The sequence below is a fragment of the Mustela nigripes genome, chromosome 1 (genome assembly GCF_022355385.1).
Source record: "Mustela nigripes isolate SB6536 chromosome 1, MUSNIG.SB6536, whole genome shotgun sequence".
NCBI classification, from domain to species: Eukaryota; Metazoa; Chordata; class Mammalia; order Carnivora; family Mustelidae; genus Mustela; species Mustela nigripes.
In genome coordinates this window covers 221,153,095-221,297,273 of record NC_081557.1, presented here as the reverse complement: position 1 = coordinate 221,297,273, position 144,179 = coordinate 221,153,095, and positions in this window count along the sequence as shown.

Here is a 144,179-nt window from a genome sequence, read left to right as displayed (position 1 = left end):
GGAGAGAGAAAAGGACATTCAAAGGAGTGTTCATGGAAGCAGGCTGCTCAGGGTTTTCAGGGAATTGGGAGGGCAGATGCTACAAGGTTATCGGAGTCAGTGTCAAATGCGAGAACAAAGTGGCAGTGACATGAGCTAAGAAATGACTAAGCACTTGCAGCCCGGAGTGGCTAATAGATGGATCCAAATGCCAAGTGAAGCAGTTGTCTCAACTCATTTGAATACTTGTGAAGAGGTGATGAACAAAAAGCAGGAGGGATGCAACCTCTTCTCTTCGGGAACATCCCGAGATTGGAAGCTGATGCTGCCTTACTCTCAGTATTAGCTGATTAGTTGTGCTGGCCCACCATCCTTGTTAGTCACTTTCTCTGGAGTCTTAGAACCAGTGCACACCAGGTTTCCATTTGCTAAGGGGCCTGCGTTCTTAAGGGATTGCTTCTTATTCGCAGTGGGGCACCCTCCCTCTCCCCCAGGACACTGCTCAGAGTTTGGAGACAAAGGGCGTGGTTTGACACTCAAGCAATTAGGCTTCCTGTTTACACAGAATTTCCTTCTTCTTCTTCTTTTTCTTCCTGCTTATGCTTCTCTTTTTCCATCTGTGTTTCCTTATTTTGGGGCACCTGAACAACTGGAGTCTGAGGGATATGGTTAGTAAAGGGTGAGAGAGAGAAGGCAAATTTCATAGTACACGTTTTGTTTGTTTGTTTGTTTGTTTTGGGGACTGTTCTAATGTGAAGGCACATTGTAGATGCCTGATAAATATTCCTGTCCTCCGGCGCCTGGGTGGCTCAGTGGGTTAAGCTGCTGCCTTCGGCTCTGGTCAAGATCTCAGGGTCCTGGGATCGAGTCCCACATCGGGCTCTCTGCTCAGCAGGGAGCCTGCTTCCCTTCCTCTCTCTCTGCCTGCCTCTCTGTCTACTTGTGATTTCTCTCTGTCAAATAAATAAATAAAATCTTAAAAAAAAAAATATTCCTGTCCTCGCATTTTTCTCTCCCTTTTCAGTTACCTCTCTCCCTTGCCCCTCTTCCCTTCTGCTCTAGTAAGTAGGATAAAAACTGCTTTGGAAAGAATTACTGATAGTGACTGAGAGTGATAAAACTACCACTTACTGCATGCCTCTTCTATATTAGGCTTGATATTTTAGCATTTTTCTGATCTCAATTATGCCTCATTGCCCCTACCGAATAGGAGGGCCCACTATACCCACTTTACAGATAAGGAAACTGAGCAAACACAAAGTCAGTCACAGGCCCAATAGCTAAAAAGGGATGATGCTAGAACTCTAATTCAGGTTTTCCAGATCCCAAACCCATGTTTTGTTGTTGCTGTTGTTGTTGTTGTTGTTTATGATGCTGCATTTCTGCATTTCTCTCGTGGACCATGCAAACATGGCTTTCTTAGAGCAAACCCATGTCACTCATTTGGCACCTGGGCCAGACTGGTTATGTTGGTGGATTAGTGTGCATGGCCCTCTGGTTAGCGTCTCCTTTCAGCTCTCTGTGCTCAAACTGCAACCAGTCATGCCACACTTTTGCTTGAGTAGTTTTGATTATTTCCTGTAACTGGGACTCACCCAGCCCATATCTTTGTCCTTCAAGGGCCCAAGTCTCTATTAGCTAGTTGAATAAACTTATCTGGGCTAATAGCTCTGAATTCCAAAGTCAGTGCCCTTCCTTAGGTACTCAATGTATTATCAAAGACGGGAATTTCAGTTGGTAAAAGATTGCTGAGAGAGAGAAATTTTTGAAAGAGGGAACACTTCTCCACTTCTGGGATCTCACTGAGTCACAATCACTCATTCTACCTACATATAGGCAGTTTCTGATTCACAAGAGCTCCACTGAAAAACAACTGAGTACAGAGATTCTAGTCTCCAATTTTCTGAATAAGCAGCTCTGGTTAGGAATGACTTTTCCTGATTTGTTGCATACTTCTTGAGCACCTGCTATGCACTAAACTCTGTGGTAGGTGGGAGATTCAATGGGGAAATAAGTGATGCCCCACACAAGGTCCCATCCACTGGACATTTCTGGTTGTCTTTGTCTCTCATGGACATTTTTAAAGCCTGTTGAACGCTCAGGAAGACACCCTTGAAAAGATCAAGAATCAAGTAGCTAGGGAGGAAAAAAAGATTAAGAAAAAAAAAAGAGGGATATTAGTTTTAAACTGCTCATTTAGAATTACTAGTTTCAATCAATGACAATTTTAAGATATTAAATCCATTCTGGAGTAACTTGTCAAAAAAAAGAAAAGGTGCCATTACTGATATTCTCCAAGGTTTTTCTAATAAGATCAGGGTCAGTGATGGGAAATAAGCTGGAAGATGAATAAGATGTCAGGATGCAATTGAGTTCCAAGGAGTTACGGCACTTCCCAGTAAATGCAGCTGGAGCAACTTTGTTCTGATCTGAGACAAAGGGAGGCCTTTGGTGAAACTGTCCCAGGGAATAGCTGCTGATTTCTTATCACATAAACACTGTTGGACCCTCCTTGTCTTTAACCCACAGAGGGGCATTTTTTGGCCTTCTCCCGGGAGAAGGGAGAGACAGTGGCAACAACCCGAGCCTGTCTGCTCCTCTGACTCTGCTTCTGTTTAGTCCAGAAGCCTTGACAGATTCTTCACGTGTCCCAATAGAACAAAATTGTGATTCCCATCAATGACTAGCTGTGTGACTTTGGGCAAGCATATAACTCTTCTAAGCCTCAGTTTCTTTATCTATAAAATGGGGCTACTATTAGGACTGCCTAATAATGACAGCAAACATTGATTATTTTTCTGTTCAAACAGGCCCGGAGATTCATCTCCTCCCTGGTGGCTCACAGTCCCCAGGAGTTAAGTGTGATTACATCAATCAATAGTTATTATGATCAAAAAGTGTGGTCAGTTCATAAATCCTTAGAAATGAGATTTAAAAAAATATATATTCATGGTTATCTTTTTTAAAATTGCAAATGACTGTGCAACTTTAGTGATAACCATGTCTGCCAGAGAAGAGTTTTCATTATTTAATAAATGGTATACTTGGAAGAGCTTCTGAGACTCAGGTACTTAGTGCTTCCTGAAACACTCACTCAATCATCTTAATTCAGTAGTATGGTAAGACATCTGAGTGACTGAAAATATTTACTCGCTAGTAAACAAGTGTGGGAAGGGCTATGTGCAATAGAGATTGCTTGTCGATGCAGATAGAGACTGAGACAGCAGGAGAGAGAAAGAGTGTATGGGTGTGAATGTATGGGTGTGTGTGGGAGTGCGAGTGTGAATGTGTGTGTTCACATATTCAACAATCAGAGCCCTTGACAGTGAAGCAGGAAATCAGGGTCCTTCCCTGTGACCCTGATTCCATAATCTGCTCTATGATTTGGTCTGGAAATTCCCAGTCTTGAAGAACACAAGGGATGCAAGGGTTTCATCTTCAGCAGGGTCCTGGTGTGGTCTCCCCGGCCCAGGGGTAAGTCCAGCAGAGAACACATTCTTCTTCTTAAAGAAGGAAGGGGAGACTCCCTTCACATCTGTAATCTCTTCTCTCTATCCCTCTGGCTTCTGGTCTTTTCTCTGTTCTACTCTTGTTATGGGATCTGTGAGGAAAGAAAAATCAATTCTTTAGTTAAGGTCAGCCAGTAAAATTTTCTCATAGGTCCCCTAATCACAGCCTGATGAATCCAGCCATATTTCTCCCAGGTTATAATTCAGTAAAGCCTCCAAACCACCTTTATCATGACTTTCCTTCACACAGGTCCCTTAGCAGCTACCTTGCATGATCACTTTTAAACCTCCTTATAGAGTGATAATTTTGTCTTTTAGTTTTTCTGGATCATTTGGGGAGATGAACTGGGCTGAGGGGAGGTTTTGGTGAGGGTAAAGGTGAGGACTCAGAAAACAAAGTCCCAGGTTTTTAGCTACATCTATTTATTCTAGTTAGTGTTTGCAGTAGACTATTAAAGTAAAAAAGGGGACCTTCAGAAAATGCTGACTGGCAAAGGCTTAAGATAGCTCCTTCCCGGCTTCGCCTAGTTCCTGAATCATCATCTGACACCTCTTCAATGATTCACTCATTTATGATTGGTCATGGGTGGGAAACATCTTACGAACAACCCTTACCATATCCAAGGTAAAGACACTACTGAGAAGCAAAGGTGCTGGCTATTGTTCATACTCTGAGAGGAGGAGACAGATAAGCAAACCAGTGACTATAATTGCTTTCAGATGTCAAGAGAAACACCTGTTTGACTGACAGGGGCAGAGGGCATTAGAGAAAACCTTTCTAAGACAAGGTTGCAATGTATTAAGTCTTGAGAGCCAAAGATGAGTTAATTAGGGGAAGAAGCATGGGAAGATAGTGTGCTTGGACAACAAACAGACCTATACTAAACCTGTGTATCTCCCACATATTATCAGTGTGACTTAGACCAATGATCTAGCCTCTCAAAATGCAGGTTCCTGAACTCTAAATAAAAAGATAGATAGCGTGCTTTGCAGAATTTTGGTGAAAACTAGCAAAAGATAAGCATAAGATTCATGTCTGATACTGAATAAATATTCAATACGTGGAGAATCTATTTTTGTTATTATGATGTATAATGGTTGTTTGTTTTATATAATGAATCTATCAAAGATCAACCCAATAACAATTAGAACTAGAGCATGACCATTGAGGAAATGAGAGAACGTCAGTTTGGCAATAGTTATGGAGGAGAGTAGAAATCCTGAACAGGTGACATGTGTGTCTAGTCAGGAAGGAGCCAATTTATTAAGGGCCTATAGCCTGTATTAAGGATTAGAGATTGTTTTCTTGAAGGGGATGGTAGTCATTGAAAGTTAACTACTTTTTAGGAAAGGTTACGCAGAAGCAACCAGACATCCCGCTGATGTGGCCCTTCTTGTAGTCAGCTGTGTGATACCAGGTCCTGAAGCCTCGGTTCATTTACCACCTAGCCACGGAAAATAAAAACACAGGCACCACTTTGCCTCTATAGAATTCTCAGCAATTTTTCAGAGTAAAACATTCTCTGTGGAATTCTTAAAGATTTCTCCCCCTCACTCTGAAATGCCCTGAATTTCAAGCAGCTATAATGTTGCTGACTCACTTCTAGTTTCATAAGGATCTGGGTTGAGTTGTCATATGTTATAAATCTCTAGTTTAGGGAATCTCTCCTACTGCTCTTGGGTGGACCTGGAAATGTGTCAAAGGAATTAAAGGTGGGCTAAACATAAGTTAAGCTTAAAAAGTATCCTTTAATTTTCCTCATTTTTTCCCCCTAGTAAATGAAGACCTTTAATATTTTTACAAAGAGCCATTATTTAATTTTTGTCTTAAGGAGGAAATGTCAAGGAGTGGACTTCCAAGATACATGTCTATGTAAGACTGTATTCAACATAAATCTCTTAGGGATTGCTTTAATGCTTTATGGAATCCTTTCTACATCATTCATGCAAAAGTATGTCAGATCTCTGACAGCAGGCAAATTTCTTTTTGTAGGATTTTGGCTTGACTTTGTCTATCACGGACAGGGATATCTAGCAACTATGGGAAATTGGACACCTAAGCCTATGTGTTACATGGGAATGTAACAATGTGGCAATGCACAGGAGAAGTAAAAAAGGCTGGGCTGAAGACAAATATGGCTGGTATCACAGTTCCACCCCCTCCCCCAAGAATCACTCTATTGACAAAGTCTACAGAATAAACTCTATGAGATTTGAATATATTTTGCAAGCCAACCTACGTTGAGGCACCTCTTTCCTAGTGAGAATAAACTTGCCGGTGCCTCTCCATAGCTCCTCACTCTTCCTGCAACACATGAATGGATTAGTGGATGAGTGGATGGATGGATAGATGGACAGATGGCTTGAAACAGAAGGCCCTGCCTGAAAATTTGACTTCTTAACCCATCATTATACTAGTTCTTTTTACCTCTAAAGAAGATGTTATCTCTGAATGCTTTGGCCTTGAATATTTTTACTAATTTCTTTGAGATTTTTTTTCTAGTGCCATGCCTTCCTTTATTACTCCCTTCTTTTAAAGGTACAACTCTCTTTGACCTAAAGACCAAGTCAGGGAGAAATGAAAGACTGATTAGTCCAATTTACATTTCCCTACTGAGAAATTGAGCTTCCATAAAGCCATCGTTTCTTAGAGGAAGGGAAGCTGACTCACAAAATAGGTAAGGCAATATGTATATGCAAATATATAACTTATCTCATACTGATTTCATTAGACTGTAGGTCCTTGGGAACTGAACAGTTGCTGATACTTAGGCTTAATTTTACACAATTATACAATATAGAAGGATATCATCTCTACATTTCCTTACTATATATCACTGCTATCCCACATTAGAAATGGAAGCTTCATGAGGGCTGCGGTTTTGAGGCTTTTGTTAACTGATGTACACTCATCACCCAGAACAGTGTGTAGCATTAGTAGAAACTCATTAAATACATGAAAAATGGAATGACTGAATACAAAGTCAAAATGCCCTCCTTTATTTGTTTACTGTCTTTGCTTCACACGATTTTCCTTCTCTCCTTTGGGGGAGGGCTCACAGCATCACCTACAGTGAAGGAAATTACAGTTATTTTTGAAAATCATGCCATTTTGTCATGAGGAGCTGGAATTTCCATGCCCATTCTTTCTCACTGACATCAGCTGATTTTATAGCAACGTTTCTTTATGTTTCACATTTCTTAAATTTCTTGCACTTCCCGGCTTGCTTTTAACAGAAGCCCATTTTTCTTAAATTTTATATATATATATGCTTATTTCTAAAATGTTATATGTTCTTATATGCTTATTTCTAAAATGTTAAATGTTATTCAACTTAATTTTATATTTTACTTTATTCCCCATGACCTGTATTTTCTTTTCTTTGTACTTTCTCATTTGCTCTTCTTATATGTAATTCTTTCCTTTCAGGTCACCAAACAGCAATTGTCTGAGTTTCCAGATAGCATCTCTCTCTATTTTGGTATCTTCTGTAGTATCCTTTTAGCACCCTTTCAATACAGCCCAGATCAATGAAGGACATTCCATGTACCTGGCAAGAAAGTGTTAAGCATTAACTCCTAATATCCCTACTCCTTTGTATCTATCCTTTAAGTTGCTAGATAGATTTGAAGTACAAAATGGAAAGTCACTCAAGCCAGGATCTCTTTTTCTGCATAGCGGAGAGGTTGTCTTTCAAAAGTTCTATCTAGGGGTGCTTGGGTGGCTCAGTGGGTTAAAGCCACTGCCTTTGGCTCAGGTCATGATCTCAGGGTCCTGAGATCAAGCCCTGCATCAGGCTTTCTACTCAGCAGGGAGCCTGCCTGCCTCTCTGCCTACTTGTAATCTCTCACTCTCTGTCAAATAAATAAACAAAATCTTAAAAAAAAAAGTTATATCTAGAAACAAATTCCTTTCATTGACAGCTTTTATTTGTCCAAAAAGGCAGAAAAATAATCTTTTGTAAAGAGGTAGTACAGGCATGTTTTGGTAGTAAGACTATTTTGACCAAGTTGCAAATGTTCAGATTCAACAATAAAGGACAGGGATCAAAGCAATTGATGATCAATACATAAAGTATAGATTGTTTACTAGTTATAGTAATGGGTACAAGATCATAATAATGGAGCTTTTAATAATTCATTGAGATTCTATGTGTCTTCTTGACTAGGTACTCAATTAGGACTTAAGGGAAATAAGAGGGAGTACAAAACAAAATCAAAACACTCAGTTGGTACCCTCCAATCTCCCTTCCCCAAAGATATTATCAATTTCTGATAATCATGGATTTGTGGTTGGATTATGAACCATACTATATAATGTGACTATGCAGTTGTTTGGAGATACAAATAAGTTTCACATTCTGTGCCAGCTCTAATAACTTGGTAATGGTTGCCTAGAACTTACCATTATGAAGGATGCTCAGGTATTAGGTGGTATCTGTAAGAAAATATTCTACATCTATCATGGGCATAGTGCTTGGAAGTGCTAGATTGAATTCTATGAATTTTGGGGGCGCCTGGTTAGCTCAGTGGGTTAAGCCGCTGCCTTTGGCTCAGGTCATGATCTCAGGGTCCTGGGATCGAGTCCTGCATCGGGCTCTCTGCTCAGCAGGGAGCCTGCTTCCCTTCCTCTCTCTCTGCCTGTCTCTCTGCCTACTTGTGATCTCTCTCTGTCAAATAAATAAATAAAATCTTTAAAAAATTTTTGAATTTTATGAATTTTTTATTGTTAAATAAATTTAACAATAACATTGTTAAATAAATTTAACAATAACATTGTTAAATAAAAAAATTTATTGTTAAAGTTTTATTCTTGACTCATGTCTAGTTACTACTTCCATTAAGTTTAGTTTTCTTCTGATAATTTTTTGGGGGTTCTAAATTTGTTATTATAAGATTTGCTTCTGGAAAGTTTGATGTATCATAATAGCCATCTGGCCCTTGTACTGTTTACGCAGTTGGGGTTGTTACAAAATTGTACCCTGACAGATTTCATAGTAGAGAAATGGTATCCCACATAGACATGAAGAAACAGAGATGTTGACCTAAGAAAAGATAAAAATGTGCAGTGCAAAATTCACCATTGTTTTCACTTGGGTAATGATGTTAGAGACTTTAATTGCATTACAAAGGACTCTATTAGTAAGGATGTTTTCAGCGGCAAACACTGGCAAACTCAATCAACAGTGGTATAAACTAATACGGTACTATTTTTCACTCAAGAATCAGGAGGTTGATTATTGCCGACATGTGCTCAACAGCATAACAGTGTCAGGGCTTATACCTCTTTACTTCTCTCAGGGTTTTTTGTCTGTTTTTCACAGTTATCAGATGGATACCACATCACCAAATCTCATGTCTACCTTAAAGTTAGGAAAAATGGGGTCATGTAAATTATCAGTGATAACTGCTCATTTCATCAGTAAAGTAAAAACTTATACACATTGCCTCTGACTTTCACATTTTTTTTTGTTCAGGAGTTTGTCCTATGGCCCACTCTGGTTGCAAGGAAAGCTGGAAAAGCACATATGTAGCTTCTCTGGCCTCCGCAGTGGATGGGACATAGGAGAAGGAGGTTAGAGGTCAGTACGGAATTTCCCAACCAACAATTTCCGATACTGCTTAGACTGGTGAGCACCATGCATATCACTCTTCTTATACACATTTTAACAGAGTCTACTCATTCTTCTTCTATAGGCAGTAACCCCAAATGCCATTTATTTTAGAATCCAGATTAAAGTATACCATCTCTTAGTAATGTCCACTCCTCACTATCAGATCCAGATGTTAACTTTCTAGTCTAGGGAATATTAGATGAAAGATAAGTTATTTATTCCCTTCATCCAGTATACAGTAATGGCAAAGGAACAGGGTGACTACAAAAAAATCTTTATCTTAGAAAAAGGAAGAATGAGAATTATATACAAATTATTGGCCTATACCATATGTTAAATAGCAAGGACTTTGTCCTGCCAGTGGAATCTACTTTTTTAGTAGACAATCTCCCTATCTTTTCATAAGAGGATCCCTAGTATTCATCATGACTGTATTTGAAGTTGACTTTGGAAAAGATACTTTTCCTGAGGAATGTACAAGTCTCCTAGTTTATTTCTTATTCATGAAGTTTCAAAGGCTTATAGGGTTAAGAAGTCACAAATCTGAGGTTTCTTGAGTAATGCCATCCCCCCCAAAACATAGTAACTTGGGGATGATTTTGCTTCTAGCAATTTTCATGTTTGATAACTAAAGCCAATATATCTGTATATGTAGTCTTCGTGAGAAATTCTGTCCCCCAGTGCCTAAGTTTAGGGATGAGTCTAATGGTCAATGCCTTATGGAGCATGGAAAAAAAAAAAAAAAAAGGCTTGAATTAGAAAACACAATCCTAGGGGCACCTGGGTGGCTCAGTTGGTTAAGCAACTGCCTTCGGCTCATGATCCCAGGATTTCGGATCAAATCCCGCTTCAGGCTCCCAGCTCCACAGGGAGTCTGCTTCTCCCTCTGACCTTGCCCCCTCTCATGCTCTCTGTTACTGTCCCTCTCTCAAATAAATAAATAAAAATCTTAAGAAAAAAAAAAAACACAATCCTAGATAAAATCTTGAGGTATACTCTAGTGGCTGCTGAATTTTGGAATGATTTCATAGTGCTTGGTAACTTAGCTGCTTCTCTACTTCCTCAGTCTGTACCCTTAGACACAACTATTGAAGAATTAATGCTTGACATAGTATGGAGACCTTCCAGGATCTTCCTCCAGTCCTCTTGCCAACATTCATTTTGAATCCTCATTGCCTCTGTTTTACCAGGTATTAAATATTCTGTATATCACCTCTGGCTTATACCCAGTTAGGGCAGTGCAGAAGTATGTTCATTGGTAAGGGGGCATCTGGGACCAAGCCAAACATTTTCCAAGGAAATGTCACATTAGAAGAATGCTAATCAAAGCCTTAAAAAGGAACAACATCAGGTTGAAAGGGCAACTTGTAAAGAAGTAATAAAAATAAAAATAAAGAGAAGGTCAAAAATAGGTTGGTTTGAGACAAAGTATGAATTGGTTGAAAGTAGATTCAGGAGATAATTATGCTAATGCAGACCAACCACTGCAGCATTCCTCTCTTGTATGTCTTGGCTCAGTGCATTCCCCAGGGGCATGTCCTTAAAGCCATTGACCCACCCTGGATATAAGCCGAACAAGGAAGGGTCAGGAGCAGAGCTCAATTAATCAGGTACCACCACTATGGGAAGGTAAGGGACCAAAGACCAGAAGATCAGGTAAGAGAGCAGGGAGCAAGAAGATGTCATAGATCTCAGAACACAGGCAGGATCCAGAGTCCAAGAGGTTGGGAATTTGACAAAAACAACTCTTGTAATAAGGGTTGAACTTGGATGCTAGGGCAGAAAGTGCTTCATTGTACTCTATTACTGCCTGCTGAATGTGGGTGATTTGGGACCACAGATGCTGGGCATTGTCAAGAAGCCTCAAATGCTTTTTGTAATTAAGGAATAGACAGAGATATCAGAGAGAACTTACCTAGATTTTACTACTGAGTAATCTTTGTTAATCCATTCCTTTATTTGTCATGCTTCTTGAGAACATAGTATTATTATTAAAAACAGCTGACCTTTTTTTGGAACAGTGCTTAAATATGCCAGGCAGAGTTCTAAATGCTTTACATATTTTTTTAAAGATTTTATTTATTTATTTGACAGAGAGAGTGAGAGAGAGAGAGAGAGAGAACACAAGCAGGGGGAGTGGGAGAGGAAGAGGCAGGCTTCCCCCTAAACAGAGAGCCTGATGTGGGGCTCGATCCCAAGACCCTGGAATCACAACCTGAGCTGAAGGCAGGTGCTTAATCACTGAACCACCCAGGCACCCCTAAATGCTTTACATATTATAAATATCTCATTTAATTTTTACAGCAATGATATGAGTTTTTTTTTTTTTTAATCATCACCTATTTATAGAGGAAATATAAGCCTACATCCACTTGCTTTATCATGCTCTCTACAGGCTCATCCTCACCCATCCATCCATCCATTCAACAAATTGATATGTAAGTTGCACCAGGCTTTGGGAATACAATGGTGAACAAGATCAGAAAGATCACTTCTCTGACAGTTTATAGTGTGGTGGGAGAATAGGCAGTTAAGTCATTAAGTGTGAGAAAATGTGATGCCAGATTCAATATGAACTCAAAGACGGGACACTTGGTGTTGTTTATCTAAAGATAAAAAAGCTTTGGTGAATGATCTTTAAAATGAAAAACAAATGACCACAGAGCATTCAGTAAGTAGGAGTAAAATTATGTTCAAGAACTGGAAATGTACACATTTCTTAATTTGAACATAAAGTGGGAAGGAAAAGAAGGTGAGCTTAGGCAAGAAAGAAAGGCAAGATGCCAGGCCACAAAGGGCATTCTGAAGGGCTTGGACTTTATCTTAATGGCACTGGGAAACATTTGATGAGTGTTAAATAGGGGAATGACATGATTCATTCATTTTGCATTCTCAAAGTATCACTCCAGCTACAGTGTGAAGGATGGATTGGATGGGGCAAGACTGCAGGCAGAGTCATTTGGGATGGATTCAATTACAGCCTCTGAATGAGAGACTATGGCTGTGACCATTGGGATGGATGCAGGTGAATGAGATGGAGAGATCTCTGAATAGGTGAGCAGGGCACAACTTGCCATAGGCCCTCCACATAGAATATACAATATGATAGATATTTTGCTATTCATTTGGAGTAAATATGACTTAAGATTTCATGCTAATGCCCAGCAAAATGTATTTTTACAGTTGGTAACACAGGAGAGAAGAACCTCTCATTTTCATGATACAGACCCAATATTTATGGTGAAGGATGGGTTGCATTAGAGTACTAAAGTGCTTAGTGTACCCCAAATTTTTTCCTGCAGTTATGAAGCCCTCCACTATGAGGGGTGAAAATACGGGGCTCTCTAGGGTAATCTAGGGGAGTTCCTCCAGACAGTAGCTGTTTATTTTGAAAGAAGAATATGGTAGAAAACATCCAGTCTCACACGCCAAGATTCTACTCCCCCCTTTCAAGGTGCTTTTTACTTAAATGAAGAAGGACTTGAAGCCAGATTCTAAGAAAATGAAAAGACCATAGCAACTTAAAAGATTCTGAACCCCGCCCAAATGCCCATATGAGGCTGTGACGTAAAGCCAGAGAAGCCTCATTTTTCATCCATTTCCTAACCAAGAAGTATGTGACCAGAAGCCCCTTTTTGATTTTATATTGCCTACTGAATATAACTTTTGTCCAATTGAAAAGACTCATATTTTATTGCCAGTCATCTCAATAGTTATTCAGCTGCCTGTCGAAAGCTATTTTCTCTCGCCTGTGGAACATACTCTCATGGTTGCTGTTTCATGCAGTATTCTGTGACCTACTCTTATTTCCGTGGTGTGGCTTGGCCATGCCTAATCACCAATCTGTCACCATATTTGAGCTTCAGCCCTTCACACCTTGTCTTGTCCAGGTTTGTGTCACACATTTAAATTGGCAGCATTATCAACAATAGCCACATTATGGAAACAGCCCAAGTGTCCATTGACTGACAAAGGGATAAAGAAGAGTGAGTGTTGTGTGTGTGTGTGTGTGTGATATAGTGGTATATATATTACTATATTCTTATATATATTCCTATATTCCATATGTGTATATTCCTATATATATAGGAATGTATATGTATACATTCCTATATATATTTTATATATATATATATATCAGCCATAAAAAAGAAGGAAATTTTGCCATTTGCAATGATGTCGACAGAGCTAGAATTGTGTTAAGTATAAGTAAGTCAGAGAAAGACAAATACCAAATGATTTCACTCATATATGGAACTTAAGAAACAAAAGAAACAAGCGAAGTGGGGACAAAAGATAGAAAGACAAACCAAGAAACAGATTCTTAAATACAAAGAACAAACTGCTTATTACCAGAGGGGAGGTGGATAGGGGATGGATGAAATAGGGGTTAATGAGGGTACTTGCTGTGATGAGCCCTGGGTATTCTATGGAAATGTTGAATCACTATATCGTGTACCTGAAACCAATAATGCACTGTATGTTAACTAACTGGGATTCAAATAAAAACTAAAAATAAATAAATAAATAATAAATAAGCATCCAGATGAAGTCAGATATGGGAGTCCCCTTGCCTTTGATCCATAACTTTCTTCTCATTTCTCAGTGAGGGAGACAGGATGTTAGAGACCCTTCAGTGCACAGCAGCTTTCTCAATCCATGATCATAGGGCACAGCCGTAAAAAACAGCGGAGGTGACAGAATCCCCACAATGGCACCACCGTCTCCGGCCCACATGATTGAAGCAGCCTCTCCTCTGATCTCTCTGCCTTCATTCCTGCCTCCCTCCAAGTCAGCCTCCATTTGGCAGCCAGTGTGATCTTCCTAACATACCCTGAGCTTTCCTGTTCCTTTCTTTAAATCCTGGGGATATTAGAACCCTTCATGATCTTACCTCCCAACCAACTCTCCCTGAATTACTATGGTTCACCCAGACAGATCTTTAAATTCTGTGGCTTGGCTCTACTTTTCCTTCCACCCAGAACATTCATATGAAATTCCCACTGACTGGAATAGCTGTCATGTCTTCCTACCTGTTCTCCAGGTCCTGCCTTAACTGCCATTTGCTCTAGAAATTTACTCTAATGATCCAGAAGTAGGTTTGATGTCCTCTGATCTCCATTTCTCATAGTTTTCTTTATTTTCCCTTATCAGATTGCTTAATAATTCTCTTTTGTAGCAGTCTGTTTTCATGTCTGTCTTCCCTCATAGACTATAAGCCCCACTGAAAATAGGGACTGTATTTTTTACCTTTAAACTACCAGTGCCTGGCACAGTGGCTACCATAGAGCCAGAGCTTGGTAAGTATTTGTTGATTCTTTAGGGTTGTAGAAGAGAAATATCCTCCATTTCACAAAAAAAAAAAAAAAAAAAAAAAATCTCCCTCATTAATCAATGGAAGTGACTACTACTAATAATTAATTAATTAATGCTCACACAATAAATATTTTCAGCACCTATGAATATGCCAAGGACTATGTTGAGCACTGAGGATATGGAGATGAATAATACATTTTTGTTTCCCTCAAGACATTCCAAGTCTGATTGGGGAAATAGAAAAGTAAACAGGTATAATGTATCGTGACATATGCTATAATGAATATATGCATATGTTGCTGTGGACCATAGAAAAACTGGCGCTTAAGTCTACCTGAGCATCTGAAGATGTGCCACTTAAATGAGACTTGGTGAAGTACACTTGCTTATAAGTGAGTATCTGTCACCCAAGAAGAAAGAAGCAAATCTTAGGAGGAGGAACTAACGTATGCATATACAAGGATTAAAAGTTAGCAAGAACATTGACATAGTCAGTAAACTGGCTAGTGGAGTGTCCAATGAGAGTAACTCATTAAACCTGTAGGGTAGTGAGAAGCTAAATCATATGTCTTTGTATGCAATTTGAAAATTGAGGTTATTGATTGATTTTAAGTACAAGAGAAATATACTCAGAGTGGCACTTTAGAAAGATCCCTCCAGCAGCCATGTGGAACATGGACTGAATGAAGGTAATACTAGAGGCCAAAGAGAGCTTTTTAATTTAATTGGTGAAAAATAAGATGGCTGGCTGTATTTAAGTTTCTATGAGTGTAGCTGGGGAGGAAGTAAAAGGGTTATGAATGACTTAGGAAGCAAGAACCATATTATCAAGCCTTGCATTAGGCTATTTCTTCTTGGATAGTTGTTCTCTTCTTTCTTTAGCTAATTACCATTGATTCTTTATCATTCAATGCAAGGGTTGCCTCTGGCAAGTTCTCTTGATGTTCCCACCTAGTCTGATTAGAGAACCATTCCTTTAAGCTCTCATTGAATACAGCTTTAACCTCTGTAACATTAAAGTGTAACCAGTTTGAGAACAAAGATAATATCTAATTCCACCTGGCAAAGGGCTAGTAGAGTGTCTGGCACGTGGTATACACTTCATAAGTATTTATTGCATAGATAAACTATGATTGACTCATCACTACTCAGAAATGGAAAGAGTAATTCAGTGGGACTCTCAGGTTTCTGCTTGGGAAACAATTGGAATGGTAGGGATAATCACTGAGATAGAAATAAGAGGGAGGGAGTAAATCTCAGAATAGTTTGGGGAGGGTAACAATGGTGACATTCACTTGGGACTGGTTGGGTTCAAGCAGCATATGAAAAGATATGTATATATATTTTTTATTTTTATTTATTTATTTATTTATTTTTTAGGAGAATTCCTAAAAGTGATCTGGAATGAGTCAAGAGTTGTGGTTCATGGATTTATGGGTCAGTAGGTAGTAGTTGAAAATATCATGCCGTTTGGTCATTCAGGAACTGTGTAAAGTAATAATAATAATAATAATAATAATGATAATAATAATAATAAAGACTTAACAGAGAGACCTGAGGATCACTATCACATTGTTACTTGTTAGGACAAGAGGTCTGAGACCCTCAGAAAATAGACACTAACAGAGAAGTTTGGAGAGAGTATTGCTACAGAAGATAAGAGAGAAATGACTATTTCAGGAAATAGTCAACAATAGCAAATATATCCCAGAGGACAGGTATAATAATTGAAAATATCCAATTCATTTTTTTTTTGTAATTAGACCAAGTGTAAAGTTATTTATTATTTGTAACAAGCAATTTCAATGGAGTGTTGGGGATGCTATAGAGTTTGTAGTGATGTGAGAAATGGAACCATTGAAGATGCTGAATGTAACATTTTTTTCAGTTTGGCTGTAAACCTAGGGAAATGAATAGGTAGAGAATGGGGAGGGGTGAGAAGTAAGGGACTTTTTTTCTTCTTTTAAAATGGAAAAAACAAAACATGATGATCTTGAGAATAAACAGCAATTTAAGAAGGAGACATGAGGGGCGCCTGGGTGACTCAGTGGGTTGAGGCCTCTGCCTTCATCTCGGGTTCTGATCTCAGGGTCCTGGGGTTGAGCCCCATGTCAGGCTCTCTGCTCGGCAGGGAGCCTGCTTCCCTCCTCTCTGCCTGCCTCTCTGCCTACCTGTGATTTCTGTCTGTTAAAAAAAAATATATATATATCTTTAAGAGGGAGACATGAATAATGTAGGTGGGGGGGCTGTTTGCAAAAATGGAGTCTAGGATAGAGAAGGATCAAGAGCACAGAAGGAAGGATTAACATTGGCTGGAAGAAAGTCACATCTCTTTCTGAGATTCAAGGGAAGAAAGGATGTGCACATGTTTATGTTTAAATTGAGTGGAGGAACTTATTTACACCTGATTTGTTCTATTTTTCTGGAGAGTAGGTAGCAGGATGCTCTTCACAGAGTGAAGGGGATATAGGTGATAAAGAATATTTGTCAACTGGCTTCTGTGGGAATTAAACATAGAACAAAAGAAATTAATGAAAAAAAAAAAAATTGTATAGCTGTGCAGACCCTGTAGAAACAGTTGGAAGTATATCTTTAGTGCATTAATCTGCACAGTTGTAGTATTTATCCAGAATCATTCAATGGCTTATGCTCACCTAAGATAAAGAAGGAAGGTAATTATAGTGATCCAAGTTGACATTAACAGAGTGCACACATGAGTTTCTAACCTGGGGTCCATGATTCGTGGTCCATGTGCAACTTAATGAGTAAGTGTCTTGTGGAATCTGAAAGAATACACAAATATTTGTATATATACAGGTTTTTATGGGGGAGAGAGTGAGTAATTAGTTTTCATACAACTTTTTAAACAAATCAAAATTTTAGATCAAAATTTTAAGATTGTAAGATTGAGGGAGAAGTGTAATTGTAGGGAATGAATGATCATCAAAAGGTGATAAAAGAATTAGGAGGTGATTCTTTCTTTAGGGTTACAATGTTATGTAAGCTGATTGGTTACATATGTATTTTTTAAAGGCAATAATTGAAAAGAGAGTAATAACCAGAGTATATGAAGAACTCTCAAAACTCAATAATAAGGAAATAACCTAATAAAAAGTAGTCAAAATAGTTGAAACCACAGCTCACTTGAGAAGATATATAAATGAGAAACACATGAAAAGATGTTTAACAGCATTAACTATTAGAGTAATGTAGATTAGAACCCAAACACAATTGTTTAAATTTTAAAATGGCAATTAAAAACATTAGTAATGATATGGAGAAACTGGAACGCTAGTATATTGATGGTGCAGCTTCAAAATGGCATAGCTTCTTATAACACAGTCTGGTAGTTTCTTATGAATTTCAACATGTACTTAATTATACAACCCATTAATACATTCTCTGGTATTCACCATAAAGAAATGAAGATGCATGTCTATATGAAACCTATATGTAAATGTATACAGTAGCTTTATTCACATTTGTCCACCACTTGAAATAGTGGACGTAATTTGGATATAAATTGTAGTGTACGATACAATAACGTACTACAATAAGTGTTTTGTTGGTGATAAAAAGGAATGAAGTACAAAGACTTGAAACAATGGATAATTTGCAAAAACATTATGCTAAGTGAAAGAAGCCAGACTCAAATGGCTACAATTATGTATGACCTCACTTACATAACATTCTGAAAAAAGCAAAGCTAGAAGGACATACATTAAATCAGAGGCCATCAAGAGCTAAGAGTGACAAAAGGGATATTCTACAAAGGGACATAAAGGAATGTTTTGGGATGACAGAGATATTCTATAATTTGATTTCTGTGTAGTAACAAGACTATATAAATTTGTCAAAATATGTACAGCTGTGCAGCCAAAAATAATAAATTTATTATTGTAAATTATACCTAAATACACGTAGGAAAAAACAGAGCACAAAACTCTACCAAAAAAAGTGTTTTTTAGAAGTGTGATGGCACAGTTGTGTAAATGGATTTGGACCATTTTCTCCTCAATATCACCTTCCACATAGGGTTTATTGCCTGCTTCAGCTATTTTCTCAGCTACAGATATAAAGAACAGAATTCTCCAACATTTTTATTAAGAAGAGCTCTGGCAGGCAAATCTGAATGTGGTAACACTGGAGAAAGGATCCTACTGGAAAAACGGAAATCAGTGGAAAACACCTGGGCTATTCCCTACTCAGAGTCTTTTCACCAGCTTATATTCTACTAAAACTTTGAGTTGAATTAATAATGGACTTCATTGTCTTATAGCATTACACTCAAAAGCAAATTTTTGTCCCAGGGAGAGGTAATCAAGTTAGTTCTTACTATTTCTATTTCATCTTAGAGAACCGTAGATGACCCCAACGAGAACCTGGAGATGAGAATCCATTGATTCAGTGTTTATAAGTGAGCATCCTGAAGCAAAGAGTAGGGTCGGAAAGAGTAGCGAGCGGATCTAAAGACATTAAGAGGATTAGAATTAGCACAGTCAATCCCTTTGGTGTCTTGAAAACCAGTATTGTCTTCCCCCCATTATAAAACTTAAACAGCCCAAACACAGGACACAAAGTCACTACTGTATTATTGTGGGAAGTGATGTGGATTCTTTCATTCTTCTGCCTGAAACTTAAAACATTAGCTACTGGTCGTCATATAAAATATGTAGTAGAAGAAGAGAAAAAGTGAAAAAAAATCATACCATCAAGTCATGCTTTAGCTGCTGGTCATGAGGCCTAATTGGGCAATCATCACTATCATTTCCTACTATACACTTCTCATTCCTCATAGCCTGTGGAAGCACCTTGGCTGTAGAAGTGGTGACCTGAGCCTTCATTCCCATAATTTTTCTTTCCTAGGGGTCTTTTAGGGAGAGAGAGAGAGAGAAGGAGAGAGAGAGAGAGTGTGTGTGTGTGTGGGAGGGTGTGTGCACATGTTTGGGCACAGGGTTGATTTAGTTTTCTATTTGTTAGTATTTTGGGAAAAGGGGGTATTAGAAGTCTCTAGGAGACTGCCTATGTTCCATATATGGTGCTCCTTGCACTCTTTGATAGCAACTGTCTGATGACCCTGATTCAATCGTGCCTGCAGATACAGTGACTTTTCTCTGCCTGTTGGTGCGGCTGCATAAGGAACATGAAATGGCTGAGGGGAAGAATCAGCCTCTAAACCAAGAGAATTACTTTGTAAGGTGTTCCTCTTTCAGCCTTAAAATCTCCAAATCCATCAAGCTTTTGTATAGCCAAACCAATGAATATTATAAGAATTAGCCTGTTGCTGAATTGCTCTTGTCATAAAATTATCATCTGGTGAAGGTTGTGTTCAGAAGGGTACTATCCTAGTTTCCTAGGACTATTGTAACAAACCTCCACAAAAAGAGGAGTTTAAACAACAGAAGTTTATTGTTTTACACTTCTGGAAGGCAAAAGTTCAAGAGTAAGGTGGCAAAAAGGCCATATTCCTTCTGAAGATGCTATGATAAGATCAGTTCTAGGCCTCTTTTAACATCTGGTAGCTCATTGGCTTATGACAGTATAGCTCCAATTGTCATATGACATTCTTGCTGTGTTTGTATATCTATCTCTATCCAAATTTTCCTTTTTTATAAAGACACCAGTCATATTGCATTAAAGGCCCACCTTACTTCACTGTGACCTCATTTAACTGAACTAGTTAGATATGCAATGACCCTATTTCCAAGTAAGGTCACATTTTAGGTAGCAGGAGGGTTTGGACTTCAACATGTAAATTTTGAGGGGACACAATGCAACCCGTAAAGGAACCATAAAGGAATGGAAATTGGTATGGTTATTGCTTCTTCCAAATAGAGCAGACAGCTGAGTGTACCACCTGAAGTTGTGCCTATTGGAAGAACTATTGTTTTTCAGGAAAATGGAAGGTATCCATCACAATTCTCACTCCATGAAGTTAGGATGCTTTAAATGATCATCTTCATTATCTTTATTAGGTCTTGAATTAAAAAGCCCTGATAGATACTCATACATGAACACCATGACTGAGTTGGCCACCAGAGCACGTACGTAGCTCCCTATTGAGTATTGCCTTGAGAAGTCTTCTTTCTATGTCTGTGGGTTCTGTGCTACACATGTTTCCAAAGAAAGTTGAAATTCTTGCTGAAACAGGTCTTCATTTATGAAGATAGACTCAAATAAAGGGAAAATTTTGCTATTGATTGAATCCAGTCTTTATGCATTAGTCCCGGCATTCTTTTTCTCACTGAAGATACTTCTAGAAATAGGTCTTTAAAAACTTTTTTCTTATACTATGGGTTCTATAATCATGTTTGACTTTCAATATTTTTTCTAAGACCAATATATAGCCATATGCACACACATGCAAATACATGTGCGTGTATGCACACACACACACACACACACACACACACACAGATGTAAATAATCATTTGCATGATACATATTTGAGTGGAAATAAAAGACCCCCTTCTTGCCTCCAAATCAATCTCCCCTTAGCCCACTTTGAGTTCCAGAACTGTCACTAAGAGTCACAAATCCTTCTTGTTACTGAATTTTGTTTAGCAGACATTTGTTCTGATAAAATTTTTCTTTGGAAATTAAAAAAAAATTTTTTTATTTTTTTTTAATTTTCTTTGTGCAGCAAAAAGATGACAATCTCAGGGATAGGAAAATATAAACAACACTTCTAGCCCTATTCTTTTTTTTTTTTAGATTTTATTTATTTATTTGACAGAGAGAGATCACAAGTAGGCAGAGAGGCAGGCAGAGAGAGAGAGAGAGGAGGAAGCAGGCTCCCTGATGAGCAGAGAGCCCGATGCGGGACTCGATCCCAAGACCCCGAGATCATGACCTGAGCCGAAGGCAGCGGCTTAACCCACTGAGCCACCCAGGTGCCCCACTTCTAGCCCTTTTCTTAATTGTCCATGTAGATGTGACAAACTATATCTATTTGGTCCTCTCTGATCTCATGTGAATGATAAAGATATTGGACAAATCAGTTTCTGAAATTAGGCTGATCAAAATAATTCCATGAAGATCTTCTTAAATGACAGTTTTCCGGACCTCACTCCAGACTAATCACATTGAACTCTCTGGAGGAGGGACCAGTGAATTTTTTATAATATTCTCATACCTGCACTCCACTTACAAGTTGGGGAAACACCAAACCAGGTTATCTCTAAAGCCCATTTCTGCCTCAATTATCTGTTGACCCCAAATAAAAACAGCTGTACCAATTAACGTATTAGCTCACTTTATTCCTCATATTTGCCAGTTATCATCAAGTGGCATAGGATAAGGATAAGGCTAGGATGGGGAACTTCTGATGAGCAGACAGTTTGGGGCAGCAGAAGGCCCAGATGTCAGGTGTGCTGAGGCAACTTGGATGGCTTGAGGGTAGAAGGAGGGCCTCATGGATAAATTTGGGAATAAGAAAAAAAAACTGTGAATGTGTATATTATCTATGAATATATATATGTATTCATATATATGAATCAAGAAGAAACAGACTAAGTGTGCAAATTATGGATTCATTTATAGAGACTGCTAAAAATGGTAGTGTAGATCTATATTTATTGAAATGAAAAATGCACAAGATGGATTTCTAAGTGAAAAATAGATATGTCTCATAGGTTTCATTTAAAAAAAATTCTTTGAATTTGAAGACTACACACTTGAGGTATGGGTGAATTTCTCTGAGTGGCCAGAGTACAGCTAATTTTTATGCCTTATTCCCTTTTTATATTAGCTGATTTTTTTTTTTACAAAGAATTTGGTATTTTACATCATAAACAGCAATGAAGCGATTTCCATTCTGACAGTAAAAGATAGCACAGGTTGCTTAGGGGTGGTGAGGATGACGGTTGTGTTGGACACATGTGAGGAGCACACAGAGCAGGTGAGAGGAGGAGTAGGATAGAAAGCAAGGAACCAGCCCAGGGCTGTAGGGGGAAAGGGCAACCAAAAAGAAGAGGCCAGAATGGCTGAGCCAGTTGAATTTTGCCTTCTCCTAGGTTCTTATCACTCCCCTTGGCACCTTGGCCAGGGTTGCAGTGCTGCACTTTGTTCCTTCCTGGGGCTAGTGAGGAACCCGTGGGTTGTTGCAGCAGGGATAATTGCCATGTTGGATTGTTTAAGATTTAACTCCTCTGCTGCCAGTTGCCAGCCTGCAAGCTTGCCTGGGGCCTCTTGCTCACTCCACAGAGCAATGTATTTATTTCTGATACGCAACCCAGGATTGCAAGGTTGACTAGCAGCATGGAGGGAAGGCAAGGGAATGAAGGCTATTTATAGCAGAAGGCAACAAAGGTTTCCTTTCTTTCTTTTACCAAGAGTTGTATTTCTCTGAAACTCTGCCCATGTTGTGCAGAAATCAAAAGGGCAAGAGAACAAGTTCTTCGGAGCTGGTTGGAAAGTTCCAGGGTTCTGTTTTTAGAGCAAATCTGCCAGCTTCGGAGGAGGTTGCAACCACCCTCAGATTCTAAATCAGCTTGATGGCAGTGCAAATAGATGCAAATGAGGGTCAAATCAATTTCCATAATGAACAGCACAAGCAGAGCGGACTCCTCTCCACCTGACTCAAAATTACTAGAAAATCCAATGAGGAGGTGAAAAGAAACAAAAAAAGAAAGGGAACGCAAACATCTTAGTAACTTGAAGACTGTGGCCCTTTGAATCTTGGCAATGAAAACTGTGAAGTCCGAGTCTGGGACATTATTGTGGAAGCCTTTCCAGGAGTGGAAGGGTCCAGGATAGCTCTTCTAAGGGTTTTGGTTGTGATCAAGCCCTCTGGGCTTTTTTGTTGTGGCTTATCCTTCCCCATTCGTAGACTTCACTTAATAGCGCACCCTTGTTGGCCTTTTTTTTCTTCTTTTATAATAGATTCACAGATGTGTAATTCACCTACCATAAAATTCATCCTTTTAAAGCACATAATTCAGTGGGTTTTAGTGTATTCATGGATTTTTACAACAATTGTCACTATCTAATTTTGGAACACTTTTCGTCATTCCCTCTCATCAGCAGCTACTCCCCATCCCCCCCCGCCCCCCCAGGCCCTGGCAACCACTCCTTTTTCTGTCTCCATGTCTTTGTTTCTGTGGGAGATTTCATACTAATGGAATCGTACAGTATGTAGCCTTTGGGGACTGGCTTCTTCATGTGACATGTTTCAAGTTTCATCTATGTTGCAGCAGGTGTCTGTACTTGTTCCTTTTTATGGTGGGTTGGCCTTTTAAAGAAAACCAGCATGAGGGCTATAAACTCTGTGTCTCAGAAGACTGCAGTGAGCTCCACTTATTTCATGGAAAGCCACATGGATTTGAGATAATAGTAATATGACCTAAACCTATTAATTTTCCGTTAAGTCTTTATGCACTGTGTTTAGTTCTCGGTCTCTGCTTTTCAAAAACAAGCGTCATGTCATTCAACTAATACTGGGCTGAGTTGACTTACATTTATAATTAACAGGTATTTTTATGAGCCCAATGCACAGCCATTTATTTCTAAAGACTATTTTGGTACTTCTGGCACAGTCTATGTCACTGCATATGGTTGAGAGTTGCTAGAACTATAATACATATGGGCCATTGACTGAACCATCTGAGGAATTTTTAATTGGTGTGAATATGGAATGCAATAATTTATATGGATTCATTATTTTTATATGCTTAAGTACATGGAGAGAACTAATCAAATGGGTTTTATTTTCTGGAAGGCCCTGAATGTCTTTGGGTAACCTCAAATTTCTTCATATAAAGCTATACTGTCATACAAGTCATTACCTTTAAGACACATTTGTCAAATGTTTCCCTGTGCCTGTCCATGTTTTGAAGAAGTGTGGTTTCCATCAGTAATCATGCACAGCAAACCTTCTGCTTTTGACTCCTCAGCCAATAGAACCTCACATTTTACCGGCAAATGCATAGGCAGATGGTAGGATAAAAACCGAGGTTCTTGATGTCTCTGAGGCATAGCTTGAATCTGTTGGGGGATAGGGGAGTCAAGTTTAACTGTAAGTTGTGTTTATGGCTGGGATTCAGCCATGTCAGGGCATGTTTGACAAATGAGTGGAAAGAATATGCCAAAAATCTATTTCTACCAAGTGCTAACAAAGGAGGAGTCTCCTGGGAATAAACTCATTTATTCCAAGGCTGATCTGGGATCACGATATAGGTTATAAGGCCTGTTGAGGTTGGTGAAGCATTCCAGAGGGTACCCAAAGCCATGAAGTGGACTTAAAAATTGGGAGGAAGAATGCCATTATTTTATAGTAGCATAATACTATGGAAAAGATGCCAAATTCATAAGTTTTTTTCCCCAAGATAAAAGATGAAACATCAAAGAGATTTAGCTCTCTTGTCAGGCCATTTTGGCCCTGTTCCTAGACACACAGGGTTGGGGTTCACTGTGCATTGAACTTGGATGGAAAAGTTTGAGGATGCCAACTAGAATGACTATCTAAGGGAAGAGCAAAGCAAACAAATTATGTCTAGTTATCTGACTCTGTTACTGGGAAAAGGATGAGTGGTGATTAAAAAAAAAAAAAAAAAAGAGTGTGGTTCTAATAGAAGAACCTTTCAGTCATTTGATATTACCCCAAGCTCCAACCTTAAACTCTATTTTCCAGACAGTAAAGACTGTATAAAATGTTGGGCCACATGACAAAACCATTTTTGTGCCTATGTCACAAATGTAATGCAACAGATGGTGGCAAAACATTCTTTTCATTTTGGCACAGAATTCAACGTTACTTTGGCACATCAAGAACAATTACACATTGGAAATACTCAGGACTCAAGTGGCGGGAAGATAGGGGGGGTGGCAGTGCCTAGGGGTGGCTTTGTGCATTGTGGCCATGCTCAGAGGGTATAACAGTGGTAGAGTGATGGAAGAGGGCATGAATGCATTTCTGGCACCAGTGGGATTCATAAAGAGGAGTCACACAGCTTCTTGCATAGATCTATGGTGGCTACAACCTTTCTTCACCAAAAGCCCCTATTTCCCCTTCCTATGTTCCCTGTTTGGTGAAAGCCCAGATGCCATGTTCCCAGGCACATTGGGGATGTCCTGTGGGGATGCTCAGAATTGGTGGGTGAGCTTATCAGGGGCCCGGAAGTCTGCAGTAGCAAGTTTGAGTGAAAGCCAGAGAAACAATCATAATGACTGGAGCTGTAAAAATACCAGCTATTGAGTATCCCATGTGTGAGGCTTTGTGCCAAGTGCTTTCCATTCAGTATCTCTCTATGTCCTTACAAGTCTTCAAGTTAAATACATTCATTACATCCAAAATACGGTTGAGGAAACTAAAGCATTTTAAGGTAGGTTTTCTTGTAAGGGCTATTGTCAGAATTGAATCCAAGTTTATTTCTTACTCCCTAGTCCAAGTTCTTAAACACCATATTATATTATTTCTCAGGTTATTACTGTGAGATCTTATTTTTAGCCATTCATACACTATAGCTGTATGAGTATTAAGCAAAAAATATATATATTTCTTGAGTATGCCATTTAAAATATATAGCTTAAAGACATAAAGACACATCTATACATGTACATTAATAGACTGTGTTTACATGTACAATTAAGTCCGCATGTAAATGAGTGAGCTTTATAAAAGAGTAGATTAGGACTCTAATAAAGACTAGTGCTGTGAAAGAAGCATTTTTTACTAGTATTCAAGGGGTTTTGATGAAGAAAATTAGGAAGGAAGAAGTGTTTACTGGGCATCCTGGTATGTAGCAAGTGTTAGGGCAACACTGGATCCTCGCATCAAACTTGATGTGTTGGTATCATTGTATTAATTCTGTAAGTGATGGAAAGGAGGCTCCAAAGAATGAAGTAACTGACCTAAAATCTTAAGTCAAAAGTGAGATTCAAAATCTTGTAGGACTTAAGCCTATCCCCTGCACCACTTAGCGTAACTTCTGGCAAAATGTTAGAGAATAGAAGGAATCATTATTTTCTTTTCTCAAACATTGTTAAACATGGAAGATCTATTTATTTAATTCTTCCAATGAACACTTGGGCGTACCTATCATGTTCTAGTTACGATGCAAGATGCTGGGTATAGTTAAGTCTTACCATTGACCTTGGGGGTAAATTCCATTGTTCAATAGAAGAGACAAAATTTAGGCAGATCAAGAGTTAATATGCACGAATTTCAAGGTTCTGTGGGAGGGAAAAAAAGGAGGAACAAAGTCATATACTTGGTAGATTGGGAAACACTTTATAGAGGAGGTAACTTTGAGGTAGGATGCTGAGTAGGAGTTTGTCAGGCAAAGAACTAGTTACAGGAGAGCAAAGAGCATCTTAAAAGTATAGAAAAGCTCAGTTTGATAAGGGGAAGTTCATTCTTTTCTGTGCCTGAAGTCTGGTTTTGAAATAGGCTGTGGAGAAAGAGAAACCTGGTGGCTTGATTTTAGGGCCTGGTCTTAACATATTTTGTATGCTGAGGTAATGAATCTGGACTTATTCCTATGCCAGATAAGAAAACATTAAAGCTTGCCCAGAAAGTGTGACCAAATTTTTATGTTAGAGAGATAACGATGTAAGATTTGAGATGATATGTTCAAGTATAGAGAAAGGAGCATTAGCAAGAATTTTAAAACTCTAATCATCCTAAAGACATCCTTGACTTCTCCTATAACACTCCACATGACGAGTCACTGATTTCTTTTAAATCAGGTTCCTGCTCTCTGTCCCACTGCCATTTTCAAGGTCCTGCAGTTCATCCTTTCTTACCTAGGAGGTTACCCTAGTCCCTAGTTCCCTCTTCCAAACTCCTGGTCTCCTTTAGCTATGAATCCCAGACCTAGACGATACTCTAGCATACATGAAATCTCATGTCTTCAGGTTCTGCCATACTTTCATATATTTCTCCAAGCAGAGGGAGGTTGAGCTTTGCATAAACTTAAATTTTATAGAAATGTTGAATGCTTCCTCATTGGTTTGCTCCCAGTGGATCTCAGCTGGCAAAGATTCTGAAACCTTCACTCTTCAAGATAATCTCACAGGGCTTGGGATGGTTCGGGCTTAAAGTTGGTCACCTGGGACCATAGACATCACCATCCATTTACCCTCATGATTCATAAAAATAATGACATTTTCTATGTATACCATTATGTGAAAAACATAATTGGGAAGAATTCAAAGGGCAAAATTGCTCCTGGGGAATGAGAGTGTAGAAAACAGAACAGAATGAGAGCAATATACTTCATTTAACATTTCCCACAGTATACTGGAAACATTTCTGGAGATCTGAATTCTGTTCTTGGCTCTCTTTATGGCTTGTTTTATGACCTTAGCCAAGTCAATTAACCTTTCCATTCCTCAGGTTGACCTAAGTAAACTTAGAATAATAAATCCCTGCCTGCCTGGCTTCCAGGCATGTGAGGTTGAAAGGGTTAATGATAGAAAGTTTAGAAAGTATCCAGAGCACTGTTTATCAGAAAGTCTACAGTCTGTTATGATAGGTAATCTACAAGTGAGTGTGCTAGATAGCACAGGGTTATGAAACATTGGTACAAAAGATTATTGGGCACAATTATCTCTTTTCCTTGAAAGCCCTCAACTTACAGGTCAATGAGCACCTATGTACTGGGTGATATTCAAGGTTAGAGGAAACACATGCTTTACTGCTGTATTGTAGCAAATCAGTTAATTACAGGGCAACCTGTTCTAAACAGCCCCTGAAGGCACTGTCTGACCTTGTACCAGGGCTGTGAAAAGACACTTTCCTGACAAGGAAATAACCAGACTTTTGAGGGGGGGCTTTCTGTGTATTCAGGTATTTACAAGGGAAGCCAAATTCCATAATAATCATTTCCTCTGGAAGTCACCACCATACCTCTCTCACTATAATTTCTCAACTTTGCCCAGAAAGGATAGTAGCAAATAGCAAGTGAAAGTTGGTTTGGGCACTGCAATGACTAGATAGGGAGAAGTCAGTGATGCAACAAGCATCATCTCATCCCTGGCAGGATTGAGCACCAGCATAGCCTGAGACAGGCTGGGAAAACAGAGAAGGGGCCTGTTCTCAATGTCACATTGAAATTGCACTGGCATCGTATTTTAAAGAATGGAGTAAAGAAATATCAATTGGCACGGGCTGATCAGTACATATGGTTCAGAGACTTATTTGTCCGTATCTGTTAAGATTAAACTTTCATGTACTCTATGGCCTGGCAGTTTCACCTCATTGCTTTATATAAACAATCACATGTGTATAAAGACCCATGAATATGAACAGACATTCTAGCACACTTTGGAATTTAAAAAACATAGAGAAGGGTGTCTTAAATATAAGGAATGGCTAAATAAGCAGTGGCATATTCATATTGAGGATTATAATGGGAAATTTTTTTAAATGTGGGAGATATATGTCCAATCCACCAGCAAATCCTATTAGTTCTTCCCCCCCAAAATGTACCCTGAATCCTGACCAATTCTCACCAATCTCACCATAAGTCTCATCTAATGTACCATCCATCATGGCTCCTGTGAACTAGAACCTCGGTAACCCCCCCATCTTCCTCTCTTGTCTTGTGTAGTCTATTTTCCACTCAACAACCAGAGTGCTCTCTTCAAAATGCAAAAGTGCTTGTATTGCTCCAAGGGCTTCTTGGCACACTTAGAACAACACCCAAGGTTCTCTTAGAATAACACCCAAGTTTCTCTTTGAACAATACTTCCAAGGGTGCATGGGATCTGAGCCCTGACTACCTCTCCAAATTAGGTTTTTACCAATATTTGTTGCCTTACTTAAACCATGCCACATCGTGGTGTTCAAGAAAGACTCACTGAATCAGTGAAAGGTAGGCTCCACAAGCACTAGAATGGAAAGAGTAGTGAGGCACAGAGGCTGCACTGTAGATGAACACATTGGCTATCAATTTAAATGCTTGTGATCAATTTTAGCTTCACAGCAGTTTTCAGCTATGTGGCCTTATGCAGGTTAGTAAACTTAACGTATCTTAAATTTCTCTTAAAATGGGATTAATATCATCTGTCTCATAGAATTATTGTGAGGATTAAATTATCAATTCATGTAAAGCTCTTAGAGTCATGTCTTATTCACAGTAAGTCTTCAATTAACATTACTTTACAACTATTTGGAGCTTCTATGGTTTTTTGTTTTGTCTTTTGATATTTTCAGCATATTAGGTATGATGGGGTGCTATGTCATAGAGTGTGGTCAACAGGGGCTTCTGGATAAGATGATTACAGGAGACATCTGAAGGCAGCGAGGCTGAATACCATGTAGGTTTGGAAGGTAAAGAATATTAGGTAGAGGGATTGATGGGAGGATTAGGTGGATTGATTAAAGTGGGGGCATTCCTGAATGCTCTCTATAAAACAGTACCCATGATACATTATGTGGTAAAAGTATAAAGAGAGAGCAAAATCAAGACATAGGAGCTCCAAATAACAGTGATGCAATGTTAATTAAGACTTACTATGAGTAAGATGTAGCTCAGAATTCTTTGTACTTACCAACCTTTTAATCCTCACAGGTGGTTCTACAAAGTGGAAGCATCCTTGAATGTTCCAGGTAGAGCAAGAAGGCCAGGGATGAGTGAATGGAGAGGAGAAGTGGCAAGAGGAGAGTCAGAGAAGTGACAATGGGGTGGGAGGTAATAGAGTGGAGACCTTTGGGAACTATGGTAAGAACTTTGGATTATACTATGAGTCAGCGAGAAAGTTGCCAGAGGGGTTGCAGTAGAAGACTAACATGCTAGGAAGAACACCAGGTGGAAGCAAGGATATGTCTGCTAAGATAGGGTAGTGATCTGGCTAAGAGATGATGGTTTGAATAGGAGTAAAGTACACATGTTCTCTTGAGCTTTGCTGAAGAATTGGAGGTGTTATGTGAGAGAAAGGCCAAAGTCAAAGATGGTGCTGAGTCTTCTGGCTGAACAATGACAGATTTGGGTTGCTGTGTATTGCATTTACTGAGTGATTATGGGGGAAGCAGTTTGGTAATCTAGGGGCAACAAATTCAATCAAAAATTTGGTTTTGATATCTAATTGGAGATGTGAAATAGGCAGATGGATAGAAGAGTCTCGGGTTTTGGGTGAAGGCTGGGTCTATTAAAAACTCAATCAATCTCTAGTACTTAACCTTGTACAAGATCTATAATGTCTTTTTTGTCTCTGGGTTAGTTTGTTGAGGGTGTGTGTTGGGGGGGGTGGCGTTCTTGGTTTTTATTCTTCTCTAAGATTCAGTTCCAAGATTTTTCCATTTGATCTGATTCTTCCCACCCACTGATGATCTAAAGGAAAGAAAATAAATAAACAAGCATTTTGTTGTTGTTGTTGTTGTTGTTGCTATTTTTCACTTTCATGTAAAATGGTGCTCCTTTTGGAAGAAAATAGAATGGGAGTTGGGTGATCACAGAGAGGGAGATTTTCTAAACAGAACTGACATATGATTAGAAATATTTGATATGAGAAGGGAACAAGAAATGGTTAATACTGTATTATAATGCGGGACCCCAGTAAGATGTGCTTTAGACATTCTTGAATAGTGGACACAGATGCAAAATTATATTAGCTAAAATAATATGAGTATTTGTTCTAATATTTCAAAGATACGTTAGTTATAATAGTAATATTATTCTTCTTAGCTACCCTTATTCTCAAAAGTTCATCTTGTTACCGTCCATTGTTTCCAAATACCACATAGCATGTTGGGTTCTTTTCTTCATACTTATTAATCATTACTTTATTCGATCCTTACGCTTTACTGTAATATTATTGATATCTTACTTATTCAAATGAGGAAACCAAAAACATGTAGTTGCTTTAATGTGGATAGTCCAGGCCATAATTTCCCAGTTATTTTACAGAATATTAAGTGTTATGAAAAGAAAGTGGCAGCTCTAAAAGATTGGAGAATGTTAGGTTAAATAAATATAAGCATGCTTTTTAACTGTTTTTTTTATGTTATTAATATGCCAATATTAAAACTCTCTAAAAGGAGATATAGCATGTAGCATCTCTCAGTTACTGGGCACAGAACTGATTTTTTTCTTGGATCTCACAGTTTAATTCCAGAAAGAACACATTTTGAGGCACATGTCTCTTTAGGCCAACTTAAGCCTGAGGAAAGGTGTATGTCCATTAACTCTGTTTTCCTGTGGTATTTTTCTCCAGATTTTCTTTCTTGGGCCTTCTATGTCATATTGCTACAGGCATTTGATGCTATCTTGTATATATGATTCCTCACTACATTCTGGACTTGGATGTACATTTTGATTGATGCACTGTTGTTGTCCATGCAAACATGAATTCACTTTGAACATGACACTTTGATGGACATCTGGAGCATTTGTCATTTGAATAGGGCCTGGCCACACAGGATTTTCCTTTGTTCGGCTTTAGCTTCAAACCATCTCCCCAATGTCCGGGCTATCCCTTAGGCACTGAATGCTTTGAATACTAGTCTTAGTCTCTATCAAGCTTTCTCTGCTCACCTCAGCTACTCCCAGTTTGGTCCATAGCTATCCCTTTTCATAAGCTCAGCCACAACCCAGGTGACTGTGTACCAACTCAGAGGATTCTTACTACTCCAATAACTTCTTTGTTTTCTAGGGCTTGGTATGAACCCATTGCCCTAGCCATGGGGCCTTGGTGCTCCTTACTAAGAGTGAGGTCTCCCTACCTGGCCATGGAGTCACACAAGTCTTTGTTTCTACTAGACCTAGTCTTTTTGTGGTCAGCTAATACTTCAGCCTTGGTCCCATTATTGAGTTTCCAGTCCAGTCAAAACCCTTGATTCTGCTTAAGGGGTCCCATTTGGCTCTTGTCAATGTACTCAGCAATTAAATATTTAGCTATTTACCTTAGTCTGGACATCAGCCATCCCCAGAGAGATGCTTCAGACAATGATTCACTTAGACTTCTGGGCATGTCTTCTAGGCATATCTTAATGAAGAGACTCCTTTTATTTTTTTTAAACATATTTTTTAAAAAGCTTTTATTTATTTATTTGAGAGATAACAAGAGAGATCACAGAGAGAGAGAAAGAGGGAGAAGCAGACTCGCTGCTGAGCAGGGGGCCCAATGTGGGGCTCGATCCCAGGACCCTGAGATCATGACCTGAGCTGATCATTAACCAACTGAGCCACCCAGCCACCCCATGAAGAAACTCTTTAGATGTACCTTGCCTGCTGTTGTTACACTGACATACTGATGACAACAGCAGAAGCTCCCATTTTGTGAATGCTGACTTTATGATAGGATCATGCTAAGGTCTTTATCAACATTATTTTCTTTAACTGCTTGATAAGAGAAGTATAATTATCCACATTTTTCAGACATGGAAATAAACTCACCAAAAATAGTATCTCTACCATTGGGTAAGGACAAGATTCAAACTCAAGTTTTTAATCCTTAAACTTGGGCTCCCAAGACAACACTACCTTTCCCTATATATTTAGGACATTCAATTGCTACACTTTACCTGAATTTTCCTGTGTTTTTTTCTTAACCCAAATTTAAATAGTACTTACTACAGAGAGAAAGCAAAGTTATGGTGCATCAGACTTAATTAATTAATTAATACATTTATTGCTAATTAAACAAATATTTACTGAGGGCTAATTGAGTGTTAGGCGCCATGATGGGTGAAGATAATGAAAATATTTTTTAAAAGGCATAATCTCTGGAGGTGCCTGTGTGGCTCACTTGGTTAAACGTCCTACTCTTTTTTTTGACTCAGCTCATCATTTCAGGGTTGTGAATTGAGCCCTGTGTGGGGCTTTGTGTTGGGTGTGGAGCCTGCTTAAAATTCTCTCTCTCCCTCCCCTCTTCTTCCTCTCTCTCTAAAAAAAAAAAATAATAATAATCTCTGATGTCAAGGAGATAGAAACATAAACAAGTACCTAGAGAGTATAATGGTGATTATTAGAAGTAGTTGTATGTTTAACACATCATCTTTCAACTCAGTAGAATGAAAGCAGAACATTGCAAGCACGATTGCCTTGTCTCTAAACCCAATGTATCTAAAAAAAAAAAAAATGCACATGCTTACTCTAAGTATGTTCTCATAACTGTACAGCTAGGTAGTTGACTGAAATGTTACTTCTCTCAGTATATAGGTGATGGTGCTTCCTTCAGTGAGTCATTTAGAATTCTCTAGATACATGAAGAACTACTGATAATCCAGAAGTGGAAGAATCAGGTTGCTCAAGGGGATCACAAGTAGACTACTTCCTTGCAAATTATTTATGCACTGGGCTAGACCCTCCACCAGGAAACAGGAGCTGAGTGTAAAAGCCCTAGGTATCTGCAAGGTTTGAACTAGCATATGTTGTCATTTAATGCATTGACATTTATCCTTGGAAGGATATAATAAATAAGTAGTTCTATGTTTGGGTGCTAGAGAGGCAAGATGGTGTCCTCAGGCAACATGGCTTATAGCCAGGCTGAGAAGGAAGAACCACAGTGACAGCTGTGCCAAACACTTTCAAGAATGTCATTATGTTAGGAAAAGGGAATTTGGGGTGTGAATGCTCTTCACTGTGTTTTCTAGGATGTATAGAATCAGAAAAATACACTTGTTAATATTATATGCACTTTATATATAATGAACTGTATAATCTGATTTGGATCTGGTTATTTTTCCATAAAGTATCTGGTCAAAATGTCATCCTGTTTCAGTTATTCTAGGGAGAAATAAGGAGAAGGGATTTCTATCCAAGTTTGAACCAGAGAGAAAAAGAAGAGCTTCCCTGCTGAGATAGAAAATGGGTAAGAGACAGGAAAAATTCAATGGGATAAGTACAAATTTATCATGTCAGAGGCAAGCAGGAGAACAGGGAATACTGTCAGGGATACCAGAACATTCATCTACTCAAAAATCAAGGATTTCAGTAAGAGATATTAGGTCCCCAGAATCCTCTGGTAGACAAAAAGCAGGAAAACCATCCCTATTTTGCTTGTATTAGATCAATCAATCTTATTATCCCTGAGTCTGAGATCCAAAAGTTCCTGGAAGAAGAAATATCATTAACACAGACAACAGTTAAGGGCAATAATTTGTTTGCTGTCTGCCTCATCAAGCAAGGTTGTACTGGCCTTTCAGAAATCTTAGGATTCTTTTCAATCCACCCTGTCCTTCTCTTCCCCCATTCTGACAGGTCATTACTGACATCTTAGAAGAGTATGTTTGGCTTTCTAAATCCTGACATGATAAGATTGCTGGAACTTGGTAGGAAAATAATACTAAGTTTTAGCCAGAAGATAAATAGGTGTACTTATCAAAGATCCTTGTATCATTCTTGCTGTTTGCTAAAAGAGAAAGGTAAATGTGTTTGATCATTTATTCATTTTAAACTCTTTATTGAGAACAAACAATAGACAAGCAAAATAAGCAAGAAAATAATTTTAATATAGGAGTTCTATATTTTGATAAGGTTAAGACCAGGAAGCTCTAGAAACAGAGTAGTGACAACATACCCAATACTTGTGGTGGAGGATGGCTTCTTAGGAAAGATGACACTGACTTAGAGACCTGCAGATATGATCTGATTCATGTATTTAGAACAGACTATGGACTAGCACTGAACTAGCAAGATCCAGCAGAGACAAAGCTGAGTCTCTGCTCTAAAGTGTCTCCTCTCTCTTTAAAGATACAAGCAACTCTATAAATTAGCATAACCAGGAGACAGTAAATAATTATTATCTCTGATGTGTGATAGAGTTAAGTATATATATGATCAGAGGAGGGAAAAGATCTCTATGGTTATCAGTGTGGCCAATTTATAAATAACTTAATTTGGACACCCACTCTGATACTTTGCCATCTGCTTTAAAAGAATTTCTTTCAATTATGTAAAATACCTGATCATGGGGTGGTGCCTATATTAGAGGATCCTTTTTCTTTTAGGGAAGCCTCCTGTGCTCTCTCTCAGATTGAGCTCCAAAGTCAGGCTACTTTAGATGTTCATGCTGTTTGCCACTTGGCAATTCTAATCTATCAACAGCTGTCTGGGTAGAGCACTTTTGTGCATAGGGCCTTTGGAAGAGTTGGAGCTAAGGAAACTCACCAGCTTCTTTAGAGACAAAAACTCACAAGGCACACACCTAACGGTCCAATCTTTATGGCTGAGCAGTAGACCCACAGAATAATTTCAGGCTTTTTCTTGGCGTGTGGAATCTGTTACTCCCGAAACTTCAAAATGTACGTATTTTCCCCAAATGGGATGTAATTCTGTTGAGTTAATTATCATACAATTATAGCAATGGAAAAGAAAACCCTAATCAAACCTGAACAGCTTGTCTAACTATTAACCAGGCCATGGTGAACCATTACTTAGCTCTGGCTCGCATGATCCATCATAGACTTTTGGCCCTCTGTGAACAAATGCTTAAATGAGTCCACAGTCATTTAAAACCGAGAGGCCTGGCTGCCTGGGATCCTGTGATTGTCTTTAAATTGTTTAGTCATTATATTTTACTGGCGTGAAGTTATGGCAACCTCTTCCTTCTTTCCAACTTCTCTGTGTGATGGGAAGTAGTAGGCAGAATATGATATGAGAGGCATAGCTTCTCAGGACTCTGATTTACAAAAGTTTTTTGTTTGTTTATTTGTTTTTGTTTTTATTTTTTAGAGTAGGAGAGGAGGGGTGGGAGGGGCTGGTGGGAGGAGCAGAGGGAGAGAATCTTAGGCAGGCTCCATGCCCAGTGTGGAGCCTGACACAGGCTCGATTTCAGGACCCTGAGATCATGACCTGAGCTGAAATCAGAGTCCACCACTTAACCAACTGAGCCATGCAGGCATCCCAAAATTGACTTCTTTCAAAACATTTCTACTTACAGTCTGTTAAGCTACTAAAAAGTATTAAAAGCCAAATGTTAATGGATTTGATATGAAGATCCAGAGTTCAAAATTAAGGGTATCTTTTAATATTAATGTAACTTGATCTACCTTCAGGCCAATTAACTGCCAAATACAAAAAGCCTCAGATATGGCATAATCAACTTTGGATTCACAGTCTTAAATACAAGAGGTCAATTCATATTGATATAGGAGTATGGCAGTAGGGTTTGCTCTGGTTGAAAATGCTTACTTTGTTAGAAGAGGGAAGGAAAAACAGGGAGGATAAAGCCAATTAGATGGTCTGACACTACATTCAAGATTAGGTAATAAGATTGTAGGTTTGGGGTTCAGTTTTTCACTAGGTACACAGAAGGTAAGCATGGTACCTAGTGACAGCCAACTAGTTATTCATTGTGATCCCTATCCCAGTGGACTTTCCCTGGTATCAGCTACAGGGGCCTCCAAACTATCAGCTGCTCCAGAAAGTTGGGAACTGGCATTTCCTTTGGAACCATATGGTGTCAGGTACACAGTCAACGTAAAGGCTGATTGAATATGGAGCAGATTCATTTGTCTGGGCTTTGACAGAGTGGGGCCTTTAGGAATGGAGGCAAAAAGCTGATTTTAATTCTACAAACACAGCCTTAACTATAACAAGTGAGCTCTTCTACTGACAAAGAGGTCTACATAGCATTTTAGTTTTCCATTGTTTCCTGGTAACTAGGGACTGAGCAAAGGTGGGAGGAAGGAGGTGTGGGGGAAAAGACAAAGTGGAGGTGAATCTCTGCTGATGGTGCTGTTGAAGCTGCCACAGCAACCAGCGATGGAAACCACCTCAAGGGCCCTAACTGTAAATAAACAGTCTGTTCCCATGAAAATATCAATCTCCTAAGGCCAAGATCAGCAATCATATTGCGTCTTCTTTTTCTCGGCTCCAGCCTTCTGCTAACAAGAAGAGAAAGACAAACGTCTCGGGAATAAGACCCAGTTGGGGTGAATATTCCAGGATGCTTTGAATGTCAAGGCTTGCCTTCCAAGCTTACCTTACTTCCTGTAAGAGTTTTGTAAAACTGAAAATTAGCTTTGGAAAAGATCCCAAGTTGAAGTTTGCATAGGGAGAAGATGCCAGTGAGAATGAAGCTTATAAAATAGGGCCCAAACCAATGCTAGGGAATCGAACTAATAAGAAGGTACAGAAAAGGAAATATATTTAACAGTTTGTGGAGGCATGTGGTGCCTACAGCAAAGAGGAGGGAGTGGGAGAAAAAGGAAGGAGAAGAAAGGCAAAGAAACCCAGGAGAGAATAAGAAGGTACTGGCCAGAGAGAGCAATGTCAGCCTAAGGCGGAGTAAGAATACTCAAGTATTGCAGGGTTGTTTCAAGAATATCCTACAGAAGCTCTTTGGCATCAAAACTCAGAATGATTTGTCTCATGTTTGTAATAGTTGAAATCTATGGATGCTGCTGGGTCTATTTCCTACATGTACCTCATGAAAGCATTTCCCCTGGGAAGTTGAGGGGATAAAGATCTCTTCATAGAAAAATAGGTAGGCTTGGTAGTGGTCCACGTAGCTACCTTCTGATTAAGAAATGAAATGACATTAATTTATGGGGCATTGATAATTAAAGACGACATAAAAACGTTTCATCTTCAACATGAAATAGGGCTGGGATGGGGGCAGGGCCACATCTCAGGGTTCTGGAGATTCGTTACTGCCTTGTTTCCACCACTGTGACCCAGAGGTTTCTTGCCTCTGATAAAAAAAGGGGGGGAGAGTGTGTGTCCAAATTCAGCTTATTTGGATTATGTGTCTTGAAGACACATAATAGCATGGATGAAAGCATGGATGAAAGCATGGATGGAAGGAGTTTTAACATTTTTGTGGCTGTTAATAACAATGTGTTTTTTTTTGTTTTTTGTTTTTTTTTTTCCCCAACAAAGTCATTGATCAGAATTAAGGAAACTATCCTGGATGAACTGATTCTTTAAAATACTGATTCTTTAAAAAGCATGTAATGCCCCTAGGGTAGCCGCTAAAGGGAGATTTTAAATAAGAGAATCAGAATCAGGTTTGGGGTATCTGCTGCTCATTAGATTTCCTTAGTCCATCTAGTCAATGTTAAGTGTAACTTCCTTTAGTAAAGTTTTGCCCTCTGATATTAAACAGCAATAGCAACAACACAGAAAATTGTTTTAATACAGGCAGGTTAAAAAGCCTTACCCCTTGCCATCAGTTTGCTGTATGGCTCTCAGAATTACCGTGGGAGACTACATCTAATATTCTTGTCTTCCAGAAGGACCCCATATCTCTGGAGGAGGTATGATGATCCAACTGAACCTTCCCTCATCCTGAATAAGCAGTGTTTGTCCACTTAGTCTCATCTTCTTTAACAACAAAGGATATTATCACCAGATAGCTCAACTTGTTCATTTAGATTATGTTGATTTGTGAAATAGTTGTGTATTAAAAGAGTGTCAAGAAGAAAAAAAAAAGCCCAAATTGGAGTCATATGTCCCCTCTTCCCCCACAAGGAAAGCAGACCAAGACTTAATTATAGTCTCAACCTCTCCCAGGAATGTGACTTTTTAAAAGTCAATCTGAAATTTCCTGATCAGTGCAGTGAGGTCATTTGCATGACAAAAACCATGATGGTTACTTCCCACCAAAATGAAGAGGTCCTAACCTGAAACAATCATTTCTTATCTTTTGTGAATAACTTCCTTGCCACACCCTCTATCCTATAAAAGCCTTCCATTTTACACAACTCCTCAGAGCATCTCTCTTCTTGCTAGAAGGGATACTTCCTAGTTCATGAGTCATTTAAGAAAGCCAAAGAGATCTTCAAATGTACTCTGTTGAATTTTGTTTTTTTAACAAGAGTAATAACAATACCTCCCATGAATTGAGTACATATTGTTGGGTTAGCAGCTCTGGGAATGCAGGAGGAACAATAGAAATGACCACTGGGCCACCATCTTCCAGCCCCCTTTCTCCTCTTCCTTAACCCTTGACTCTCCAGCCAGAAGGATGTATGCCCAGGTCACGTCTCCATAGGTAACCGATACCTATGCAGGAAACAGGAGTATCAGGAACCACCCCCCACAATACCCTCTGATCACCAAATACCTTACTTACCATGTATGGACGTGAACCCATGCCCTGCCTTGGCCCGATAAAAGACCCTGCTGACTCCCTCCCAGCGTGACTTCCCCAACTCCCCTCTCCTGAGTTGCAGAACCTCCACTGAGAGTGCTGACCTCCTCCCAGTGTGACTTTCCTGGCTCCCCTTCTCCTGAGCCCTGAAACTTTGTGGGAGAGTGCCTTTAATAAATCTTGCCTTGCGCCTACCTCTCCTGGTGTTGGGTTTACCTTGCCTGCAAAACTTTACACATATTATGCCAGACATTAGACTTTGTTTTTTTCTGCCATCTTGTTTAATCTTCATGGAAACTGTGCAATGTAGTTATTTTATATCCATTTTACAGATGAGGAAACCTGGAAATTAAGCACATTTCAAGTTTACACAGCTAGTAAGTAGCAAAACAGGAATTCATATACAAAGAGAATCTGGTTCTAAAACCCAATGGCATACCCATGAAGGTATATAGCTTCCCTAGGGCAGTTGATAAAAGTCTGAGATGGTAGTTCCTAAATAAATGTGTAAAGAATTGAACCGAATTCAAAATGGAATGGAAAGCCATCAGTCTCTAGTCCTCGTCCACAAGGTAATATGCTTCTGTCACTTTGTGTATCTTTTAGTCTTACAGTCAGTGTGAGGAGTGGATTCTAAAGATGGAAGAGCAATATTTTCATTCCAATTCCTCTATCTCTAGCTGTGTCCTTGGAATCAACCTGTTTGAATTTCAGTTCACTCATTTTAAAAATTGAGATAAGATTTTCTGTATAGAGTTATAAAACAGATTATGTAACACAAACAATGATTGCTTAGTAAACTGGCATAGATGAAATGTCCGAAATACCTTCCCTCTGTAATGCTCATGTGCATGTCCATTTTCTCAACCAGCCTGAAAACTTCCATTCCTGGAGAATAATATAAAAATGGTCACTCTTTGGTCCTTAAATTCAATTTTTTCCTTTTAATAACACAGAACCATATTATACTTAAGGGATAGTTCTACGTTTTCAGGTGATATCTCATAAACGTTGGAAGAGTTACCTACTTTTCTTTTTTATTATATCTTGATCCACAACTAGGAACTGACAATATCTCAATAAGTAACCACTATCTTCCACAAGTGACAGAAGCTTTTTTGAAAGTTAACATTCTCTATTGATTGCTGATGCCTCTTTTCCATCAATAGACTTATGGTCCTGATCAAGGGCAATCGTGTCAATTGTTAGGCCATTACAGATGAGTTTGGATTTCCTTGAAGACTGCTGAACAGGTCTAATGGGATCTACTGTCATCTCATAGCTAGCATAAGAGCTGCTGTGCTTTACTTAATTTGAAGGGACATTTCATAATTCTGGCTAAATTGGAATCACAAATCAGAGGAAATTTAGGAGCAATTTATAGTGATCTTGCCCCCTGGAGGTTTTAGAAGACTAAGTCCTTGCCACAGCTGGTAATGGCTGTTGACAAAGTGCCTTTTAGCTCAAGAAGAAAAGCTACTATTTCAGGAGATGAGCGTTTCTGGGGTCCAATGACATAAATGATCAATTCTTCACAAACTAAAATGTCTTATGATTTAAATGGGTGAGAAATATTAGTGTCCAATGAAGCAATACAAAATTGAAGTAATTTTAGAAATATTTTAGGAAGGCATAATGAGAATGTAGGAAAATGGCTACACCCACTGTAGGGTTCTAATATCCAGTTTAGAAGAAAAAAAATATTAAATTATTCTGTGCCAGGAACTGTGCTAATTATACATTATATATTATGCTATGTAAATTCTTGCAACAACCTTGAGGATAATATCTAAATTTTAAATCTGTAGTTCAGAAAGATTCAGTAATTGGCCTTAGTACAAATAGCTAGTACACTGCACAACTTGGACTTTGAACTCAGAATTCGTCAAGAAAGTGTGTTTCCTTCTATTGTGTACCTTTCATCACCTGCTTCTTGGCTTGTATTCCCCAATACTGAATACTGGTGAGACTGGGCCTTCCATTAATTTGTCTAAGGTAGTCTACCTGTAGTATACCAAGGGTCAGTATTACCCAAGGAACAGCTAAAAGTAGAATCTGAGATCAGTAGCACATGAGTGGGACAGGTATTTGAGGAGCCTATATCGACTGGGGATAATCTGTAGGCATCCTTACAGATGCACATGAGAATGGTGTTCTGTGCTCTGGTTTTGTTTAGGCATCTTCATATATAGAAGAGGGAGATACCCTTGCTGAGTATAAGCTAAGACCTGATCTCAACAATCATAAGGCAATAAATATGTTTTTATGGAGCAATTACTCTTTTTCAGGTGTTATACTAGATGTTTTAGATCTCTGATCCACTTAATCTTTACAATTTCTATTTTTAAGATAAGATGTGCTGTTTTTAAAGCCACAACTCTCAGTCAGGTCAAGTCAGTTGTGTAGAATCACGTATCCAGAAAATGACAGACCTGAGATGTGAGTCTGTCCAAATCCAAGTGTTAAAATTGTTCTACTTCAACCTACTCATTGGTTAATTACCAACATTAACCAGCTGTACAGAGAATAACAAATCCTACCCTCAGGGTTTTATGTTTTTCATGTTTTAGTCAATTCTCTCCTATTACAAGGAAAACTTCCTGGCTCCTTGAACAAGACTGAGTCTTCTGTTTTTGTCTTCCTGTGATTTGCCCTGAACTATATTAGGTAAGCAGTAGGCATTCATCAATACTACATAATTGGCTTATTCATCTCAAGACTTTGCTCATCCTACCATCTCCCACTTAACAGAGGTGAATCAAGGCCATTCTACCCTGAATCATGATCCTTCAATGCTTTGGAGAATTCCAACTTTGTAATTCCTTTGCATTAACACAATTAGCAGAATTCTCTTTTATTAACAGAAATGGAAATGAGAGTGGTTAATGCCTTTCTGATATAATGCCAACTGGGTATGAAAAGAAGCTGGAAACATCAGCAGGAAACAATGTGTCATAATCTCATAGGTCTTTTCCCTCTTGGATTTCAGTACTTTTCTCCTACTGCCAGTTTCTTCTGTGCTTTTGCCCAGATCAATAAAGGAAAGCAAAAGAAAACACCTATGAATGAAATTTTAAGTGATGTCATCTCATTTAGCCTTTCTCCCTTCTCTGGGCAAGGGGATGGAATGATTCATGGGCAACCAACTTCCTAACCTGAGTTACTAGAGGTTTCAACCTCTCAAACTTCATCATAAGAACATGGAAATCTCCCCAGAGATGACACATGCCTGGAAAGATGTGCTTCACAGAGAATGGTGAAATTTGTCCAAATCTGGCTTTTATTTTAGGGCTTAAAAGAGCAGTATGTTCTCTTTTTCCCTCTTCCCCTACCCACCCCACCCCTGTCTCTATCATTCTCTCTTGTTTTCTGTGATGTTAATGTGATTTTAGAAAGTGAGTGAAGTTTGTTGACACCAACAGTCCAAAAGACTGTAGTTATTACTAAATTGAACAATTGCTTTGACATGGATACAAATAAACTAATAATGCTGGTCCATTTATTTGTTGATCTATTCAGCAAGCAGTAATTTATAGAGTGACTTGTATGTAAAAGGCACAGCTCTAGACCAAGAAAACACAGTGGTGGATTAGTAGATATGATCTTAACCCTAAAAGACTTGCTAATTTAGTGAATGAAATAGTCTAAAATAAGAGAATTGGTAAGGCCTATATGATATTATTTTATGTTAAATTACAAAAGCTAAGGTTTTGCCCTCAAAGTAGTAAAGAATATATCTGTCTCCATGAAAATATTTGAGTTGTTTGATCTCTTTTTTCTGGTGTCTAAATAGTCTCCAATTTCTTTCATTGTACTCACAAAACACCTTGCACATTGACCCACACTTAGTATGTATAAATAGATAAGTGCATACTACCAAAAAGGACAAACGTTTTTTGAGTACTTGCTACGTGTCAGTCACTGTAAAGGTGCTCCATTTTTGTGGCACAGTGTGCTATGAGCCTAATAAAATAAGAGCTAACATTTATTGGGTACTTTTTATGAGTCAGTGATTTTTATGTAATATTAATTCATTTAATCTTCATAACATCAATGTGTTAGTGTTCTTCAGAGAAACAGAACCAATGAGAGAGATAGTTATGGATAGGAATATAGATATAGATATCTGTATGAAAAGTCCCATGATCTGCCTTCTGCAAGCTGGAGAACCAGGAAAGCCAGGACATAATTCAGTCCAAGTTCAAAAGCCCAAGAATTAGAGGTGCTGATAGCTTCAGTCCTGCTGTGAGTCCAAAGGTCTGCTAACCAAGATTGCCAATGTCCATGGGAGGACAAAAGTAGGTAGGTATATCTGCTCAAACAGAATTTGCCTTTCATCTACGTTTAGCTCTATTCAAACCCTCAGTAGCTGGTGATGTACACCCATGAGCATGAATGTGATCTTTATTTACTCAGTCTACAGATTTATATGGTAATGTCTTCTGGAAACATCCTCACACTCACAGACACACCCAGAAGTAATGTTTTGCCAGCTATCTGGACATCCCTGAAACCAATGAAGTTGACCCATAAAATTAACCATCACAATTCCTATGAGGTATGACCAGTGATATAAGTTGAGTAATTTTTCCAAGTTCACACTATTGGCAAATATTTGGATACAGACATGATCCCAGCTGGTCTTACTAAATTACTTGCATTTACAACCACTATGCTAGTTATTTCACAGCAACATAGCATAAACACACATTTGAGCACATCAGAATGAATGGCATATATAAAATAAAACATTATTTGAGGATTTTTTCATTTGTAAATATATATTTATGCATGAAAAATAGTTACAAGTGCACAGAGTCAAAATATAAGATTTATTTCTCATGTGCATCTCAAAAAAGCCTCAAAAGATTGCTATTATATCATAAGAACCCCCAACACATTAGCACACAGGAATCTACTTTATCCCAGAAATGTCTATTTAAAATGGGCTTTTGGAAGAAAGCAGTGCAATTTTAAAAGTGGATGCATTGGGACTGGGAGGTGAGTAGAATAGGAAGAGGTTGGTAAAGGGTACAAACTTTCAGTTATAAAATGTTTAAGTTCTGAGGATCTAATGTATCACATAATGACTACATAGTTAATAACACTATTGTATAATTGAACTTTGCTAATAGAGTAGAATGTAAATGTTCTCACACACACACAAAAGGGTTAATATGTCAGTTGATAGATGTGCTAATTAACTCAGTGGGAGTGATCGTTTCATAATGTATACACATATCAAATCATCAGTTGTGCACTTTAAATATCTTACGATTTTATTTGTCAATTATACCTTGATAAAGCTGGAAAATAAAGTAGATGTGTTTTCTGTGGTTCATGAGCTTTTGACCCCAAAGACAGCTGAATTACCTCCCAAGGCTGCAGCTAAGGATGTGGAGATTCTTGACAAGTCTTATGTTTCCCCAATGAAAATGGGAATAAACAGATTTTCTTTGCACGATTATTGTAAAGATGGCATGAGATCAAATTTAAATTGCTTAACATACCACTGACGCTTAGCAAATATTGTGAATGGCTTCTTTTTCCCCAATACCCCTTCAATTCATTCTCTATAGCTTTTGGACCCTGTTCAAATAAATTCTTAAAAGATTCCATGAGTTGGCTGTGTGACCCCCCAGGTGTTTGGCACACTTATCACTTCTAACCATTTGTGTAGGATATGATGACTGAGAAAACAAAGGCCATCTGTTCTTTTAGTGGTAAGTAATGGAGCAACCACTCAAGGTAGCCAGGAGCCAGGATCTACAAATATATTCACCCAGGTCTTACTCAAAGAATAAGGCACAGATCAGGAAACGTTGGGTAAAAGTGGACTGGGTTTCTTTAGGTCTCTTCATACCAGAAATGTTTTAGAAGCTGAGATAGTAATGACAAGTCACATGTTGGAAGAATGCATGGAGCTTAGGGCTCTTTAAAAATGGGAAGACTGTAGAAACTTCCTCCTGGGCTATAGGCTATAACCCCCAAGAACTCTGGAACCTGTATTTTTCCAGTTCTGCAAGGACTTTTGCTCTGAAATGGAAAAAAAAAGAAAACACACACACACACACACACACACACAGATGCTCCTTGCAGCTGGTTTCACCTATTAGCTCTTTTAATCTATCCTAGAAAAGAGCTCTGTTTCCGTAATAGCAATGTGTTCCATCTGGGTAGGGTGCAAGATGCTGGCCTGACAGCATTAAATTGCAGGGGAAATACCAGATACCAGCTCTCTTTCTTTACTTCAGTGAATTTTCTCTTCTCCTTGCCCCCGCTCCAAGCTCCTACCACTTGTCCTTACTGCCCCCACCCCATCACCACCCTTGTAGTTAAGACATGGAAAGAGATGTGTTTCCAACTGCTTAGTTGCAATCAATCCCCAGCTTTCTTTAAATATTGAAAGACTCTTTTTATGTTGTTTTCTTAGCAACATTTGCTTTTATTTGACTCACTGTTCCAATAATTGGGAAATGGAATCTTCACTGAGAAGGTGTAAGTGAATAGGACCTAACAGTTTCAATTCAGCTAGAGCTATAGGAAATGTATGGGGGTTACAACCCTTGTCAGAGGGAGACACTTACTTTTATGAAGAGCATATATTTGAACAATTGCAACTAAATACAGTCGTCCTAACCCCTGTGCCCATAAACAATGACTGTAAATGGTAACCTTTAAAAGAAAAAAAAAAAAAGAAAGATTCTTAGATGTGGAGTTGACTAGGTTGAATTGCATTTTTGTACAGGTTTTTCAGATGTATGTTTGTGTGTGTGAAATGCCATATATATATATATATATATATATATATATATATATATATATTTATTTTAAAGCTCTCTTCCTAGTTTACTCCTATAATTTCCCATGACTAATCTTCAATCTTAACTCATTTCTTTTGCTTCACATCTGCTTCCTGATGCCCAGGTTAAGAAAACAAATAATCACCTTAGAGTCATAGGCATCCACAGAAACAAGTACCAACTGAAACATGACCAAAAGTCAATTGAAGGAGAAACACAACAGATTGGAATTCCTTGTGGCCCCCCCCTCCTGGTTTCTTTTCAGGCCCCGGGCAAGTGAGCATGTGCTAATTTGCATGGTTGACTAAATGGCATGCTTAGACCCCAAATTTGCATCTCTGCTTGGGTTCAAAAGTGGGTCCCTGAGCCAGTTTCCCTTAGTTCCTCTGTTGTTTCCCACTCATAAGTTAACCCCCTTTGGGAGTGCTGCTCACCAGGGTACATCTTAGTGCAGAGAAGCAATAATTGACTGGGCCCCAATCTTCCTCTAATGTGGGGCACAGCCAGCTGGTACTGATGTGATATAGGGAAGAGGAAGGGATGGGGAAGAGTAGGAGATCATTTCCAAGGCAATCATACAGAAGGCATGGATAGACTTGCCCCATTCAGTTCCCTTTCCAAGAGAAGAAACTCACTACAGTTCAAGGTCATCCATCTTTTCATCCTTCTTCCACCCCATCTCACTCCTCATCCTGAAGTCCTGAAGGGGGAGCAAGCTGAATAGCTTTATGTAAACCATTCATTTCTCTGTACCTCAATTTCCTTACCTCTAAAATGGCAATCAGATACTTGCCTGGTCTAATACACTAGATTGTAAGAGAGGCTATAATGCTGTTTTGAAGTTATTGAAGGTTTAGGGGTGAAAAGGAAATTTCATCCTGTGTACTGTGTGGAGAAATCTTCTGAGGCAAATATCCTTGGGAAGAATGCTAAGACCCATACATAGTAACTGTCAAGGAGTGTGTGTCTCCCTTAGTCTTTTTGGCCTTGGCCACCCCTGCCATTTCATTGATGAGAAACTTCAAACCCAGAGAGCTGAAGCAACTTATTATGTCAGGCCATCAATGTGAAGCGTTCTGCAAGCAGAAGACTACTCTACACTTATGCAAATAAGGATGGTTTTATTAGGGAACTATTTCAAGTCTTTGCTTGGAAGGGAATTAAGCTGAGTAAATAATACTTTGATGAGTGTATTAGTTTGGTTGCAAGTGTCAGAAACCTAACCCTTGCAAGCTATTGACAAGAAGGTAATTTATCAACTTATACAATCATGGCAGAGATGAACCACCAAACAGGGCAAGGAGAGGGATACAGCTGAGCCTCAGAAATGACCAGAATCAGAGGTGTGAATGCTCTTTCTGTCTGTTTCCACGTTGTTGTTGTTGTTGTTGTTGTTATTCTTTTCACTGCATGTTACCTTTTTGGGGAAGCAAATGGAAAAACAAAAGTCACACGTTCTGCTTTGGCCACAAGAGGGAGACTGTATCGCCCTCCCTGTGCTCTGAAATTTAAATATCTCAGGAAAGGGCAGGGATTGGTCTAGATTGAGAAAGAGGGTAAGGTTAAGTCAAAGCATGGCAGCTCCTGTCAGGAGCACAAGGGTAGAGTAGGGACAAAGATGGTCCCAGGAAATGAATTTTCCTGGGCAGAAAACTAGAGTGATCGAATCACTTAATATGTGTATCTAACCCCAGAAGTACAACTAGAGGTCCACTCTCATGTCAGGGATTAAGAGAGATGAATCTGATATTGGACCACCAATCCCAGCTTCCACACTGTGCTGAGACACATATTTTTCATATACTGTGCTATCTTAATCCAAGCAAACTTCTTTTGCTGGTGCCCAACTGAAGAACAGAGCAAATGCCCGAGAAAAGAGGGGCTTGCTTTGGATCTACCATTATGAACATAATGTATGAGTCTCACCCATGCTGCCTTAGTTTTTTCAAGGGTCAGTGGATTTGGCCCGAACATCATTTAGTGTTATGACTGGACTCTCCAAGAAACGCGGGTGGCCTTAGACCATGCCAACCACAGCAGACTTTATAAAGCTGGGCTGCAAGATCTAAGGGAGACACCCAAGTCTCTTGTACTCTTCAGTACTCACAGGAATTTAATGAACTGACTAACCAAATGCTAAAAGGAAATACAAAAACCCCTTCAAGGCTTCTGAGTAGCTACAAGGGCAATCAAGGTAATACAAACAAAAAGGACCAAAGCACCTGTGAAGGCAGTTTTGATGTTCCAGCTAGGTGTTACTGAGATTAAAAATGCAAGGTAGTATCATAATTACAGGGAAGGTACTTTGACCGCCTCTAAAGTATAGCACTTTATAAATCAGTAAGTCATTGTTATGTTCCTGGAGAAAGGAGGCTTTCCAAATCAAATAAAATATCTCAGAATTTAATTGTATTTTTCTTCTAGTAAATAACCTTTTTTTTTTCCTACAGATATGGCTGAATGCAAATGAAGGCGATGTTTTCATATTCATAATGGATTTTAGGTTTAACTATAGCCTAGATTTAACCAGGCCAAGGACTATGGAAGGGGATAATACTTCTTACAAACTTTTGCCAAAGATCTTGTTTCGTTTTCTCCCTAAAGTGGAGCTCTGCATCCATACCATGGAAGGAAAACAAGAGCTTCTTGTTGCATGAGATGAGAAACTCTTTCTATAAGGAGGTGAAAAGAACCAGTAGGTTGTACAAATAATACTCATTGAGAAGTTAATATTTAGATGGCACCTTGCTTGTACCACACAGGATATTTTATAGGATATTTAAAAAAATTCTCATGGCAATCCTCCATGCTAGATTTTATATACACATCAGAGATACGAAAACTGAGATTGCATTAAACTGAGATTGCATCATTTAACACATTCAAGGTCACAGAGATAGGAATCAGAGTGGCCCGGATCTGTCTGACTGTTGAAACCTATGTATTTCTTGGTGTATCTCCTTTACCTCTATTTTGCTTTGGGAATGCTGATTCAGGAACGAATGAAATATGTTCAGCCTTACTGGATGCTATCATGTCTTCAAGCTTCCAACAGAGATTATTATAGTTGGGATTTTTAAAAAAAATCCCCTTTCAACTTCACATATTTATGAATGTGTCAATGAACACTTTAAGAATGTATCTATCAATATCAAATGTGGTTTTTAGCAGAAACCTTGAAAAAATTGCAGAATTATCCTCTGAAATATTGCTGCTATTATTTTTTAAAATTGCAAGAAAATGTTCTGCCATTTCAGACCATTTATCTCTGTTAACAAGACACTTTTTTAGTTGGATAGATAATGTACACCCATCTGGTCTGCAGCTTCTTCATTTACTGTGGTAATAATAACTAAAGGCATTTCTCCATTGCTTTGGCAATGCCCAGGCCAGTCTTCTGTCTTTCATGCTGTTGATGTGGGATGCAAAAAAAGAAAAAAACAAAACAAAACAAAAAATGTGACCTGTTATAACTCACAGACATGCCATTTCAAATGTCATTTCAGTGTCTATAAGGGAACAGGGTCTACGTGTTAATGAAAGCAGAACCTTGTTTAAAACATACCCAGCAATTCAGGAAAGACACAGGAAAATGCCTGAAAATATTTGTGTGCTCTTAGCAGGCATTAACCCATTTTTGTATCTTCTATTTCATGGAGTTCTCCAGTATGGGAACCGCACACTTGCAAAAATGTGTCTAATTCAGATTTTTTTGTCTGAGTTGTGCAGTCACATAGGAGAATTACAAAGAACTGGACCAACTTTTCGCTTGGTTTTCCGTCTGTTTAGAAAACAATGAGAAGTGAAGCATTGAGACCATTTTCTGAATAATTCAAAGTAAAGGAAAAGAATTTGCTTTAATCTGTATGATGTTCAGTGAAGACTGTTCTTCCCTATCTGCATAGCTCCCTCATCTCTCTATTTTCCTTTCTGTATTCACAGAGTTGCGTGTTGGCATAGATTTTCCTGGGAGTTCTAGAAGGGATTTTTTAAAAATAAAGTGTAAGAAAGCATGCCTTTTGATCCTGAAACTGCAAGCTACAATTTCCCCCTTTTCTCTTTTGTTTTCCTCTTCTTCTTGTGCTTGCACTCCGTCCCTTCGTTTTCCCTTCTGCTCATTATTCCTAAAGCCGCCTGACCCTCTGTTAATTGGTTTCATTGAATTCAGTCTATCAAAATACAGTTGAATTCAGAGAAAATTATGTTTTGTTTCAGTTTGACTGAATTGTTTTTTTTCTTTAACGAGTTGTTTTTGCTCTGTGGCAATAGAGCTAAGTGGTATGCTTATTCCAGGCCCTTCCTGGCAGGTAAACAGACTTGCCTTCTTCCACTCATCTGGTGGGTAGCAGATTCTCTGCACCCCAGCTTCCACCAGGCTGGGTGCTGGGAGGTGGAGAACAAACTGGGTATCTGGAAAATGATGCATAACTATCTCTCCGCTGAATTCAAGAGGTTGTATAAAAAAACAGGTCAAGAATATTCGACTAATAGGAATTTTGTCTCAAAGCATCTTATTTGTATAGACAAGGTTATTCAGAACAGTAAGAGTGGCTGTTGTTTGTTTGTTTAACTTGTCTGAGCAGCCATTTAAAATAGTACCCATGTGAGAATATGTCATTCTTATTTCTCCCTCCAAAATGCTGTTAATTTAATTATTTTTATTACAATAATTATAATTATTTTTAGAGAGTGAGCTAAAGTGATTCTTAAAAGTGATTCTTAAAGTGATTCTTAAAAAAAAAATCAGAGCTTTATTAAGGTGTAGTTGACATACAACAGACAGAACACATTGAAAGTATGCAATTTTATGTTTTGACATATGTAAACCAGCATCAGTACTGAAATTCCAAAGCATTGTGGATCATCTTTGCTTTAAATTGGCTATGCTTATCCTACCTAATAAGACAAGGCTCTATTTATTTATACAAACTAAATATTATGGTAGAACCTAGAACTGGAAGTGAGCAGATTAGAGATGATATAATAAAGTTCATTCATTTTACAGATAAGGGAACTGAGGATCAAAGAAGTCTCTTCCTCAAGGTTGAAGATGGTTTGAGATACAGCCCAGACAGGGTTCCTGGTTTTTAGTTCTGTGGCAGTTATGTCTACCCATCTGTCACTTTCACTCTTGACAGTAGGAAAAAAATGCATTTATTTTATGTATGTGTATTTTATTTATATTATAGTATGTGTGTGTGTGTATATGTATACACACACACACATACATAAAAAAGAAAGACAAAACTTTTCTCAATTTTACGTTAAAGATTCATTGGAATGGAAATTTTTTTTTTACTAAATTTACTAGGAAGTAAACTAGAGAAAAGCTTTCAAACCCCTTTTAGTTTTTTTCTTCTTTTTAAAAAAATTATTAATTATTTTTATTAATGTATAATTTATTATTTGCCTGTCTGTAAATCATCAGGCTTACACACTTCACAGCACTCACCATTTCACATACCCTCCCCAGTGTCCATAACCCACCCACCCTCTCCATACCCCCCTCCTCTTGGCAACCCTCCATTTGTTTTGTGGGATTGAGAGTCCCTTATGGTTTGTCTCCCACCCGATCCCATCTTGTTTCATTTTTTCCTTCCCCACCCTCCAAACCCCCCATGTTGCCTTTCAAATTCTTCATATCAGGGAGATCATACGATAATTTTCTTTCTCTGATTGACTTACTTCGCTCAGCATAATACCTGCTAGTTCCACCCACATCATTGCAAATGACAAGATTTCATTTCTTTTGATGGCTGCATAGTATTCCATTGTATATATACATACCACATCTTCTTTATCCATTCATCTGTTGACGGACATCTAGGTTCTTTCCATAGTTTGGCTATTGTGGACATTGCTGCTATAAGCATTCAGGTGCATGTGCCCCTTCAAGTCACTACATTTGTATCTTTAGGGTAAATACCCAGTAGTGCAATTGCTAGGTCATAAGACAGCTCTATTTTCAACTTTTTGAGGAAAATCCATGCTGTTGTTTCCTGCCCTTTTAATTTTAGCTATTCTGACTGGTGTGAAGTGGTATCTCATTGTGGTTTTAATTTGTATTTCCCTGATGCTGAGTGATGTGGAACATTTTTTCATGTGTCTGTTGGCCATCTGGATGTCTTCTTTGCAGAAATGTCTGTTCATGTCCTCCGTCCATTTCTTGATTGGATTATTTGTTCTTTGGGTGTTGAGTTTGATAAGTTCTTTATAGATTTGGGAAACTAGCCCTTTATCTGATATGTCATTTGCAAATATCTTCTCCCATTCTGTCAGTGTGTTTTGGTTTTATTAACTGTTTGCTATGCAAAAGCCTTTGATCTTGATGAAATCCCAATAGTTCATTTTTGCCCTTACTTCCCTTTTCTTTGGTGATGCATCTAGGAAGAAGTTGCTGCCGCTGAGGTTGAAGAGGTTGCTGCCTGTGTTCTCCTCAAGGATTTTGATGGGTGCCTGTCTCACATTGAGGTCTTTCATCCATCTTGAGTCTATTTTTGTGTATGGTATAAGGAAATGGTCCAGTTTCACTCTTCTGCATGTGGATGTCCAATTTTCCCCAACACCATTTGTTGAAGAGACTGTCTTTTTTCCATTGGACATTCTTTTCTGCTTCGTTGAAGATTTGATGGCCATAGAGTTGAGGTTCTTTTTCTGGGCTCTCTATTCTGTTCCATTGATCTATATGTCTGTTTTTATGCTAGTACCGTATTGTCTTGATGATTAAAACTTTGTAATAGAGCTTGAAGTCTGGAATTGTGATGCCACCAACTTGGGCTTTCTTTTTCAACATTCCTTTGGCTATTCAGGGTCTTTTCTGGTTCCATATAAATTTTAGGATTATTTGTTTCATTTCTTTGAAAAAAATTGATGGCATTTCGATAGGGATTGCATTAAATGTGTAGATTACTTTAGGTAGCATAGACATTTTTACAATATTTGTTCTTCCAATCCATGAACATGGAATGTTTTCCCATTTCTTTGTGTCTTCCTCAGTTTCTTTCATGAGTGCTTTATAGTTTTCTGAGTATAGATTCTTTGCCTTTTTGGCCAGGTTTATTCCTAAATATCTTGTGGTTTTGGGTGCAATTGTAAATGGGATTGACTCCTTAATTTCTCTTTCTTCTGTCTTGTTGTTGGTGTATAGAAATGCAACTGATTTCTGTGCATTGGTTTTATTTCCTGACACTTTACTAAATTCCTGTACAAATTCTAGCAGTCTTATAGTGGAGTCTTGGGTTTTCCACATAAAGTATCATATCAACTACAAAGAGTGAGAGTTTGACATCTTCTTTGCCAATTCAGATGCTTTTAATTTGTTTTTGTTGTCTGATTGCTATGGCTAGGACTTCTAGTATTATGTTGAATAGCAATGGTGATAGTGGACATCCTTGCTGTGTTCCTGATCTTAGCAGAAAAGCTCTCGGTTTTTCCCCATTGAAAATGATATTCACTGTGGGTTTTTCATAGATGGCTTTGATGATATTGAGGTATGTATCCTCTCTCCCTACACTCTGAAGAGTTTTGATCAAGAAAGGATGCTGTACTTTGTCAAATGCTTTTTCAGCATCTACTGAGAGTATAATGTGGATCTTGCTCTTTCTTTTATTAATGTATTGTATCACATTGATTGATTTGTGGATGTTGAACCAACCTTGCAGCCCGGGAATAAATCCTACTTGGTCGTGGTGAATAATCCTTTTAATGTACTGTTGGATCCTATTGGCTAGTATTTTGGTGAGAATTTTCTCATCTGTGTTCATCAAGGATATTGGTCTGTAATTATCTTTTTTAATGGGTCTTTGTCTGGTTTTGGGATCAAGGTAATGCTAGCCTCATAAAATGAGTTTGGCAGTTTTCCTTCCATTTCTATTCTTGGGAACAGTTTCAGAATAGGAAGTAATTCTTCCTTAAATGTTTGGTTGAATTCCTCTGGGCTCTGGGCTCTTGTTTGTTGGGAGATTTTTGATGACCGCTTACATCTCCTTATTGGTTATGGGTCTGTTCAGGTTTTCTATTTATTCCTGGTTCAGTTTTGGTAGTTTATACATCTCTAGGAATGCATCTACTTCTTCCAGATTGTCAAACTTGCTGGTGTATAATTGCTCATAATATGTTCTTATAATTGTTTGTATTTCTTTGGTGTTGGCTGTGATCTCTCCTCTTTCATTCATAATTTTTTTTTTATTTGGGTCCTTTTTCTTTTCTTTTTTATAATCTGGCCAGGGGGTTATCAATCTTATTAATTCTTTCAAAGAACCATCTCACAGTTTTGTTGATTTGTTCTACTGTTCTTTTGGTTTCTATTTCATAGATTTCTGCCCTGATCTTTATTATTTCTCTTCTCCTGCTGGGTTTAGGCTTTCTTTGCTGTTTTTCTCCAGCTCCTTTAGGTGTAGAGTTAGGTTGTGTATTTGAGACCTTTCTTGTTTCTTCAGAAAGGCTTATATGGCTATATACTTTCTTCTCAGGACTGCCTTTGCTGTGACCCAGATTTTGAACAGTTGTGTTTTCATTATTATTTTTCCCCATGAATTTTTTTCAATTATTCTTTAATTTCCCAGTTTACCCATTCATCCTTTAGTAGGATGCTCTTTAGCTTCCATGTATTTAAGTTCTGTCCAACTTTCCTCTTGCGATTGAGTTCTAGCTTCAAAGCGTTGTGGTCTGAAAATAGGCAGGGAGGATCCCAGTCCTCTGGTACTGGTTGAAAACTGATTTGTGACCCAGGATGTGATCTATTCTGGAGAATGTTCCATGTGCACTAGAGAAGAATGTGTATTCTGTTACTTTGGGATGGAATGTTCTGAATATATTGTGATGTCCATCTCATCCAGTTTGTCATTTAAGGCATTTCCTTGTTGATCTTTTGCTTGGGTGATCTGTCCATTTCAGTAAGAGGGGGTGTTAAAGTCCCCTACTGTTATTATATTATTGTCAATGTATTTCTTTGATTTTGTTATTAATTAGTTTAGATAGTTGGCTGCTCCCACGTTAGGGGCATAGATATTTAAAATTGTTAGATCTTGTTGGACAGACCCTTTGAGTATGATATAGTGTCCTTCCAAATCTCTTATTATAGTCTTTGACTTAAAATCTAATTTATCTGATATAGGGATGGCCACCCCAGCTTTATTTTGATGTCCATTAGCATGATAAATTGTTTTCCACCCCCTCACTTTAAATCTGGAGGTGTCCTCAGGTCTAAAATGAGTTTCTTGCAGAAAGCATATTGGTTTTTTTGTTTTTTTGTTTGTTTGTTTGTTTTTCAATCCATTCTGATATGCTATGTCTTTTGATTGGGCATTTAGCCCATTTACATTCAGGGTAACTATTGGAAGGTATGAATTTAGTGCCATTGTATTGCCTGTAAGGTGACTGTTACTGTATATTGTCTCTGTTCCTTTCTAGTCTACTACTTTTAGGCTCTCCCTTTGCTTAGAGGACCCCTTGCAATATTTCCTATAGGGCTGGTTTGGTGTTTGCAAATTGTTTTGATTTTTGTTTGTCCTGGAAGCTTTTTATCTCTCCTATTTTAAATGATAGCTTGGCCAAATGTAGTATTCTTGGCTGCGTTTTTTTCTCATCTAGTGCTCTGAATATATCATTTCGTTTTTTTCAGGCCTGCCAGGTCATGTGGATAAGTCTGCTGCTACTCTAATATTTCAACCATTGTATATTATAGACTTGTTGTCCTGAGCTGCTTTCAGGATTTTCTCTTTGTCACTAATACTGGTAAGTTTTACTATTAGATGATGCCTCCTGGATTTTGATGCTTGTTCCCTTTGCCATATTAGGGAAATTCTCTATTATAATTTGCTCCAATATACCTTCTGCCCCTCTCTCTCTTTCTTCTTCTTCTGGAATCCCAATTATTCTAATATTGTTTCGTCTTATGGTGTCACTTATCTCTTGAATTCTCCCCTATGGTCCAGTAGTTGTTCATCTTTTTTTGCTCAGATTCTTTATTCCCTGTCATTTGGTCTTCTATATCACTAGTTCTCTCTTCTGCCTCATTTACCCTAGCAGTAAGAGCCTCCATTCTTGATTGCACCTCATTAATCCCTTTTTTGATTTCAGCTTGGTTAGATTTTAGTTCTTTTATTTCTCCAGAAATAGATTTTTTTCCCCCAGACAGGGTTTCTCTAATACCCTCCATGCCTTTTTCGAGCCCAGCTAGAACCTTGAAAATCACCATTCTGAACTCTAGATCTGATATATTACCAGTGTCTGTATTGATTAGGTCCCTAGCCATCAGTATTGCCACTTGATCTTTTCTTTGTGGTGAGTTTTTCTGCCTTGTCATTTTATCCAGATAAGAATATATGAATGAGAGAATAAAATACTAAAAAGGAGGCAAAGACCTGAGAAAAATGTATGCTAACCAAATCAGAGGAAACCCTAAACTAGGGAGACAAGAAAGGAGATAAAAAGAAAAAAAAAATACACACACACACACACATATACATATATGTATATATTATATATATTAGACTGGTAAATAGAACAGTGTATATACATATATTAGACTGGTGATAGAACAGAGCCACCTACTTGATTTTGGCTGTACTTTGGTCTTTTAGAAAAAACTAATTCCCAAAATTTTAAAGAAAGAAAAACTTATATATATCTCGAAATAAGGGTAAAAATGATGAAGGGATAGAATATGATTGTAAAGATGAAAATTATAAAAAAAAATTCTAAAAAAGGAATTGATAAGTTGGTTGGAAAAAGAAAGAAGTTAAAAAAGGTGGGGAGGATGTCTGAGGCTAGAGACTAGAACAAAGCCGTGTGCTAGATTTAGGGTATATTTTGATCTATTAGAAGAAATTGTATCCCAAAACTTTTTAGAAAAAAAAAATAAAACCTACATGTATACAAAAAATAAGGCTAAATACAATTAATAATGAAGGTTTAAATTGATTTTTTTAAAGAAAGGTGTTATTAAGATAAACTAATTAAAAATGTTGAAAGAGGAAAGAGGGAAAATTTAAAAAATTAGAATAAGAAAAAATAAAATTTAAAAAAATTTAATTTAACTTTGGAAGACTAAAGGATCATGGGGAGAAAGCCATGAATTCCATGCATTGCTTTCCGCTTTGTATGGAGTTCTGCTGTTCTCCTTGACCAGTGAGCTTGGTCTTGTCTGTATGTTCTTGCTGATCTTCTGGGGGAGGGAACTGTTGTAGTGATTCTCAAATGTCTTTGCCTGAGGTGGAATTGCACCACCCTTGCCAGGGGCCAGGCTAAGAAATCTGCTTGAGTTTGTTCTAGGGAGTTTTTGTTCCCTAAATGCTTTCTGGGAGCTCTGGAGGATGGGAATGAAAGTGGCAGTCTCCTAATCTCCAACCCAGAGGAACGGAGAGCTCGGGACCTCACTCCTTATTGTTCCCTGAGAAAAGGAGTCAATCTCTTCCATCTCTCTGGTCTCCAGCCACACTCTGGGCTCACCCAGCCTGTGACCAAGCATGTCTGTCTTTGATGCACAGCCCTATTTGGAGTCTCCAAACCCAGCAGATTCATGCATCCAGAGGAGGAAGGTGAATCTCCTTGGAGCTGCCCCTCATGGGGTCCCTGTTCAAAGATCAGTAGCCCAACTATGATGCAGATCACAGTTTAAGGTAACCCCAAGCTGAGAGATCATTCCTTGGCTCTGTCTCTGCAGTGGGCTTCCTCACTCCAATACCTGGGAGCTCTGATGGGTCCTTAGTGATCCTGTGGGTCCTGAGACCACACTGTGCTCACGAGGGCTCCACCCCTGCTTAGTCTCTGGAGTGATACCCCTCAGCGAAGCAGACTTCTAAAAGTTCTGACTTTGAGCTTCACTGATCCACCACTCGCCGAGAGCCGGCCTCTCCTCCATGGTCTATCATCCTGTCACCTCAGATTCACTTCTCTGCATGTCCTACCTTTCAGAAAGTGGTTGATTTTCTGTTCCCAGAATTGCTGCCTTTCTTCTCTTCAATCTCCTGTTGAGTTTGTAGGTACTCAGAATGGTTTGATAACTATCTAGCTGAACTCTTGTGACTTAATGTCATTTCAGTCCACTACTACTCTGCCATCTTACCTTTCTCCCATATCCCCCTTTAATTTGTGCATGTGAATGTTTGTATTTAAAAGGATACATTTCAAGGAATGAGGTCATGGTACACCCATGGGACACCATGACTAGTATTAGCAGGAGCATACAGAAAGACTTATCAGGTAGGACTTGATTTTCTGTGGTTGTTGTTTTATAAACTTGTGCTGATTGAGTTAAAAATACAATGTTCTCCAAGAAGCAAGTCAAGACACGAAGCACGACATGAAGATCCAGTGTCCCTACCTCTTGTTTCCATTCTTGTTTGGAGGTGTTACTGGATTATTTGCTGGGTTTTGCTGTTGATCCTTCCTCTTAGGACAAGGAGCCTGGGCTTGAAAGGTCACCTGAGGCTTTGAAAAATCACAATTGGGACCTGGCCCTGCTTAAACTATAAAGTCAGCTCTTAAAAGAAAAATGAAAAGGAGGAAGTGAAGGTAAGCATGTTAAATATATTCTTTCTGGTAAAAAAAATAAAATAAAATAAGAGTCCTTCTATTTGAATGTCAGCAATTGAACAACTGAAGAAGCATCATATGTGTCTTTAGGTGGATACTTTCCATCTCAGACATGCAACCAGGAGGCATGAAGTCAGAGGATCAGTATGTTAGAATGTTATGAACTAATTCTGAGTTATATTGTGTTTTTTTGCCCACAAAATAATTTTTTTTGTCTTTAAGTTTTAGCTAAATCTTTATAATAATTCCTTACGAGTAACCCTGATACAATGTCAAAGCCATATGTATGTATGGAACCACTGTGAATGCTCAGATGTATTACTGTGAGAAAACAATGATTCAAAGAAATTTCAGAAAGTATTTGAAATAAGAAAAAAAATATTCAGAGTATGTTTTATAATACCACTGGAGTATGGCATCCTGAACATATCTGTTCCTAATGTATCATTTTGTGACTTTTCTGATTGCAGGGACCATGTTTTCTCTCTTTACTGTTATATCTGCAGCACCTAGTATTTTGCCTGAGTTGGGTCCTCGTGCTTTCAATTAAATGAATTAATAGTCAGATTAAATAATTTCCAAACCACTCTTAGCCCAATGGTGACTTAATTCGAAGACTAATCACTGGTCCAGTTTGGCCTGTGTTCTGTCTGTCACTAGCTTACTTCAAATACTAATTGGATATCATCTATGACCATGGAATGTTCTGGATAGCAGAGTGCAGCCATGCACAAGACTGGCAAGATCCTCTTCATTTAGAGTTATCATCTACTGATGAAAAATGATACATGAATTTACAAATTCCAGACAGCACTATATACAAATTAAAATAAAATAGTAAGATGGGGAGATGGATGGGTCTCTGGGTCAGGAGGGTGAGCAGAGATAGTTGGCCTGAGTAAGTCCCATTTGAGTTGACAATAAAAAGAAAACAGCCATGTGAACTTCTGTGAGGATTGTGGTCCTGCTCGAAGGAATAGTAAGTAAAAAGTCTTGAGGTAAGAATATGGTGGAAGTATTGAAGAAACAAAGAAAATGTCAGTTGGAATGGAGTGAGGAGTTGAGGAGTTGAGGAATCATAGGAGGCAAGGCTAAAGGGGAGGGACAAGAGCCAGATTATGGTTGGCTGTGGGAGTCTGCCACCTTTTTGCTTTTTCTAGCTTTGAATGAGGTTTCTTTCATTAAATGCCAGAGCTCTTGATACATATTTTTGAAGTCTACTTGTAAAGATAGGATTTTAAGTAAAACACAAACAAAGCTATTATTTTTAATACTTCCTGAAGAATTATGATATTGTGGGATGGATCAAAGAAACTTGTTACTATTATGTCCGTATATCAAGGTGCATATTGAGATCTTCCCTCAATGAGAAAGTATTTGGTTTATAACAAGGGCAGCATAATTTTAGAGTCAGATATCCCATATTTTAGGGTTTGAATGTCAAGAGGCAACATTCTGGATATTATATAGGTTCCTACATAACTTATGTGTGAACTTATGTGTGTGTTGTAATAGCAAATAACATGAAGTTTATCATTTTAACCGTTTTTGAGTGTACAGTTCCTTATATAGCTATTCATAATATAACCATCTAAAAATGTAAAAACCTTCTTAGTTCATGGGCCATGCAAAAACAAACAGTGGGTCAGAGTTAGCTGTGAGCCCACATTTCCCAACACCTGGTTTACAAAACATAAGAAATACCCTTTTACGAAAAGATTTGACACTGGCACAAAAAAGTATGATATGTTTCAAATCCAAATACCTTTGGTTTAAGCTGTAATATGAAAAACAGAGAGATGGTACTTTTTTATTGAATAGATCCTATTAGTTTTATATGTACAAATTTAATATTGTTTGATGAAGTTCACAGCATCAATATTGACAGGTAGAGTTGATGCCTGTGATTGGTTACATTTTATATGTCCCCTTGGTTCGGTTACAGGGCTCAGTTGTTTGGTCAAACACTCATTTAAATGTTGCTATGGAGATATTCTGCAGACGTGATTAAGATCTCCTATCAGAGGGAACAGCCATAATGTGAGTGGGCCTCGTCCTGTCCGTCGAAGGCAACAGAGCAAAAACAAATTTCCAAGACAAGGAAGGATTTTACTGCAAAGCCTGCCTGAGTGTCCAGCTTGCCAACCTGCCCTACTCACTTCAGACTTGCCAGCAAACCCCCCCACTATGTTATGTGAGCCAATTCCTTAAAATAAATTATATACGTATATGATGTATTCATATACATAATCATACATATATGAATCATGTTGCTCTGAATTTTAGCATAAATTCCTACGAGTTTTTGGTTTTCAAGCTTTAGCTTTACCATCAAAGATAACATAAATATGGCCTGGAGGTTACAAAAGTCTCTGGTACTAAATTTAGAAATGGCCAAAAAATTTGGAGAGTGACAGCCCTAAGATTTTTTTTCCCCCAAACCTGACACACTACATGTCTACAAAAAGCCCTCAGTCTACAAACAGAATGTACAAGTGTTTGGTGATTGGATTCACTCTACACGTAAATATCTATTTGCATATTCTCTCCCTTGGTCTTGTAAATAATCCAAATAAATCCTCCCAGTATACTTTATGGGAGCTCCTACTCTCAATTAGTAATAGAATGCCATAAAGTGGCTAGATCTGTTACAGAGAAAACTGTTCTCTCCTCATTAACTCATCGCTTCAGAGAACTCAATGCCTAAGGGAACCCTGGTCTTGTATCAGGGTTTCAGGCTGTGTGATTTTTTTTTCCCCAAGAATTGAATGATTGTGCTATTGGGGAAATAGCATCATCTTTGACAGATAACTTCTTTATGGGGGAAGATGAGTGACAGTGACTGTAACACTGATATCATACTTAAAAACCTAAGGGGGTAAAAAGGTGATAGTGGGTAGCGCCCAACACCTGTCCATAAAGCTGATGATTCCTCACACCCAGATAATTTCGTGGGAATAATACATTCATTGTGTCATGGCCACTGAATCTTCTCAAGTTTAATAGCTGCTGCAGATCCATGGTGCAGGAGAAGCCTCTGAATTAAGATGATTCAGTAGGTTCCAATTCATCCTAAATAAGTGGCTGTCTAGATAAATGAAGTTCATCAAATTGCAATGAATACCATATAACAACCTTGCTGGGATTGCATGCCCCTGGGACACGGACCGTGTCTAACTGTGGGCTCTGCAGCAACTCCTGTGCCAGTGCTTTGCAGTCCGTGTTCAATAATAACAATATGACAGTGTGTTTGCCCTGAGTCATTTTATTTTTTATCAGCAGAGTTAATGCTTTAACTACATCAATTAAGTCACTAAATTCAACCAGTTAATGAAATGCCCTTATGGAATGCAGCCTGGGATTTTTTTTTTTTTTTTAAGTATAACAGAACGAAACAAAAAAATTAGTAAAAAAAAACAAAAACAAACCAGTAAAAATTATATCTTATTTCATTTATTTAAAAAAAAAAAAAGAAAATCTCAATTCAGGCTTTATTTTAATTAATGATCTGTATTGATGAGGTTGCCTCAACCAGGCAAGGTTCTTTTTGCTTAGTAACTTTTCTCTAACACATTGGGGATACCAGGCTAATGGCACAGTGTGATAAGAGGATCTGAGCCTTTGGAAAGTGACCCTGAGTTCTCACTCTGAAATACTTGGGCACTGAGCTAGTGGGGCCAGTTCCTGCTTCCCCAAGGTTGTGGGCAGGAGGAGGGATTGTGCTCAAGTTTACCTTTTGTGCGCCAGGCCCTCCTTCCTTCTAGTAGGAGAACTGCATGTTCTCATGATGCAAGACACTCCAGGGGCAGATGATGATTATAAACAGCTGGTACCCCCATTCAGATGCCTGTGCATTCTCCATAGACAGGATTGCTTTCTCATACTTGCCATAACAATAGTGAAGGAGGAGTGGGGCATGGTTCCTTCTCTGGAAGGCGGATCTGTATGGAGCGGATCTGTATGGGATGCACAGCCCCATCCTGGTTGTGACTTAACTCTGTGGCATGATGGGAGATAAGGTAGACTCTTGTCTCCCCTGTCTAGCTAACCCTTGGTTGATATAAAGTTTCCTCATTCTCTAAATATGACTATTCCTTAATCTCTGTAGCATGACATTATGTAATCCATCGTGACTTTCTTTGGCAAGATGGGGCTGACCCACATGAATTCATCTCGAGCCACACACAGCCTACTCTGGCTTTTTTTTTTTTTTTTTTTTTTTTTAAAGATTTTATTTACTTATTTGACAGGCAGAGATCACAAGCAGGCAGAGAGGCAGGCAGAGGGAGAGGAGGAAGCAGGCTCCCTGAGAAGCGGAGAGCCTAATGTGGGGCTCGATCCCAGGACCCTGGGATCATGACCCAAGCTGAAGGCAAGAGGCCTTAAACCACTGAGCCACCCAGGAGCCCCCCTACTCTGGCTTTTTGATACCTCATTCCTGGGAATCGTTTCTGTTCCCATAGCCCAGCAATTTCATTTCTTTGAGATGAAATATGCCCTTGGTGCCAGCTGGGGTCAACTCCTTAGTATAATGGTTTCCTATAGGACAACATGTTGCTTTGCCACTTAGAGTTGAGGAAGAAAATGGCTACCCCAAGCATGCCTTCTAGAACTTTCCCTCACTGTGCTTCATTGACATGGAGCATGGCTCTACTGGAGTATCTTCCTCCATCAGTATTCCCGCTATGACAAACCGATAAAAACTCCTTTTGTTTTGTTGCCATGTGGCTATTCCTGGGCCCCAAAACATGGGACCAAGACTGTGTTTTCTGTCTTGATGTATCCAACAGGAAAACAGAATTTGAAAAGGGGAATGTATTCCCTTTAGAGCCCAGATCACAACATTAATATATATTTATATTTTGTAAATGCTTTTGCAGTGTGAAGGAAAAAATAATAGATTTGGAATTTAGGTATGAGATGTAAACCCCCCTTCACTATTTGGTAAATCCGTCTTTCTGCCTCTCAATTTTCAGATCCATGTAGTGTGTAGCAAGAAGTTAAGAAGGTGGGGGGGCGCCTGGGTGGCTCAGAGGGTTGGGCCTCTGCCTTCGGCTCGGGTCATGATCTCAGGGTCCTGGGATCGAGTCCCGCGTCGGGCTCTCTGCTCGGCAGGGAGCCTGCTTCCTCCTCTCTCTCTCTCTGCCTGCCTCTCTACCTGCTTGTGATCTCTGTCTGTCAAATAAAAAATAAAATCTTTAAAAAAAAAAAAAAAGAAGAAGGTGGGAACTAACTGCTAATCAACTTCTCCTGGTGGGTTTGTGTAAGAAGCAAATAAGTTGCTGTACTGAGAATTCCTTATAAAATTGAGTTGGGTTACAGAAGCATTTCTTAGAAGGTGGAAGGAAAGAAGGGTATCATCCCCATTAAAGATATACAGTAACTAAAGTATAGAAAAGTGAACAGACTTGACCAAAGTCATGGCTAGTGAGCAACAGCCAGAACTACAACTCAGAGTTTCCATCTTTGCTTTCCTTTGTTTCCCCAATTGACTTCCTTTTCATTTCTCTTAGGAAGTCTGAGAATATGTATGACTCATGATTAGAAGAAAACACAAAACCTGGAACTACTGAAATCTTCAGGTTCTGAGAATTATTCATAGCCTGATCACATCCCACCATGGAGTGACCAAAGTTCAGTTGTCTTCACTTAATCATTTTATTTAAACAAGACAAGTTCCTTCCTATCTCATATTTTTTTAAATGCTCTTTACCAGTTATACTTACTATATCTTGCAATCAATAACATTAATTTATTCATTTATGTAACATATTTATTGAGTGCCTTCTCTGTACCAAATATTGTTCTAGGTGCGTACAAGATAAACAAGAATGCTTTCATTCTTAAGGCTTATATTCATGTGAGGGGAGACAGTATAAGATAGTAATAAAGACTAAAAAGAAGTAAACCAGGAAAGGGGGTGAGAAGGGTTAGGTTTGCAGCTACAATTTGAATGAGATGGTCTAGTATAGATTACTAGTTCTCTGTGTTCCCTGGTATCTTAGAAGACTTTCCAACCCTTTGCAGTTAGACTGGCCTACATCACTGGTTTGGACCAATGGGTTGATAGTAAAAGTGATGTGGTTATTTCCACTGAGGCATTTCAGAGAGGCTGTACATTCTCCCTTGGCCACTCTCCCTCTGCCTCTGAGGCTACGGGAGGCTCCATGCTCCAGATAATGCTGGTAAAAGATGACAGGATCGTAATCAACCTGGCTCCCACAGTGATTTTTTGGGGTATACATCATCTGACCAATCCACTTTGGACACATAATGGGAGGAAGAAAAACATGTTTGTTTTGGTAAGCCAATGATACCGTGTTAGTTTGTTAACCATACATATTACTTATATTGTCCTCACTAATACAACTAGTCACACAAGAACTCTCTGAAAAGATGACTTTTGAGTCACTATCTAAATGAGATAAGGAAGTAAGCAGATTTTTCACCTTTAGATTTCACTTTAAAAAAATGATCCTTCATCACTATTTGCTTAATGGCACAGACTCTTAAAACTCCATCAGTATAGGGCTACATTTTTAAAAATTGAATTTCCAACATTGTAGAAATTCAATACATCTTTGAAAAATGAATAAATGAATGAAAAAAATACATAAATGGCTGAATGAATTGCACAAAAATTGTTAGAACACTGAAAAGATAACTATTACTATTATTGCATTTAACATTTAATCTCTTTTTTTGTCCTTGTATACCTTGTTCTTCAAATAAAACTGTTAATAGATATTTATTTAATTAGGCTCTTTTGGTTGACAGTGATGTTAATTATTTTTTTATTTATTTTTTTTTAAAGACTTTATTTATTTATTTGACAGAGAGAAATCACAAGTAGGTAGAGAGGCAGGCAGAGAGAGAGAGAGGAGGAAGCAGGCTCCCTGCTGAGCAGAGAGCCCGACGCGGGACTCGATCCCAGGACCCTGAGATCATGACCTGAGCCGAAGGCAGCGGCTTAACCACTGAGCCACCCAGGCGCCCAACAGTGATGTTAATTATAAGATACATTTGGACATAAGGGAAACAAGAGTTATAGTGGAGCTGAGGGGCTGCTTATATGTCAGTTTTATGGCTACTGAGTCATAGTTGATGAAAGCTAATAATGTCTAATATTTATTTATTGAAAAATGACTATGTGCCAGTAATTCACTAAGCCTTTACATGTATTTGATCCTTATAATGGCTCTAAAGATAGGTCCCATGTTTCCCTGTGTTATAGAAGAAGAAACTGAGGTAGTAGAGACGTGGAATAACTTGCCCAAATTCCCACAGCTAGTTAGTGACAGAGCCAGGACTTCAGCTGAGCTACTCTGATCCCAGAGCTGAATCAATAACAGTTCTACCCTACAGCCTCCTCGTAGACCATCCTGCCTCTAGATGATCTGCAAGAAGTTGCAAGGTCCTCAGCAGAAAGGTTCATTGATCTCAAACTTATGCTTTGCTATTCATGTAATTCAGCTACTCTGAATACATTAGTTTCTCTCTGGGTTTTTCTGCTTTTCTCACTATAAACACATTTATTCTTTCTGTCTATAAAACTGTCAGAATTTTGCCACTTGACCCTTCATGCTTTGGTCCTATATCAGAGCTTCTCTCTATAAATCCTTTCAGTTTCAATCTTTGTTACTGACTCCTTGATTCAGAACTCAAGCAAGAGTTCATTAAGCTCTTGGAAACAGGTCATATTTAGGCACCATGCCAGGTTGTAATTTCTTGCTCGCCTCATGAGTCACCTGTATTAAGTCTGGCTCCCAATGATGTGATCGTCTGTGACCAAGGAAGCTAAACCTTAAGGCAGAAGCAATGTTGTCTAAGGATTTTCAGAGTTAAGGGGTTGACTATAGCTGTTCACTTAGAAATGTTTATAGGCATTGCAGGAATCTCAATTAAAATATGTACCAAGATTATCTAGACATCACACAAGAAAGACACTTAGACACATTGGATAATATAATTATGATGCTTAAAGGTAGGCAGTTCCATTATTTCTGTCTACAATGGCAGACTGAGTCTCTAAACTTGCCCAATGGCCCATGGCTAGAAAAGAGAAGAGCCAGTGTTCAGACTCCCTTGACATTTATACTACACTAAACCAGAAAGTTCCTCTGCAGATGTTTATTTTACTTAAAAATCTCTGCTCCCATTCTACCTGAAATAAATAGAACACTTGAAAGTCACCACTACTGTCAATATTAGAGACATGTCAAATGCTGTCACTTAGCCAGAAAGCTCCTTCCGAGTAACTATGTAATATTATACAACATGACAAGCTCTTATCCACGGTGGCAACATTAAAGCCAGGCGCATGTGGCTTGTGCAAAACCCCAAAGCCATTAGCTAAAATCCCAGGGCCAGAAGGCTGAAGAACTCACCACTGAACCCAATACAGTCTCAGCCCTGGAGAGCAGAGGCCACTCTGAACGGTAGGTTATTTTCATTCAAGATGAAATGTGTGCCAACATTCAGCTTTCTTTTCTGGAGCTAGCTGGGCACGTTATCTTCTCAGTATGGATTGGATGAGGGAAGTGAGAAGCAAACAGCAAATTCTTGGCAGCCAAAGACAGGCAGGCTGGGAGAGAGGAAGGGAGAAAAGCTGTCAGGGGACTGTGGAGGAGTCATTTGACTCTTGCAATGTTTTTGCCATTTTTCTTCAGTCATCAGCCTGCTGTTTGCAGGCTTCATATTTTCTTAATAAACAAAATGTGAGGGAGAATCATAAGGATGAAGAGGTCATCTAATTTTCCACCTTTATCAAGAATGTCAGTGTTAAAACCAGTTTTTTAGCAGTTAAGATACTTCCAGGAACAGGAATGTCCAATTTAGAAGGAAAACAGAACTCATTTAAATAACATAGGTGTTAAAAAGTAATTCATAACTCTATATAATCCAAAGACCCCAAGTTAGAATAGACTGAAGGTAAGTTTGGCTACATTTGCTTCTCTGTACTGTTGGCCTAACAGTTGATTTTCTTTCTATTTACAATATGGTGGACAATAGTGTCCAGACTACATGTTTCCTGGCTCCAGAATAGAGAATACCACTCTCAGTAGTTCTCCCAGAAAAGCAAAGGAGATTCTCTTCCAAAAGCTCAGCCCAGATATTCTCTGGTCTCATTTTCTGACCTTGAGTTACATGTCCAGTCTCAATCCAATTACTATGGCCAAGTGAGTGGGTTTCCCTGATTAGCTTAAGTTAATTTAGAATTGCCCTTGAAGCTGAGAATGAAACCATTTCATTTAAACTGTGGGATAACAGTTGGGAAAAAGGGTACTTTTCTAGAAAATCATATGTACTGCTAGGGGAGGAAATATACTCAGTGTAGCCATAACAGATCTCAGGAGGCCCTTGTCAAATCTCACATGGACCCTGTAAGTCTTCTCATTGAGTTTCCTGTTCCTAGTCTTGTTCCTTTGGTTTATCTTTGGTATTGCCCCTGATGACAATCAAATAGAATGTAAAAAGTTCACATGATATACCAGATTCTTTATTAACCTTCTAGATTCTTTTCTAGCCACACCTCGCAATGAATTGGGTGAAGTTCCCTAAATATTTTCCCAACATTCTCCAGCTTACTAACTGTGATTCTTTAAAGTTCAGCTCAACCATTTTCCACAAGGGACCTTTCCTGAACCTTACTATCTTGGGTTAGTTTCTCCTACTCTGTGCTTTCAAGGCAAATCTGAGTTTACCCTCCATCACAGAAACATCCTACAGTATTGATTTGCTTATTTTTTCTCCCTTTTAAGGATGTGAGTTTATCAGAGGAAAGACCCACAGCTCTGTATCCTTAGATCCTGGAACCTCACCTGGTGTCCTGTAAGCACTGCCACTTAATGCATTTTTACTGAGGGCTTATTATTTGCTTATAAACTCTGTTAGGTAGTGCCAGCAGGAAACAAATTCAACCCTGGTCCATACTGTCTTCCAGCCACTCACTGAAAGAATAGATAATAAATAGCAAAATGTGAGGAGTATGAGGCAACTTTCAGCATCCAAGAGGTATATTGAGAAAAGTATGAAACTCATCTCCTTTTATGGGACCACATTTTCTCTCTCTCTCCCACTCTCTGAATTACATTATCATCAACTATAAAATAAAGAGCTCTTTGAGGTGTCTGGCTGGCCTTGATCTCAGGATCATGAGTTCAAGCCCCACATCGGGTGTAGAGATTACTTAAATAAATACACTTAAAAAATAAATAAACTAAGAAGTTCTCCAATCCTTAACATTTTTTCTTAAAGTTAACTATTTTTTTAACTACATTCTACCTTATCTTTCTTCCTTTGTTTTCCTAAAAAATAGAGGGAGTTGTTTTCATGCTAAGATACTTGTGGGAATACCAGGAGGAACAGTAACCATGTCAACTCTTACGAACACTTCGTTGCCATTACTTTAAGCAGGTGAGTGTTTAACCATGGATAGCCCTTCCCAGGAATGCTGGTTGATTTTCTTGGGTGATAATAGAGAACCATATTTAATACCAACTAATGATGCCAAGGCTGAAAAAAAAAGAATATTTTATGAAGTGGAAATTTAGTTTAATTTACTACCAATCTAAATCTTGCCTTGCTCTTTTGCCAATGTTTTATTTCAACTTACTGCCAAATAAACTTGCACCTGATTTTTAACTAATATTTAATGTTGGAAAGCTCTAGGGACATAATTTGCACTAGTAGCAATGATACATTAACCTTATTAATTAAAAACTAGCTTATAATTAAGAAAACAAGTGAACAAAGGACATTTTTGTAATGCAGTGGCCTCAATTTATTGTCACTCTCCCCTTTTTTTTACACTCACTTGCTAATTCTCAGAATTCAATAATCTGCACTGGGTGTCCCAGTCATTAGTATGAATTAGCAACACTCTATCGTAACTCACTGAAATTCACCAGAGACAGAGTTTTGATAAATGGAGAAACGTCTTCACAGAGATCAGTGTGCTGAAGCCAATTTATAGGAAAACAACATCCCTTTGCTAATTAGGTCCCTTTCCTTTTCCCTATCCTGCATTCCCTGCCATCTTATAAAATAAAAAGATAAAATAAATGAAATCCTAAAAAATCACTAAATCTGAAACTAGGTTTTAATAAACAACATTAATAAAGAGTTTGCATGATGAGAGTAAGGACTTCTAATCAATCCAGACAGATAAGATCACAGTCCTAATTGCATTGGCTGTTATTTCCTTTTCATTTACTTGTACCAAATGGAAAATAAAGTCTTGAGATGTCTACAAATGGAAATTAAAATAATGGTTTTCAGTGATAATTTGATAGGAAGTAATTGGCCACCTGAAGAGAAAAACCCTCATCGTGGAAATAATTACAAATAATTGGTTACTACAAGATTGGACTATATTTGATACAATCAGTACAATAAATACTCTTAACTAAAGATGCCAACAGGGAGGTTGGGGGGCGGTGTTAGCAACCATGTAAATTGGAGACAATAAAACACTTTGTAGACTGACTAGTCTCTGTCCACATTTGGCCCATGGATATGATTTATTTGGCCAACAAAATAATTTTAAACTATATTTTAATTAGCTATCAGTACTTAAAGATGGAGATTTTTACCAAAAAAAATCAAGATTTATGATTTTCTTTTGAAAGAAAAATTGAAATATCAGACAACACTGGGTTCTTATTGCCACAATTGCAGTAATCCTGGGGGACTGGAATAGATCCTGGAGTCACCCAGAAAATCATCAGATCTATCATACGTAGATAGAAGTCCACCTAGCCCTTGAAGATGCTTGAGTTTGTGACTCCAGATCTGAATAATATCCTGTATTTATATAAAACCTCTCAGTTTTATAGTATGTTCACTTTTCTTGATCCATATAATAACTTATGGAATAAATACAGTTTATAAAGAAATAAATTGAAGCTTTATTTAAGAGGCTCACCCAAGGACAAAGTCAGAAGCTGAAAACCATGAGAGACTGTGGACTCTGAGAAACAAACTGAGGTTTTTGGAGGGGATGGGGATGGGGGATTTGGTGAGTCTGGTGGTGGGTATTAAGGAGGGCATGTATTGCATGGAGCACTGTGTGTGGTGTATAAACAATGAATTTTGGAACACACACACACAAATTAAATTAAATTAAATTAAGTAAAAAAGAGGAAGAAGCCAGGACATGAATTCAAGTCTTTTGGCTTTTCTGACATTTCTATTGAGCCCTGCTAACTCTTGTCTAAGATCAATTATAAAACTCTTCATTGGAGTAATGAATCCACTCCGATGAAGTGAACATCCTCTATTTGGAGCCTAAAGTACAAGCATTGATATCTTAGATGAAACAATTTGTTTTATGTGAGAAATACTAAATGGCTGAGAAACTGGATATGGTTTCAAAATCTGACCCATAAAAAATTTCTAGATAGTTTCTTGGGATCATTTGTTTAAATAGAAAAATAGCCAATTTCAAATTCCCACACCTAAAATTGAGCCTATGTGTTTTTTCACATGGTAGAATATCTATCTCTTTCTCACTAGGTACTTGATTTTTTTTCCCCAACTTGTGACATTTTACCTTGATTTGTTTTTTGGGGAGATCAGAACCTTCAGCAAGTTGAGTACATAATGTTCTAAGTAGAGCCTCCTATAAATACAAGCATGTGAAATATTACATAAATAGTAATTTGGAATCCTTAGAAACTTCTGAGCACATTCTCAGCAAACATGATTGGATAAAAGGAAACTTTGTGTTGAACCATTTACTTACAGATAGGTTTTTTAGAATCTTTTCAGGGTCTGCTCTTACCACATGTGCAGGAAAAATAATTCAACCTTATTAGATAGAAAGAAATACAAATTTTAATACAAAATTTCAACCAAATATCAATGATATATTGTTAATTTCCTACTAAATAGGCAGAAAAATTTAAAATTATCATACCCATTGTCTCCAAAATTTTGGAGAAACTGGTATCTTTATACATCATTGGTATAAAACTAATTTGTCTGGAGGGGAAATATTACTTGTATCAAAATCCTTTAAAATGTAGAAATAGTTAAAACCGGTGATAAAATTACATAATTTAGAACTCATCATTTGGAAGTCATTAAGGGTGAACACAAATATTTATTTATAGGAACGGCAACCATCACATTGTACTGTATTATTAAAATAAAACAATAATAGATTGGAAGCAAATTAAATTTGTAAGTATAGTGTATCAGATCAATTATCAAATATCCATACACTTGAATTGCCATGCAGTCAATGATATTGTAGGAGAATATTTAATGATATAGAAATATGTTCCAAGTGTAAGTAAAGAAAGTCTCTGAAGATGTAGAACATATGATCCCATTTCTATGTCTGCACAAACACTTAAAGTTAGAAATGGATAGTAGGATGCACTCGAAGATGTCAACCATGCCTATCTGGGTGGTGGTAATGTGGATGATGTGTGTGTGTGTGTGTGTGTGTGTGTGTGTGTTTACTTTGTTTGCAAAATGTCTTTAAAAAATGTATATAACATATAATTAATGCAAATAGAATGGGACATTTTGAAAACTACTTGGATACTATTGTTTCTTAGTAAATTCAATAAATCCCACTTGAAAGGCATAATCCTATATTATGCTGATTCAAGATTATCAGGGGTTATTCAAAGACAAGCTTTTATCACATCTTGCTTGGATCACTGTATTATATTCCTAACTGGCCATGCCATTCCACTGCTTAAAACTCTTCCATGGCTTTCCAGTGCATTCAAAATAAAATCGAAATTGTTTACATGTCTCCATTAGACCTGGTCCCTTGTCTGACTCTTTCATCCTGCTCACACCACCTTCCTTTCCTCCAATCACAATCACATTGTTTCTCTAACAAACTAAAAATCTTTGTGACTTAGGGACTTTGCACCTGTTGTTCCTCCCTGGATGTTTTCTCCTTTCTCTCCCTAACCCAGGCTCTTTGCATGACTGGCTCTTTCTAACTTTACACATCTCAGCCCAACTGTTACTTCCTGAATAGGGAGTAGTCATCTTATGGAAAAAACCCTCTGTGGAATCAACATGTCTTACAACCTTTAGAGATCTTTTCACTACCTAAAATTTTCTTGCTTTACTTATTGTTTCATAGTTCTTTAATACTGATTATTTTTGCAATACTTGTTTCTTTCACTCAGAAAGTGTAAGTGTAAGCAGAGACTTTCTTGGTTCAATCCATTTTACTTTCCCTAGTGAAAGAAGTGCAATTTGTATGTTTACGGTGTTTAATAACGTCAAGAAAAGTTTGCCTCTGGGAATAGGAGAGTTTCTGTGAAGTGACACATCCATATTCTTGGAAAGAACAGAAACTGAAGGATGGCTCCAGATCCAAAGTGAGGACTTCAAGAGCTGAAACTGGAGACGTCTGCCCTTTGTCCAGGAGGTAGTGTTGTCACTCATTTTCCTCTTCTCAGCTCATTTCTATACTGATATCTATTTTTCATGCTCAGCTTGGGTTCCTGATCTTTTACTATTTCTGTATATTTTCCTTCTTTCAGAGTTTCTGCTGACTCATTTCTCATAATTTTGATTTACATATAATTCCTCACAGTTAGAGATTGCTCTAAAGCCAAACGGCCATATCAGTATTTTGGTTCTTATGTCACATATTTTAAAATATCTTTATTAACACCAGTACTAATTCCAGTGTTTTAATTACAATTGAAATGTAATTGCTATTAGCTTCTACATGAGTGTAACCAACATGAATATAATACAAGCCACAAATATAATTTTAAATATTCTAGTGGCCATATTTAAAAGACTAGAGGAAAACATGTGAAATTAATATCAATACTATATTTTATTTTAACAAATATTGGAAAATATTTTTTCAACAGATAATCAATATAAAGATATTGAGGTATCTTTTATTGTTTTATTTGTACTAAGTTCTTGAAATCCAGTATGACTTTACACTGATGGCAGAACTTGCTTTCGATTAACCACATTTCAAGCGCTTGATAGCCATATATGGTTGGAGGCTACTGTATTGAGCAATGATCATTCTACGTTGTATCAGATTCTGTTCCACCTGAGGGAAGACTAAGGTTATTCTGGCCTTTTGGGTAGAGTATCCCCAGGGAAGGTGATTGAGAAATATGGCCATCATGAAGATAAATAACAGTGTTCATAGTGTTGAAAGAATGGCAGTGAAGAGACCCTAAGAAATGGATTTGGTCTTATGAAGATAAAGGAGGAAAAAAGAGAGAACCAAGAACCAGGAGCAGAGAGATGGATAGGCTTTTGGGAAATAGCTAGCAAATGGGCCTGAGAGAGCTTCTCCACCTTTTCCCTGTCTTCTTTCTCTTCATTCCTTTCCTTATCCCCTCCTACTATTTTCCATAAGATACCTGCTACCATTCTAAGCCAACCCTACCAGGGCCTCCAGAATTTATTATGAACCCAAATAGATACTGGTGTGTGTGCAAATGATTAATAAACATGAAGAAAGATGTTTACCTCAGAAAGAAGAATTTAAAAATATATATATTAACAAAATACCTGGGAAGAATTTTAAACAAGGGAGGAATATAGCGAAAATACTTTTAGAGTACCACTTGTTTCTGTTAACCCCTTTGTGTACCTCTCAAGTTTTAAACGGTTCAGATTTCAGATTTTTTTTAAATGGTGAAACAATGATATCATAGAAGAAAAAGACAAGTGTTTTAGTATTTAAAAGTATCATGATGCATTCAAATATAGACGAGTAAAATAGATATTACTACAACTAATCTCGGCTGGCCTCTTGTCTCAACTCTTAGTCCCACTGCTCAATGACAAATTGTCTCTGCACTTTTTCATTCAAATTCCTTAATGAAAAAAAAAAAAAAGTATTGTCCCACTTTTTTGCATTTGGCCAAATCATCACTTGGTGGCCTATTTCTGGATGGACAATTCTTGAGTCAGGTCAACAAGGAGTTCAGCCAGATGTGGTCAAGAGAGACAATGTGACCCCCATAGAGCTGTGGACAAGTGCACATAGCAAATGATATATTTTTTGGCCTATTTGTATACAGGGCAATGTGAGCGGTCACCATCTTAGTTTTCTTCAAGGCAATACAGATTTGTAGATGACACCATGGGCTAGGGTGGGAGGACACAGGGAGTGTCAGACTGTCTAGCCCCAAATATTGATGCCACTGAAAACCAGCCAAAATGTGCTTAGACAACTTACTTGAACTCTGCAAATCTCCAATCTATATCACAGAGATACAAATAGTATCTATCTCTTGGTTGTTATGAGGACTGAGAAAATATATGAAAGTTATTTGAATAGAGCCTAGCATGTAAGCTAGTGCTATAGAGTATTACTTTTTGTACTCTCATTTATGCAGAGCTAACCATATAACCTTGGCACACTGTGCTTTTGTTAATCTTCCCAGTAACTATAACAATGGGTATTCTGATCACCATTCCACCTACGAGGCAATCTGAGCTAAGGAAATTTAAGCAACCCGCTTAAAACCACAGTTAGTAAGTGGCAGGAGGTGGGACGTGAAATGAAGGCTGGCTAATTTCAAAGGACATTTCCTCTGTTTTACTAGAACCATTACTCTCCCAAGACAGCCTATATAGTACAAGAACTGAATGTTAAAAGTCACCATACTTTGGGGAGTTTCATTTCAATGGTATGGGTTGATTATCTCAGAATACATCCTCAGCATCTTTTTGGTTTCCATGAGACCCCAATTCTAGCCTTGTGTCCTATTCATTTGTATGCTTAGGCTGCCAAAATGTAAGACCTATCACTGATGCTCCTGTACAGTGAGGTCCCACTGCCGTCAAGCCATCACTGATGTGTTGAAAAGGTGTGTTCCAGGTTGCTTTGCAGAGAATGAACTGATGCCTCTTTGGGCCAAGATTGGGCACACTGCTTGAATAACATGGCTGTGGAACCCAATCAAAAAGACCAAGCTCTCGCCCCAGGGACCAGGGTGATGGAAGAGCCGGCTGTGTTCCAGCCCTTCTCTGCCTGCATTGTAGTCTTGAAATGGTTTGCATGACTGTGCAGCTCGATCAGAAGCCTCCTGGATTTACAAAATACTTTCTGTCATGCTTTGGCTTTTTAAAAAGAGGGCCAAGCTTTGAACTGTTCCCCCAAAGATAGACTTTGCCTCTGGAGCTTTGAGAAATAAAACACACACCTGTGTAGAAAAGTGTGAATATATCACATTTAAGGGTAGAGCCATTATAAATGTCGGTGCTGTTAAATTCTAAAAATCAGGACTTGGAAGGGAATGCCTCCTCTGCTGATTGCACTGTAACTGGTGCAGCTATAATAGGCTCCAGACACTACTAGAATAGCAGATATCTGTGTGTGACTACAGAGGAATATATAAGAAAGAAAAAGACAGATGGTGTACTTAGGTGCACTTAAGTCTGATTGCATGAGTTGATAATGAATGTTTAAATATGGCACTCCCATAAAATCAGATACCTGTAGACAATACTGGAATAACTACAGACTTGCTAGGGAAAAAAAAAAAATGAAGTTGTGGATTCTAATTTTTGTTTTTGTCATTATGATTGTCTATTTACTTGTATGGGGATTTTCATAACTTTCTCTGAGCCTAATCATAAAACAAAAAACATAATCAGTACCATAGGAAAAAGGTTCTTCGAAATAAGAAGAAACTTAAAAGATTATCTCTGAAGCTCATGGCCAGTAGGTCAGATGGCAAAGGTCAAACAACCCAGTAACTGAGTAAGAATTAAAAGCCATGTCCCATATGTCCCTGCCATTCACTGTTCCCTCACACAGCACCATGCTTTCTCTCCAGGAAGATTATATTGAAACATTATAAACTGGGGTACCTTGGTGGCTCAGTGGGTTAAGCCTCTGCCTTCGGCTCAGAGGCTGAGGGTCCTGGGACTAAGCCTCCCATCAGGCTCTCTGCTCAGCAGGGAGCCTGTTCCCTGCCCCCCTCCTGCCTTCCCCTATGCCTGCCTCTTTGCCTGTTTGTGATCTCTGTCAAATAAATAAATAAAATCTTAAAAAAAATTATAAACCAAGCAAGAATCATAAAAAAACACAACCAGCATGGTTCAAAAGGGGATAGTCATCTACCCCCATGAACTGCTTTGATTTACATACTTCATTGGCCCCAAACCAGATTAAATAGGTTTTTTGAAAACCTTAATAAAAGTTGAATTTTATAGTTTGCAAATATGCCCTCAATTTTCCCTAGGGGCTCCAATTTTAACACTATTCCTGCATTTGCTGTCCAAACAGTTCTTCAGTGAGATTGTTAAAATTAAGAAGAATATAAAAGCCAAAATTTTGTTTAGGTCAGACACCAAAAGATGATTCTGGCACCAGGCGGTCCCTATGCACACTTCACACGTGCATAGGGGTGGCAAGGGTACTGAGGGAGCTAATCCCGATCTGAAATGCATGCTCCCTGCGGAAAGTAGACATCGATCAGAAGCTGTAAATAAATTGGACCTGGCACCTTAAGTGCCTTAAATGTTTGAAGTTAAACCTTAAATCGCATCCTTATTCTTAAAGGAAGCGGGTGAGCCTCCCATCAAAGAGACTGGTGGCATAATCAAGATGAGTAATGTTGCCGGATTTTGCAAGGACTTCACAATCTGAGTAGGAAAGACAGCCCTTGGCGCTGGGAGCACTGAAAGTCCACATGTCACTTATCATGAATGGGAATCTGGGTGCTGAAAGATGCACATACTTTAAAATCAAACCGTGCTGACATATATTGGAAACTGTTTGCATGGTGGTGGGAACGATTTCCAGTCACCCTCTCAAAACTAGACCATGTTGGGCTGTTGAAGATTTTTGAAAATGGCTCAACAAAAAGCCGGGAAAAGGACAGCTGCACATACAACTTGAAATTAGTTACAATTCTTAATTTTTACATTGCATAGTTGTATACACATAACTCTAAAATTACTTATAATTTCCACATGAACAGGGACATTTAGTAAACAAATATTATACAAATGTCAGCTCTCTAGGTTCCAAAGGGTTTCCTTTTTTCAATTCATCAAAATGGCAAGATGACTATTAATTTGTGAGGTTGAGGTGAACACTAATATTTGGGTACATTCATAACAGATTGCAGGAGAGGAAGTGACGCCATGAGCAAAAAAGAAATTTTGAAAAATTCTGGCAATCAGAAAGCATGTGGAATTGGTATGACGTAGACATGAGAACAGAGAAGGGTGCCACTGGGTGGCTCAGTTGGTTAAGCCTCCAACTCTCAGTTCTGGCTCAGGTCACGACCTCAGGATTTTGACATTGAGCCTTGCCTTGGGCTCCCAGCTCAGGGCAGAGTCTGCCTGAAATTCTTTCCCCCTCCTTCTCCATTCCCCTCTTCTCCTTCCTTTTCTCTCTCTCTCTCTCTCTCTCTCAGATTAATAAACAAATAAATAAAATCTTTTAAAAAAGAGGAAAAGAAAAGATATTAGAATGGAGAAAATCCTAAGGAAAGAAATTAGAATGGAGAAAATGCTAACTATGGAAGTAAAAGCAGTTCTTGTCATTGTGGACCAGGAGAAAGCTCAACTTAGGAGTAAGATGCAGGGAGTGTAGTCAGTGGGGCAAATATGTCAGTGGGGAGTGTGAAGGCTTGACTATGGAGCAGTTGGTCCAGTTATGCTCCTCCTATGATACACTATAATGGCAGCCCCCTTGCAACAAATGACTCACCTAAAAATAAGAGGTGTTCCTGATAAGGGTTCTAGTTATGTGTCAGGCAGATCTGGTACACCAACCAGAGTGTGTTATGATTTCAGACCTTCATAATGAATAATAATAATGATAATAATAAAGGAAAAAAGAAGGGTAGTCCAACCCTGTACTGAAAGTGTGAATGCATTGACACAGGTCTTATGCAGAATAAAGACAGTCCTTCTGGCAGTTAGTAGGGAAAGGGCAGATCAACACACTAACTATAAGGGCAGTCAGCTTGCTCATAAATCCAGCCCACTAAATATAGTACCCAGACAGTCCTCTCATTCAGGGGAGAGAAAAAAAAGAGAGAAATTACAAAGAAACTCACTTTAACTGAACTTCACATAAGTTACTGAGAAAAAAAAAAGTTTAAAAATATAATTTTAAAGGTGAGTTGAAAAGAATGATTTTTCTGGAATGTATAAATGACCAAACTGATTCAAAAGGAGGGAAATAATCTTAACAGACTGAAAATTATAAAAAAAAAAAATTAAAAGAATCAATATCACATCCTAACTTCCCACAAAAGGCAATAAACTAAGAGAGATATACAGGTGAGAGGCATCAATATGTTATAAGCAAATAAATCCCTTATTTATGTAAAAACAATCACAGATCTTAGGATACAGTGCAGAGCTTCTCAATGTATTCTATAAAGCTAAGATAATCCTTACACAAACACTGGAAAAAGATGGATTTTTTAAAAAGATGAAAGATAACTACTGTCTAATCACACCTATAGATATATAGACAGAAATTCTAAATTAAAATTTAGCAAACTAGATTCAATAACTTATTAAAATGCTATTTCATGATTGAGTATAATGTGACCAAAATTATTTTAGAAAGGGAAATGTCCCTTATATATTAAGTTATAACTGGTCTATCCTTGTGCGCTGTATAAATATTATATTATTTTCTACCTTTGCCATGATGTAAAGAAGTTTGGGAGACCCTAGTTTAACCCAAAATGCTTGATGCATAATCATATGTAAAGCACAACTTCATTTATGTTAGAAAATGTGTATATGCCATGCAAATGCATGTGTGTGTTTAAAAATAGTAAAATATCTGAAAAGATAATACTGGTATAATAGCAATTGTTACTCTGAGGGAATCATTCTATTTTTACTAAATGTTATGTCCCTGCACATAGCATAGTCATTATTATATAAAAGTTTTTTTGTTAAACAGATGAATTATATAAGTTTAGTTGGCGTAAACCACAACTTTCACTTTTTTAATAAATATTTGTAGTTTGAATATTTTTAAGTGGACTTCTATTTAATTGTATTAAAATGACATATTAAAACTATAAATGTATGTACACCTACATACATTCATGCAAGAGTATAGCTATTATTTCCCAATAGTTATTCATTAATAAATATTTGTTGAGAAAGTATTATGTGCCAGGCATTGCAGCAGATGCTCAGGCCACCAGTAATCTGGTGAATGATTTTTATCTACTTCCTCCCATCTAAAGGGTAAATAAAAAACATTCACATAAAGGAGAAAACAGTATACATTTATAGCCTTGCGAACAAAACCAACAAAATAGATTTCAAATTTAGCACGCTCTCTTTCTCTTTCTCTCTCTATATACACATACATATATATATATATTTGATAATTATGATTATTTAAACCTTTATTAATCCATCAAACTGATTGACCACTTAATCTATGTCAGATAGTTTAAGAGAAATCTATTGAGTTTTATAAAAACTAAAGTTCTCCTAGTTATATTTTCCTATATGTATATGATGGAAATTCACAAAAATCATCTAGGAAAGTGAGTATTCATTGTTCCTCATAACTGGACAAATTCACTGGCGTATACATTAGGACTTATTGTTAAAAAACAACATGAGTTAATTCTAAAAAGGATGATAAACTCTTTATTATCTATATAAGCAAGAAAAGGGCAAAACTATCTAATAAAGGAGAAATGGATCAAAGAACATTGAGTTTGAAATCAAATTGACCTGATTGCAAAGGCTGTATTGCATGTGAGCATACTTCTGGAGTGCAGAATTTAATGTACTGCTAAGGGTATAGAAGGGTGTGCCAATATGCCACTAGGAGGGCTCATGGAAGCTTGGAGAATGTTATGATGCACATTAAGAGAAGTAGAAGTAACTGTAACGCTCAAGGCACACCATGGAAGGAGAGCTCAAAAAGCTCCAAGAAGTGAGCATGTTTGAGCAGAGGTAAGCCTGAAAAACCTACTGGGTGATTATCTGCCATGGTCCAGGCTGTAAACACTTTGTTTAACAAATTAGTAAAGTGTTTACTGGAGAGAAGGGTATCAGCATCACTGAGAAGAACCTCAGTGATGGTTCTTCTTTGAGGACTAATCTTGATATTTGGAGCTATTACACAATTGGCTTCTTATTAGCATTGAGAGTGGTAGGGTCTCAAAAAAAAAAAAAAAAAAAGAAGCCAGATGGCAATGCTTAATTTTCAGAAGCCAAAGGGGTGTAATTATCATAATGAACAGCAGGGTTGGCTTTGCAGCCAGGGGAGCCTGACCTGTAGAGAGCTATGAATATTGTAAATAGAATAATAGCCAAAAACCTAGCCCATGATCCCTATTAACAAAAGGAAAGATCAGATGATCAGGAGATTGAGAGGAGCCACCCAGTCAAAGTCATGATCTCTTGCACAGCTTCTAAATAGAAGCCAATTTTCATCTCTGGAATCTAGTGACTGAAGAAGAAGCCAGATCTTCAGGAAGAAAGATCCTAGAAAAGTATGGCAAGTATAAAATTTCCCCAGTACTTCCCCTAGGGGCCTTCAGCCATTTACAATGGGTGGAGGGTGGGGGGAGGGAATACTCAAATATTTCAAGAATAGAGGATTCAGGTTAACACTGAAACCTGGGATTCCAGGTTTCACAACTTCCTTGGTGAAGCTGAAGCATACAGCAGCCAAATAATAAGTGGCACTTTGGCCCAGGCTTGGCTCACAGGATGTCTAGTGGGTCCAAGAACCACCCAGTGACCATGACCCAGTCCCTGAATATTTAATTGGACTTGACATACTTAGTTATTATGTTCCATATTGGCTCCTTTGCTTGTGGAATAAGAGCTATTGTAGTAGAGATGGCCAAGTAAAGCTTCTGAAACTGAACCTCTCTCTCTTGCCAAAATAGCTACTGAAAAAAAAAGGGGGGGGGGGAGGAGGGAGACAGAAATTAGTGCCACCTAAAGACCTAGAGAATACAGAGTAGTGGATCTTATCATATCTTCAGTTATAAAAGTCAGATGAATTCTGAAACATATTAGTAGGTTATTGCCAATTTAATTGAGTAATAGTACCAGATGTGGTATATTTGCTAGAAAAGATTAAAATAGTCTCAAGTAGGGGCACCTTGTTGGTTCAGTCAGAGGAGGGTGCGACTCTTGATCTCAGAGTCCTGAGTTTGAGACTCACACTGAGTGTAGAGATTACTTAAACAAACAAACAAACCACCTCAAGTACATGGCATTCAGCTGTTGATCTGGTGAATGATTTTTGTCTTCCCTCTCATCACAAGGGTAAATTAAAAAAAAAAAAAAAAAAACTTTCTCAAAAAGGAGATTTATAACCTTGTCCCAGAGCTATGTGAAAACTCTCCTATGTTCTGTCAAAATACAGAGTGGATAAAACTGGACTATCTCAACATACCTCGGAATTTCACACTTGTCCATTCTATAATGACATCATGCTAATTGGGATGAATGAGCAAGAAGTGCAAGTGTATTAGAAGCCTCAGTAGGACACATGACTGAGAGAATAGGAATGGGTGTGATAAATATTCAGGGGACCAATATATCAATGAACATTATAGGATTCCAGTGATCTGGGACATGGTGCAACATAACTTCTGAACTAAAAGAGACAGGTGATTATATTTTCTACCTGTGATGAGAGAAGCACAATCTCATGATATCTTTAGGTTCTGGAGACAGCCAATACCACGCGTGGAAACAATGCTCAAATCCATCTCCTGGATGACCCAAAAGGCAGATGTATTTGAGTGGGGTCCAGAGCAGAAAAGGGTTTTGTAACAGGTTCAGGCTCCATGAAAGTAGTCCTGTCACTTGGATCATATGATCTGGCCAATTCTCTAACATAAATGGTATTGGTGCTGAAAAAGACACAGTGTGGAGTTTATGTTAAGTTTTAGGGTTGAAGATTTTGGCTCATTACACCCAGTAAAACACCCAGACAAGACAAAGATGCTACCCAAAATAGAGAAAAATTTAGAAAGGGTAGCATAAGGAAGAAATTATGAGGTACTTCTGCAGGAAATAAATGACAATGTACTTTGGAGTCGCTTAAGAGCATATAAAAACCTCATTATTTTGGACGAGTTAGAAAATTTCAGAACTTCAGTTTATTTATCTGAAAAATTGTATGGATTTTTGAAATACAGTGCTAGAGGAAAGAGTACAATTTAGTTATAAAAGTGAGACAGAATCCTGCATCCATGAGGATTCAAATTAACTACTATCACAAACTATCGCATTATTTCCTTGAAGCCTCTATAAATACTCAGCATTGATATGGTGATCCCAAACAAGCAAATGTGGAATCCAAAGTTTGGGGAAGTTAAGTAACTAGACAAAGTCACAGAGTTGATATCATTTGAGTGGTTCATTGTTCATATAGTTGTTCAACTTCCTTTCCTGCTGAGAATCCATTCTTGATGATTGGAGAATAAATCCTACTCATCAATTTGCCATGTATATGTTTGACTTTGTATATTTCAAGTTCCACTAAATGATTTCAAAATCACAGAAAAATAGGGATGCCTGGGTGGCTCAGTTGGTTACACATCTGCCTTTGGCTCAGATCCTGATTCCAGTATCCTGGGATAGAGTCGTACCTTGGGCTTCTTGCTAGGTGGCGAGCCTGCTTCTCCCTCTGTCTCCTGCTCCCCTTGTTCTTTCTCTCTCTGACAAATAAATAAATAAAATATTTTTAAAAGTCACAGAAAAATAACTTCTATATATTCATTTCTTTATTAACCAAGACACATAGGCTCTGCTTCCTGATCTGTCTTGTTCTTGGTAATTATGTGAGGGGGGGGGGTTACTTTCAACACCAATGATAGTAGCAGCAATAGTAACAATAACACCAAATGTGCTGAATGCATTTTGTGTGCAAGCCACTGTTCAAAGGAATTTTCATGTATAATTCATTTATTCTTCAAAATATTATCAGAAGTAGGTACAAATAACATACCTACTTAATATTTGGAAAAATTGAAAGCAGAGAACTTTAAAAACTGATTTGAATTCATATATCCAGAAAGTGGCAGTAATAGATTTTGAACTATTATCCAGCAGCTCTGACCATACTCACAAACACATGCTATATAGTAGAAATGACTGCCAAACCAGGTAAAAACCTAACTCAATGAAATTCCAAATAAACTCTCAGTTTTCTTTAAGTGGTTGTGCTAAAGCAGCTAACACTTGGAAGATAAGGATTTGGAGTGTTGTATATGGTGATTGCAAAAAGGCTTTCTATTTGACAATAAAACTAAAGTTTACTTTATCTCCTCTTCAGACAGTACTGCTGGGTTAGAGTAGTGGGATCAGCATTATGTTGAAAAAGGTCAAGAAATTTGTACCTTATTCCTGGTTTTGCTATTAATAGCTGTGGAACCATAAGGAAGTCATTTAATCTTATGTGACCAAATTATCTCCTGTGTAAGTAGCTATCAATACTACTACCTCTCAGGACTGTTTTAATGATTAAACAGCCTAATGTTTGTAAACCATGTATACAGTGTCCCCTCATCCCTTACAACAAACAAGCAAAAAGCAAGCAAACAAAAACATGAGTGATTTCTAGGGTTGTTGGAATAACTGACCCTATGTCTGTAGGGCCACAAAAAGTTAACTTTAAATAGTCAGAATCGACTGAGATTTTGGTCCTTAGTGACATCGCTGGGCAGTTCTAATAGTCATAAATATGCATAAAGATTTAGATGTGGAAAGGGATTACAGTTTCTGCTTTTTATAGTTTTGTAGGATTTCCCAGAATACCTCTTTTCATGTCTATAATGAATTAAACACCAGACCTTTTTTTTTTTTTTTCCATTCATTTCTTCTCATATCAGCATCATTTTTCTTGGGAGAAACACCAATCAGCTCCTCTTAGCACATGGAATATTTATGGCTAATGGGATGGCTAATCTTGATTTTAGCTACAATGGTGGCAATTTGAGTAGGGCAATAGAGGTGACCCATGTCTGGCCAGTGGGAGAATCACATGCCTGTGGCCATGTGATTAGTCCAGAGATGGACATATGAACGAAGTCAGGCCAGTCGGAGTCAATAAAAGTCATTCTGGACTTCTTTTCAAACTACTAGGGAAGAAACATACTTTCCCTACTGGGTAGGATAGGATATTAATATAACCTTGGAGCTGCTGGCAGCTATCTTGCTATCATGAGTGAAGACTGCCTGACAGTGGAACCAATCCAGATGAAAACATAGTTAAGAGATGGCTGAAGATTGAGTCCTAAGGATACCATTGATTTCCTGTGGATCCATCTGTTTCTGAAGCCATAATATGACCAAAATTCTCAGTTACTGGGGCCAACATATTATCATTTTTCCTCTAAACTAGTAAAATTGGTACTATATCACTTGCCACTAAACAATACAAAGATAGTTATTCTCTTGAATTCCAAGTGTTGGAACTGCCAAGCACATTTAAAATGCTCAGCACCATTGGCAGCAAATATTCCAAGCTTTTTAGACTGCTCAGCTATATTTTCCATGCCTGTTTCAGTTGAGTGCTTGCTCTCAAGATCTAACCAGTGAGCAGCTTTGCCCAACTTCAGGTCTCGCCTCTCTGTCTTTCCCTTAAGAATCTGAATATAGCATTTGAGCTCTTTATAACAGAATGGCAAGATTGTTTTGCATAAACACACATGACTTCCTCCAACTCATTCCCAAATGAGTCTTCTCCATCAGTGCATAGAGATGCCCATGGCATATGGCTCCAACTACACTATTACATTCACTCCCTACAGAGAATCTCTGGGTCAGCTCCGGGAGACAGTAATTACTCCTTGCATGGAAGTAGCTGTTTATCACTCAGGGGCTTTTGTAATTGATGTTTCTTACACCAGTGTTTCTTTCTTTTTAGAGATGCCTCAGAGAGCTGCAGACTAAGTTATTTAGGTAACATTTGCTGTTCTTTTTTTTAGTTTGTTTGTTTATTTATTCAGTTTTTTTAAGCAAATATCATCTTATGATGAATTTGGTCTATTATCACAAAGACCCTGAATTCATGTCAGATTTATTGCCTTGATAATGATAGATAACCTCTTGAAAAGAGTTATTGGGTATTTTGGAAAAAGGAACCATATTTAATTATTTACAATTATAACATTATCTCCTGAAAGTGCAAGTAGCTCGTTAGCATGAATATCAAAAAATTAGTATTGTAGGTGAAGCACTTACTCTCTTTGGCTTTGAAGACTCACCTTTTCATTTTTTTTAGGCAAAATGCCATATAGCCTCAAAATATTAACACAAGTGGGGCTCCTAGGTGGCTCAGTGGGTTAAAGCCTCTGTTTTCAGCTCAGGTCATGATCCCAGGGTCCTTGGATCGAGCCCCGCATCGGGCTCTCTACACGGTAGGGAACCTGCCTTCCCCCTCTCTCTCTGCCTGCTTCTCTGCCTACTTGTGGTCTCTGTCTGTCAAATAAATAAATAAAATCTTTAAAAAAATATTAACACAAGAAAATATCATTTGTTTCCATTGCTTTGGAATACTGCATTTGGCATTCTACAGACTTGAGGCTCATAATAACATGCAAGCTGAAATTACCAGGGCAGCTTCTTACTTGGCCTAATATGAGTGTAGAAGAGGAAGTTTTAAACATGTGCCCATCTGATAGGGGACCTTATTTGAAGAACATTATAGCTAAATTGGAGAGAGCATAGGGCAACAGAAATGATAAATGGAATGGAAGGGATTACTGAACATATGAGAAGAGATTAAGAAAAATGGGGTTGTTTAGTCTTAAAAGAAGATGAGTCTGAGGTGAATTGATTGAGGAATTTGAGCTAGCTAAGGGCCACAATGCAATTAAGTTTGATCCATTGAAGGTGTACCTTTAAGCAGAAATGTATGAAAGGTGAATTAAAGGACGCTTATTTTACAGAAAGTGTGGTGATAAGCAAAGAAATAACTTGTAAGTTCTAAGCTAAAATAAAATTGTATTATCATACTTAAGAAAATATTTGTACTAGCTAATGAAGCCTAATATAAGCAAAGGAGAAAGACAATGGGGATAAGCATACGAAGACATGGACTTTTTTTTTAGAAGCAAAAACACTTCTATATCTTATTTTCTACTTATATTAAAATGCAATTAAGATTTTTGGGTTGAATTCTTCTTTATTCACATGTTATCTAACTGACTTTTGTGCCTTGGTTTCCTAATTTTTAAAGAAGCATCAGTGTGAATATTTGCTCTGTATTTTTTTTTAAGATTTTTAATTAATTTATTTGAGAGATAGAGAGAACATGAAGAGAAAGGAGGAGCAGGGAGAAATGGACTCCCCACTGATCAGGGAGCCCAATATGGGACTCATTCCCAGGATCCTGAGATCATGACCTGAGCCTAAGACAAGCGCTTAACTGACTGAGGCACCCATGTGCTCTGCACTGTTTTATTAGGTATAAAATAACTAAATAAAATGTATAACTCTGCCATTTGATGTATGTATAAAATACTTGTTATATATGTAAATTGTATATTTACCAAAACCTCTTCCCAATATAAACGTGACCAAACACAGTTTTGAGAAAAAATATATGTTGTAGAAAACACTTTGTAAAGTATTCAAATAATTTACTAAAATCCTCTCTATTTTGTTCCAAAACAGCACAGAATAGCAACCAAAAGTACATAAAATAAATGAAAATATTCAAAGTAGTTGTGATGGGAGGGAAAATCAGGAACATAAAATGTATTGAGGAAAAAAGGTTAACTCATGTGAACTTAATATGATAGATTGCAAACTTTTTTTTTTTAAGATTTTATTTATTCATTTGACAGACAGAGATCACAAGTAGGCAGAGAGGTAGGCAGAGAGAGCGAGAGGAGGAAGCAGGATCCCTGCTGAGCAGAGAGCCCGATGTGGGACTCAATCCCAGGACTCTGGGATCATGACCTGAGCTAAAGGCAGCAGCTTAACTCACTGAGCCACTCAGGTGCCCCTAGATTGCAAACTTTTTAAAGTTTTCTCCAACCAAATGGAAAAAAGCAAAACCAAAACCTGAGAGTTATACAGCATAGCAAATTCAGAATAAAAACAGACAAACCAATGTGGAAAAGAATAATTACTCTTGACACTATGGCCAAATGAATATGTTTTCTGGATGCAGTTCTAGAGAGTGAATGCCACTATCATAAAGAGCAGGTTCCTTCACAACATGCCCAGCAATGTGCACATGATAATTTTCATGTGACTATTTTAGTGCTAATCAGTGTAAATATTTGGCATAAAACCAGAACATTACACAACAAATTCAGTTCTAATGAGTATTGTATAAAATACCCAATTATTTTTTTGAACTTAAATAATACATTCTATTTATTAATTTAATCAGCCATTCTACCAAATCACATTGAGTGTGTGTCATTTTCCAAGATTTAATTAAATCTCTAATATGTATAGAAATAAAATGTGGTCCTGTTCCTTTAGTCACTTCTGCTTCTGAATTTAATGGAATATCTGATATAGGACTAAATTTCTTGACAGACCAACTATAAAATCTGAATTAAAAACAGAGAAAAGAAAAAATTACTTTAGGATACTAAAGAACAACAAAGGTGATCAGGATTCACAGGGAGACATTTCTAAGAGTCTGAAAAGCTAAATCAAAGTTAAGCAGTTTTATAGCACTTGGGAAACAAAAACGAAATTCAGAGTTATAAAAGAGAAGCCTAGGTAAATGATTCAAGTTTTCTTGAGAGCCTGGAAGAGCTATACCCTGGGAATCAGGGCAAATATTAATAAACAGGCCTTGACTAAAGAGGTGACATGATCCTAGTCAAGTTATTGTCCAGGAGAACAATAAATTTGATGATAAATATCATCAAAATCTTTAAAATTGTTATGCAATATATAAAATTCAATTAAATAAATGCTATAAAACAAAAGATCAAAAGCAGAAAAATAGGGCACCTGGGTGGCTCAGTGGGTTAAGCCGCTGCCTTCGGCTCAGGTTACAATCTCAGGGTCCTGGATCGAGTCCCATATCGGTCTCTCTGCTCAGCAGGGAGCCTGCTTCCCTCTCTCTCTCTCTCTGCCTGCCTCTCTCTCCATCTACTTGTGATCTCTCTCTGTCAAATAAATAAATAAAATCTTAAAAAAAAAACAGAAAAATAAAAACAAAATATAGGAAAAAGACCTTGGTTAAAATGGTTATTAAAAATTTTCAACAGAAACTTCAAGACAACTAAGATTAATGTGTTAAAAAGAGAAAGATGAAAAATACTGAAATTAAACTAAGTATATGAGAAGAAATCAAGTGGAAATTTGTGCTAAATAAGAAGTAAGCAGATATTAAGAAATTAATACATTTTTTAAAATAGAAAATTAAACACAGTAAAATATAAAATTAGAGAATGGGAAACTAGAACAGTAGGAAATATCCAGATTGGGGCAGGCAAAAAAAAAAAAAAAATAGCAAAATAAAAAAAATAACATAACAGACCTTCAGATAACAATAAATATGTCTCAATTACATTTATCTTGAGTCCCAGAGTAGGAGAGAGAAAGAGAGAGAATGGGGCTAAGATATTTTTTGAGCAGATACTGACATTTTTCAAAACCAACATGAGATATTAAGCCACATATTTTAAGAGTTTAGGGAAACAATAGCTGGATAAATATAAAGAAAGATATATCTAGGAACATGATAGTATAGTTGTTTTTTTTAAAAAAAAGGTAAGGACAAGTGGAAAACTTATAGGCTAAAGAACAAAAGACACTATTTCAAAGGAAGAGCCATACAGATAAAAAATATAGTTGGATTTTTATATAGAAATGATGAATCCAGAAAATAATGGAGTGACTTTTAAACTTCTAAAGGAAAATAATTGCCAACCTGGAATTCAAATGCCACCAAAAATGTGCCCCCAAAATAGAGATAAAGTAAAGGTATTAATATTCTATTGTGGGTGGAACATACTACTACATATGTGATGACATACATTATAAATTTATAATCATCTTAAAGTTTATAGATTGGAAGTCTAACACCAGTCTCAATTGACTACAATCAAAGTGTTTGGCAAGGCTAATTTTTTTTTTTTTTCCCCCGCTAGAGAAGAATCTATTCCTTACCTTTTCAAGATTCTAGAGGCCACCTAAATTTCTTGGTTCTAGGCCCTCTTGCTCCATTTTCAAAATTAACAACAATGGGCCAAGTCTTCTCACACTGCCATTCCTTTGGTTCCCTAAAGTTGGGAAAGGTACTCCACTCCTAAAGATGCATATGATTAGATTGGACACTCTGGATAATCTATGATGATCTTCTCATATTAAGGTACATAACCTTAGTAACATTTGCAAAGTCCCTTTTGTCATGAAATGTAACATATTTCAACATATTCACAGGTTCTGAGGATTAGGTGTGAACATACATGAGAGCCATTATTCTATCACACAAACAAAAACCTTGAAAATCTATTGTCAGCAGACATTCACTAAAATAAACACTAAAAGGAGTTCTTCAGGAAGATGGAAAGTGATTCTAATAATAACTATGATAATACATAAATAAATACAAATCATCAAAAAGGGTAAATATATGGGTAAGCATAACAGTTTAAAGTTACAGTATCTTGAGGAATTGAAATACATATAGAATTCAGTGATCTGCAGGAGTCAGCTAGCATTGGCTAACAAGAACTTACTGCTAAATTTTCTGTAATTCTGGAAGGTGGGATGTTAAGCACATAAAAAAGTAGTAAATAAAACTCAACACCTCTTATTTTACTACATTTTATTTTATCCATGCTGCTGAGATTATTTATGTCTACTAAATATATATGATGAAAATAATATATATAATAGTGTACATATGTATAATTTTTAAATGATTTAATTTATTTTAGAAAGAGAGAGACAGTACACTTAAGTTGTGGGAAGGGTAGAGGCAGAGAATTTTCAAGCAGACTCCCAGCTGAGCATGGAGCTGGATGCAGGGTTTGATCCTATGACCATGAGATCATGACCTGAACTGAAAGCAAGAATCAGATGCTTAACTGACTGAGCCACCCAGGTGTCACCAAATGTACATATTTTTCCAACATACATTCCATGATGCCTGATGTAACTTAGAATTAGCTGTCATGAGAGTATCTCCATCATGAAGATTGGCAAATATTATAGATCAGGGTTTAATTTATTGTTTTTGTTGATTGTCTCAAAAGCAACCAAAGATGTTAATTATGCAGATTAACTGTTACCCAGTTTAGTAAAGAAGTTGCTCACATCAATGTGTCAAGCTGACATTTAACTTCATTATCTTCATTGCATCACACATATTAATATAACTAAGATATGATTCCATTTATATCTACTTATTCATCAAATTCAACCACACTCTAAGTAAGGATATAAGATTTTTAAAAATCCAACATGAGCATCCTGTGACAATCAATTGGCTATTTGGAATTTATAATAGAGAGGACACACACACACACACACACACACACACACACACTTGGTGTTAATTTTTTTTTTTTAATCTGGAAGAAGTATAGCAAACTAATACATGTGTATATGCATACATTTTCCTCAGATAACCAGTTGCTAAACACTCATTGGTACATACTGAATTAGGTTCAAAATATAGTAGTAGCACAAAAGGTGATGTTAAGTGTTATTACTTGCAATTTCTGAGAGGCAGTAAAAGTGATTAATTATAAGGTCAAGAATACAAGTTGTAATATCTAGGGTTGCCATTTAAAGAACAGTAAATAATGACTTAATAGAATGGAAGAGGATAATCAAAATAGATACTCCTACCCCGAAAGAGTGAGATATTTCATCTATTTCTGTTTCATTCAATTACTGATATATTTGAAATTAAAAGGATCATCTCATTGTTTGTTTATTTAGTCCAACTAATTTTATCTTTTTTCAAAAATTTTTATTTTCTCTGTGTATCTGGTTAGAGTCTTAACAAAACTGTTAACATTTCTATATGTAGATTTGTAGCCTGACTTTTCAGAACATGTTATATTGCATGCCATTAAATATTCTTTGAACCATCATTTTTAATGGCTACATAAAAACCTCATTATATGTACTATTATTTATCCTCTTTCTTATTGGTTGATATTTTCTTTTTTTATGAGCTATTATGGGTAATGCTATGAGGAACATCCTTTTCCACACATTCTTTGGCAAATCTCAGATTATTCCCATGGGGTAAATTTTTAGGAATAGAATAAAAGGGTATGAATTGTTTTAAGTACTTCATACATATTGCTAATTGACTTTCAGAAAGGTTGTGCTAATTTATTCTCCCTGTAGTGGTTAAAGGATGTTCCTTTCTCACTATGGTTTCCTTAACATTGAATATGACTACTTAAAAATACCTTTGTCAATTTTTAAAATTGAAAATGTAGATCTTATTGCCATTTGATTTGAATTTCTTAGGTTACTAACAAGTTGAAAAATATTGTGAATTTATTAGCCATTTAAATATCTTCTGTGAATTGTTGGTTCAGGTCACTTGCCTTAATTTCCAAAAGCCTTTTTCCTTTTTAAAAATGTCCCCATACTTTCATTATGAGCAGTTGATTTATGGAACTTTGTATGCCAATATTAATTAATTCATTAAGTATTTACTAGGAATTCCTGACTTTAAGACTTGTGAAGGATAGAAAAAAATATATATATAATACCCTAAGGTATCCTTAGGGTTAGTGGGTAGCTATTGATTCATCAGATAACCTAACTCAGTTCATGGTAGAGTATATGACTAAGAATGAAATGCCTACCATAGACAGTAAGTGTACAACCCAGGAAATACTAGTAATTGGGAAGTAGGGTGTGCCTTGAGCCTTGAAGGAAGAATAATGTGTACACTGAGAGAAGCAAGCTGAAAACAAGTGGAATGAAGACAGAATATATGTGTATGGGTGAGAAGAATGAGTGGGATTTGTGGGATGATATTTTTAGCAGATGAGTTGATGCCAACATTAATTGAGATGATTGGTAGCATTAGACATGTGATTTAGTATCTAATGATTTGTACTCCCTTTCTATTCAAAATTTACTTTAAGATTCTTTATTCGGGTGAAAGACAACAATAATAAAAAGGAAGACAGTGATGACCACAACAAGAGAAGAAGACAGTGTGCCCACCAAAGGGGATGCCATCTGCAAGTTATTTTAGTGTCAGCACTAATAAGGTTGGCTGGGGAGGATCCCTGAAATAGATACCACACACACTAAGACATCCTTCAAATGTATAAATCAAATAAGTGATTGGATATACCTCTTCCTACTCTAGAAAGAGAGAATTTTTACAGACTTCTCTTGGGAATCACAGGGGTTTTTTTAGATTGCATAAGCAATTTAACCATTTCCTTCCAATACTTCCTGTTCTTTTTAAGACAGCAAAATAGTTATAAATGTTCACATTATAAAGAAAATAATAAAAAGCAATCACTTTGGAGCTTCCTCTTAACTCATACTGAACTTGTCCTCCAGCTATAAAAAACAAGGAAACTGTTCAAAATGGGAGAAACTTTGGAAAATAAGTAGTGTAGGACAGAGGGAGAAACAAATGATGTGAGTGCTATAATTGTCTGTCAGTTTCACTCTCTACGTGAAAGTGCTTTTCTGTACTTTTGTTCAAGGCGGGGCACTAGCACCCAACTAGCAGAACACTATAGTCTCATTGAATGGAGAAAAAAAACAAAAAACAAAAAAACACAGTGGGCCTATTAAAATGCTAAATCAAAAGTTATTGCTGTTCCTCTCTCACTTACGTCTTCCCACGTTAGGAAAAAGAGCATCTATTGGGCACTCAATGTTTCACTCTAAACCATTACCTCTTCTATTTTCTTTCCCCCTGGTTTACTCATCTAAAAGTACCCAAGCTTCTGAATGTCCAAGATTTTGCTCAAACAAACCAGGCTCTTTCCCTTATTTTCTTATTTCCTTTTCCTGGAATTCTCTTCATAAGACCTTCCACCTCCCTGCCACCATATACACATGGATATTTTTCTCTTTCCTTCATTCAGGTCTCTGATTCTTACCTGTGCAGATAGACCCTCCATGGGCATCATTTTTAACTTCCTCCAACTCATCATTTTCTGCCACACTTCTTATCTCATATTATTTTCTTCATAATTGATATTGCCTTGGGACATATTATTCCTTTATTTATTGAGTATCTCCCTTTAGTAATATTTAAGCTTCATGAACTCAGAAATTTGTCTATTTTTCCCAGGGCCTGGTACATGGTAGTGTTCAATAAACATGTACTGAATGAACAAATGTCTGAAGAGAATTCCAGGCAGGAGGAACAGTAAATGTAGGCTTTCTAGAAGACTTAAGAGAGAGGGTTTTATTTAGCTGAAAATGAAATGCCCAGAAATATCAGTATGCACAATGATGTGGAGTGAGGCATAAGAAAACAATTTCTGATCAGTTTGGCTGCAGCATGGGGGATCTGAAGGACAGCTTTAGAAGACAAGACAAAACAAGTGGAGGAGATCCTTGAATATGATCTAGGTTGTATGTTTGTTGAATTTTTTAATATCCCTAGAAATCTACAAGGCTGAGTGATACTGAAGTCCTTTAAGAAATGGGACAATTTACTTAATGTAATATTTCCAGAGGTCAACTGGGCATCAGAGAGAAGGAAGCTACCTGAAAGCAAGGTAGTTCCTGAGAGTTGCAAGGGTCCAGCCAACAAACAGGGCACCGTGAGGACTGGCTCATAGTCATAATAATATTGAGCTTCAGTGATCAAAAGGAAAATCACTAAAATAGGACACTTTTTATCTTGACTGTTGCTTGCCAAGCATCCTCTGTGAATTATCAAAGGGCTACATAAAAAGAAGGTTGAAATATATTATTACCCTTGCAGGACACCTATTATTGTGAACGATTGATTTCTCCTCTCCAACCCTCAGGGACATTGTGAGCTCAGTACAGGGACCTAATAGAAACTTCTGTGAAAGTGCTCCAAATCCATTTGGCTGAGTCTTTTAAAAAAGAATGAAGTAAGCTAGTGACCTTTGTGCATTATTAGAATTAACAGCCCTTAACATACAGATTGTCCCTCATTTCCAACTTCATTCTCAACAATTAGTGATTTCTTTTTTCTAAGAGGCGGGCCCCATTTTACAGATGGGGAAATTGAGGCCACAGAAATTAATCAATGAAGCTTGAAGTCAGAGTTAGTCAGGAACTGGGACATGGCAGGTTTTTATTTTCTTAATCTATGAAGTCATGTTGGCTCAATTTTTCTATTAACATAAAAATTCCTGTGTATGTACTTGTACTAGAATATGACACACATAATTTTCAAAAGGGTCATCAACATTTGGTGACATCTAGTTATCAATAATCAGAAATTTTGTCATTTAAGGGGGTGCCTGGGTGGCTCAACTGGTTAAGTGTCTGACTCTTGATTTCAGCTCAGTTCATAATCTCAGGGTCATGAAATCAAGCCCTGTATTGGGCTCTGCTCTGGGTGTGGAATGTCCTTAGGATTCTCTCTGTCTTCCCATTCTCTTCCCCTCCCTACCCCCTGCTTGTGTTTTCTTTTTCTCTCACTCTCAAAAAAAAAAAAAAAAAAAAAAAAAGGAATTTTTATCATTTAGGACAATGACAAGCTGCTAAAAATGATAACCATTAAGTAACAATAAAAGTCACCTATTTAATGCTTTTAAATTTCCAGACTTCCACATCAATTTATTTACTATATACCTATAAGTTTAGGTAAGATAGACATTCTTACTCCTATTTTTAAAGCTTATCTGATTACTTCTCAAGTGTTTAGAAGTCTGCACACTATACTTCATTTATTCATTCAATAAGGCATTCATTTTTATTTATTCACTTAGGAAACATTTGTATTAACTATGTGCCAAACATCCAATAGACAAAGATACACTTTGATAAATAAAGTAGACAATCTCAGGCCTTGTAGATCTCACATTTCAATAGAGGAGGGGGCAATAAACAAGTAAACAAATGCATGTTTGAACACTGTATGAGGTGACAGGAGGGAATTAGATATAATATTCTTTAAAAATCAGCAAAGTCCTTCTTAGTTAAGAAAATCAGGGACAAACTCTCTGAGAAGATCATGTTTAAAGTTTAGACTAACATGGAGAGACAAGAAACTTGCAAAGCAGATGTGAAGGCATTTCCAGGCAGATGTGGTTATATGTGTGAATATCCTACAGAAGGAAACACTTAAATATCTCTGGAGCAGAGGATCATTAGCACAGGGGAGGCTGTAGGAGTGAGCAGGGGCCATATAATTAAAATTCAGGTTATGGTAAGGAGTTGACTTTATTCTAAATAAGATAGGAAACCACTGGAGGTTTTAAGCAGATGAGTGTTCAGAATCATGGATTAAGAAAAAGCATGCTAACTATATTATTGAGGATAGATTGAGGAGTTGGGGGGTTAGAGAGTAGAGTGAAAACACAGAGCCATTAAGGGGGAAGCTTTCACTGTGTCCTAGGTCAAGAGTGATAGTGGCGCTGATAGTAGAGATGAGCCAGTCAAAATGTATTTTTAGAGGTAGAACCAATGGGAATTTGATTTGATACTGGACAGGGAAAGAGAAGGAATCATGGATGACTTCCAGTCTCTGACATCAGCAACTGATAGATGGCAGAGCCCTTTATGATAATGAAATGGGGAGGGGAATCCAGGATATATGAGGCAACAAGTGCTCAGGCTTGAGTAGACAAGTTTGGGGTACCTGGGTAAGAAGAGAAAAAAAAAAAAAAGTTCGTAACTGGATATTCAGATCTAGGACTTGGAGGGGACACTACTCTTGATAATATGGACCTGAAATTTATCTATGTAAAAATAGCACCTAATGTCATGGGAATAGAGATCATTTACTAAGAGAGCATAAGAATGAGAAAATAAGGTTGAGAATAAATCCTGGAAATTTTTCAAAATTAGCAAGTGAGTATAAGAGGAAAATTCTGCTGGGAAAAATCATAATGGAAAGGGACAAGGGGGTAAGGAAACCATCAACAAGTGTTTTCATGGAGGTCAGGAGAAGAGTATTTCATTAACCTCTTTGTCCCTGTGGCTGGCTCTCCATTCAAAATTAAGCTCCTGGTGTGGGTATCATCTCTTCTAGAATGTCTTTCCTCATAGTCTTTGACTACCATGCACTATGCAAATGGCTTATGATTTTGTTTCAAGAGCAACTATTAATGTTTTCCATTTATTAAACACTTAAAATGTACCAGCAGCTACACCATGCATTTTGCCTGCATTTACTATCTCTTATGTTGTAATCACATACTCATTAGGTAAATTGATTACTCCTTTTTCTCCTCAACTTTAGTTGTAGTAGATAATAAGATCTACCTTTGGGCACTGTTCAGAAAACAGAAAAAAGAGAGTCATATTTGGCATAATATCTACTGTGTAGAACTTACAGAGTAAATTCTTTTTGACATTCTTTACATTTATAATTTATGATTATGCATTTATAATATATAGATTTACCTCCCCTACAAACTATGAACTCTTTAAGGCAAGAGGTGTTTTTCATTCATCTTGAATCACCAATGCTATGAACATTGCTAGGTATGTTTTATATGCACATAATTTTATGGAAGTATTAGTATCTATCTTATATTTCAAAGGTAGACAGTTCCAATTCTAGATGTGTGTTAGGTGGTAATGGGCAGCATCATTATTTTTTCAGCTTCTTTAAAATCCAGCATTAAAAATCACTATAATTTTAAACTGGATTACTTGCTTTTAATTACATTTTTAGTTTTTGTATTTTGGAGAGATGAAAGGAGGTAAATCAATCAATATCTGGTGTGTTTTGTTACAGATAACTTTATTCCCACCTGATATATTTGTAAGGCATCCTTGGAGCCAGTTATATCCTGTTTGAACTTTCTATTCAATTTTGAGACACCCATGATCTATTTCCTTTTATGTAGAAGGAATTCCTTCTCTTTATAGAGAGGATGAAAACTTTAAATTCCCAGTATATCAATTTATAAAGGAGCATCTTAATAAAGCTCTATCTTAAGTAATAAATATGTGGCACATTCTGCTATGCCTAGGCCTTTGTCAGTGTTATATATTATATTATAAATGTACATTTTCAAATCTATGTCATTTTCATTTTACTCATTCTTTGATTTCAGAAAAAAAAATTTCCTAGGATAAAAGTTTAAATAACCCACAGGTGTGGAAAAGCAAAAGTCCTCAGGAAAATTTTGAAGTAAAAAGTTTTTAAAAATTACATCTGAAACATCTTACCATGCAACAATTATACCAAATATGGTGAAGATTAAACTGAAAAAGATAGCAAGAAGACAACTTCCAGGAAAGACCATAGTGGCTGGCACTATGAGCAGCAAGAGTGATAGGGGAGTTCAGTGGTTAGACCATCAGAGGAGTCTGTTCTCAGAAGTGCTTGGCTTGGCACCTGTCTTGAGTTCATTGAAACTCATTTGGGTATTCCTCATAGTAAAAGAGAAAACTGACAAAGTTAACTAAAATTTTTAACAGTTTATTAATCAGTTTTGTTAGATATGCACCATTTAACTCAGCCATTCTCAAACCATGGGGATGGTTTGAGAGCCTTGATGAGGGTAAGATTTGTGCTTAGAAAAAGTCATTGGATAAATCACAGGCACTGAGAGAGGAGGTTATCTGTTGTGCATACCACTTAGCAATAATAATTATGATAAAGCATAAACTTTAGTAATTGTAGCTTACAGAGTACCCTTGAAATGGATTAATTTGTGTACCCCTAAAATAATTTAATGAAACTATACACAGGCGTGTACACATTTCAGTTGGAAGCTGAAATTTTTCATTGCATATTTAAATGCTTTAAAAGATGTCATTTTTTATATAGCAGAATTTCTAACATTTTAAAATAAAATTGTTAAATAATGCTTTACATTTTTTTAAGAAAATGTAAATATCATAATAATAAATATCTGCCACCTTTCATTTAAAATGTATGAACAACTTTAAATAAAACAACATTCTTGCTCTCCAAACTAGTATTTTTTATTCTACTTCCTCTAAAATTTTTATTCTAATTTCATGTATTTTATGCTTAAAGGACCTTATTAATCACCTTATCATACATCTCTACAATAAATGATGTATATAAATTAAGATTTAACTTCTAAAATGTTTCCTGTAACCATGACTCTTAAGTATTAAAATTACCTTCCTCATCAATTTATTATAATTGTCATAAGTATATCATTGATCAAAACAACATATTGTATTTTAAATTTGAGTAATAATTATTAAGTATAAAAGTAATATTTTATTGGAAACTCATTTCAATGAGATAAATGACTTTTTATTCTTTTATTGGCTCATATATCTATGGATGGATATTATTTATTGCTAAAATCACATAGATACTGTATAAGTTCTGCTCCTATTTTTGGTTTTTATAGATGTGAGAGCTGAGAAGTCATATTCACATAAATAAGTGGATAGGGTTGGAAGGAACAATGTCACTCAATTCTTTGATATTCTTCAGAGATACGTGCCAGAATTCATATAGTCATCTAGGTTCATAAATTATTTTTAATCTATTAGCTGACAACTTGATTAGGTCCTCTTCAATTTTGCTTAAATTAAAGAATTGGAAACCACCTGACTTTCAGAAAAGATTTGTCCCCTGGTCATTGGAGTCATTCAGATTTTCAGAATCTCCACCAGTGTGTATCCCTTTGTTTGATGTCATAGAAGTTTATATACCTCAGGGCAATTCACCAAAGGTAGATTCTAGGATTAGTGAGAGTTACACCTTTCTATCTTAAAGTAAAAGAAAGGGTTTATATTAGAGAAGATGGAAATAAAAAAATCTGCATGATGTTATTAACATTCTCAAGGACACTAATTTTAGAAAAGAGCACATAAGGAACTTGGGAACTCAGAAAATCTTGGAAAAGTCTTCATTGACCACTGGTAGTACATGAAGTAGAAAAACCACAGAATGAAGCCCCTAGTATAACCCCTTACCATTAGCCTCATGTCCTAGCCCTCTAATTAGGTCATCTTTCATTGATTATTACCCACTTTACATGTTTATATATTAGGGATACTAGTAATTTATAGTGGATAGATAGTTAGTAGTAAGTATGCCAAAAAAGACCAAATGCTAAAATGTGTCAGTTGGGAGAGATTATATTAGACAGTGGGAAATAGGGTATGGAAAGTCTATAAGAATGACAACTGATACATTTGATACAGTTCCACATCTGGATATCTACTTTAATAAAAATATGCTAAAAATGAATAATTTGTTTTTTTAAAACAAATATTTATTGCAATATTATTTATAATGGTAAGAAATTGAAATCAGCCTAAATGTTAGTTCATCATATATTCCTTTAAGAAGTTAGCACAATTCTTCAAGAAAGTTTTTCCAGACATTTTAACATTGCTTATGGAGATTATGGAATAATCTCAATAAATGTTTATTACATTATTTAATTTATACAAATTACTCTGTTTAAACAAAACTCTGCGAAATACAATATAAACAATGTGAAAAATATGCATATGAGAAAAGACTCAAGGAAAATACATAAAAGTAATAATTACCTTGGGTGGATATGTTTTTTTCTTTCATCCTCTAAATAGAGGAAATGTGATTATATTCAACACATGATTATACATTTCTTCTTTGAAGGTATGTATATATGTATGTATATGTATGTATATATGTATGTATATATGTATGTATATGTTATATATATGTTTATTATAAATAAATATGAAAGATTAACATGCATTTATATAATTTACTACATATATTATATATAATAAGTATATATTTTATTAATTTTCTAAAAAATAATACATGCACATAGTAAAATAACCAAATATATAGGGAAATTTACAAAATAAAAATATATTTTTAAAAAATTCAGCCTTCCAGGGTGCCTGGGTGGCTCAGTCAATTATGTGTCTGACTCTTGATTTCAGCTCATGTCATGATCTTGGGGTTATGAGATTGAGCCCTATGTTGGGCTCTGTGCTCAGCACAGAGTCTGCTTTTCCCTCTCCCTCTGCTCCTTCCCCCTTCTCTGTCTCTATCTGTCTCTCTCTCTCTCTTTCTCAAAATAGACAAATAAAATCTTAAAAAAATAAAAATAAAAATATCATTCAGCCTTCCAGGACATAACCGCTGTTGACTGCTACTTATATATACCTCTAGATACTTCTTATGAATATACTTGCCTCTAGTACAAATATATATGCATAAATGAACACATGGTAATCATGTATTTTTACATAAATAAGGACATATTAACCACATTTGCTTTTATTCTTCATTTGTCATCTTCTAAAATCAGCATTTCTCTATTTGCTATCTTTGTGCATTTTCCTTCTGGTTTTTTTAGCAGTTGTGTAGGGTCTTTTTAGTATTTCTAAAGACTGCCTTTAAATTTTTAAAGATTCCATTTAAATATCTTTTTCTATATATATCACCTTTAGATACAATTTTTAATTTTGTTATCAAAAATATGAGGTAGCTAGTAAGTTTCCAGCTTCCATATCCTATGTCTCCTTTCTCCACACTTAGCTTCAGATTTGGTTTGTATTTTTTTTTATATTTTTCTTTTGGTTACTTCATACTCTAAAAATGTTTAAGCTTTCATTAATTGATTTATATGTTGAATTAATTCCTAATTATTTAAAGAAAGGAAAACACAGTTAAACTTCCTAATTTCTCCTTTCACCTTGGAATTTGTATTAGTTCTATAATTCTACTTTGCCAAGTTTAATAACATTTATATTGCATTCCCTAATTCCCACAGCTCTTTACTCTTAATTATCCATTTTAATGGATTTATGAACCATTTCTATTTCCACACTTAAAGCTCCTTTATTAGTTGGTTTATAAAAGCATCCACACCAACTTCTTCCCCCACTTCCCACGCCAAGAAGATCTCATGAGTGCTGTATGTCCAGAGTTCTTGAAAGTTGTGTAAAACTTTTGTGTCATATTTTCTGAATCCAAGGACTAGTAGACATTGCTTTCCATATATCTCACAATTAGTTTTGCACTTCGTAAACAATTGAGGCTAGCCTGAGTTTTCCTACTTTCGTGTATAAGTTGAATATTTTGCCTTGATAACCTCTTTATTGTGTACTCCTTATTAATTATTCTTTGTTATTTATATATAAAATTTCTCCAAAGCACAATTTTTCCCTTTCACTCTTCAGATTCAAGCCTTCTTTTATTTTTGGAAACTTTTCTTTTATTACATCTTTTAATATTTTCCATTTTTACTTTTTACTTCATCTGGAACACTAATCATGTTTATGCTATAGTCTTTTGACTGACTCTCAGAACTACCATTTTATCTGTAATTCTTCTATTTTTTTAATTTATTCTTTCAAAACTATGTTTTCCATTTTATCTTGTTGAATTTTATGAAGCCTATCTCTTTGTCCATGATGGTTTTTGGTATTATCTACTCTTGGGTATTGCTTCTAATGTAACTTGAGTAACAGACATTGTTTAAAATTTTCTCTCTCATTTCTTTCTAAATGTTGCTCTCTTACTTTTCATCTTATAATTTTTTTTTCTTTTTCATTGCATGCATGTCTACTTTGAATTCCTATTCAGGATGACATTATTTTTTTAATTACATTGATTTTTCTTTTTTTTTTTTAAAGAATCTCATTGTTAGTTTTTTTTTTTTTTTCCAATTGTCCCAATTGTTCTGTAGTTGTTAAATTTCTTCTATTCTTTATCCCCCTGGCTATGTCTTTGTGTAGTTTTAGGGTTGGCTCTTTTTTTAAAAAATCTGGACCATTCTTCCTGAGGAAGTAATTTGTTAAATAGCAGCAGTGTGGGGAGATAGACTAGGTAAGATGCAAAACAGCAAGCAGCTTGGATTTAGGTCTAGAGAACTTACACTATGCCCAGGTACATGCTTCTACTCTGGTCGACAGAAGGTCTGCCAATCTCAAAGCAAAACCTCATTTATCATAACTTTTATTTTAGGGGCTTATTGTTTCTGTTTCATTAACTGCCAAGATCAGCAGATTCAGATTAGTGATTGCCAACTCTGGTTTTTCATCTACTTTGCCACAAGAACAGCCAACTTCTTGCAAAATTAGCATGCATGTGTTTGTGTTCATTCAGCCCCTTCTCCTCTGTGGCTGTGGTTTCATAAATACCTGATTGAGACTTTCATAGTGCCATTACACACTTCGCAAGAAGTCCATAAATTCACCCCTCAGAATAAGCCATCCAACTATTGGAGATCTCTGCTAACTTTCCAAGTTCTGCAGGGGTGTTTAATTTGTTCTCAAAATCTCCCCTCAATCTGGTCATATGTCACAATATTTGGCAATGGTTATTTACATTTTATGGATTGTCAGGGTAAATATGTTCTACTTTCATTATAGAAGTCATTATCACTCTGGCTAGTTTTTTTTCTCTGTTGTTTTCTGTTTGTTTTAAAAGATGGTAGTAAAATTCTTTTTAATTTTGTCCAGTTTAACTGAAAGTCCTTATATTACCTTTAAAAGTAAGAAAGTATATATTTAGTTATCAAAACAAGGTAAGAATTGTGTGATACTCAAAGAATAGGTGGAATTTATCATGAAATATGAGGCTATAGTTAGTACATATATCAAAATTATAGTTGCAGAATTGTCTAGGGCATATTTCAGAAGAAAGAATGTTGTTTGGCTGGAGTAAGTATTTTATATATTAATGAGTGGTAGCTCTTGAAAGACAAGTTAGGAGAAGATCACTAGGAATATAGAATATGGAGTTTATTTTTTTACTCTATAGAAATTTGGGAATTATTGAAGTTCTCTGAGCATAGAATAAGACAAAAATAAGAACAACTATGGCTCTTCTTCAGAAAGATTAGTTTAGCTGTGGTATAACAGATAAATTATAAACAGGGAATTAATTTAGGAGGGTTACTATAAAAGTCTCTGTATTAGTTTTTTTTTTTTAATTTTTGCATAACAAATCATGTAACTTACAACAGTTTCTATGGGTCAGTAGTCTGAGAACAAATTACCTTGGTCCTTTGTTCAGAGTCCTGCAAAGCCGCAGTCAAGGTATTACTGGGGCTGTGGCCTCATTTGAGGTGTTGTCTTCTCTTCCAAGTTCACTCAGCTTTCTGGCAGAACCCATTTTCTGGAACTGTAGAACTCATAGCAACTTGCTCCCCAAAGCCAGTAAAACAGTCGATATTTTAAAAGGATCCTTAAAGGATTTTCCACTGATTAAGTCAGGGCCATCCAGGATAATCTTCCTCTTGATTAAATTCAATTGATTTGGGGCCTTAATTACACCTGTAAAATTTTTCTACCTTTGCCTCATAATGCACTCTACGCAAGCGGGTGAGATCCATTACCTTTTCCATATAATGTAATTTAATCATGGACATAACACCAGGGGTTAGAGATCATGGGGCCGTCTTTGGACTCTGAATCCCATGGTATTCATAAAAGATATTGGACAAAATAAGCCTAGTGTCTTGAAAGAGGTATGTAAAAGGAGCCTACATTGTTCTGATCCAAATGGTATAGAAATAAACACATAAACACACAATTAAATATAAGGAGATAAGTGCAAACACAGAAATATGTATAAGGTACCATTGTAGTTTGGAAGAAAAAGCCCCCAGTTCTTTCTGGAAAGGCGAATATCAGAGACAGCTTCCTAGAAGAGATGGTTCTTGAAAGATAAGTAAGGTTAATAAGATTGACAAATGCAGAACAGATAATGTAAAGTGAGAGGATAATTATGAGTGGATAAATGATATCTTCAACATTTACAGTAATATATTTATAATATTTTGATATTTTATTCCATAATAAAATATTTTGCATTTATTTTGATATTTTAAAAACTTGAATTAAAATATTACATATCTTGATTACTGATTTTTTTTTTCATTCTCTTAAGTATCCTACCTGAGAGAAATGCCTCACCATCCTCAGTCATCCTGGCACTGAGCATCTGGTACTGGCACTATCCAGAGAGCTGTGATTATTTAGGTATTGAGGAAGTATAAGGTGAGAGTGGAAGGATTGCAGGAAGGAAAACTAGAAAAACTGACTGGGGTAAGATCATGAAAAGTCTTGATTTGTTCTCTGAGAAAATGTCCAAAGACATGACTCTGAGGATCATAAGGAAAAGTAATGGTTTTAAACTGGAGAGTGAACAAATGAAACTGCATTTAGAAAGATTTCACTGGCAGAAATGTAGAAGCTAGTTTGGAGGGGTTTGCTATTCTCTGTTAAAGGAGAACAATTAGGAGGCTATTGTAGTGGTCACAAGAGGTAAGTAATTATACTTATGTTACCCATAGTATTTGGCTCACTGAAAAGTATTTTAATTTGGGATTCACCGGCAGAAACCAAAAATTTCTTTTTGGAGAACATGTTAGATGGCTTTTTTGACTCTCTAAATGGTAGACCTTTTGCTTAATGTGATTTTTTTATGGCAATCACACTTATGGCTCAAGCATTTCTGTAACTATATGCAGCTTATTTCACCTGAGAAATGTTTTTGATAAGATATAATGGTCTGATATGTGATGCCAGGATTGAGTCTGAGCCTATAGTTTTTATTGCATTTATATGCAGTGATGTTAAGTTAGGAGTAAGGCGAATGAATTCTCACCATACAAAATTGAACAACCCAGCTTTATAATTGCTTCAGGATAGCCAATTGCCTATTTTGTCTCTGTTCAAAGTACCCAAAGGAAATCTTCCCAGGACCATTGAAAATATCAGAGTCTGCAGATGGAGATCATAACTATATAGTATTGGCTGTATATTTAATATACAACTAGTGAAAACTGATTAAAGAGGGAGCCAGGATTACAATTGGATGCTTGATTGGAAGGGCTGATATAACCAAGAGGCCAATCTGTAAATGACTATTTTACATAGTAAAGAAGTGACATATTAAAAAAGTATTTACTGCCTGAAAAATTCTAAATATACAGAACATAAATGTTGATAGAATCATACAGCCCTTTATATGTCAATGTTATTTAATATGTCTAATACTAGCCCCTAACACCCACCTCCATCTTTTGGAATTTTCTTTCTCGCAACCTATGTAGTTACATCAGCCCTAGATTGTTTTCTTATTTAATGGAAATAGAAGACTCCATGAAGCATTATTTATATATTGGAGTATTTATTTTTCAATTGGAACAAAACTTGAAATTTTCAGTTTCTTGTTGTATAGAATGACCACCAGTTAACTGGAAAATGTCATGATTGATTCTTGAAATTAAGGATAAAATTCTTAAATTTAGGTTAATTGGAAACAAAAGTGAATCCCAAAAATCAAACCAAAAATTGTTATGTTTCCTTGGCACTTTTAGTATACATTGATGAGCTAATCTGCTGAGACGTTTCATGATTGCTCTGAGCATGCAAGTCGTACAGTTCCGAGAGGAAATTGCTCAAAGACTCAACCCAAGAGCAAGCAGGAGATGCTTCCATTGTTGGCACATTCCAACAACCCCAAGAATGCCTTCCAGACTCCAGAATATACTCCATACTTAAAATCTTACTATACATGACACAGTCTTTTATGACCTAATAGAATTTGAAAAATAAGGTTAAAAACACAAAACTTGCTAGCAGACTTTACATTTTAATTAAATTTTTTATTAAAGTAAAATTTACTGATGACTGAGATTTTCCCAGGAGACCCCTGCAATAACAGTCCTGATATCCTAAATTGGAGGATACCTTTTGGAAGGAAGGGAAGGGAATAGAAAAGAAGACTTGGTGGTCACTGTCCCATTTTACCTTTACCTATTTTACTTAACAACAGCCACAAAATCTAAATTTTAACTGGCAATGAAATAAGTTGAAATCAGCTGAAAACAAAAAGCAGTACAAAAGTACATAAAATAAAGTTCAGTGTTTATACCTCTACTGTGGATCTTCAGCTCTCTAGATTATCTCCAGAAGCAACCATTGTCAGAAAATTATTAAAAATATTTCCCCAGAAATATTCTCTCAATATATATGCATATATATAAGCTTATGCATATGAACTCTCTCTCTTTCTCTCTGTCTCTCTCTCTCTCTATATATATATATATACAATATTATGTGTATATATGTGTATGTGTGTTGCATGTGTCCGTGTTCATTCTTCTCAGTTACACAAATGGGAATAGATGGTGCCTTCTTTTTCCTAATAAATGTCTTCAAGATCACTTCTTGTCAGCACATACAAAGCTCACTCATTCTTTTTAGTACCTTCAGAGCCAGGGTTTCTTGATCTAAGCACTGTGGGTATTTGAGGTCAGATAATTTGTTTTGGATGGCAGTGATGTATGTTCTAAAATGTTTAGCAGCATCTCTGGTCCACTAGATAACAATACCATCTCTCCAGTTATGAAAACCAAAAGTAAAAAGAAACTACCAAATGTTCTCTGGGGTGTAAAATCACCCTTGGTTGACTGAGAAATGCTGCTTTAGAATGTCCTTTGTATAAATATGTATTCCCCTTTGATAAATACTTAAGTTATTCTCAATTTTTACAATCATACACACACTGAAAAAGGCTGAACTGAGTGTTCCAAATCTATGTGTTTCTGAATAAATGCATATACCTATCTGTAGGAGAAATTCCCAGATGAGTTCTTAAATCAAAGAGGGTGTGTACTTTACATCTATATAGATATTGCCGAATTGCTCTTCTTTTATACCATTTGCCTTAGAACAACTCTTTCGGAATCTATTGCGGATCCCTGAGAGGGGAGGAAAACAGTCCATAACTGTTTAAATCATATGTTAATAAGCTTTAAAGACAATGATAACAGCAGTCATTAATTGCATTGACCTAGGCTACACTGGAGGAGATGACATGTCAAATTTCAGATTTCAAGGCAAGAGAAAAATGGGAGAGGAGAAAGGCAGCAAAGTAGGAGGGAATGAGAAAGCAAACATTTACCACATATCTTCTGTGTTCAAGTGCTGTGATATACACGTTACAAATGTTACCCCCAGTATGTTAAGAATTATCATTATGGCCCCTGCAAGGACTGGGTTGGATCTCTGGGTATGAACCAAAACCAGGTGAGCAGGCTTAAGGACTAAATACTGACAACATCAGTTTAGGTGCCTTTTCCTTTGTGCAAAGGTATGAGCCACCACCTCAAGCCTAAAGCTCTCTATACTCAGTTTCACAGCTGATGTATTTCATTGAAATATTCTGTTCCTTCAGCCCATCCAACTGTTCTGTAATAAATGCTAATGTCATATTTTAGTCCCCAATTCACAAACTAGTGGCTAGAAGTTAGAATTGGCCCACAACATGGTTTCTTTGGCCCCTAAAATGTTATAGAAAATTGAGCCAACATTTAAAAAAAATTGATGTTATACAAAATCTTGAGTTCTGCCTTCTTTTTTGGGAGGATGAAGATCTGTAACAGTGGGCAGGCATTCCCCCCTGGCAACAATTGGCATGAGCTGAGTGAGTGAAAGATGCCCCATAAGACAGGGCATATACTCTCCAAATTATCTAGTCTTTGCCACCCCATAATGCTCCTTAATATAAAGGTGTAAACTCAGTTTCTATTGACATAGTAGCCCTGATGTTTATCTTCCATTTGAGAAGAGTCTCGTTGTATACATTCTTTAAATCAGAGGGAAAAGATGGTTAGAAGGGATCCATGCACAGACAGGAAAATAGGAAATAAGCCTAGCTCCTAGCTTCTCAAATCTGTCTATGTATTAGAATCACATGAAAAGTCTTTTTAAAATTATAAATATCTGAATCTTTCTTTCTCAGATAATCCTAGATATCAGTAGTTTTTGTTTTTTGTTTTATTTTGTTTTGTTTTTTTAATTTCTTTTCAGTGTAACAGGATTCATTGTTTTTGCACCACACCCAGTGCTCCATGCAATCTGTGCCCTCCCCAATACCCACCACCTGGTTCCCCCAAGCTCCCACCCCCCACCCCTTCAAAACCCTCAGGTTGTTTTTCAGAGTCCACAGTCTCTCATGGTTCACCTCCCCTTTCAATTTCCCTCAACTCCCTTCTCCTCTCCATCTCCCCATGTCCTCCATGTTATTTGTTATGCTCCACAAATAAGTGAAACCATATGATAATTGACTTTCTCTGCTTGACTTATTTCACTCAGCATAATCTCTTCCAGTCCTGTCCATGTTGTTACAAAAGTTGGGTATTCATCCTTTCTGATGGAGGCATAATATTCCATAGTGTATATGGACCACATTAAACATTGGGGTACAGATGGCCCTTCTTTTCACTACATCTGTATCCTTGGGGGAAATACCCAGTAGTGCAATTGCAGGGTCATCAGGAAGCTCTATTTTTAATTTCTTGAGGAATCTTCACACTGTTCTCCAAAGTGGCTGCACCAACTTGCATTCCCACCAACAGTGGAGGAGGGTACCCCTTTCTCCACATCCTCTCCAACACACGTTGTTTCCCGTCTTGCTAATTTTGGCCATTCTAGCTGGTGTAAGGTGGTATGTCAATGTGTTTTTAATTTGAATCACCCTGATGGCTAGTGATGATGAACATTTTCTCATGTGTCTGATAGCCATTTGTATGTCTTCATTGGAGAAGTGTCTTTTCATATCTTCTGCCCATTTTTTGATATGATTATCAGTTTTGTATGTGTTGAGTTTGAGAAGTTCTTTATAGATCCTGGATATCAACCTTTTGTCTGCACTGTCATTTGCAAATATTTTCTCCCATTCTGTGGGTTTCCTCTTTGTTTTGTTGACTGTTTCCTTTGCTGTGCAGAAGCTTTTGATCTTGATGAAGTCCCAAAAGTTCATTTTTGCTTTTGTTTCCTTTGCCTTTGAAGACATATCTTGAAGGAAGTTGCTGTGGCTGATATCAAAGAGGTTACTGCCTATGTGACATCAGTAGTTTTTAAATGTCTCCAGGTGATACTACTGTAGAGAAAAAATGAACACCCCAAGTCTTAACCTAGGTCACTATTTGTATAATTAGGCATCTATAAGTATTCCAGCTTTGGATTCTCTGCCCAAAGCCAACCACTTTAGCCATATGGCTTATATAATTGCCACTTAAGTTTAGTTCAGCCCAGTAAAGTTTGTATTCAAAGCAAAGCACATTGCAGGACAATATAGACACTAAATAAACTTTGCAGTTATTTGCCTTGAGTCTAGGTCATTGTTCCTCTTTTCCTCCATGTTATCTGATCAACTCTGTCCAGCTTATCTTCAGTGTTCCATATCTATTCCTCTTACTCTGCCCATTTCTTCCCCTCATTAACAGTTCCAATCTTCAGATGAAGAAGGTAAATCTCAGAGAGCACAATCAATTTAGCAAAGATCATTCTTCTATTAAGGGGCAGACCTGAGACTCAACCCAAATCTTTCTGATTGCAAAAATCCATGTTCTTTCCACCATACCAATTTGTTCTATGGAATTCTTAACTCTCCTCTAAATTTTGAACATACTTTGACTGGAAATAAAATCTCTTATTTCTCAATGAGAAAGAGAATTTGGAGAAAACACCTCCAGAGGGAGTAAAGTAATAAAATAAAACTACACTGATATATAAATGACTAATTGCAGATCCTTTCATAGGAATGGATTGGACTTAAATATCACAATATTACTTTAAACTGGTTATAGGAGTTTTACATACTCATTGGAAAAAATTTGAAAACAGGTAAAAAATAGGAGGAAGACATTTACTAGAGAATTATGACTCTTCAAAACAACTCTTAATACTATGATGTGGTTTCTTCTATCTTTTTCTTGACCATTTATCTCAAAATTGAGATCATATGATTTTCTTTCCCAATTCATCACTTAGTATTACCATTTCACTTATTCATTGAAAATTCTTTGAAAGATTTCTAATAACTGTAAAATACCTTGTGAAGAAACCACTATAGTTTATTTAACCAGTTTTAGTAGAGGATGCTGGAGATAAATTTTGAAAGATGTGGGGGTATTTTACAAATGGACAAGGGAACAGAAGGGCTTGTATGCCAGCCCTATATCAATATTCACTGACCTGGTTTGCTGTCCAAGAACCACAGCTGTAGCTGCTTTATGCTCATGGTTGACTATTTGATTTGGATTTGAACTGAATCTTTGGAGAGCTTAGATTATGTCAGAATTTCAAGGGAGGAAGATCAAACTTAGAATTAGAGGAAAAAGGAGGAAACAGAGTCAAAGGAGATTATTTTATTAAACTAGAAATGTATAAGTGCTTTTTCCTTACCTTTGAAAACAGCTACAAGAGAACAGTGTTTATAAAGGGGCACACCTTGAAAGATAGAAGATGAATCTGGCATTTTCATACCTTATTTCTCAAACTAGCATTATCACTAATTAATTATTTTAAACTATAACATTTAAAAACATTTTCTATTGAACATATATACTGTGTCAAATACTAGACATTAAAGATACAGCAGTGGACAAGAGAGATACATGATACACCATCTGGTTGATTTGGAAGACAAAATAATATTTGTAACTCTACTTTCTCATTTATGAAATAAGGGAATCTTTATGGCCCCTTTCAGTGATGAAGTATTGTTCTCACTTCACTCACTAAGAAACATTTATTAGGAACTACCGTATTGTGAACACTTTCCTAGTTGTTGCTGATGGTAAGTTAGTTACCTGCTTTTAACAAACTCACTTTACAATCACAGTAGGTAATAGAAACATAATTTAGAATGAAGTGCAATGGCTTGTCATTATGGAAGTATGCACTGGGTAACTAGGGTCATATAGAGGAAGTATCTATTTTTCTGAGAGGAAATGGGAAGTCTGGGGCACTATAGAAGAGAAAACAATGAGTTTCACAACACAGGAGCAAAAGCTCTCCACGCAGAAACTCTGAGAGGGAACATGTCACATATCCAGCAGCACAGGAGTGTGAGAGAACATACTATACTCAGGAAATGATTGGAATATATTATGTTTATCCATTCCAAAAATTTATCACACACCTGTAGTGCTAGACATTGCACTAAATTCTGGGAATGAAACAGAGATCAAAAGAAATATGGGTCCTGACTTTGGAGGGCTTTAAGTTGGTTAGTAGAGACACATACTAGACAAATAATCACACAGGTCAATATATAATTACAAGTAGTCACAAGAATTATGAAGGAAAATTCTAAGTCACTCCAGCAGAATTGAGAATTTTAAGAATCATCTAGGGGTGGGGAGTGGTAGGGTACAAAATCTTTGGTGGTAGAATTTGAAATAGCTCTCAATATGGGTCAGAAGTGGTGATTTAGTAGGATTTATGGTATTATATGGCTGAAGTTGGTAGGACAGAAGTAACTGGCACAAGGGGAGTGTGACACAGAGCTAGGCCAACTCAAACAAGTCCAAGGGTACCTGTAGCCATGATAGATGCTTACTGAGGTCTTTGATCACATTCAACATTTACTAATGTGATTTGTAAGTCCTATATTATCTGGCCTGTACCTATTTCCCAGGTTTTGTCTTTCACTGTGTTTCTCCTCCAAATTGCATCTCTTTAAGATTTTCTACCAGTTACTTCTTTTTTAGGAACTTCCTCCGTTTCCAAGATTACTGTGGTAGCCTCATCATGCATGCAAGTTCCTGGTGATTGTTTTTTTTTTTTTTTTTTTTTTATCAGAATACCCCTGCTTCAGACCATAGTATATGGGTCAAGGGGTTTTTCCAATACATTTCCTCTTGAATCATTTTTGTTTATTTAACATTACAAAGGATACATGGCAACTCACACCACGAGTTACACAAAGTGCTTGTAATATCAAATTTTTCTATGAACAACTTGAACAGAGAGATAGTACAAGATCTCCTGAGCCTTCTTTGAAAGTGCCTGGGCTGCATCTGGAATAACCAATAGGGTACACATGGGACAAAAATTTCCAGTAGAAAGACACTACTTATCATCATACCACATTGTATACTTATAGATCAGCATAAAGGATGGTAGAAAACAAATCTCATATCTGTAAGGAAGGAAGGATCCAGCAGGGGCTCCCTGGACCAAGAGCTGAGACAGGAAATATGACTATCATGGGTCAGGTCCACACTGTGACATCCCTGGGAATAATCTTGAGCTATTTCTTCATGCCAGAATTACGAGTACCAAAGACCTTGGCATTTTTCTGTAAACTAGCTAAGTCAAAAAAAGATCTCTCTCACTTACTTTACCAAAGGAGGCCCTGGGGCATTCCAAGCACGTCAAAGAAACACAAGGCATAAAAGCCTCAGGAGTTTTGGTAATTTAAACAGCAGTAATTTGCATAACACATACGAAGTCCCACTGATGGACATTCTTCTTGGGGCTTCAGGGGTTCGCTAGATGGAGTGGATGTCCAGGAGGAAACAAAAGCTTCTTATAAACCCCTCTTGTAGAAGATTTCTCCAATATCTAAGAAGGCTATTCCTTCAGACCATGTGTGAGAAGGACACACATCTGGCTATCCTAAATACAGATCAGAGAGGGGATAGATGTCACAGCTAAACCACCTTCATATTCCCTAAGAAGTAAATTTACATTTGTAATCCTGTCTTAAACTTTCTGCTTCTAAAAGGAGGCTTTGAATGGTTATTCCATGAATAAATGAAATGGTGATTTTGAGGGGATGATGAGGAGAGAGGCTTACAAGCATAATGCAGAAAATCTCTAAGTGTGCAGTTACATAGATTGAATAAACATGTGTTAAACATGGACAAAACTTTTCAGAGCCTTGAATGACTAAATTTATGTTGTGAATTTCCAAAGAGATAAAACTATAATCATGATTTCTAAAATTTACTTAATTAAGAAAATTTATTTATTTAAAAAAAAGAAAGAAAACTTATTTTTCTACCCAGATTCTTGAAAGACTCATTCTCATAATAATACAACTAAGAATAATTCAGCATTTCATGTATAATAGGAACTGCAGGAATTGGTTTACACGGATTATTTAATACTGGTGACAAGTCTAAGATGTAGAACCTATTACTCTTTTCATCTTGCAGAGGGGAAGACTGAGGTGCTGCATATTTAACATCTTCCCCAAAACATACTGCTTGTGCTTGGAAATGCTTTGAATTGAACCAAGGCAGTCTGACTCTGGAACTTGTGTTGGAAACCACCCGATATTGCCACCCATAGTTCCTTAGAATAGCATGGAAAAAAACCTGGCATAGAATATAGAATTCTAACAATGCTTGCTTTCTATATGAATTCATCTTTTATTTCCTGGAGCTATGCTGTTGTTTCAGAACACGTGATTTCCTTAGAAACACAGTGGTTTAATAGAATTTGTGACAATGAGTCATGTTTTAGATGAATCCACCAATATTTCTTCAAGGGAACTTATCCAACACTTTATTTTTAAAAGACATCAGAGAAAACCTTCACTGTGCTTCTCTGTTGTCCCTCACCTTACAGTGGGTGGGTTTTTAATTAATCCTCTTTGAAAATTAATCTTTGGGGACTATATACGCCCACACTGCAACTCAAAATCAAGAATACACTTTGATTCTTCCAAGGCTCTCTAACCTTCTTAGATCACTCTCTAAGCAGGACAAGCTTTATGCGGAAGTTCAGGAACTCTAGGTGTTACTGGAATAAAAGCACACTAGAAAAGAAAGAAAAAGAAAGAAAGAAAGAAAGAAAGAAAGAAAGAAAGAAAGAAAGAAAGAAAGCCAATCATTGACATTTTCCTGATTCTGTATTAAAATTCCTGGTGAGTGGATAGTTATAAGCTTCCTGACTTGGTAGGCACATAGTTCTGGGAGACCAAGGTTCACTTGGTCTAATGATAACTAGTAGGATTACTTGGTTTATATATCTGTCCCTTATGATTTTTTAATTGTATGGCACCATAACTGTTGGTGTAACTCATCCTTACCTCTGGAGAAAGTTGTGGAAAAAATTAAGGGCGTGGATCTTCTTGCAAATATCCTTGATGCCTAACATGCTGAGGGAGATTATGATGGATTGAGGTTAAGGTTTCTCTTCATTCTTTTGTTATATTACGCTCCAATGTTGATATTGGTAAAATCCTGAGAAGGTGTTGTGATTCTGTTAACCTATAAGAAAAAAAATTAATTCGACACTGCATTGCCAGGTGAGGAAATGGCCTAATTTTAGTCAGGTACTTTCTGCTGACAGCAACATTAGATTTGACGTACATAATCACAGCAGGGACTTCTGTAGTTTATGTTATGGTGCTGGACTTGTGTGAAAGTAGATATGTACTTAGATAAGTTTTTTCTGGACACCCTGGATCCAAACTTCCAAAATATATTGACACCTAAGAAAAACCTTTGCTTTATAGATAGCTTTATATTTTACAAAGCAATTTTACATAGAATGACTTCATTCATTCTTTACAACACTGTGATGGTTGCTATTTCTCTATTTTGTGGAAGAGGAAAGAGGCTTGGAGAGGTTAAATGACTTGCCCCAACTCCCATCGTTAATAAATGGACAAGCTGGATATGAGGTCCCTTCTGGCACTCTTTTTATATACCTTTCATTAGCCCTGTGAAGCTCACCAACATTCAGAGAAATACAGAACAGGAAGTATAGCTAAAACCAATATAGATTCATTTTGACTATTATTATTTTTTTCATTTTATTTTATTTTTCCAGTGTTCCAAGATTCATTGTTTATACACCACGCCCAGTGCTCCATGCAATATATGCTCTCCTTAATACTCACGACCAAGCCCACCCATACCCCCACTGCCTCCCTTCCAAAACCCTCAGTTTTTTTTTTAAATCAGAATCCACAGTCTCTCATTGTAAGAGACTGAGACTAACAGTGTTAAATCTCCCCCTCCAATTTCCCCCAATTCACTTTTACTTTCCTTCTCCTAATGTCCTCCATGTTATTCCTTACGTTCCACAAGTAAGTGAAACCATAAGATAATTGACTTTCTCTGCTTCACTTATTTCACTCTGCATAATCTCCTCCAGTCCCATCCATGTTGATCCTTTCTGATGGAGGGTATTAATCCTTTCTGATGGAGGCATAATATTCCATTGTATATATGGACCATATCTTCTTTATCCATTCATCTGCTGAAGGGTATCTTGGCTCTTTCCACAGTTTGGTGATTGTGGCCATTGCTGCTATGAATGTTGGAGTACATATGGCCCTTCTTTTCACTGCATCTGTATCTTTGGGATAAATACCTGGTAGTGCAATTGCAGTGTTGTAGGGTTGCTCTATTTTTAATTTCTTAAGGAATCTCCACACTGTTTTCCAAAGTGACTGCACCAACTTGCATTCCCACCAACAGTGTAATAGGATTTCCCTTTCTCCATATACTCTCCAACACTTGTTGTGTCCTATCTTGTTAATTTTGGCCATTATAATCAGTATAAGGTGGTATTTCAATGTGCTTTTGATTTGAATTTCCCTGATGGCTAATGATGATGAACCATTTTTCATGTGTCTGATAGCCATTTGTATGTCTTCTTTGGAGAAGTATCTGTTCATGTCTTCTGCCCATTTTTTGACATGATTATCTGGTTTTTGGGTGTTGAGTTTGATGTGTTATTTATAGATCTTTGGTATCAGCCCTTTGTCTGTAGTGTCATTTGAGAATATCTTCTCCCATTCCATGGGGAGTATCTTCATTTTGACTATTAAATTACCAAATGTATTTTTTAATTATAATATTTAAATCTGAACATAACAAGGGATAGTTAAGTGTTCGACTCTTGGTTTTGGCTCAGGTCATGATCTCAGTGTCATGAGATCCAGCCCCCCAGTTGGCTCCACACTCAGTGCAGAATCTGCTTGACATTCTCTCCCTCTGCACCTCTCCCAACTTACTTGGGCTCTCTCTCTCTCTAAAATAATAAAAATTAAAAAAAAAATAAACTTAAAAAAAAAGAAATCTGATGTTAATGAGATTTTCTATCCTCAAACTCACCTAACAGATTGGAAATCAAATAAGGTTTGCATTTGGCAGAGTTTAAAATCTTTTAGATCTTCTTATCCAGTAATTCTACAAGTAATCCTTATTTAGGTTAAAATGGGGGGGGGAAGGTTTATTTACCAAGTTGTTTGCTAACATTTATTTTTAATGATGATAAACAAAATAAAAATTTCCCAAAGAGAATAGTGACTTCATGGAATATTATACTGCCAACAAAATGACATTACAAGATGCTTTTAATGACATGGGAAATTCTTATTATGAAGATAAGGAGAAAAGAATATATATACATATTTGGGAAATATGCATGCAAATGAAACAAAGAAATAACTGGAATTATGTCAGTTAGAATGATAGAATTGTGAATGATAACAGATTCTTTTTTGTTTTTATGCACTTTGAAGCTTTTCTAAAATGACTTATAATGTAAACCCAAATTATTTTAAGGAGTTAAAAAATGTACTTTAAATAACCAAACTAAAGTAATTAGTGCACTAATTTGATATTTTGGCTAATGTATTTTCCCAAAGTCAAGGGAACCTGGCTGTGTCCAACATGTGGGTGATGCTAGCTCATTTCTAAGGGTCCTTTCTGCATCCATATCCTATAACTCTCAGATTAGAATGACCATTTGCCATCTTTGGGCTGACCATAACTGTTCCTTACTAAGAGCACCCTGTAGTCCTTTTGGGGCAGTTTCTCATTGTGTATATTCTGGGTGTGAGGTATAGCTATCTTTCCATTTCTTCTCCGTTTCTGTGCTTCCTATTCCCAAAGGCTTTGAATCTTGACCTAGTGTCTCTAGAACATAATGTTCATTGGAGATCATTTAATCTCAAGCTGGCTAGAAATTTTCTGCTATGAAATGACTGTCATGCTTTCTCCCAATACTTTGGAGCTCTTTTGATGCCTGTTCCTTTGTAATCCTGGTTGTCCAACATCCCATCAGTTCTGTGACTTCCTTCTTACCTTTCCAGTAAACTCCCTCTGTTATATTTACCCAGAATCATTTTCCATTGCTTTCAATCCAGAATGCTGAATAACACACACACCAACAACCATTCTGCATTGTATCAACAAATACTTTTCTTCAGGTCCATAAAAGTTAGCAAGGAAGCATTTTCTATATCCTACTAAAATTAAAAGTAGAGGCTACCTGACATAACATAATACCTCACTCAGAAGGATCTTATAAAAACACCAACGGCCATTCCATATCAATTCAAAGCCTTAAAAGCGTTTTCATGTCATAAACACATTTTAGGTTCCAATATGATCTGAAAATTTATTCTCATAATAGCCACAAATGAGTGGAGTCAGAGAGATCAAATAGTATTTTCCAATTTGAAGCAGAAGACTGCAGTACATTGCAGGATCTTTGATTATCTGATGCTCCTGAATTTTTACAGCATCTTAGAGACAGGAATTTTTTCTTTGTTGTTGTTATTACTCTGACTGTTCTTCAAGACCTTTTGTTGAGAAGGACGTAGACTTTGGCCAGTTTAAACTACTCTCAGTGTTCTGGAGATAACCTACTAATGCTCCAGTTTCTTTGCAATTAAAATCTTTCTAAAGTGGTGGATTGGATTTGCAATAACTCTCTCATGACGACGGCAGAGCCCAGCAGAAGACCCAAGACATCAACCTGTTTCCTGTAGTCTTTTAAATAATAACATTCCCCACCATTGACACTCAGATTCTTAAACTGGCTTTAACTCAAGGAAGCAAGCATTCTCTTATGGGTCCAGAAACCAAAGCAGCTTTTAAAGCAGGAAGCTGACATAACTGGCTTTGAGTTCAGTCCTAAAGAGATATTTTGTCAGCTTTGGCTCTATTTACTTAGGTAGTGGTTAACCTGGATAACAAGTTTGACTTGCAAATTTTTTTTTTTTTTTTCAAAAGAATACAAACAAAACTACCATCCCTTCTGAAACAGCAGTGGGGCAAGAGGCTCCTGCTTGGTGCCTGCAGGGAGAGTTTGCATTTGCTTTTCCCTGTATTGACTACTAGTTTATCTCCCCCTCCCCCTCCTCCCCTTCCATTTTACCTGGGGTAAGAACAGGAGAAGCTGCTGTCAGATCTCCAGTAAAGGTTGTAGAAGGAGGATGACACTGCAATTTCAAGACTCCCCCAAACCAGAAGCCTCTGCTTCCTTTTTAGAGCACAGCGAATGACCCTGGTCTTGTCACTAATAATTTTGTCTAGTCCCATGGACAAAAGTTCCCTTCAATCTTTCCAGCCATGCCAATTTCTCTCCTCCAAAGCATGGACAGTGTCTCCTCACCCCCTTATATCCATTGACTACTTTATTACTGAACTTTAGTGGTCATACTATGAATTCAACCTGCGTCTCTCCACATCCCTATGCCCTCAGCTGGCTATATTTCTATATTTACCAGGGAACTGGTATTATAAGCACTGGAATGTAGCAGTGATGAAGTCACACATGGTCCCCATTCTCAGAGCTTACCATCTAGTATAGAAATGGAAAATTAATTACAATGTATATAAGAGGGAGGGGTGAATCCAGGTGCTCTAGGGATAATGACAGGACCCCTAACGTACATTGCTGGGATTGGTGTTGCCTTCCTCCTAGATAAAGTAAGAGTAAACGAGCAAATAAACTCCTACTTAAGTAGGAGTCAGCTAGGTGAAGTGAGTTTATAAGCCAAGAAAATGGGATTTTCTTATTTTTATCAACTGTATAGTTAATTCATACACATAGTGAACTTTCTGAAAAATGAAAAATGATAAAGAAGAAAAAAACCAGTTGCCTTAATTTGCCATCCAAATATCACTGACCATTATTAACATCATAATACTTTTTCCTCTCGTCTTGGGGATTTGTGGTAAGGGATGAGAGGGTAATGTAGAGAAAAGCTAGGTTTCGCATTTTTTAAATTATTTATTGTATGTACAATTTTGAATACTGCTTTTTTTTCCACTTAAAATTGCACTATCAGCTTTGTTTCGCTCCATTAAAGCTCTCAAAAATATCATTTCAATGGCTCATTTAGTCTTTCTACATGAGTCCTTCCTGGCTTCTCTCATTCCTATGGTCACACCAGTAATCTCTCTTGTTCACGCCTCTAAATCAGACTTGCTTTTCTAGCACTCCTCTGGAATTGATAATATAGTCATATTTGTAATCTCTATCATTTGTGTGAATTTAAAGCAGCCCAGTACCCCCAGACACTTAGCTAGAATGTGCCAAAATAGGGGGCATTCCAGGCATCATCTTTCACTATTTTTTTTTTAATTTTTTTTTTTAAGATTTTATTTATTTATTTGACAGAGAGAGATCACAAGTAGGCAGAGAGGCAGGCAGAGAGAGAGAGGAGGAAGCAGGCTCCCTGCTGAGCAGAGAGCCTGATGCGGGACTCGATCCCAGGACCCTGAGATCATGACCTGAGCCGAAGGCAGCGGCTTAACCCACTGAGCCACCCAGGCGCCCAATCTTTCACTATTTTTGAGACTCCCTTTTGTGTGTGTGGCCGGTAAATGTTCCTGACTAATCTATCAATTGATGCTCCTTTAAAACATAAGCAAGAATTCAAACCTAACAAATCTTGGTTGAATCCACTCTGAACCTTATTTGACTCCTTTCACTGGGCAACATCTAAGTACCTCACACTGTGAGTTATTGATTTTGCCGGTCATCATGTGTCCTGGAACTTTTTCTTTAGTCAGGGTTGGGATAAGGGTTAGAACATCTTGTGCCAATTTTGATAATGCTTCCCTTTTTGCTGAAATAGTTAATTTATTGGGAGCTGCTCCACAAATCTATGCATAGAAATTACCATCATCTTATCCATATTCCCTAATATCATTACCATTGTAACCATTGTCAAAGTCATTGTTGTTGTAGATATCATCACAGTAGCTTCCTTGTACTTTGGTCACTGTGCTTAGTCCACTACTCATATTATCTTACTGAAATTTCAAAATAACCATCTGAGATCATTATAATTTGCGCCCCTACTTCCAAGAAATTACATTTTAAAAAATGGCTGAGTTGATGATTGAGCCAGATTTATTTGATTCCTGGTATGTGATCTTAGGAGAGAAAAAATATGAGAGAGAGAGAGAGAGAGCAAGCGCTTGAGAGAGAGAGAGAAATGAAAAAGGACGAAATTGAGAGAAGCAGAGATCAGAAAGAGAAAGTTCAGAGAATTCTTCACTTTAGGGAGATTCGCGATAGTGCATTAAATTTTACCTTATTTTAAAAATGACAGTGGGCAAAAGACCAATGCATGTATTGGCTTGAGAACCCAAAGATGTCCATGGAAAAGGGAGATGTTGCTTATTTGCAGTCATGAATTCTATTTTGCCACATATAATACTATATCACACTGGTTGGTTTTCTTTTCTGTACTAAATGCAGGTCTTTCTGATCTTTTTCCTTCTGGCCTCATTTAGTCCTAGAGTCAAAGAGAAGTCCAAGATGCTGTTTTTAGGTTTGGTTAAGTAATAATATGGCCTATTTGTAAATGGGCTTCTTGAAAGTATATTCACATACTTTTATTTCTGTTCACTTTTCTTTTCTCTACTTTTTTTAAATTTTTTTTTTTTATTTGACAGAGAGAGAGAGAGAGAGAGATCACAAGTAGGCAGAGCAGAAGGCAGAGGGTGGGAAGCAGGCTCCCTGTGGAGCAGATGAGATCCTGACCTAAGCTAAAGGCAGAGGCTTAGTCCACTGAGCCACCCAGGGACCCCTCTGTTTCTCTTCTTTATTTGATCTTTCCCTCATTTCTATCCTGGCAACAAATATAGTACAGAAAACATACAGATATATTAATCATATTTTAAATTTTGTATATATTATCATGTTTTGGCATCTTAAAATGCCTTTTTGGATGGGAAGAAACTGCCCCTCTCCTTGGGCTAGCCAATTCTTTGAGAGAACAAAGGATATAGCTTAGAGCCTTTCTGCCATGAAAACTAACCAATCTAGAGGCATGCCTTCTCCATCAACCCATACACTTCAGAAAGCAATATTCCTTTGCCTGAATCATCCCAAGGTATTGGTTTAAAATTCTTCAGAAGCTTCTCTTGTGTAATATGAAATTGGCCCCCATGAGCGAAAGGCAAGGAGAGACTGAAGAAAGAGGCAGTCTACTCCAGATTGGTAGGTGGCAGGTGTAAAAGGCAAGGCAGGTTTAATTTACATACAAGGAATATCTTGGCTGGTCTAAGATGATAGATATCCTTACTTACTAGCCAAATCTTAAAAGTTTATATAGAGGTTTTAACTGGGGCTAGTCACTTATATCCTCCCAATCGTCAAAACACCACATCACTATCTCAAGGCTATGTCCTTGGTGGAGCTTCTGGAAGCAGGAAAGGCAAACAGAATGTAAAACCAAGGACAAGGGAGGTTGTGGAGAGTCTCCAGTAGGAGGGTTAACTGGCAGTTAGGTTTTCTCTATGACCTCTCCCAATACAGAACAGGTTCCAGGCAACTAGAAACTATCGCTATAGCCCAAAGCCAGCTGAAATTAAACTAGCCAATCCTAAACAGTTACTTTGTCCTGTCTGGTCTTTCCTGTGGAAACCCGAGTAAAGACTCTAGTCTAAACCTGTCTCTTGTTCCTGTTTCTGCTTCCTGACTTAAACCTGGTGTTTCTCCTGTGGCTGTGTGGTAAGACATGCCTCTTATATCTAAGGGAACTGTGAGTAACATTAAACTTTTCTTTCAATGCATTAACCTCTACATGTCATAACTCAGTTACCTTTGAAAATGAAGACCTAGGCACAGAATGTGTTTAAGGTAAGGAGTTTGTGGTAGGCAGATTCTAAAGGTGTCCTGTGATTTCCACCTCCTTGTGAGCATGTCTTTGTAGAACCTCCTCCCTTTGAGTGTGGGCTGTTTCTATTTCTATTGAATGTGAGTTGTTTCTATACTGTAGAAGATGGCAAAGATGACAGATGCCACTTTTATGATTATATTCCATTATATAAGATTTTGTTTTGCTAGGAGACTCATTCTTGAAACTCCTTGTGCTGGTTTGATGAAGCAAGTGGTCATGTTGAGGAAGACTTCATGACAAGAAACTACAGGCAACCCCTGGGAGTTTAAGAGGGTGGCCTCCAACCTCTAGCCTCTAGATCAGAATGCAGCCTACTTGATATGCCTTGACTGTGATTTTGTGAGACCCTAAGCAGAAGGCTCAGCTGTTCAACAACTCCCACAGAAACTAAGAGATAATACATGTGTGTTTTTGAACTGATGAATTTGTAATAATTTATTATTTAACAATAGATAACTAATGCAGTATTTGAGTATAATCTAGTTTCTTTTCCTTTTATTTTACTCATTCATTCTAGAAGTCTCCAGTGACCCCCATCTTACTAATATCATGGATCCTTTACAGGCCCTTCTGTGACATTCCCACTTACACCTGTTGGACCTCTCTATTTCAGGGTCAAACTAGAACGACAAATCAAAATCAATATGAAACTTTTGCAATCTATACATGTCCAGGATGCGGCTAAGAGGTGGTGAGTCAGATCTGAAAGGCTAGTAGTAGGATCCAAACATGTGTATTTGGAGAAGATGACATAAGTAATTCTGGTGGGCATTTTTCAAAAGGAAGTACTATCCTGATCCCATCCCTTCTGGGATCCTGTGATCTCCTCAAAGATACTGTTTTATAAGGTTCTATTTCTGCCTCACTGCCCTCCTTCCTTTCACATGCCTCCATGAATAAGTATAATCTACTTTTGTAGTTTTATGACTGCCCAAATGCCAATCACTTGCTAAATCTCCATTGTCACCCTTAGCATATACCTTGAGACTTAGAGGCCTGACAGCTTACTGAAAATACTCAGGTTGAGTGTTCCACAGCCTTCTCTAACTCAGCACATTGAGAATAGAATTCACCATGCCATCCTCATTCCTCAGTCCGGTCTCTCATGATGTGTTCTCTTGGCCAATGAATGACACCCCCTTTCCTTTAGACCTTCAAATCAGAAAATTATTAAGTCATTTTAAGTCCTTTAAGTGACTGTCTATCATCTACAGAATGAGTCTGAATTCCTTAGTCTTCTGAAGCTTCTCCAAACCATTTCAACCCACTGCTATAGTTTTGATCCTTGCCCTTATGGTCTTACCCTTGATATTTATACACTGTTTAACTACTTGAAATTAACCACATTTACCATTCTGCTTCATACTTGATTCATGTTACCCTTCTGTAAAAGGCTTCCTGTGTCTATTCTTCTAACTCTCATCCATATGTCATTTCCTCTTTTTCTGAAATTTTAGATATATCCAAGAGCTCCTTTAGAGGTACTAAATATGTTATGCAGACATTTTCCATGAGTACTTATCACATTTATTTACATATTTATATGGCTGCCTTCCTCTATTGGATCATAAGTACCTTGAGAGCAGAGCCTGTGGTTAATTTTGTTTTTGTACTCCCAGTGCTATGAGGTGTACTGAGCATATAAAGGGTGCTCAACTAGACTGAACTATTGTTAAAATGACTGACAGTAGGTGTAAGTGCAGTAGTATTTGAGGCATGCTTAGCTCCTGTAAAATCTTGAAATGTAGGATATTACATGGAGAATTGGGAGAGAAGCAGTTAAAGAAATCAGTGAGTTTTAAAATTCTCTCTTTTGTTGGCAAGCCCCCAAATCAAAAGACACAAATTTCTTTTGTTTGTTTGTTTGTTTGTTTGTTTTTGGATAGAGAGGTTGAGAGAGAAAGAGCATGCATGAGCAGGGTGTGGGGAAGGAAGGAGCAGAGGGAGAGGTAGAGAGAGAATCCCCATGCTGGGTATGGAGCCCCACGTGGGGCTCAATCTTATGACCCTGAGATCATGACATGGGTTGAAATCAAGAGTTGATGCTTAACTGACTGAGCCACCCATCTGCCCTTAGCTAGGTTTTTGGAAAGTCTTGTTACTAATTTCAGATAAATCAACCTAATTGGAATGGGGCAATGTGGAGTAGAAGGAGATGTATATGAGGGATACTGAAGGGGAGAACAATCAGATAAAGACAGATGGATACAGGCATGCATTACAAATCCACAATAAATTCCTATGAATACATAACTTGCTGGTTCTGACTTTTCCCCTCTAAATTGTGCACTGGAGGGAAATTTCTAAGAAAAGTGAGTGGTGCCAGGTGTGATTAGGGTGGGTGTAGGTAGTGCAAAAGTCCCTTATTGGTTGTCAACTGGAACAAATCAAAGCCTAAATTTGCCCTTTTCCTTTATCTTTTAAATGTACAGATAATTAGAAGGTGTCTTGGTTATTTTCCTTTCATGTTTTCCCAGAAGAATACTGCAGGTTCACTTTCTTAACTTTTCTCCAAATCTGAAATACAGCTAATGCTTAGCCTCTGGAAACTTCGAAGCTAAATTCCTGGTGTCTGTTCTGGAATGAAAGTTACTGCCAGAGAATTTTGAGAAAGGGAGAGCCATACCTTCCAGGCCATTTTTCATGGGATAAAAATTAAACCAGGGGGTTATAATGAAAGCAAAACAAAAGAAAGATGGTAGAGCAAAAGCAGACTCCACATCTTATTTCTGAAATGTTTTAAAACATGGGCCTCATGGAAATCAGTTTGAAGAAAAATATTACATATAATTAAGTCAGATAGTTAGTAGGCAGATGTACTGAAGGATGGCAGATGTGTTTGATGAAGCCAGATGTATAAAAGCATTCACATGTGCGTTTATTCCTAGCCAAGGCCTTGCAGAAGTTAAAGGTGAAAGTAAATGTACATATAAATGTGACTGGTGACCAAAATGACACCAGTATTTAGAAGTGGGGTGATTTGGTTACCCTTCGAGTATTAAACCATAGAATACACAAGTAGTGGATAACCAAGAAAGGTACACAATCACTTAATGGGATATGCTTGATCTTAACAATATTAGAATGCTTTCATGTTAGTAGCACTAACCGCTGCCTTTTTATGTGTGTGTGTGTGTGTGTGTGTGTGTGTGTGTTGTAAAATCTTAGATTCCTCTTCCATGCCTCTCTTGTAATATTAGTTGGAGATTTTGAATTACTTTGTTAAGCTTAACTTTCATTTTGAGAAAGAACATTTTATAATTACTTACAAAATTATAAATGTACTTTCAAACATAATGTTTCTATATTCTCATATGGAATCAGGAATCATTAATAAGACTAACAAGAGGAAAAAATCTGTTTGGACCATGTTTTTATTTTATTCTGTGTTCTTATTCTCTCTTTGCTGGAGGGAAAGTCTGGTGAGTTTTTCACACACTCTAAGTTGAGCAGGAGAAAGAGGGGTAAGGATAAGCTCATGAATGTGTCATAATCAATGTCTCTTGACACTTCCAAGCCCCATTTCTAGTGCTGGGAATTTGAGGGGAGGCACATCACAGAAAATTGGCCTTAGAACCTTAAATACCCAGGAATAACACTTTATGAAATAATCCTCTGACACTTTACAAACTGATAAATATCAAGCCCAGTCCCTTCCCCTCTCTTGCATATGACAGCGATGATGCAGGCTCTCCTTTGAGTAGACCCAGGAGAAGGTGGAGAGAGAGATTCTCCAACTGAAGGAAATGCCTGATAGAAATAAAATTCCTTTTTTTTTTCCTATAGGATAACGTGAAAGTGTTATATACATAAAGATCTATTTTATTTGAATTGAACATTGCAATTCATCAGCATACAGTGTGTGTATGGTTAAACTGGTAGCACTTGCCTGTTAAAATAGAAAGTTCCCATTATCAGGTTAGCTTTTCTAATTCATTGAAATAAAAGTCCCAGAACAAAATAATTTGAGTTCCAGAAGTGGTGTGTGGAGGCTAGGTAGGAGGAATAGAGGATGTAGATCAGTGATTTTCAACTGTGGCTTTATGACAGATGAATCCATGGAGCTATTTAGAAGTGCCAGGGTAGCAAAGCTTGAGGCCTACCCACAGAGATGCCCTGGGGTGGCGTTTCAGCATCAGCATATTTTCGGTTCCCCCCGGGAATTTGAGTATGCATCAGGCTGACAAACCCTGGGAGAGACAAACCAAGGAGGCGGAGATACTAATATTGCCCAGTGAAGTAGTTTCCTGTGGCAAAATGGTTTCCACAGGATATATGAGCTTAAATCCATTAACTATTCAATCATTCCACTTAGACTTCCTGCTCTGATTCTGGGATGCCTGAGCACCCTTGCGTTATAACATGGTTTCTCTTGTTGGTTTGACTACTAAAAGTATGCTGACCGTGGTAACACTGGCATCATGGTTTATGAGACATGTATATGTGTCATTACATATGAGTCAATTAAATGACTTCCTACATTAGATTTTGGCCTCTTCTAAGATTGGTACAATTAGTTTTCCCAAATCTGCCTATTTCTGTCACCCTGAAAACTTCAGGTTTTAAGGCTATAGGCCAGATTAAAAACCCAAGAATTCAACTGAGGCATTGCAACATTGTCTGATGTCTTTTGTCTTCCCTTTGGAAAACAAACAAACAAACAAAAACCCTGAAAACGTTGTTATTAATACTATAGGCTAAGTGTTATCTTGGTAGGTACAACTAATTTTGGACAAGTCTTCTTACAATCTGACTAATTTTTGTTAACTTTTTGGAAAGAATTACTAGGCCCTGAGTGATTTCAAATAAACTCTAAAGGAGGTTTTCGGGTTCAAGTCATTGTAACAACATGCAGGATAAAATGAAATGGTCACAACTCTAAGAAAAGTTTTGATGTCATATGATCTCAGACATGTCATTTATTTTCTTTGGGCATCAATTTACCTTCATGGGAAACAAGAGGGTAGGGTTATATTGAAATATCTCTAGGTTTCTTCTAGTTTTTAAAATAATGTATCCCTATTTAACTATGTCCTTTTTTTAAATAAAATTTTCATTTTATAATAATTTTAGGTTTACAGGAAAATTGGGATAATAGTATAAAAAGTTCACATATTATTAACATCTTACATGAATGTGATATATTTGCAATGATTAATGAATATTCATACATTATTATTAACAGAAGTCAGTGGTTTATCTCTTTCCTTAGTTTTTGCCTCTTTTTTTTTTTTTCTATTTCAGGATCACATTCAGGATACCTACCACCTTATGTTTAGAAGTCATGATTCCTGGGGCACTTAGGCGGCTCAGTCATTTGAGCATTGGACTCTTGGTTTGGGCTCAGGTCATGATCTGAGTGGTTAAGATGGAGCCTTGCCTTGGGTCCTGCACTGGTTGTGGAGCCTGCCTGAGATTCTCTCTGTCCCTCTTCCTCTGCCCCTCCTCCTCACTCTCTTCCTCTCCCTCTAAAAGAAAGAAAGAAAGAAAGAAAGAGAAAGAAAGAAAAAGAGAAAGAAAGAAAGAAAAAGAGAAAGGAAGAAAGAAAGAAAGAAAGGAAGGAAAGTGGAAGGCATGTCTCCTTAGGCTTCTCTTTGCTATGACCCTTTCTCGGATTTTCCTCATTTTCAATGACTTTGATAACTTAGAGGAGTACTAGTCAGGTATTTTAAACATGTGTCTTAATTTTGCTCAATATTTTTCTCATGATTAGACTGGCCTAATGAATTTTGAGTGTAGATCATAGAATCAAAGAGGTATTTCAATACATTTTCTCAAGGGTACACTAAACCAAAAAGACTGATAAGTGATAACTATTGTTGACCTTGGTCACTTGGCTAATGGAATGTTTGTCAGATTTACTCTCCCCTGTCCCTTTCTATACAGTCTGCCCTCTTTCAAAGCCAGTCACCATGGATAGGCCACACGTAAGAAGAAGGAAGTTTTGCTCCACAGCCTAGAGTATAGATAACCACATACATTGTTTGGAATACTTGGGCAAGGGAGATTTGTCTCTTCTTTCCCATTTATTTATCATTCCTTTATAACAACTTAGAGACATGGATATTTATTTTATACTTTAAATTATAATTAAAAAAAGTTTTTGTTGCTAAAATTGTTCCAGCTTTGTCTGCTGGAAGTTCTTTTAGTGGATTCCTGGGTCCCTTTCACATGTCCCCATTAACAATCATTTTGTGGGGAGGTATGTGTAATTTCTGTCACTATCATATGCTCCAGTCCCATCTTGTATATTTCGGGTCCTAATTTTAGAATAAAAAATTTCTCCAAGGAATTCTGGTTCCAGTTATTGGAGAATAACATTAAAAAACAAAATCTGGATTCTAGATGTACTCCTTGCTACTGGGATGCTGTTGCTTCTAGGTATGCTGAGCCAACAGAATGAGGAAATGCATGTTTATATATATTAATCTGTGTTTATATGCATATTTATAAATGTTTCTGTGTGTAACCATCTGTATCTATATTAAGCTAAACATAAATTCATCCTGATGTCTTGAATCTAACATAGATCATTCTAGTCTTTTCCACTTGCTTACCCACAACCTCTCACTCCAACAGTGAGAAACCTGGCTCCCACGATCGGCCATCCATTTATTTAATTGTTCAATTAAAATCTAAATATATAGCAGTATCAGAGCTCTGACCCCACACCCCAGGGGAAACAGTGTTAGAGTACAGTGCTTATGTATAATTTTTTTTGCCTTTATATTTATAGACTGCATTCATTTCCAAAGTTAGTTAGATTAGCAACTTTTCCCCTTTCTGTGAGCTTGTTTTGTACATTTGTAATATAATTAGATGATTAGATTATTTTGTCACATCCTGCATGCCATCCTAGGATCTTTCAGTCTCCTAAATGATGTTTTAAAAATTTGCATACATTAAGAGTTACTCTTTGTGCTATAAAGACCATGGTGTATTTTAATTTCTATTTTTGTGGACATTACTTGTGCTTCAATAATGCATTAATAAATTAAATCATGTATACAAACACCTTTGATACATGGTCTGGTGATTTTCCAGAGACTTAGGCTTTCTAGAAATATAGTCTAGAAAATTTTATGTATATAAAAAATTGCTTTTCTTCTACTATAAAAAGCTTGATTCCTAGTAACATTAATAAATTACTTACTTGCAATACTCTACAGTATAAATAAAATAATTTTAAAATAATAGTATCAACATTGCTACAAAAAATTAAATTACTAAGTGTACTTTAAAACTTCTTTTCAGTTATTATGGCCACTTGTATATTGGTTACTGAGGATGAATAGTCCAAATACTGTATTTTAATGTCACTTTAATTCACATCTCTATGATTATGTCATCAAGTTGTTACATAGGTACATTTATTTCAGTTTGTTTGCAATCTTAGTGATTGCTTTTTAAATGTTATTTCATTTTTGAGTATGGAAACACAAGTGTGTAAGAAACAGAGACTATATTTAGATAAATATCACTTCTTTTCCAAAAATACCTGACTCCTCCATGTTTTTTACCTCCCCTACGATAACCTTTTTATTAGTTTTGGGGATTATCTTTACTATCTTCTCTTTGCATAAAACAGCAAATGCACATTTCTTCCCATTTATTACATAGAAGAATCACAGTATGTATCATGTTCTAGACCTTATTTATTCTACTGAACAAGTATCATGGAGCTCACTTTATATCATTGTGTAGAGATCTTTACCATTCTTCTTTCTTTTTTTTAAATGGCTATTGGTGTTCCTTCTTGTGAGTATATCATGGCTTGTTCAAGCAATCACTATGTATAGAAACCTGCCATTATAAATATCTCAATAGGCAGAGTTGCATGTCTAAGTAAATTTGTGCTTAAGTAATTTTTTATTTTTGTTATAGTTTGGGAATGATTTTTCTTTGTCAAAGGGTAATGTGTGTATATGTTCTAATTATGGCCAAATTCCCCAATAGAGGTGGAGTGATCATGTTTCCATAACCAATGTGGTGGGGAAGCACCTGTCTTCCCACAGGGTTTTCAGTGAAGTATGCTGTGAAACTTTTGGATAATGTAAACCAAACTGTAACAAAAATACAAAATTACTTGGGCATGCAACACTGCCTCACTCCCAGGTTCAGTCTAAAAGTTACATACATACTTATGCCAGACTGATAAGGGAGAAATAGTATTTCAGGGTAGTTATGATATTTAATTTCATTACTAGAAGTTAAATTGGTCTTCTTTCCATATGTGTAAAATATACTTTCTATACTTGGCTCATTCACACATGTTTTGGGGGGTGTTTTTTCCCCTCAAATTTTAAGACCTTACTTTTTTTGGAAACATTTTTTTGATAGAATTCAAAAATACTCTTGAAGTTTGTTCTTTTCATTTTACTCTCATTTTAGTGAAGGAATATTTGCCAATCAAAATGTTTCTAAAATATTTTTCTGTAGTTAGATGTATTGCTATGGTATTTTATTATTTCAGACTTTGACTTCTAGTTAGAAAAGTAGATCTCTCATCTTTTAAAGATATTCATTTATGTTTCTTACTAAAGATGTTATTGAGTTCAGTTTTACATTTAAATCTCTGATTTTTTTAGATTTTATCCTGGTACACAGTGTGAAGTATGGGTGTGATTTGGTCATTTATTTTCTTAATAACTATTTCCCACAGTATCCTTTGTCCTTATTGTTAGGGGTTGAATTGTGGCCTCCCAGAAAGAGGTGTTAAAATCATAACCCTGGGACTTCAGAATGTGATCATATTGCATATGATATTGTATATATCTTTATAAAAGGGGAATTTGGACACAGATGGACACACACACAGGGAAGATGATGTAAAGAGACACAAAGAGAAATAGCCACTTAAATGTCATTGAACACCTGAGGCTTCCAGAACCTGGGAGTGAGGCTCTTACAGTCTTCAGAAGAAGCATAGCCTTGCCTATGCCTTGATTTCGAAACTTCGGTCTCCAGAACTGTGAGACATTTCTATAGTTCTGAGTCACACAGTTTCTGGTACATTTTTATGGCAGCCCTAGGAAGCTAAAATACCCACTGATGTGAGGTATCCTGTATTTATCATATCCTGTATTTTTATCATATCCTGTATTTTCACCGGCAACATGGGTGTGCTTATGAACTTACTATTTTGCTCCATGTGAACTGTCTATTCATGTATCATTGCTGCAGTATTTTAATTAAAGATGGTCTACACTATGCTTTAATATTTGGTAGAGTTACCTCTACTGTTTTTTTTTCTTTTTACAGTTTTACTCCATACTATTGCTTGTTTATTTTTCCATATGGAAGCTATCAAAACAACCAATTAAGCAAACTAACTCACTCCAGAAAAAAGAAGTTGCTATTTTTATCAGGATTACAGTGTTTTCTATTTTAAAGCTCATCCTAATCAGCCTCTTCAACTCACGCCCCTGGACCCTAACACCCTGTTAGCATCTCCCTGCTCAGTGCTTGTAGTTGCCTGGACTTTGGAAGTGGTTCCACGTGTCCCTGAAATGCTCAAATTCCTTGCAGCCTCTCCAAAGGCTTACAGACTCTCTGAAGATACTCCTACCCTCGGAAACATTTCCGGGGGACCTGAGTGGCTCAGTTAGTTAAGCGACCACACTCTTGGTTTCAGCTCAGGTGGTGATCTCAGAGTCTGGGGATTGAGTCCCTGTTGGGCTTCACACTCCATGTGAAGTCTGCTCAAAAGATTCTCTCCCTCTGTCCCTTCCCCACTCTCTCTCTCTGGAAAATAAATAAGCAAATCTTAAAAAAGAGAGAAAGAGAAACACTACTGGATACATGCTTTGTTTCCATAGTATGTATTAAATGGAATCATATTGTGTAAATATAAATTTTGAAGTTATAAAGCAAGATTTGTTATAAATGATCTATAAATCAGACTTCCAACTGACTTAGGATATAATTTAGGTAATACAGTACAGGGAAGAGAGTGCTGGATGGGCAGTTTTAAAATCTGCATTCTGACAGTCTATTGCTCTCTATATAATGTAATTATATATCTATAGTTATAGATAATGTAATTATATTACATGGTATGATACAATTATATGATATATTCATATTTTATTATGTATAATAAAATACATATTATATAATTATAATATATAAGACATGATTTATATAGTTAACATAAATGTAGTATACATAATTATGTTATATAATATCTAACAATATATAATTAAACTAATTTTGTGATTATAATACTATAATCAGATGTACACTACACTATATTTTTACTATATATAGCATAATCATAAAATTGGACTAATTATTATATAATATAATTTTACACACAATACTATATTCTTTATTTTATATACATTGTCTTATTCGAAGTTTTATGTACTAAAACAGTAACTTTGGGAGCAGCTGCCTAGCTTCACACATTTCTTAAAAAAGATTTATTTATGCATTTGAGAGAGAGAGAGCGAGCACATGAGTAGGAGGGGCAGAGGGAAAAGAAGAGAGAATCTCAAGCAGCTTCTGCTTTGAGCAGGAGCCTAACTCTGGGCTGGATCTCATGACCCTGAGATCATGATCTGAGCCAAAAACAAGAGTCAGACGCTTAACCCACTGGATCATCCAGATACCTCCCCCTCCTTTTTTAAATCACATTTTAGAATCTAAGATCAAGAGTCTCACTTACCAGATTATTGGGAGAATGACATAATAATAATGACAGTTCCTACTAGGATTTGTAGCTCTCTCCCTCATATGTCCCTACCTCTCTCCTCCCTGTTTCAATTATTTTCAACTACAGAGGCTTCTGTGCTCTTCCTTAAACAGGTCAGTCTTATTCCTGCCTTTGTCTTATTGCCTGATCATCTTCTCTGGCCATCAGTCCTTGTAATTTCACTTAACTCTGTGATCTCCTTTAAATTGTGAGCTTCCGTGCATTTCATCACATGGCCTTTCTTTATCACATCTGTATACAGTTGTCATCTTAGTCACTCTTTAAACCAAAACTGATTTATTTTTCTTCATGGTACTTATATCTGAAGTTACATTCCCTATTATTTGACTTGGTCTCTCTTTCCCTAAGATATAAGCTTCCTAAGGAGAAAGATGTCGTTTTCTTCACTTTGACAGCCTCTGACTTATAACCATATATTAGATGCTTAATGAATATTTATTGAATAAAAAAATAAAATGATATAATGTGTGTGAATTGTTTGGAACATAATAGTTGTATAATAGACAATACCTTCTTTTTATTATTATTCTACAACAGCGAATTTTTATGGTAGTAACACTGAAGACACATGTAAAACATATTTTATTCCTTCCCAAAGGTCTAGATCCTTGATCTCTGGTTAATGATAACTTATATAATCTGATGTCATTGGATGAAGTGCATGTTTTGGGTGTTGTGTTTCCCTAGCTTAGGTCCTTTTGCATTTGACAAGATGTCACAGAATTTTTAAATGTTCCTTCTCTGTCATTTGTCATGCTGATTTCTTGGGTTCTGGGTATGCTCATATGTCCAATTATATCTGGGATGTTTGCTTTCCAGATGCCAGAAGAAACTACATCTCTGAATTTGCTTTTCACAATGGGATAGCCAGCCTGTAACAGTGCCTCACTTGGTGGTTATCGTTTTGCCAGTCAGGACTTAATGGTGCTCTCACCTGAAATGGAGGATATTCAGGTAGGTTTGACTCCCCATTCTTTAAATGGAAAGGTCCTGGCATCACTCATCTTCTTTAAGCTTTTGCAGAAATAGTATAAGATTGAAGTAGAGAATTGCCTGTCCTGCAGAAAGTTTAGAAAAGCGTGCAGTTTGGGAAACTGCAAAGTTGTTTCCTACCAACTTTGACATTTCCCTGAATTGTTAAGACCCTGGTACTCAGGACCAAGGTGAGACATGGAATTCGGCCTCTGCAGTCATGGCCCTTTTGACGGCTATGATGAGAGGGTCTAATCACCAATCGCGGAGCATTTAAAATGCCAAGGAACAGGGCAAGTGTCAAAAGATTGAGAAAGGAACTAACATTCCCCAGACACATACTGTGTATATAGCACAGTACTGGGAGCTAGGTCAGGGACACTTTTGTAGCTTTAAGAGTAACAAATGCCTGACAATTATAATAATACTGCCTTAAGAATATCCTACTTCGGGCACCTGGGTGGCCCAGTGGGTTAAGCCTCTGCCTTTGGCTCAGGTCATGATCTCAGGGTCCTGGGATCAAGTCCCACATCTGGCTCTCTGCTCTGAAGGAAGCCTGCTTCCTCCTTTCTCTCTGCCTGCTTCTCTGTCTACTTGTGATCTCTGTCTGTCAAATAAATTAAAAAAATCTTAAAAAAAAAAAAAAAAGAATATCCTACTGCTTTATCTCTTAGGCCATGCTATGGCCTGAATGATTGTGTTCCCCCCAAAGTCATAGATTGAAATCTAACCCCCACCTCAGATGATGGTATTAGATGGTGGGGGCCTTTGGGCAATAGCTAGGGCAGGGGGGCAGAGCACTCAATTAGGGCCCTTATAGAAGCAGCTAAGAAAGATCCCTTGCCTCCTCCATCATGAGGGAGGACAGAGTGTCATGTGTCATGTCATCACGTGTCATGACATTGACAAGAACTGTCAATGAGGAGGCAGGCCCTCACCAGACACTGAATCTGCTGGTGCCTGATTTTGGACTTCCCAGCTTCCAGAAGTATGAAAAATAAATGTTTGTTGTTTATAACCCAGACCAGTTTAAGGTATTTTTGTTATAGCAGCCCAGATGAACTGAGACAAGCCCTCCTTCTTGACTCTGTCTGGTATAGTGGTTCCCAAACTTTAGACATTCATGTGTACTACCTTTATTACCTTAGTCACATTTGAGTACCATAGACACTATTATTTAGTTAGTTAGTTAGTTGTTTTTCTAAAATCAACTTACTTTAATTTTGTAAGTCAATTTATTGTAAAAAAATATTATTTTGGGGGCGCCTGGGTGGCTCAGTGGGTTAAGCCGCTGCCTTCGGCTCGGCTCATGATCTCAGGGTCCTGGGATGGAGTCCCGCATCGGGCTCTCTGCTCAGCAGGGAGCCTCCTGCTTCCTTCTCTCTCTCCCTGCCTGCCTCTCCATGTACTTGTAATTTCTCTCTGTCAAATAAATAAATAAATAAAATATTATTTTGGTCATAGAAAGTCACTATTAATTAAAAATTATTTTTGTAACACCTAAAATTACATCATATGTTACCAGTGAACTTGAGTCCTTACCTTATTTGAGAAAGACTGGAATCCTTGACATCAACTCCCGACTATGGAATGACAGATTTGGGCTTTCATTTCTTATCTGACTTTATTATGATATTGGGTCACCCAGTTGGTGTGTGTCCCAAATTGTCCCAAATTGTCTCTTCCTCTATTTGCCTTCCATGTCTGCAACTGCAAAAGCAAAGCCCTTGGGGTTCCATCTTCTTCTCTTCCTTCTTGAGGTATGAATTTTCCAACCAAAGCTACTGATCCTTAGATATTGTCCCTGGCACATGGAAGCTACAGAGGAAAAAAAAAAAAAAAAAAAAGAATAAATGAAATAATTTTTAAATGTCTACTATGAGTGGCGCCTTGGGGGCTAAGTCAGTCAGCTGTCCAACTCTTGATTTCAGTTCCAGTCATAATCTCAGGGTTATGGGATCCAGCCTCATGTTGGGCTCTGTGCCCTAAAATGGACTCCACCCTTAGCAGGGAGTCTGCTTATCTCTCTCCCTCTGCTCTTTGTCCCCCTCCCTCTCTTTATCTTTCTCTATCTCTAAAATAAATAAATAAAATATTTTTTAAAAAGTCCAAATACAGTTCTAGATGCTTTATAAATCTGAACCCATTCAATACTTTCAAACCATTTATTGTCATCCCCCTTTTACAGGTGAGTAAAACACACTAAAGAGAATGTAGGGAATTAGGAAAAGCAACATATGGGTAAAGGTGAGATGCAAACCAAGCTGTACCTGACAATAAAGTATGTGCTTCTTTCAGTAAAAATCCTGAAGAAGAGAGTCCATTGGCATTTCAAAGATATGATATGCAGAGCTGATAATCTCTCTTAAACTGACAAAAACTCAATCATTTTTGTGATTCAAATAGCTACAAAATATATGTGTTTCTGATTCAAGTTGCACTTAAGGCATAAAACGACTTTTTCAAAGAGCTATTTAATGTTCAAGAGCCTTTTAAATAGGATCAGTGACTCAAGGTGGCTAACTGAGAAGATCTATTTCTTGTTTCAGTCTTAAATGCGCTGAAATGATATCCAATTCATAATGCTACTATTGATATGCCCAGAGGGTAGAATCCTGTGACTACTTAATCTCATGTTCCCTCAGAGCAGAGGACTGCATAATCTTTCATTGTGTGAGGGCACCATAATTCATTCCAACATTTCTCTCTTTTTGGATATTTAGGTTGATTTCACTTTTTTTGCTTATATGAATAATCATGTTATTGTTGGTTGTAAAGTCCAATTTGAGAGCAAAAGATGGTTCATTTTTCAGTGGATTTCTTTTACAGTTTATGCATTTAAAAGTGTGTGTATGTGTTTTATCCATTAATTTCTTTTGTGTTGAAATCTTCAGTTTATGCAGAGTATGTATTTCTCTATTTGTATGGTGGCCTTTTCCTTACTGACTTGCAGTCTTCATGAAGACAAGGACCTTTTTTATGTTATTCAATGTTGTATTCCCAGATTCCAGAATAGTACCAGGCACAAGATTAGGCAAGATTAAATAAGAAAGGCCCCCTGTTTTTACCTAGAAATTATGCCAGTGATGTTAAGAAAAACTTTCCTTAGAATAAAAAGTTACACAAGCTAGCACTAAATTTTAATATCAAGATCATTTTTCCTGGTCAGACAGGAAAATTACATGATTTCTAGGTATCACATCGATGTTATATAATAGATATTTGTCTGAATATCTTCTTTCTTTTTTTTTTTTTTAAGATTTTATTTACTTATTTGACAGAGAGAAAGAGATCACAAGTAGGCAGAGAGGCAGGCAGAGAGAGAGAGGGGGAAGCAGACTCCCCGCTCAGCAGAAAGCCCCATGCGGGGCTCGATCCCAGGACCCTGAGATCATGACCTGAGCTGAAGGCAGAGGCTTAACCCACTGAGCCACCCAGGTGCCCCTGAATATCTTCTTTCTTAATGTAAACATTTAAATAAACTATAGAGAAATATAGATGTTCAAAATGTTCCCTTTTGGCCTTTGAGTTTTGAATAACAAAATTCTCTACAGAAATAAGGAATGAGCAAGTGAATAAATATTTGTTTAAAAATAAGGGAAGTCCAAATTGCAAAGAATTTATGAGTTAAGGAGAGACAATTCATAGTAAGAAGTTGTCATATAGGTCAACCCTCTCATTAAAAAAAAAAAAAAAGAAGAAGAAGAAAGCATAGAAAGGTTTGCATTGTGACAAAATTTTGCTAAACTTTTCAAGTTTGAAAGGCTTACTACATATCTAAATAAAAATCCTTAGAACACAGGCATGCATTCCCACCTACCTCCATGTACAACACACGCCGTAGAGTCAAGAAACTATGCTTTACCTTCAGAGAGAATACTGAAAGGTGATGAACCTTTCTTGAAGCTCCTACTATGCACCAACCACTGTGTTCAGCATTTAATATTTATTTATTTATTTATGCATTTATGTATCACATAATGTATTATTTGTTTCAGGGGTACAGGTCTGTGAATCATCAGTATTACACAATTCTCAGCACTCACTATAGCACCTACCCTCCCCAGTGTACATCACCCAGCCACCTTATCCCACCCACACTCCTCCCCTCTAGCAATCCTCTGTTTGTTTCCTGAAATTAAGAGTCTTTTATGGTTTATTTAAAAGCTCAGTTAATTCTCTGAGATAGTAATTGTTATTGTATTTTACAAATGTGAAAACTGAAACACAGAACCATTAAAGTAACCTGGTGGATGACAGAAAGCTCCTAAGTCACAAGCAGAATTTTAACCCAGACTAAGAGTCTTAATCCTTGAACTGTAAACATAACTCCAGAAACTAAGGATTCTACACTGAGATGTATTTCCAGTTTTCCCTTCATTGAAACACCAGTTTACAAGATTTAGTGTTAAATATGTCCTGGGCCCAAATCTAAGTGATTTGTTATACACACTAACTCATTTAGACTTCAAAACAACTTTGTATGGGACATATTATTATTATTATTGTTATTGTTTCCATTCTGCAAATGAGAAGCTAAGACAAGCCGAAATCAAGTAACTTGAACTAGGTTACATTTTTTTTGTTTGTTTTTATTTTCATTTTTAAAAATATTTATTTATTTATTTATTTATTTGAGACAGAGAGAAAGAGAGCACATGTTGGGGAGGGGCAGAGAGAGAGAGTGAGAGAGAATCTCAAGCAGACTCCATGCTGAGTGCAGAGCCCAATGCAGAGCTGTATCCCACAACTCTGGGATCGTGACCTGAGCTAAAAATCAAGAATTGGCCATTTGACCAACTGAGCCACTCAGGCTCCCCTCTTGTATTTATCTTTAAGGCATAATACTTAATTCTTACCTTATACAAGCTGTTACAGAAAATAAAGAATGAAATGGTACCCATTATCACCTAGTTCTCCTTTCTTCCTAGGCATGGAATTTTCTACTTTCTAGTCCTCATCAGAGTTAGCTGGGATCGTGTGACCAGGTCTGAACAACAGGTTGTGTCAGTATCAAGCTTGGCAGTAAAAAGGCTTCACATTTAAAAAGCAGAGTAGAAATATCAAAGTAAAGTGGTCACTGAAGTGCTAGATGGAGGACAACTCCAATAGAGAAATGCTGGGAATTGTAACATTTCTCATTTCTTATTTCTTTGCATGAGAAACAAATAAAATGTTGCACTTAAAAAATTGAGATTTGGAGGTTTTTTTAATTACAGTTTAGTTTGATCTATCCTGTTGAGTACTATAGCCAAAACTTCCAACTAACTTAATAAGGCTTGTATAGTTTTTATTACAAATTTGATTAAGGACAATACAAGAGAAGGAAGTAATAGGTTCACTTTACTTATAAATGCAAATTTTAAAATAACATACATATATATATATAAAATTATATTCATATTATATGTAAGTACATCCAATAAATTTTATAAAATATATAATGATCCTTAAGTTAGCTTTGTCCCTGGAAGTAAGATTGGCTTAACATCAAAAAGTCTACCAAGTGATGACATATCACATTAATTTAGTAGAAAAATCATCTGATTATCTGAATAGATGAAGAAAAATATTTAATAAATTTAGCATGTATTTGTGATTTAAAAATTCTCACTAAACTTAAAACCTAAGAGATCTTCTTATCTTAGTGTTACTGGTGGGAAGCAGGCCTGAGACAGACATGTCTGAGACAGATATTTTCATGTAGTAAGTTTATTGATAAGTACTCCCGTGGAAAGTAATGTGGTTTGGGGAGGTGAAGGAAGCAGTATTGGACAAGAGAAAGTCAACTGCTTTGAAATTATAGCAGACCTCACTTCATAATGCAAGTAGGCTCGGAGCAGCATAGCCATTCAGAGTAGAGCTCTTTTGAAACAAGAAGGCCATAGTTCTATAAAACCAAAGTTACCTGTTATTAGAAATAGTGTGTCCCTGGGAAAGGGCCATTTACATGGAGATTTACTTTACCCAAGTCAATTGTTGGAGAGACTTAGATGAGAGATACTGATATTCCACCAGCTGAGAAAATGACAGCTTCAGGAGAGGATCTGGCCAGGGCACCATAATATTCACTACGTTTGATAAACACATAAAACAGAGAAATTTTTTTTTTTAATTTTTTAGTTTTTATAAACATATATTTTTATCCCCAGGGGTACAGGTCTGTGAATCACCAGGTTTACACTAAAACAGAGAAATTTAAATGCATTCTCTATGAGGTCGCAAAGCTCACTATTACGTTTTTTAAAAACGTAACATAAGGGGAAAGCCCTTAGAAAAGAAAATAACAGGCAGAGGGATTGAAAGGGAAGATCTAAAGCTATCAGTATTTGTAGAAGATATGATCACCTATATAAAAGAAGTAATGGGAGTAGCAAAAAACTATATTGAATGAAAAAATTAAATAAACATATATAAGATCAACTTGAAGTGATCTAAAATCATCTTGCAGTTAAGTAATAAATTAAATGCAATTCATGAATCAACAGAAACTATTCTGAATCTAGGAAACAACAAAGAATTCACAAGATTACTATAAAGATTGTATTCCATCAGTGGATGACAGAATGTTATAAATTCTCCACAAACTGAGTCATAATCTAACATATTAAGTACTCAATAAATATATTCTCAAACTTACATAATAAAATAAAAATAAAAAGTACATTGAAACAGAAGAATACATCTCTAACAATACATTGACTTAGCACTTCATTCTAATCATAAAGATAAAATTTCTTCAGGCATCCATATAGAAAAACTAAGTTGGTTTTTTAGGGTAAAAACTTCACAGGAGCCTCAGACTTCTCAGAAAACTATAGCACAGTCTACAAAATCCTAAAGAAAGAAAAGCACTACCTAAAATTGTCATATTTTATTTATTCAAGCCAAGATATCTCAAACACATAGGATAATAGACACACAGGACAAAAAACTATAAACTAGAAAAAAGGGAAGGTAGAATCCATAAACTATCCTTAGGGGGAAAAAATCTGTTAAAAGCCAACTAAAAGGCTGCTGGGTGGTTCAGTCAGTTAAGCATCCAGTCTTGGTTTCAGCTCAGGGCATGATTTCATGGTTTATGAGGTGTAGCCCCACAATTCTAAGGGTTCCTGCTCAGCAGGGCATCTGCTTGAGATTCTCCCCACTCTGCCCCTCTGTCTCTCTTTCTGTCTCTCTCAAAATAAACAATAAAATAAATCTTAAAAACAAACAAACAACAACAACAAAAAACAACAAAGAGGGGAATTAAAATAAAGAGCCCACCAAAAGGGACAAGTATTCATAAAATCATAAGTCTATTTAAATGTAAAAATATGACTGACTGGGAGAACTATAGAGCCTAACATAAATGCTAGAAAATTTGAAACAAACTATGTGCATCAAAAAGGTAATTAATGGGAGGGATGACTAGTGAGGAAATATGTAAGTCTATTCCATGTTTGATAGTAAAGAATTTAAGGCTGTCTACACATTGAACGCGTGTTTGAATATCTCATGCAGCAACTTCTTAATATTTTCAATATTTCTCTCCTTAAACCCAGAGGAATTTAAAGGACTCAATATTTCATAATTTAAAAGCCAAATAAAAAACCTTTTAAGTAAAATATATTCATTCCTTTAGATTGATTACATTTTCTTTAATATTCTTTAAATTCAGGTAAAATTAAATTAACTCCCTTTAAATTTAATACTAACATATTAGCATATCTCCATATTATATGTCTGTCTAGCTCCTCTGTCTGGCTATATAGGATTAAAAATATGACTTCTTACAAGCATAAAGAGAACTCACCAAATGTTGATTATTTCTGGCAAGGAAAATTATTTGAGGTAATCTGTTGTTTTATTCTTTATGCTTTTTATTAATAATGTGCAGATATATTACTAAAACAATAAAAAGATTATGCTTAATGAGATAAGTAAATATAATCAAATAAAAAAACTATAAATAACTAATTAGGAAATTTTATTAAAAAAATTAAGTAAGGAGACTGGTTACAAAATTAAATAAAAATTCAACAGATTATTTACATAACAAATAGTAGCCATCTAGAAAACATAATGAAGAAAAATTGCATTTTTAAAAATAGTAAAAATCATAAAGACCCTGGAATAAATGTAACAAAATATGCTAAACTCATATGAAGAAACCCAAAAACTCTACAAAGGGCCATAAAAGATGATTCCAAATAATGGAGTGACATATGTTCTTCTTGGGTAGCACAGATTAATATGGTAAAGATGTCAATTTTTTTCTAAATTAATTAATGAATCCAAAGCAATCCCAGCTGAAATTTTAAGAGATCATTAAAACAAAATTGAGAAACCAGATGCCAACTTAAATATATGCTGAAATTTAGTATATAATATAGCTGTATTTTATACCAGTTGGGAAAATAAGAATTAATTAAAATTTCCAGAGGAAAAACTGGCTAAGCATTTAAAACACTGGATTTGTAAGTAATTCTTTATAATACAATGCATTATGGAGGAATCAAATATTTAAATAAAAAAGATAGAAAATAGTAAGAGAAAAACATGGGTGATTACATTTAACATCTTGGAGCATTGAAGACATTTCTAAATGTGACCTGACATCAAAAGACTTAGAAAAACAAGATGACAAAGTTGAATCCACAATATTTCTAAAATTTTGCTGTGGCAAAACAAAACTGAACAACAACAACAAAATACCCAATGTTGGTAAAGATGTGAGGAAATGAGCATCCTTATACCTTTTGGAGAGGGGCTTATTTAGGAGGTGAGTTTGCCAACTGTGCCAAGATTTTATTTTATTTTATTTTTATTTTTTAAGATTTAATTAATTTATTTGACAGACAAAGATTACAAGTAGGCAGAGAGGCAAGCAGAGAGAGAGGAAGGGAAGCAGACTCCCTGCTGAGCAGATAACCTGATGCAGGTCTCCATCCCAGGACCCTGAGATCATGACCTGAGCCAAAGGCAGAGGCTTTAACCCACTGAGCCACTCAGGCGACCGTGTGCCAAGATTTTAAATGTTCACTCTCTTTAATCCATTAATTCCACTTAGCTCATCTGAACAATATTTATTGAAGACCTAATATGTCCCTGGCATTATGGTAAGTTCTGCCAAAAATAAAGTGAATACAGCGTTGGTGGTATAGTGGTGAGCATAGCTGCCTTCCAAAAATAAAGTGAATACAAAAAACATGGTCCCTGCTTTCTTGGACAAAGTATTTTCTTAAGGATGAGGAATATATTTTCCCATATGGCAACAAAGAGTAAGCTTTAGAATCCATCATTTGTGTGACTCCTTTCCAAGGCATTTCCAAGGTATTTTTATGCTTAAATTTAAAATTTATTTCTTAAAAGTGGCATTTTTAGGCCTCCCCAAACCTGATTCTGACCCTGCTTAGAATAAAATCAAACTAACTTATAAAAATGTACACATAAGGGGCATCTGGGTGTCTCAGTCATTAAGCGTCTGCCTTCAGCTCAGGTCATGATCCAAGGTTCTAGGATCAAGCCCTGCATCAGGGTGCCTGCTTGGCAGGAGGCCTGCTTCTCCCTCTCCCACTTCCTCTGCTTGTGTTCCCTCTCTCACTGTGTCTCTCTCTGTCAAATAAATAAATAAAATCTTTTAAAAAATTAAAATTAAAATTTAAAAATTTTAAAAAAGTATACATAATGATTTTTTCTTTATATTATGTATTTCATTATATTTGTGGCTGAAAAGAAAACATATAGTCTAAATACAATATTAATAAAAATATCAAATGCTTATATGGTTCTTACCATGTACAAAGCACTTTTTAAAGTTTTGTACACGCATCAACTCACTTATCTCTAAAGCAATCTGAGACTTGCGGTAATCACTGCCATTATACAGATGAGAAACTAAGCCACAGATAGGCTTAAACCTTTATCTAAGTGTCCATCAATAGATAATACGTTACATTGAACCATGGCATAGCCCTACAAGATAATTTGATGGAATCAACATAATAAATCTTTAACAATCAACATGGAAATATGTCCAAT